Consider the following 117,911-nt stretch of genomic DNA (forward strand, 5'->3'; position numbering starts at 1 on the left):
ATCATTGTTACACACTACCTCTCCCAGATAAACGTTGTCTCAGTGGATATCGAATACAATGAGCTAGCCGAAGCACAACAGTTGACGAACAAATATGCAATTTCCTAGATAAAACCATGACTGAGTTGAAAATAGTTCGCCACACTGTGACTGGCGCCTATCTGCAAGTTTTGTGCGACGAGTCACAAAACCGCATGAGATCCCTCTCCCACTCAACATGTGGAAGGCTGTTTTCAACTGACTACACGGACTGTCACACCCAGGAGTATATCCTACAACTGAACTAATAATTGAATAAAAGTCTCTCGGTGTACATGTAAAAGTCTCTCGGTGTACATGCCGCGTCAATTCAGTATGAAACTCCAAGCTTTCGACCACTGCCTCCATGGTCGTCGTCAGGGCTAAAACTGACTGTCGTGAATTGTTTTTTTTTTTTTTTCTTCATTGTGATTTCATTCCCCTGCCCCATACGGGCAGGGGAAGGCTGTCAGCAGCACAATCCGCCGCTCTTCAGCCGAGTGATATGACAATTAAAACAAGAATAAAATAATACATACATAAGGAGGTAAAAAGGGGGAACATAAAACAGAGTAAGGGGAGAAAATGGAGGTAAAAATACACTGATATGTAGACGTTCATTGGGGACAGTTAAAAAAAAGTCACCAGAAAGTTAAAAAACACAGTTGGCGATTCTTAAAACACATAGAAGTCACTGGATGCGCAGGCACAGGTTAAAAGTCGGCCACAGTATTAAAAACACTCCGAAACAACACACTGAAAACCCACTCGGAGCACACACGATGAAGAATAAAACTACCAGGTGGGACCTGCCGAGGGAAAGGGCAGAGAGGATGGAAAAGGAGGGGAGAGCATGGGGCAGCTGGGGAAGCGGCGGGAGGAAGGGAGGAGGGGTAACCGTGGGGTCACGAAGAGGCAGGAGACACATGGGGCGGGAGAGGAAAAGGGAAGACAGGGCAGGAGGGAGCGCAGAGACACTGAAAGAAGGCACAAGAGATGGAGGGGGAGGGGAAATCCGCTCAGAAGGAGGGAGGGGGAGGAGAGGGAGCCCTGAGGAGGAGGCAGGAAGAGGGGGTTAGAGTTGGTAGGAAGGGTAGTCGTGAATTGGCGAGGGTCCCACTTTTATACGCAAAGGACGGCTTCTGATTGGCTGGAATACGTGATAGCAACAGCGATATGGCGCGTAGTGAAGTGGTGCCCTCTACTTCCGTAGATATAGTTTCTATCCCGCGTTGCTTGCAGCGCTATCCCTTGAATCAGGAGGTAAATTGCGGGAAGTTTTCCTCTGCGATTTTTCTTTATCCAGTGCACTCTTCCAGGTGTTGCTTTGTGCATAACCGTTGTCTCTGTTAAAGTTATTATCGCTAAGTCTAATTTCGATTGCTTCCCGGATCACAGAGTCCCAGTAATTCGATGCGTGGGCTATTTCTCTCGTTTCTTCAAATAAAATATTATGCTTGTTAAGCAGGCTATGCTCAGCCACCGCTGATTTTTCCAAATACCTGTATTTCATGTGCTCGATGCAACGGTTCTTACCGACTGGCCCACGTAACTCTTGCCGCACTCGTAAGGAATACTATAAATTCCCGGCACCCTTAAGCTGAGACTATCTTTGACTGGTCTCAACATTTCCTTAATTTTCCTAGGTGGGCGGAAAACTGGTTTTATTCGTTGCCTCTTTAGGAATCTGCCTATCTTGCTCGTTGTAGCACCGCAAAAAGGAAGCCACGCTATGTGTTGGTCCTCTTCTTGTTTATGGACGGCATCGTGTCTTACTTCCTTGGACAATACTGATTTAATTTCACCGGCAGAATAACCATTCCTCTTGAAACCAGTCGTCAAATGGTTAATCTCAGGGTCGAGGTGGTCCTTGTCGGAAATAGTCCTGGCTCTGTGTACTAAAGTATTCAGCATAGCTCTCTTCTGAGATGGATGATGGAAGCTGTGGCTATGCAGATATAATTCTGTATGCGTTGGCTTCCTGTACGCAGAATGTCCCAGTCGTCCATCCGGTTTTCGCTCCACCAACACATCTAAAATAGGTAACTTCCCTTCCTTCTCTACTTACATTTTAAATTTTATTTTTGGATGTACACCATTCAAATGTTCGACGAACTGCTGCAGCGTGTCACTGCCATGTGGCCAGATTAAAAAGGTGTCGTCGACGTATCTATAGAAGCATGATGGGCGGAGGTTAGCACTGCTCAACGCTCGTTCTTCAAAATCCTCCATGAAAAAATTCGCTATTGCTGGTGATAGTGGCGAACCCATGGCTGTTCCATCCGTCATTTCATAATAATTTCCACTGTATAAAACGTAAGTGGTCGTCAAGGTATGCCGGAACAACTTCAAAATTTCTGAGGAAAAATGAGCAGCCGACAGTTGTAATGTGCCATCCACAGGTACTTTGGTGAATCGAGAAACCACGTCGAGGCTGACCATGATATCATTTGGGCCTATCTTCATCTGTTTTATGATATCAACAAACATCTTTGAATTCTTAATATGATGTGGACAGTGACCAACTATAGGCTTCAACAATTTATTTAAATGTTTTGCAAGCCTGTACGTAGGAGAGCCAATAGCGCTAACAATCGGTCTCAACGGGACGTTCTCCTTATGAACCTTTGGCAAACCGTACAATCTTGGTGGCCTGGGTGTTCTCGGCCGTAAGTTCTTCACCAGTTCGTCGGAGAGGCCAGAGTTTTTTAGTAGCTCCCTTGTCTTCCTGCTGAGTGCCAATGTGGGATCCCGTCTGAGAATCCGATATGTGCTATCCTCCAGTAACAATCCAACTTTCTTGTGGTAAATCTGTAGCATTGAGGATTACTGTGGCGTTCCCCTTGCCAGCAGGTAAAACGGCTAGATCTTCATACTTCCGCAACAATTTCAGTCCTTGTCTCTCCTCTCTGTTGATGTTTGACTTAGGCGGCTTGGATGTCGCTAAAATCCGTCTAGTAGCAAGCCTTCTTGAGGAATATCACGAACTCCTTGTTCCACTCCACTAATAATAAACTAATAATTGACCGTTTCGTATAGCCAAAAGTCAAACGAGACTGAAAAAAATGGACCCAAACTTGTACAGCTTGCCACTGCTATAAGATAAGGTGGTTAGTTTGCGAAATCTAAGGGCTACTTTGAACATGTTCACCATGACCTAGTAGTACCCCTCCCAGGATCTGGAACCTTCTGATACATCCTCTATGCAGCTGACACAGTCACCCACTGGGTCAAAGTCGTACCTCCGTCTGACATCACGGCAGAAACTAAGGCAAGAGCATTTGTACAGTTACGAGTCTCACGTTTCGGGTGCGCTGCCTCCATCACGACCGACCAAGGTCGTCAATTCGAGTCAGCATTATTTACCGGCCTCTGTAATCTTTGCGGTGTCCAGCGCTTCTGCATCACAGCGTATCACTTTCAAAGCAGTGGGTTAATGGAGCGCTGGCACAACACAGTAAAAACAGCACTCATGTGCCACGGTGGCGAGTGGAAGAATCCTTGCTGTGCGTACTTTTAGGCGTTCGTTCTGTGTATAAGAAAGGCCACCAGGCTTCAGTATTGGGAATCCTCTACGGTGAGCCACTCACCTGGCCAACTGTCTTACGACACAACAGCTGACAGATGAGAAACTACTTACTCTAGTCCACAGAGTTAAACAGCACATCTCAGAATACCTCCTCTGTAGGCACACGGCTCACCTAAATTGTATGTACATCCATCTCTAAAAGACTGTGACACCGCCATGTTGTTTGATTGATGCGATCTGCCCTGCTTTGCAGGCACCATATTCAGGTCCCCACAGAGACATAAAACGCAGAAATAACACCTTCAACATTTTCTTCCATGGGAAACTGACCACTATTATTGTGAACCATCTTAAACTTTCGTGGGTACTCAGGGATACCAGCAGCACAACCAAAGAAGGTACAGCACACACACATGGCAGTTCTCATAGGTCTCGATACCAAGCTTGCACATCTGACACATCGAACGAAAGCTACACTTTCGTACTGAAACTCGATGTACAGCAGTTTCAACCAGAAGACGTGACAATGAAACTGGTCGACAACTTCGTCATCGTCGAAGGATGGCACAGGGAATGGCAGGTCGATGACAGCTTCCTCTCCAGACAATTCACTCGCAATTGCAACTACCCCATAACGTCGAACTCACAATGATCACCTCATGATTGCCAGATGATGGAATCCTTACACTCACTGCTACTAAGAAGCAGCATCCGCTCGCGTGCACAGTTGTGGAGGTTGGAAGAACTGTGACTATGGATCCTCCACCCCTTTTGCCTAACCCCACCCTCGCCCTATCTCCCTTACTCCAAGGAAGACCAAAAGTCATGCAATGGCCGAGCCCAGTGATTTCCTTCCCACCTTGCACAATAGCACGTGTACTGAAAGAGGGATGAGGATAACTATGTTACACTCTCTTTCATCCTCTCGCCAAGAAACGGTCTCTCAATAGAGACTCTGACGACCCCCCTCCCCCCTCCCCTCATGTCCAAAGTACTCCACACTCTGCGGCTACTCCACCATGAATAACCACAGCAAGGGAGAAGGAGACTCCCCGGTCAGCGGTGAGAGCGCCTGTGAGAAAAATATTGTTTGTTGAGTCAGTTCGCTCTGAACAATAGTTGTACGGGCAGAGGCTTTTGTTGGTATCGCGAGGCAGGCAGGGGCTTTTGTTGGTATTGCGAAGCCAGTAATGAAGTGTGTATATCTACATTAGCTGCCTTAGTTATTTCGCTACGAGTGTTCCTACCCAGATCCACCACACCAGTCCATTGATCTGGAGTTTGCTGCTTTTCTTTTTAACAATTGCTTTTTAGCAATTTTATGAGTTTCACAATTTTTAGGGGCTTTATTTTTGAAATGAAATGCTCACTTGGGTGTATCTCGTATGTATTGTAGAAGTGGTGTTTCGTTTGTGCAATCTGTAGCTGGAGTCTGCTCAAATAAATAATACTTATCATTGGGATGAGAAGTTCAGCCTTATGCAAGACACCTTTTTTCTTTTGTTTCACCCATGCATACCACACCCAAAAATCAATAGCCCAAGGAAAGAAAGTACTCAATGAATACACATCACTGTGCAACAAAACCCTCTTCGCCACAATCTCTTTCTTTCTTTCTTTCTCTCTCTCTGCCCCAGTACTTATCACACACACGCAAACCCACACAAACCACACACCACTAACACAAAATACAATTCAAACTCGCGCACCTCACCCAGCAGAACACGCTACCAAACAAATGAACGCCACACAGCCACAACAACACGTAATGGCAGCGAAAACTCCGCCTTTGTTTTGAGTAATCGGAAAAACTGCATTGCCACGCGAACACAGGCAAAGAAGTAAGCCTATTTACTTCGCCAACAACGCAGGAAAACGTACCACAAAACTGTAAGTTACAGAAAGAAAACGTGATACAGTCTTATTTCCGTTCGTAAATGCATAACAAACAGAAAGTAAATTACGTTTTGCTGTTTGCAGATGACAAGTTGTATATTGTGTAGCAGAACAGCTACCAAAACAAGTGGACAATAACATCATGTAAGGTATGTTACTTATGATTACACCCACTTTTCGTCAATTAAGTTATAAATGCAACTTTTACACAATGTTGTAAACGATGCAAATGTTAACATGTTAACAACAAATTTACAGTTAAAAATAAAAATAGAACCCACTGAAGATAGCACAAAAGTGCTGAAACATGTATGGGTGAAACAAAAGAAAAAAGGTGTCTTGCATAAGGCGGAACTTCTCATCCCACTCTTTTAGCAAGCACGGAGACAAAAAGAAGAACTGCACCACAAAATGATTAATACTTATCATGTCTTTCTTGTGAAACTCAGTGTTAATGAAAAGCATTGGTTTGTTTCCCATTAAAACAAAACTATTTTTTAAGCGGAATTTTGCATGTCCAGCTCCAAGTATTAGTCTAGTGTGATATTCGTTTAACCGATATGTGTTTACAGGGACAGTAAAACACGAATAATAACCAGTACATCAGCAACGATAGCACCATCGTGGCCCGTGCTGACCGCTACCGCCGTGCAGCAGCGCTGGAGTACAGGATATTTTTCGTGTTTTGGTATCTCTTTTATTATACATCGATGAAAAAATTTCGCATTAAACTAATGTGGCAACGCTCTATCTAATAGGCAAGTAAAATTCGATTTTCAAAATAACTGTGTTTTGTAATGGAAAAAGAATCTACGCTTTCCGTCGACACTAAGCATTGTATGAATGACGTGATTAGCAGTATTTCTTTGAGCTGATTCCAGCTACACTCTGATAAAGCGAAATTGCAAATATCCGCCGAAACATCAAAGAAAATGCGCCGAACGACTCTTGGCAGGAGACCTTGTTTGTGGCACTTTCTTAGTATATACCTAAGAGGCGTGTGTTGTTGGTAATAGTCTTGGCATGTGCTAAGAAAATAGTATATACAGGGTTATTACAAATGATTGAAGCGATTTCACAGCTCTACAATAATTATTCGAGATATTTTCACAATGCTTTGCACACACATACAAAAACTCAAAAAGTTTTTTTACGCATTCACAAATGTTCGATATGTGCCCCTTTAGTGATTCGACAGACATCAAGCCGAAAATCAAGTGTTCCAGCATGTCCAGATACACGTGTCCTGTAACGTTTTTTTCGCAGAAGAAAAAGGCGCCGTAAACTTTAAACCGTGAGATTGCACAAAACACGTTAACTTTTGGTGAATTGCGAATTTGCTGCACGAATGCGTGAGGATTCTCTACCGCCCAGATTCGCACATTGTGTCTGTTCACTTCACCATTAAGAAAAAATGTTGCTTCATCACTGAAAACAAGTATCGCACTGAACGCATCCTCTTCCATGAGCTGTTGCAACAGCGCCGAAAATTCAAAGCGTTTGACTTTGTCATCGGGTGTCAGGGCTTGTAGCAATTGTAAACGGTGAGGCGTCTGCTTTAGCCTTTTCCGTAAGATTTTCCAAACCGTCGGCTGTGGTACGTTTAGCTCCCTGCTTGCTTTATTCGTCGACTTCCGCGGGCTACGCGTGAAACTTGCCCGCACGCGTTCAACCGTTTCTTCGCTCACTGCAGGCCGACCCGTTGATTTCCCCTTACAGAGGCATCCAGAAGCTTTAAACTGCGCATACCATCGCCGAATGGAGTTAGCAGTTGGTGGATCTCTGTTGAACTTCGTCCTGAAGTGTCGTTGCACTGTTATGACTGACTGATGTGAGTGCATTTCAAGCACGACATACGCTTTCTCGGCTCCTGTCGCCATTTTGTCTCACTGCGCTCTCGAGCGCTCTGGCGGCAGAAACCTGAAGTGCAGCTTCAGCCGAACAAAACTTTATGAGTTTTTCTACGTATCTGTAGTGTTTCGTGACCATATGTCAATGAATGGAGCTACAGTGAATTTATGAAATCACTTCATTCATTTGTAATAGCCCTGTATAAGATGCCGCTGATGATATGCACGTGTGTCCGATACCAGTAAATAATTAAATATTCTTTGCTGGGAATATATGATGGACCCAGTATCAAACACACTTCGTTAGTTGACCGTGTATGAGAAACACGTGTTGAATGAGCTCCTAGCATGCACAAGTACGCCCATTTCTGCTTACAGATGAGGATCGGTGTACTTGTGAAGGCACGATTTTTCTTTTTTTTTTGTGGGGGGGGGGGTCATCAGTCTTCTGACTGGTTTGATGCGGCCCACCACGGGTTTCTCTCCTGTGCTAACCTCTTCATCTCAGAGTAGCACTTGCAACCTACATCTTCAATTATTTGCTGGTTGTATTCCAATCTCTGTCTTTCTCTACAGTTTTTGCTGTCTACAGCTCCTACTAGTACCATCGAAGTCATTCCCTGAGTCTTAACAGATGTTCTATCATTCTGTCCCTTCTCCTTATCAGTGTTTTCCACATATTCCTTTCCTCTCTGATTCTGCGCAGAATTTCCTCATTCCTTATATTACCAGACCACCTAGTTTTCAACATACGTCTGCAGCACCACGTCTCAAATGCTTCGATTCTCTTCTGCTCCATGTTTCACTACCATACAATGCTGTACTCCAGATGTACATTCTCAGAAATTATTCCTCAAATTAAGGCCTATGTTTGATAATAGTAGACTTCTCTTGGCCAGGAATGCCCTTTTTGCCATTGCTAGTCTGCTTTTGATGTTCTCCTTGCTCCATCTGTCACTAGTTATTTTACTGCCTAGGTAGCAGAACTCCTTAGCTTCATCTACTTCGTTACCATCAATCCTGATGTTGAGTTCCTCTCTGTTCTCATTTCTGCTACTTCTCATTACTTTTGTCTATCTTCGATTTACTCTCAGTCCACATTCTGTACTCATTAGATTGTTCATTCCATTCAGCAGATAATGTAATTCTTTTCCACTTTCACTTACGATAGAAACTACATCAGCGAATCGTATCATTGATATCCTTTCACCTTGAATTTTAATTCCATTCCGAAACCTTTCTTTTATTTCCATCATTGCTTCTTCGATGTGCACATTGAACGGTAGGTGCAAAAGACTATGTCCCTGTCTTACACTCTTTTTGATCCGAGCGCATCGTTCTTTGTTGTCCACTCTTATTATTCCCTATTGCCTCTTGTACATATTGTATAATACCCATCTCTCCCTATAGCTTACCCCTATATTTCTCAGAATTTCGAACATCTTGCACCATTTCACATTGTTGTAGGCTTTTTCCATATCGATAAATCCTATGAACGTGTGTTGATTTTTCTTTAGTCTTGCTTCAGTTATCAACTGCAACGTCAGAATTGCCTATCTCGTGCCTTTACCTTTTCTAAAGCCATACTGATCGTCATCCAGCGCATCCTCAACTCTCTTTCCCATTCTTCTGTATATTATTCTTGTAAGCAACTTGGATGTATGAGCTGTTAAGCTGACTGTGCCATAATTCTCTCACTTATCAGCTCTTGCCGTCTTCGGAATTGTGTGGATGATATTTTTCTGAAAGTCAGATGGTGCGTCGCCAGACTCATACATTCTACACACCAACGTGAATAGCCGTTTTGGTGTCACTTCCAGCAATTAATTTACAAATGCTGATGGAATGTTATCTATCTCTTCTGCCTTATTTGATCTTAAAATCCTCCAAAACTCTTTTAAATTCAAATTCTAATACAGGATCCCGTATCTCTTCTAAATCGACTCCTGTTTCTTCTTCTTTTACATCAGACAAATCATCCGCTTCATAGAGCCTTTCAATGTATTCTTTCCATCTATCCGCTCTCTCCTCTGCATTTGATAGTGGAATTCTCGTTGCACTCTTGCTTTTAATGTCACCGAATGTTTCTTTGACTTGCCTATCTGCTGAGTCTGTCCTTCCGACAATCATTCATTTTTCGATTCTTTACGTTTTTCTTGCAGCCATTTCATCTTAGCCGCCCTGCACTTCCTATTTATCTAATTCCTCAGCGACTTCTGTTTTTGTCTAGAAGTATTTCTCTGTTACCCACGGTTTCTTTGCAGTTGCATTCTTTGTACCTGTGGTTTTCTTTCCAACTTCTGTGATTGCCCTTATAAGAGATGTCCATTCCTCTTCAACTGTGCTGTCTGCTAAGCTATTCTTTATTGCTATATCTATAGTCTTAGAGAACTTCAAGCGTATCTCATCATTTCTTATACTTCTGTATCCCAGTTCTTTACTTATTAATTCTTCATGACTAATGTCTTAAACTTCAGCCTACTCTTCATCTCTACTACATTGTGATCTGAGTCTATATCTGCTCCTGGGTACACCTTACAATCCAGTATCTGATTTCGGAATCTTTGTCGACCATTACGTAATCTAACTGAAATCTTTCCGCATCACCCGGCCTTTTCCAAGTATACCTCCTCCTGTTATGATTCTTGAACAGGGTATTCACTATGACTAACTGAAATTTATTACAGAACTCAATTAGTCCTTCCCCTCTCTCATTCCTTGTCCCAAGCCCATATCCTCCTGTAGCCTTTGCTTCCACTCCTTCCCCATGACTATTAGATTTTCATCTTTCTTTACATACTGTGTTACTCTTTCAATATCCTCATATACTTTCTCTATATCTTCATCTTCAGCTTGCGACGTCGGCTTGTATACCTGAACTATTGTTGTCAGTGTTGGATTGCTGTCGATTCTGATAAGAACAGCTCTATCACTGAGCTGTTCACAGTAACACAAAAAAATGGTTCAAATGGCTCTGAGCACTATGGGACTTAACATCTGAGGTCATCACTCCCCTAGAACTTAGAACTACTTAAACCTAACTAACCTAAGGACATCACACACATCCATGCCCGAGGCAGGATTCGAACCTGCGACCAGAGCGGTCGCGCGGTTCCAGACTGAAGCGCCTAGATCCGCTCGGCCACACCGGCCGACACAGTAACACACTTTCTGACCTACCTCCCTATTCATAACGAATCGTACTCCTGTTATAACCATTCTCTGCAGCTGTTGATGTCACCCTATACTTCTCTGACCAAAAATCCTTGTCTTTTTTCCATTTCACTTCACTGCCCCCTACTATATCTAGATTGAGCCTTCAGATTTCCCTTTTCAGATTTTCTAGTTTTCCTATCACCGACAGGCTTCTGTCATTCCAGACTCCGACTCTGTTATCCTTCCATTGATTATTCAGTCCTTTTATCATGGTCACCTCCCCCCTGGCAGTTCCCTCCCAGAGATCAGAATGGGGCACTATTCCGGAATCTTTTGCCAATGGAGAGATCATCATGACACTTTTCAATTACAGGCCACATGTCCTGTGGATATATGTTATGTGTCTTTAATGCAACGGTTTCCATTGCCTTCTGCATCCTCATGCTGTTGGTCATTGCTGATTCTTCCGCCTTTAGGGGCAGTTTCCCATCCCTAGGACAAGAGAATGCCCTGAACTTCTGTCCACTCCTCCACCCTCTTGACAAGGCCATTGGCAGAATGAGAGTGGATTCTTATGCTGGAAGTCTTCGGCCGCCAATGCTGATTATTAATCAAAATTTAAGCAGTGGCAGGATTCGAATTACTAATCAAAGACACTAGCCCTACACCATGGATGTGACAACTGTCATAAATCTCACTTATGGGTAGATGCAAACCCATGTGCAACAGTTGTACGAGGTTGCCAGAGACAATTTTCAGTGAACAAATGGGACAGTATTTAGGCTGACTACTGCCTAGGCCCGTACATGTTACATCCTCAAATCAAGGGGCCAATATACAGATTGTATGTGCAAGAGGACCTGTAGATGTTACTGGAATTGTATCCCCATGTATTACAGAGGATGTGGTTCCAGCAGCCCGACCAATTTTACAGAGCCAATGCGTGCGTCATTAACCATAGTTACGGCAGATGGGGTGTCGGCTGGAGAGGACCTGTAGCTTGGCCTGAAAGGTTCCCGGACCTCGCCGTTTTATACATCTTTCTCTGGAGGTAGGCCTGCACGCAAACCAAAGTATTTTCTACTCCTGTGGACTCGGAGAAGGAATTATTTGCAAGATTCTTGTCGCAGACACACATGTGTAACACACGCACCTCATGTTTCATGGAACAGAGGACGCCCTGCTAAGTCAGTACTGGCCTTGGGGTGAAATTAAATGTTCACATTTTGAACATTCGCTGTAGCATTGATAAGAACATTAAAGGACTGAAACACGTTTAACATTGTTTTATTCTCAATCACAGCCACTGATTCACCAGGAACCTCCACAGTGATTCAGTACTTGACATCTCGTTGTGTAACAAAGTATGTTTGTTTTTTCTCCATCATCATATCCGTCAGTCTGGACATTGAATTTTTATATACCCTACATGCATATATGACCCTTTTTTTAGCAACAGCAAAGATTCTGGTTTCGGGAGGGTAGGCTGAGTTCACGTAACTTTTTTTTCGTCATTCTGTCTCAGGTTCTCTGCCGTAAACGAAGGTGTTTTCCTTAATCTGTTACAAAACCAACTACAATCGCGAGAAAATTTTCGAGACTGTTAAGACTGAAAGCAACGTCCCAAGAAATCTTTTTTGTTTTTTTTAAAAAGAAGAAAGAAAACAAGTAACAAGCGTAGTTCTGCTAGGGAGGGGTTGGCACTGCAGCCCCATAGCACACATCACCCGTGGATTTTCTTCTGACCTACGGTGAAACAAAGTGTTAACTGAATCCTGACTGTCACTTTTTACTCTCTCATTACCAGAGAACTGCGATATCCGTGCTTGTTGTGATTTTTTGTTCCTATTTGTGTCGTGCCATTTTTTTATGTTCCACGTGAATTCTTATTTTATTGCAGTTGACCTGCCAATTTTTTGTGCATTATATCTCCGATCAGGCGAGCACACAGTTACGACAGAAATCATACACAGTTCTCGTAAGAAAATCTGGAAGTTACCGCCAGACTGGTAGTCCTGTTTAATAGCAGTTTGCTTACGAACTTACGAAGTATGAATGCAAACTATGGAACAAAAAGACCTTGACGTGAAAATGTGTCGATATTTTGCAACTCTAGTGACAGTGCGATCTCTTACCTATGATCAAAAAATAGAGATGAGATGAAACGCAGACGTCGGCCAGAAAAACGAATAATTATTAAGTCCACTGAAGATGTCGGAATGTAAAATACGAAACGTGTCTCGAGCAAATTAAAGACATTGTAGCGAGAGAAACGGTGGTTGCATTTGTAAAACCAATATTTTTGTACTTACTGTGGATGAAGGCGATGCAGCCGAACCTGCTTTGAGAAGTTCATCAACATCCAAAGAAAACTAATAGGGCAATACATGATTGAACTCAAAAATAACATAATGCAATACTACTTTCGCCCTTTCTGGGTGTTTGATGCTGTTAACATTTATCTCTGACGACACTTTAGTTCGGTTGGTAGACCTGTTGTCGATAGAGGTCACGCGAATGAGTGGAAGTGGATCTGAAATGTGCAATGGTCGGACATTTTGTTTTATTACGAAGGTTGTAATTTATTTGTGATACTTTGTTTTAAAGTACAAAAACAATGGGTACACCAAAACAGGATAGTGCTACCGTTTCGAATTCAGTGAAAAAACCGTACGGTAAAATAGTTTTAACTCTGAAGAACTGTTTATTACCCGACGAGAAACTCGTGCCAACCCCCTCTCAGTTGGATGGACTTGATGCTGAAACAGAAACTGATTTGAGGATATTAGGCTGTGAATTAATCCAGACAGCGGGGATTTTGCTCAAACTACCTCAAGTGAGTATTGTTTTTACTATATTACAACATTATTTCTTCTTAATGTATCATAGTTTTGGTTCATCCTTGCGACGACCTTGTTTTGCGAATGGCTTGGACCTAAATCTTCATACGGATGTGTTGTACATTTCTTCTTATAGCGTTGTAAATCTTGTAAACTATGTGAAAAGGGTAGATGTTGCCTGACCAGCACAATTTGAAAATATCGCTCTTGTGATGAGACGACGGCTCTGTGCATTTAAAATAATAGAAAACCTGTTCGTTTCGATAATAAACGTTGGAATTTTACTGTTTTTTGTTGTATGCCAAATGTTAAATGTTGCCCAAAATGTGAATTCCTTTAAGGTAAAAAAATCTGAATGACGTCTGTAATAGAACTTGTCAGCGCCAATTTTACGTAGTCCATTTTATCGATAGCGTTATTGTAACGTCTTATGAAGTATTAAATTTTTCATAGCAGTGTGATAAGTAGGCTAGGCCTTAAAGAAGTTCTGTCTCGCAAGTTTGACGGTTTGAATGTTTCTTTTTTAATCGGAGAATTCAAGAAATTGTCGACTTAATGTTACGTAACCGTTGTACAGATTTATTGCTCCACGCAGTACTGGCCTAAGATTTTAATGGTGACGCAAATGTATTTACGAAATGCTCCATGTGAGTTAATAAAAATTCATGAAACTTTCAGACTATCACAATGAACAGTAGCCTAACATGTGACTCGGGCTACACTGCTGCAAATTAGTCGATCACCACAACCAAATATTGAAAAACCTGGTTTTGTGACACTTTCACAACCAAACTATCGTCTTCCAGCCTAACCTATGCTTGGGAAGCACTCCGAATCAATTTGTAACCACATGCATCTTTTAAATTGTTATTTCATGAAATTAAATGCTATTGGTCAAAGAAAAACGGTAGTGTTGCAAGTTTTAATGTGCTTTGAGTGAGAGTATGTATCTGTAAAAAAGGGAGATAACACAGTGGTAAGGAACACTTTGAATCATTTTTTATGATCAGTATTGGCAGTAGATACTAGTTATTATGAAACAACTACAATGGTGGACACAGCATTCACTTCACTGACTTTTTTGCAATGCTAAAAAAACATAGGCTGTGTTCCGTTTCTGTTGGATAGCCAACTGGAGTGAAAGTGGTCCACCCCCTAATTATTCACTGTGGTGACAAGACTGATCTGAAGGTAGGCCTAGCCGAAGTCTATGTTAGCTTAGAAGGAGATAATTCGGTAAAAGTTACGTAGTGGGCACCCATAGCGTTTGGCACAGTTTGTGTGTCATAGTCATCAAAATACTTGTCAGGTACTTGCGCACTGTGTAATACAATGTTTCTGAGTGTGCTTTGTAGTTTTAGCTTTTATAATTGAAGCTGTATTAAATCTGGTGCGACTGAAAACATCTGGCTACACACAGTTCAAGCCTTATTTTGCATCCACATTTGTTGTCTTTGCCAACTCTTAACAAAATTGTTGGCAGTAACTTGATACATTGCTCTAGCTGCCCAATGTCTTCATATGTGTAGTGACTGAAAAACTTGCATCTTATAAAATTCATCACTGCAGTCTATTTTTGGCACATATTACATAATAAATAAAGTGCAGCCATAGAAAAATTAAGTGGGATGCTACTACTTACTACTAGGATTTTTTTTTCCTGTTTGCTTTATTTTTTGCTCTTGCTGTGGTGGTTGTGATGTCATAGAAGAGTGAAAGGCTTGTCAATTTGTGTTTGAGGATAAAGTTATCTCCAGTTTGTAAGAATTTAATAACTAGGGCTTACTTAATGCAATATCAGATCAGTGAGCAAAAACAACATAGCCTAAACTTGTGGAGATTGTGTAGTGCTTGTGTGTTTGTCCACAGAATATTTAGTACAGTAGTATTGGTTATGCGAGAAATATGCATAAATAATTTGTATGTATAAAACATTAACATAATAGGATATCATAACAGGAGGATAAGGCAGGGAATCAGCCATGGCCTAATCAAATTGAGCCATCCCAGCATTCACCGAAGTGTGGCTTGAAAATCTGTTTCTGTTCCTTTAAAGAAATGTCTGACCTTTACAATCCTTTTAAAAGCAGTTTGTGAGAAATTACTTCCTTATTTTATCAGATTTCCCTTTGTCAGTTACTTCTGAGCAAATTTTCATTCGGTGTTGCTGTACAATCACCTTTTAAAAAATGCAGAAATTTAGAAGTTGTTGCAAAGCAAATAGCTTTCTGTTTTCTGTGAAGTATTACATTTAATTGTGAACAAGTTGGTAAATACTCTTATTTTATTGGTTTATTTCCATTAACATTAAGCCCTGCGTCTTGTTAGTGGTCAACAGTGTCTTAATACTGGTGCATAACTAATTAAAAAGAATTATCGAAGATTATTTTTGGACAACTGTTATGGATATACATTGTAATCACTGTAAATTTAAATAATGTTTTTATGAGTGTAATTGTAAATTCCACTGAACTGCGCTAGTGTGTTTGTATTCTTGATTTGTCAAGAGTGTTTCTTTAAAAATGCTTGGGAAGGCTCCATAATTATGAATTATTGATAACTTTAATACTGTAAAAAAATTTTAAACTATTTTCCACAGAAGTTATTTGTTAATGTTTTTGCATGCATGACAGTAATCGTAAAGTTTTCCACCAAGCAAGCAGATGAAGCAGATTTTTTTCCCATTACTAAGTCTGTTGTTCTTTTACACCTCTTATTCGGGTGGCTACTCTACTTACTCAGTATTTGAAAGAGAGTTGATAATATTATTTTTGTCAGCCTCAGTCTTTAATACTTTTCTTCTGTTTTATTGGTTTCTCTTCCCTGTGTTATGCAGCAAACAGTTGGTGTTTAAAGCTTTTTTTCTGTAACCAGAGCAAAGGTTTCAATTGTGCTGTTCAACTGTTCACAGAAAATGATCACTTTGTACTTGCTTTCTAGGTAGCAATGGCTACAGGACAAGTTCTGTTTCAACGATTTTATTATTCAACTTCTTTTGTACGCCATGCAATGGAAACTACTGCTATGGGCTGCATTTGCCTAGCATCCAAAATAGAGGAAGCTCCAAGGAGAATACGTGATGTGATTAATGTATTCCATCACATCAAACAAGTAAAGGGGCAGAAGTAAGTATTTTTCACTCTTTTGGTAATATATTAAAGCATATTTTCAACATTGTGCAATGTGTGCTTTTAGTTTCTGCCCTTGATTGGGGCAAATATTTTTAAAAGGGTTGGTGTGACTAGATGTAAAATGGTGCTTTATATTCCCAGGACCCCAAGCACCTGTGGAATTTTAACGAGATTGCATTGAAACAAAAGGCCAAACACTTTAGAGTGAGTAATTACTTCTACACTTGCATCATTAATTATTTTGTTACATGTGCACTTTAATGCACATGTTAGTGATGCAGTTAGTTGAAAATAACTATTATGACAGATCATTATTAATAAAAACAAAGTGGAGCCGCTGAGAACAAATGAGATTGATTTTTATCTCATTAATTGGCACAGATTGTATATTATAACATTCAATTTTCTTATTTTCTTCAGAAGAGGATGTACAGATCATAATAAAGTAATTCTTTAATCGGGTAAGTACTGTTTCCTTTTCGTACATAAGTGAGTGAAGTGTAAACTTCTGAAAGTGTTGTCCGTTTAGTGTAACGTGTGTAGTTACAAAGTTCAAATATTAGCAATTGGCAGTTTCAGATTAGTAGAGTGTTACCCTTGAAAAAACTATAGCAAAAAATGTTTAGGCCAAGTGATTCTGGCAAATGTTTTTCTTTTCTTTTGGATGATTTTTATGGTTACCCATTTTCCTGACGCCAAAAATGGTCAGAATGTTTATTTTTCATTAATCTGACTTTTGAGTTGTCATATCCTTGTTGACAACAAGGGTAATTTGAGTTGGGTTCATTTAACACACAAATGAAATGATTTTATCATGGAAAAAATAAATTGTGCTGGTAGTCATAATTTCGTATGTTTAATCTTTGCAGCCCGCCTTTTAATAACTTGAAAAATTCGGGTTTTAAGATGATGTAATGAAAACTCTCACAGTTCAAAATGGGATAGTGCTTTTTTCTGTTAGAGGATGTCATCTATTCACAATGATAGCTGGCTTCGTTCTGTTGCAGAATATCTTCTAATCTTGTGTGTTTCCAAATCATTTCAGACGAGTGTCAATAATTACTAACAATAGCCCTTGAACCATGTTTCACCCATAATTAGAAATCATTTATCTTAAGTGAATCAGGCTGTTCTGTCAGTGTCACAATACTTTTCGGGAAGTGGTCCTTTGGTTTAGAATGGTCTTGGAAACATGAAGATAAGTAGATGTTTTGTAGCTGAATGAAACCAGTTATTATGGTAATACTGTGACATTAAACTGTAGTCAAGTACAGTGTCTCACAAAAGACACGTGGGAGGGGTCTACAGGTCACACAGATTGGTCGCCGCCCACCACTGCACCCAGCTTTTGGACACTAATCTGCGGGTGGTCGGCAGCACACGTGGTTTCTCTGAGTTGAGTGTAAACCTTGTTGCCATTTTACCAACTTAAGCTTACCTTTATTTACAGTATGTGCCCAAAATGATATCTCTCTGTGGTAAGAGCAGCCTGACATCTCCTGAACACATTAGCAAATACTTGACAAATTACGGCTGCTGAAATCTTGGGCGTGACTAGCCAAACACTGCCTTCCAACTCTTCAAGTGTGGGAGGGTTGGTTGCATACATCTCGTCTTTCAACATTCCCCAAGCATAAAAATCACATAGATTTAGATTTGGAGAATGAGGAGGCCAGTCAACTATCCTATCATCCAAAACATTTTGTATTGCTGTCACAGGCGATGTGTGGTCTTGTGTATTGTTCACACACCTGTCAGACTGTATTGTTTTGTGGAAAAAGATTTGTCCAATAATTCAGATTGCACTAATTGCACACCACACTCCTGTTTTCATGTTATGCAGAAGTTGTTGATGTAATTCGTGGGTATTTTCGGAGCTCCAATGTTAATTATTCTGAGAATTTACATACCCTGACAAATGGAGCCATGATTCATCAGGAAAAAAGGCATCTTAGGGTCAAGTTCCCCATTGTGCACAGACTGTAACAGCCAGTTGCAGTAATGACATCGAGCAGCAGTATCTCAGTTCCTCAGTTGATGCACTGCTGTATTTTGTATGGTTTCAATTTCAGTTTGTGCACAGCTCTGTGAGCAGATGCTCGTGGCTAGAAATTGGCTTATATACATTTGCATATTTGACTCCTTTTCACCGGTTATTGCATATTTTACTAAAAACAAGTGACAATGCATATTTTCGCTCTATGTTTACAATATTTAAAAAAGTTAGATGAGCAGTCTCTAGCTCGATGTAGTTTTGATGTCTCACAGATTGACCGCTACCTAGAACTGCGTGCAGTGGGTTGACAGAAGCGTCCGATCCCACGCGTCGGCTTTTACCCGTGACGTAAGGGTGTTGTGTGTGACGTCATGACGGCGCGGAGTTTGGTTTGAGTGTGGCTGTCTCCAGTTCTGTTTTATCTTGTTTTATTTACTTTTCTGATCTGTTCATTCTATCTCGTGAGATTTTTTTTTAAAAATTTAAAAACACTTACTACTTATTTTAATTATCTGTTTCCTCCAATTTCTGTTTTAGTTTATTATATTTATCTTTCTGATCTGTACGTTCTATCCCGTGAGATTTTTTTTAAAAAAGAACAAAAAACACTAATCAGCTACTGAAGCATCTTTATCTTCTATGGGTTGCAGGGGTTACGACCCCTGGGGAGGTGGGTGGGTATTCATGCATGGCTGTCTTCACTTCTTCACTTACACGTTGTAGCTACGCAAGGCGTCTAAATTTTTTTATATTTAGTTTGCCCCCCACCCAAAACACCCCATTTCCCGCGCTTGTCCCGTTAGTGTCATTAGGTTTCTTGTGGAAAGTGTGTGTGTTTGTTTTTGTTTCCGCCATATTTGTGACGTCATGGGTCAAAGCAGACGGGCGGGATCGGACGCTTCCATATTTCCCGTGCAGTCACTAACCGGGAGGCAACTGCCTAGTGAAATCATTAAAGAAGAGGAACAGGCAGACAGAGTCATTGCCCCTGTGTGCAGCGCACCTCCCCTTCGCTGTCACACTGTACGCGTCAGCAACAATTAAATCAAACTATGCAAGCTTCTAGTTACTTGTCCATTGTTTCATTTAGCTTTTTATTTACTTGTACACAGTTGAATGTGTTTACGATGTGTCGTGTGTAACGTGTTGGGCGCCATGCCACCCGAAAAAGGAAACATTTCGTGGATAGCTGATCACCCTGGAACATTAACATGACGGAATTGTTTCATATTGTCAAGTTTGCGAGAGAAAGGATCGTACAAAAAAAAAAAGTGTTGAATATGTCAACACATCAAGACAAGTATTCATATCGTAGGAATGCAGAAGAAAGGACCATGACAACTTCTGAAAACAGCAACTTGCAGTAGCAGGGATTTGTCCAAAGTTAACAAAAAAAAGTCTGTTTAACATGGATCTGTGTGAAGACTTCATCGCAAGCAAAATTCCTTCTCACGAACTTACAAACCCTATACTCAGAGGCTTGCTGCGCAAATATTGCTTAAATCAAAATATACCACATAAATCAACATTGCATAAAAATCATGTACCGACAATTTACATAAATGTTCTGGAGGAAATACGCTATGAACTCAAGGACAGCATTATCTGGATTTCAGTTGACGGAACTACAGACACTTGTGGTTGTTACATTGCAAATTTAATTGTTGGTGCGTTAAAAGAAGAGCCTCCTTCTTCCTATTTACCGGCCTGCGGAGAACTTGGAAAAAGTAAATCGTTCTATGATCGCCAGATTTGTGGATGGGGGTATCAGAAAAAGATTTCCAGAATCTTCTGAAGAGGAAAGGGTGTTTGTGTTCATTTTAGAAGCTGCTCCCTGTATGATCAAAGCAGGAAAAGCCCTCCGAGTATTTTATACCAGTTTGATTCATGTGACATGCTTTGTTCATGGAGTACATTGTATTACTGAAGTAATACATTCCACTTTTGTGAATGTAAATAAACTGATTTAATCCACAAAGAAAGTGTTTCTAAAGGCTCCTGCTCGCACCAAGACCTACAAAGACAAACTACCAAATGTGCCTTTACCTCCCGACCAGTGGTAACTCATTGGGGTACATGGGTACAATGAACATTTCGAGGCCATTAGAGGGGTAGTAAATGACTTCGATAGTGCAGAGGCTTTGGTATTTTGCCAGTGCAAGGAAGCTTTTAATGATTCCAGTATTAAAAAAGACATTTTTGTGATTGGCACTCATTTTTCCCACATATCTGCAAGTATTAGGAAGCTTTAAACTAAAGGTTTGGCGTTAAGGGAATCTATTCAGTTAATGAATAAAATTATTCTAGTGAACCCCTCATTACCGGAGATATTCTTAAGAAAACTTAAAAAAAAAAAAAGTTTGAAAACATTTTAAGCAATAAACCACATTTTGAACCCTTGTGCCATATTGATAGTTTTATTAATGGGATGGGTGAACTTTTACCAGAAACAATAAGTGCCAACATAGCACCCAAATTCAAATACTGCCCAGTTACCTCATTTGATGTAGAATGGTCCTTTTGTGCTTATAGAAATGTTTTGAGTGATCGAAGACACAGTCTTACTACTGAACATTTGGGAAAGTACTGGTTCGTTTATGTTTACAGTAGTAGGAAAACATAAAATAAATCATAAATGATGCTTTGGTCCAATAGTATTAATTAAAAGATAATACTGTTAAAAAAATTCATGATTATATGTTGTTTCTGAGCGTGCCGCTCTGGTGCGAAATATCTTGAAATTGGTCTTGTGCGAATTGATTCTTTCACTGCGACTCAATCGCATCACATCTGATTGTTACCTACAACAATAGCAAAGAAGGAACAGTTCTTGAAACACAGTATGTGTCTCCATTTTGCAAATTTTTAGAAAATAATCCCAGAAAGGCCCCTTCGTAACCTCTGCCAGAAAGTATTCAGAAAATGTTTTCTAATTGTACTGATTTTATTCTTGGCCGGCGCCCTTCCTCATAATTGATATGCACAGGTTGGACTTTGAGATATAATGTACTTAGTAACTACCATGTTTTTCTTATCTGCCAGTCTCTCGTCTCCTACCTTCCAAACTTTACAGAAGCTCTCCTGCGAACCTTGCAGAACTAGCACTCCTGAAAGAAAGGATACTGCGGAGACATGGCTTAGCCACAGCCTGGGGGATGTTTCCAGAATGAGATTTTCACTCTGCAGCGGAGTTTTTATGATTCATATAATCCGGTCTCTACTCATAACACCAGACTGCAGTGCCAAATGGCACAGAGATTTTCTCAAACTTCTTTCCAATGCCTCCCCAATCTCATATAATTTATTTTCAGATGAAACACTAGGTTCTCGAGGCCTTTGGTTGTGTAACACAGATCCAGTCTCTTGAAATTTCTCCACTAATCTGCTTACCACCAAATCATTGGGAAAATGCACACTGGGAAATATTCGTATGAATTCAAGTTGACATTCCACATGATTCTGTTTTTGCTATATATGACGGTAGTATCTGTTCTCGAAAGAACACATACCGTGGATGACCATGCAGCTTTGCTAGAAATGAATAGATAGAGCGTCTGCCATGTAAGCAGGAGATCCCGGGTTCGAGTCCCGGTCGGGGCACACATTTTCAACATGTCCCCAGTGAAGTATATCAACGCCTGTTTGCAGCTAAGGTGTCTATTTAATTATCATTTCATTCTGTTTTTGCATAGTTCAGCACACGAAACACTTGTTGATCCTTGGTGTGTACCATACCAAATTCAAACTTGACAGGAAACTCAAAACATCCGAACATTTGTCACACAGTAAAGAAGACATGCACGCCGTGTTTCTGTCTTGAGGACGAGGCCCAGCGACAGATGGGCAGGGACAGCCCCAGACTCGGTGCAATTGCAATAATGATGCCTAGCAACAATATTTGAAGCAAATTTAACTTGGCAAAAGGCAACTCAAAAGAAAAACCGGTACACTCAGTGTATGGGGGTGTGCGTTGAGTATTGGCATCTGAGAAAACCGGCAGAAACAGCAGCAGCAGCAGCCGGCAAATGCAGTGCGTGCCCCGTGGATCCCTCCCAGGCATGTTTCAATGAGACACCATGTATAGTGTATTAAGATCTTTCATGTAGTGTGAACAGGGGCAACAAGTATATGAGAACATGGGACAACAGTAATGTTAAAAGGATAGGCTACTGCTCAGCATATAGAGAAACCATTAAGTTGAAGACGAGCACAAAGAAAAGGACTGCTAAATGTCTAAAATTTTGAGCCAATAGTACTCCCGAATTAAAACACGCGCACAAAATTCACACAGCTCACACACATGGCCACCATATCTGGGCACTTGGGTGGGGGTGTTTTGTCCATTTTGCTGACGATTTATTAACCCTAAGTTGGCCTACCCTTAACTTTACTATCCATTATTCTTCCTCAGCAGACTAGATACTATTACCAGTTTGATAGTTGTGGAAATAGTTTTTCCCTTTTTTGTTTTTGAATAGTTGGGAAGTTTGTGAGCAATTTTTATGCTAGAGTGCAACTTAAGAAACCCTGGGAAGTATTAGTTCAGCTCTTTTTGCATCTATTTTTTGTCCTTTTTTAGATTTGGAAAATACAATTTCCCCTTCCAGTAAAACTTTCTTTTGGGATTATTGTTTTGCACCTATAAGGTAAAACCATTTTGACATCATAGTATCATGTTTAGAAACTGTTAGTTTAGCAAAACAGATTTCCTGGCACTATTTAAAATTATTTATATTGGCGTGTTTAAAAAATATTTTTTAATCATGATGTAGACGATTGTGTAAAAGCTAACAGGGGACTGTTCATGAATATTTTGTAGAAGTATCTTGGTGGTGTATGATGTGAGTTGATCATTGGCTCTTCAGATTGTGGGGAAAGTTAACAAGAAGCATTGATATTAGGGGCACTGCTTTCATGTGTTTCACAAAATTAGGTGTGATGGGAATGCATGTGTGGTGTGTGTCAACAGGTGGTTGCCAGTATGCAGTGTGAGAAAACCAGATGGGTGACATTTTAGAGCAGTGAGTTGAAGCATTTGTGCCATTTATTTATAGACTACTGAATGAATGCACAGTGTATTTGGTATAACAGCAGTTGTAATCCAATAAGTTCATGATGTGTTGGCTATAACAATAAAAGTAAGTTCATGGTACAGTACATGATTTACTGCTGAAACTTCTCAGTAACTGTAGCCAAGCATTTTCTCATGTTCTCCTGTTCACTTTCTTCAACAATGGGCAGTTAAACTATATCCTTCCATTCTAATGCAGATCTCTAGCTACATTGCAGAACAGTGTGCCACAACAACATGCACTCCAAAAAGAGAGAACAATTGGAAAGCTGTGGAAAATTAAGGCAGTCATTTAGGACTAAACATAACCACAAATAACCCGTGATGAATATCATTCTGTTGCTGCTTTTTTTATCTGTTACTAGTTTTCTAAACTTATCCTCCCAGCTGGCTGTGTGAAACAGCTGAATTCTCAGCCTGCACACAGAGGAGAAAGTGGCCCTCGCTGGGCGTTGTCCTGTTCTACTCTACATCCACTATACAAGTACTGTGAGCAATGTGGGTGATGGGAGTAGCTGAGTTGATAGACACTGAAATTCGTTGTTTGTTATTGGATGCTCTCGGATTACTGTTAACTTAATAGAAAACTCAGTATTTAATGCCTCTAACATGTCAACAACTATGGGTTATTCAAATCTGTACATACAAAATTTCATCTAATGTTGGTAACAAACAGAAAGCAGTTGTTATTGTTTGGTTTCATAAATCCCATCAATCACGCTGCTGAGAGTCTCCTTAGAGTGTGTGTGTAGTAACTTTTGCAAAAGTATAGTTTCTAACATGACAGCCTCAAAACTGTAAGCCTGAGACCAAGTAAATTGGCGGGGAAAATTTTGTTTGGTGGGACAAATTTGTACAACAGGGCCTATAGTAATTTTCAGCTATCATAATTCTAGAAATTTGTATTTTCATTTTGATCACACAACTTTTCTTACTTGCGGCAAGTAAAACTGTCAACCTGACTGTGATCTTGGGCTTTGTTACATATGTCTGTCACCATAACTTGAATTTTGTGCTCAGATTTATTGCCTTAGCTAGCCCACATCTGAAGTATTATTTCACAACCTAGAAATACAAAGCATCACATTTAAATGATGACTGACTTTAGTTGCAGAAATCTTGCATTATAATTAGATTATCTATTGGTTTCAAAGTATTAATATAGCATTGGCTTCATGTTCCAGTAGTTGAATTGGTAATTATAATTTTGTTGCCAAACTGGCCAGTATCAGTAATGTTTGAACAAAGTCAATATTTGCCATGAGGCATTGGTAAAAGATACTTGTCGATCGTTCCCTTTCTCAGTTTTCCTTCCACTGGCTTGTGACAATTTCCATCTAATAAGGAAACTTCAAGGAATTGGTTGTAACAAATAATTAGTTTTAAACTTTCTAGAAAAAGTAAAAGAGGCTCAGTACTTTACTAAATTAGCTGTTAAGACTTTTTTCTGAGGGGCACCTATCTGGCTGAAGAAAGCACTCTGTGCATTTTAAATTTGGTTCTTGGGGTGTTAATTTCTGGAATTACCACTTCCCTATGCAAAGTAAACTAATAACAGTTATGAACTGTGAACTCCTAGAAGGATGCAGCATCTTTCACACGAATCACGTAAAGAGAAAAGCCAGTTGAGCCAGATTATCGTTATACAAGTATTTATTGTGCATGCTACTTCATATATTTAAGGTATTTAAAATACAGCTTTTATCATTTAATACAGAGATGAGTCTCATTCAAGTTGTGGGCGAACTGAACAGTTTTGATGTTCGTGTATTGTACCATTAATAAGAAATAATTGGGTCATATCTTTTGAAAATAAAGATGTATAAGTACGGGTATGTAGAGTCCTGTTGAAATGTAAAATATTTTAAGGAGTAAAGATAATGATTTACTAAGTAGTTGGAGCATTGAGTTATTGAAAGCACATAATGAAGAATGAGGAAATTTTCCAGCAATTCCCTTCACGGACGGACACACACACACACACACAAAATTAATTTTGTTTATGTGCCTTTTGATGGCTCAACACCTATACTATTTGATGAGTTATTGCCTATACTTATTCAATTACACGTATAATAAATGTGACATCTCAGGTTTTCTTGGTGTACCGCCTTGCTTTCTGCTGAGTTCCTGGAAACATCAACTCCGCAGAACACCTGGACACACACCCTCATTGAATAAAAGTTCATTCATTGTTGTGTGTCTTCCTTCAGCTTGTCAGTTTTACATACTACTTTTAGTTTTTTGGTGTTGTTATTAGAAGAAGTGAATTGGTCTTTTGTTTTGTGTGTATGTGTGTTGGGGCTGGGGGGGGGGGGGTGGTGCATGTCATTTGTAAAGTGTCTTGGATCCCTTTGCTACTTTTAAAATTGTTTACTGCCTAGTTATGTCATGCACACATTGCACAATGTTAGGCATAATCACTAATATTTATCTTATTTTTCAGTGATTTATTTTTGTATTTTAACTGTAACTGGTTAAAAGAATGATACAGTATAAATAATTATCTTCTGTTGCCTGTGAGCATGTCACTACTGTTTTTAGCTTTGATATGGACTGTCGTGGGTGAAATACAAATAATGGAAGGAACAGAGGAGCCACACACTGTATAATTGAGGCATTGAGTGGTTGATAGACATACAAGCAAGACTAAAAATGTTGCTGAGCTTTCAAACAATGTCAGTAGTGCCATTACAGTTTAGTCATCTGTAACAGTGCAGAATGTTGTTGTGTATGTCTACTCTCTTTAGTTAATATTGAAGGACATTCGCTGAAAGCTCAGCAAAGTTTTTGTCTTGTTTCTGTGCCTGTCGGCTACTCAGCACAACTATATGGTGAGTGGTAATATTTACTCTTTCCCTTTAGGCATTTAATAAATGCTCCAACAGTTTAACCTCCTGTTGATTGACATTTTGATGTTGATGCGTCATTTGTTTACTTACTTTTTGTGTTCAAGTGTATGGTATTTGATGTCAGTATACCTGCAAACTGGAGACCATAAGAGTGCAGCACTTTATTTCTATTTACTTCACAATGGAAAAAATAAATAAGGAAATTGAAGTACATTAAATAACCATTCAAAATGTATATGGTTTTTTGGCATGTTACATACAGTGCAATGTGTTTTAATGTGAAAAAGAAGTATCTGTTTCACAGATTTGAGAATGTCATGTTCATTTGTCAGTATATTCACAAATATATACTCAATGGGATGAGAAGTTCCGCCTTATGCAAGACACCTTTTTTCTTTTGTTTCACCCATACATGTTTCAGCACTTTTGTGCTATCATCAGTGGGTTCTATTTTTATTTTTTATTTTTAACTGTAAATTTGTTGTTAACATATTGTGTAGCATAACAGCTACCATAACAAGAGGACAATAATATAATGTAAGGTATGTTCCTTTTCACCAATTAAGTTATAAATGCAACTTTTACATAATGTTGTAAACGACGAAAATGTTAATGTGTTAACAACAAATTTACAGTTAAAAATAAAAAATAAAAATAGAACCCACTGATGATAGCACAAAAGTGCTGAAACATGTATGGGTGAAACAAAAGAAAAAAGGTGTCTTGCATAAGGTGGAACTTCTCATCCCATTTTCTTAGCAAGCACGGAGACAACAAGAAGAACTGCACCACAAGATGATTAATATATACTCACATTCAAAGTACACAGGGCCATTTATCAGTGAGTTTTGTATTAAACAGTCCCAATTGCAGTGTATAATTAATACTTTAGGACTATGTTGGTAGTTGTTTGACTTAAAACCAAGCTGACTGCAAGACAGATTGTGGATACCAAATTTTTACATTTGGGAGCTAGAGTACAGAAGAAATATTTAAAAGGCTATGGAAATAAAATGAAGAGTCAGTAACAAGCAAAGTCAAGATGGACGGAAGACATGAGAAAATCAGCGTTCTGCTTCATTCCTCTTATTCTCGTAGCTGTGAATCAATTTTGCCTAGCTGTGTGAATTTGAAGTTTGGTGTCCGCAGCTCGTGGTCGTGCGGTAGCGTTCTCGTTTCCCGCGCCCGGGTTCAGGGATTTTCTCTGCCTCGTGATGACTGGGTGTTGTGTGATGTCCTTAGGTTAGTTAGGTTTAAGTAGTTCTAAGTTCTAAGGGACTCATGACCATAGATGTTAAGTCCCATAGTGCTCAGAGCCATTTGAACCATTTTTTGAAGTTTGGTATCTACTTTCTGTTATTGGCAGCTGTATTACATTTGCTGTATCCATTATGGTCTCCATGTTTAAATCAGAATAGTTTGTTAGGTCATGGATATTATTCTTATTTCAAACATTCTTTTACCTGTGGGTAAGAAGAGTAACTTTGTTAGATCAATGAATCCAACTGTAACCACATTACTAGTTAAGAACACAAAAGAATCTAAGCTGTGTATTTTTAGCTGTTGTTTCAGTGTGGTAGCTGATGTTTCATAATGTGGTTGATCAGTATGAATCCAAAGAATGCTGATAGTTGTTGTTTTCAGGGCATAATTATTCCATAGTTCACACAGTTTTTTACAGAACTTCTAAACTAGTTCAGATAAATAATTTTAACAGGACATTGAATAATAGCTTTAGATCCATTTGACATTGCTGAACGCAAAGAAATAAACATAACCTTTACCTTCTGGTTTGTTATGAGATAACAAAATTAATGACAGCGCCACCAGTGGACCAACTGACATTTGCTGTAATAAACATTTTGTATTTGACTTAGATAATTTAATGTAATATGTATCTGTATTAGATGAACACACGTCGACATTGTAAAAACTCCTTGCTACGAAATGCTGAAATATTGCAGAGATATGAAGTTAATTTTTTCTTCTGTGATGTAGTATATCTGATAATGCAGAATTATTTCTTCATTTTTCCATCTGCCTCCTATTTCTCATATTACTAATTTACTGTTGGTGAAATTATCCATGCATGACTTATCCCAAGAAAGGGAAAACAAATTAGTATAAACTGTTGTCTTCTTTATAAAGATGTATAGTCCAGTGACTGTACTTACACAGTGAATTTTCAAGTTGTTGTATTCAGAAAGAATATACACAAACATTGTTGAAATCTCTCATTATGATGTCAGTCTTTGGATGTTGAAGTGAAACAGTCATGTCTATACAAAGATACCACTTCTTCTTTTGACTTCTTCCCAGACCCTGGTTATTGATGGATTTAGCATTGTCAGTGTTGGGGAGAGTGCCTGAATGCCCTTCTGTCACCACTCCTTTATCTGCGTGACTGAATATCTATCCCAACTGTCTGCATGTTATATTGTGTGAGAACATTAAATGTTTGCGAATTGTGTAAGTGAAGCAGATTGTGGATACCAGTTAAGTATTCACCTATTCGGCTGTGAGAAAAGAAGTTTAAAACCACATCCAGACTGACCGGCACTCTGGTCCTCATCATTAGTCCATCTGGCAGATTTGAACCCAGTTCCAGCGCACCTGCTCAAACCTCGGAAGCGGCGTGATAATGCATGGCTATCTACACAGGTGTCTGTACAAACATCAGTTTCCTGAAGTTTGTTGGGATTTCATCTGGAATTTGTGCCTATTTTTATGTAATAAATAGTTGAAAAGTTTAACTCTCATTTAAAGTGTACAGTGTCTTTGATTGGTTTATGGTCATTTGAATATTGACGACGACGACCTCTGTGAGGAGTTACGGGAGCTGATAAATTACGGCAAATACTGTTAGAAGATGATAGAGGGATTTTAATTCAGAGTGACAGAATGGTAAAAGTAATGAATGATTATTCAGTGAAACACTTCAGTTCTCGTATCAGAAATTTCATTTGTTATTGGAATTTGCTGGGGAAATGCAGTGGTTGTGTTTAACATATTCTTCCAGAAATAAAAATGAATTTGGAGGGACTAAATGAAACTAAAAATTTTATAGTCTATATTTTAACAGATAATAAAGAAATTGTACTGGATGAGATGGTCTTAAATCACATACGAACTTTTAAACAGTTAAAATGCAGAGTAAAACAATTACCAAGCTAGAAAGAAATTCCTTGTAAAATTTTTACACCCCCCCTCACTGCCCCTTGCTCCCTCCCTCCCCTTTATTACATTGGCAGTCTCTTGATGCCTCAGGATGTGCTCTTATCAGCTGATCCCTTCTTTTACTCAAGTTGTGCTATACATTTTTCTTCCAGATAAATTCAGTGCCTTCTCAGCTGTCTGATCTAACCATCCAGTTTTTTGACATTCATAGTATAATATTACATTTCGAAAGCTTCTGTTCTCTACTTGTCCAAATAGCGCGTAAGTGTTTCACATCCGTACAAGGCTATGCTCCAAAAAGACTAACACCTAAATGTCATGTCGTCAAAATTCACCTTGTTACAGAAACAGTTTTTTTCCTTTTACAGCTTTTCTTCTTTACTGAGTATTATCACTTCTTTTGCTGCTCAAGTAGCAAAATCCATTCTAATTGAATTTCCTCAGAATCACCTATTTTAATTTTACTGTTTTCTATTACCTTGGTTTTACTGTTGATGAAGATCATCTTGTATCATCCTTTCAAGCTATTATTCATTCCATCCAACTGCTCTTCCAAGTCCTTTGCTGTTTCACACACAATTGCAATAGGGGTACTCACACACTCACTCCTAACTGATTGATTTGGGGTGACCCATGCAGACCTGTGCACAAGTACGTCTGTGTGAATGCAGTTTCATTAAAGAGGCAAGTGTGCAGTTAAGCTGCTGGTCAGATGAACACTATACCTCCTACATGCTCACCAGCATGTTTAGACCTATGTGCCTGGCGCGTGGTGTTCTCTCACAGATTGTGTGCTCCGTCAAGGATTCTTCAGTCAGTTGCCTACAGTACAGTACAAGATAGGATTGTTGTGCATTCTTTCACAGATTTTTGCCAGAAACTAAGCACATGACACGATCATGGTGAATTCCCATTTTTGGATCAAGAACTTTTTGGCAGGCTTTATAAAATGCACAAAGAGCAACAGTGCTTGTGGAAAGTGAGATCCAAATATTGTATAAATAAAAATTTAAAGACTGAAGATTGCGTTGTGCAAACCAGTTTTCCTCAAACAAATCAGAACTTTGTCGAGGGGGGTGGTTGAGGGAGGGGGGAGAGTACAAAGCTTACAGGGCTTATTCAGAAAGGAATTGAAGGAAGTTTGTGACAGCAAGCTTAGCGGCAGACTTCTCGATTCCATTTATGTACGAACTTCGTGGTACTACGACTTTCTTTTATTTGCTGTAGATCAAAAGCTGCCAAGGTTTGCTAAAAGCTTCAACTACAGAGACTAATTTGTGTGACAAAAATTTGTGTTAAAGTCAGGCTACTATCAGCCCTTTCCCGTGCTTCAATACTCTTTTTCTCCTTTGTCTCCTTCATTTGCAAGGTTTCTCACTTGTGTTCCAGATCAAGACAATACTTCCCTTAACACATTTTACATCCAATATGGTAATTATGTGACAGTAGGATAGTAACAGTGGCAGTTCCTTTATCTCATTCTTGATCAGTGATGCCGCTAAAAAAATGTACGTGGCTGTCTGTGTGACTTTTCTCCAAGTTATTTTCAGGAGTTTCATAAATAAAAGATTTTCCTCTGCAGAAATGCTCTTCCTCATCACAGTATGTTCTAGCCGAGTTTGTCCTCGACGACGTATCAAGTTTTCCACTGTCATTCTTTAACCGTTTTGGTCGTCAACTCGCATCACTGTAATCAAAGAAGTATGATTGTGATGGTATTTTATTCTTAACAATTTAGAGACGAAGCCCGAGTATAGGTCGGACTGCGATTTTCTCGACGTGAATTATTTCGAAAGAAACATTAGCGAACATAACAGCTGGAGTGGTGAATGAGTGGGTCAGTATGATTGCTTTGATGTAATTTCATGACTGTACTTAATAGGTTTCACAGTTTTCTGTAATTCTACTACAAATAAGTCACTTTTGTTGTGAGAGCAAGAAATTTTGGAAGTTCAAGAGAGAAGTTGCTCAATTATTTTTCTTTGGGAGGATAATTGTACTTTGTTGTTATTTTAAAATTTGTAATCTGTCAAAAGACTGAATTTATCAAAGTAATGAAAAATAAATCTTCGAAGCTTAGTCCTTTTTTAGTATGTATTACTCGTGAAGACATGAATTACATATCAGCCAGTAACGCGACAAGTAGTGGCATAAAAAATTGTTTCCTAGGCCCATCATTCTTGTAAGTGGCTGGACTGCAAAGCGTTCAATCAAAACCATGTTTTCTTTGATTCGTGTTCATGTTGATAGCTGCTGCACCTAGTGATGTATTAGTGATGATGATGTCTGTTTGATCTGCTTTCTCACGTAACACGGCTGCAAGTAATGTACTTGCCGCACACAAGCCATGTGAGATATTAAAACTGAAGAAACTCCATACCTCACATTTGCACACATATCTGCGAGTAGATTTTACAATTTACATGCAGATGCGTGTGTGTGGCACTTCTGAACACAGACTTGCACATGGGTAAGAACATATATCTAAATGTCACTACATGGACCTGGGCACCATGGTTCTGTGCGGATGAAGACGTGCCCCACTCAGTTGCATGTTTAAAACTGTACGTATGAGGTCTGCTAACGTCATCAGAATACCTTGAGAGTTTTAATTTGTTCCCTCTGAACTTTATTTCCCTATCTAACTTTTCCCTTGGTTTCCTTTGTAGCTTGCTCGATGTAAAGATTGAATAACAATGGGAATAAGCTACAACTGTCTCATTCCCTTCTCAACTACTGTTTCTCTTTTGTTTCCTTTGACTCTTAACTGCAGTCTGTGATTTCTGTGTTTTATTCCTCCTACCTCCGGAATTTCAAAGAGTGCATCCTGTTAACATTGCTTTTCTTCAGCCCATTATCATGTTGTTGTGGTCTTCAGTCCTGAGATTGGTTTGATGCAGCTCTCCATTGTACTCTATCCTGTACAAGCTTCTTCATCTCCCAGTACCTACTGCAGCCTACATCCTTCTGAATCTGCTTAGTGTACTCATCTCTTGGTCTCCCTCTACGATTTTTTCATTCTACGCTGCCCTCCAGTACTAAATTGGTGATCCCGTGATGCCTCAGAACATGTCCTACCAACCGATCCCTTCTTCTAGTCAAGTTGTGCCACAAACTCCTCCCCAATTCTATTCAATACCTCCTCATTAGTTATGTGATCTACCCATCTAATCTTCAGCATTCTTCTGTAGCATCACATTTTGAAAGCTTCTATTCTCTTCCTGTCCAAACTATTTATTGTCCATGTTTCACTTCCATACATGGCTACACTCCATACAAATACTTTCAGAAACGACTTCTTGGCACTTAAATCAATTCTCTTCTTCAGAAACGCTTTCCTTGCCATTGCCAGTCTACATTTGATATCCTCTCTACTTCGACCATCGTCAGTTATTTTGCTCCCAAAATAGCAAAACTCCTTTACTACTTTAAGTGTCTCATTTCCTAATCTAATTCCCTCAGCATCACCCGACTTAATTCAACTACATTCCATTATCCTCATTTTGCTTTTGTTGATGTTCATCTTATACCCTCCTTTCAAGACACTGTCCATTCTGTTCAACTGCTCTTCCAAGTCATTTGCTGTCTCTGACAGAATTACAATGTCATCGGCGAACCTCAAAGTTTTTATTTCTTCTCCATGGATTTTAATACGTACTCCGAACTATTCTTTCATTTCCTTTACTGCTTGCTCAATATACAGATAGAATAGCATCGGGGAGAGGCTGCAACCATGTCTCACTCCCTTCCCAACCACTGCTTCCCTTTCATGTCCCTCGACTCTTATAACTGCCATCTGGTTTGTGTACAAATTGTAAATAGCCTTTCGCTCCCTGTATTTTACCCCTGCCACCTTCAGAATTTGAAAGAGAGTATTCCAGTTAACATTGTCAAAAGCTTTCTCTAAGTCTACAAATGCTAGAAACGTAGGTTTGCCTTTTCTTAATCTTTCTTCTAAGATAAGTCGTAACGTTAGTATTGTCTCATGTGTTCCAACATTTCTACGGAATCCAAACTGATCTTCCCCGAGGTCGGCTTCTACCAGTTTTTCCATTCGTCTGTAAAGAATTCACGTCAGTATTTTGCAGCTGTGACTTATCAAACTGATAGTTCGGTAATTTTCACATCTGTCAACACCTGCTTTCTTTGGGATTGGAATTATTATATTCTTCTTGAAGTCTGAGGGTATTTTGCCTGTCTCATACATCTTGCTCACCAGATGGTAGAGTTTTGTTAGGCCTGGCCTTCCCAAGGCTGTCAGTAGTTCTAATGGAATTTTGTCTACTCCCGGGGCCTTGTTGACTTAGGTCTTTCAGTGCTCTGTCAAACTCTTCACGCAGTATCATATCTCCCATTTCATCTTCATCTACCTCCTCTTCCATTTCCATAATATTGTCCTCAAGAACATCGCCCTTGTATAGACCCTCTATATACTCCTTCCACCTTTCTGCTTTCCCTTCTTTGCTTAGAACTGGGTTTCCATCTGAGCTCTTGATATTCATACAAGCGGTTCTCTTTTCTCCAAAGGTCTCTTTAATTTACCTGCAGGCAGTATCTATCTTACCCCTAGTGAGATAAGCCTCTACATCCTTACATTTGTCCTCTAGCCATCCCTGCTTAGCCATTTTGCACTTCCTGCCGATCTCATTTTTGAGACGTTTGTATTCCTTTTTGTCTGCTTCATTTACTGCATAACTGAAGACATATCATATCCTCCCAATGATATTCCAGACCTAAGAGGTGTCTGGAGACACCCAGGACAGCGATGGAATACCAACCAATCATACGGCCCAACAACCCGGAGTGACGGTCTGGGGTGCCATTTCATTTCATCTGTGGTGCTGTTGACAGCATAGTCACAATAATCTATTCTTCATTTTGTTGTTTCTGTACAAACAATCCTGATCTTACATGCTGTGAGAAATCCCTGCCTGCACATCGCAAGAGTTTCAACTGCTTGTCTTCATGCTTGCCAAACCCTACGTTGGTCAGCAAGGTAGCTGGATCTCTCCCAGTTAAGAATGTTTAGAACATTATGTGCAGGGCCCTGCAGTCAGCTTGGGATTTTGACAATCTAAAGCATCAGTTGAACAGACTCTGGCATGATATTCCTGTGGAGGACATTCAACAACTCCATATTAGTCATTGCCAAACTGAATAACTGCTTGCATAAGGGGCATAGGTGGTCCATCACATTATTGACCTGCTCAATTTGTGGAGCACTTTCTCTTGAATAAATCATTCAATTTTACTGAAACTGTGATCATTTGTATCTCTTTTGCAAACAACAAAATATGTTGCATACATGAAGAAACCAGAGGGAGGAAATTCTGTAAGAGTGCAAGGCAGTAGTTAAAGAGAAGGGGAGAGTTTCAAGCAACCATTGATAGGAACATGATAGTGTATGCTGAATTGAAGAAAACTGTTTGATGATAGAAGAATTTGACCAGAGAAACAGTTAGAAACAATGTAAGTATGACTTAAAAACTTGTGGATATAATGGAGACCACTCCCCGAAAAGCAGGACTGTTGAGCTGTAAATAGGCACACACAAAAGAAAGAAAACCTGCTAGCTTTCGGAGTTATCCTTTGCTAAGCTAAACACACACACACACACACACACACACACACACACACACACACACCTAAGCCACTATGTGATTCAGCTGGACTTTTGCTCTAGCTTGTCAAAAGATAACTTCGGAAGTTATAGCCCAGTCCTTTACTGAACATGGTGATCCAACTTTCCTTTCCTTTAATCTTTGCTACAGATTTAAACATCCAGTTATAGTGGACCCTGTATGGGCTATGAACAAAGGTGCAGTTTGGTGTTTATACATACATATCACTTGACATAGGGAGGTGTGTTGAACATTGATCTTAGCTTTCAGTATAAAAGTTACTTGTGTAGATCACAAATTTATACACTGGTATGGCCAGTTTTTATTGTCCTGCTCATATCATTGTATAAATTTCTGATGTAGACAAATAAAACTTTTTGTATTTTGTAACTGCAATACTATGAAATGGATAGACTGATACTCAACATATAGAAACATATAGTCTCAGATGCACAACAAAAAGACAGTTATGCATTTGCGCTTTCAGCCAAAAGACCTTTGTCTAGAGTAGAAAAAATACACATTCATGCAAGCACAAGTCAGATATACATTACCACTATCTCTTTCCACTGAGGTCAGACTGCAAGCAACTGCGCCTGATGGGATAAGCAATCAGTGCGTGGTGGAGAAAGGAGGAAACTGGGTTGGGGAGGGTTTAGTGTTGCCTGTGGGAGCATGGAGGTACTTGGTGGGGACAGGGTGGGGCTGCTAGTTGGAATTGGGAGGTTTGAGATTGGGGGTGGGGGGGGGGTTGCGGAAAAGGAGAGTAGTAGAGGAGGGGGAAAAGGCTAGTGGTTCCATTCGTGTGGGAACAGGGAAGGGGATATTGTGGATGAAGGACAGGTAATAATAAAGGTTGAGGCCACTGGTTCACGGGAACACAAGATACACCGCAAGGAGTGTTCCCACCTGTGCAATTCAGAAAATCTGGTATTTGTATGAAAGATCCAGATGGCTCAGGCTGTGATATAGTCTCTGAAGTGAAACACATTGTGTCGGGCAGCATGTTCAGCAACTGGATGGTCCAGCTGTCTCTTAACGACTGTTTGTCAGTGGCCAAAAGCAACACAGTGGTTGCGCTTAGTTTGTAAGTAAAGTGACTGTAGCTCTGCCTTTGGTAGGTAGGTGATCCTTGTGACCGAACTTGGGCAGGTAATCTACATCTACATCTACATCTACATTCATACTCCGCAAGCCACCCAACGGTGTGTGGCGGAGGGCACTTTACGTGCCACTGTCATTACCTCCCTTTCCTGTTCCAGTCGCGTATGGTTCGCGGGAAGAACGACTGTCTGAAAGCCTCCGTGCGCGCTCTAATCTCTCTAATTTTACATTCGTGATCTCCTCGGGAGGTATAAGTAGGGGGAAGCAATATACTCGATACCTCATCCAGAAACGCACCCTCTCGAAACCTGGCGAGCAAGCTACACCGCGATGCAGAGCGCCTCTCTTGCAGAGTCTGCCACTTGAGTTTGCTAAACATCTCCGTAACGCTATCACGGTTACCAAATAACCCTGTGACGAAACGAGCCGCTCTTCTTTGGATCTTCTCTATCTCCTCCGTCAACCCGATCTGGTACGGATCCCACACTGATGAGCAATACTCAAGTATAGGTCGAACGAGTGTTTTGTAAGCCACCTCCTTTGTTGCTGGACTACATTTTCTAAGCACTCTCCCAATGAATCTCAACCTGGTACCCACCTTACCAACAATTAATTTTATATGATCATTCCACTTCAAATCGTTCCGCACGCATACTCCCAGATATTTTACAGAAGTAACTGCTACCAATTTTTGTTCCGCTATCATATAATCATACAATAAAGGATCCTTCTTTCTATGTATTCGCAATATATTACATTTGTCTATGTTAAGGGACAGTTGCCACTCCCTGCACCAAGTGCCTATCCGCTGCAGATCTTCCTGCATGTCGCTACAATTTTCTAATGCTGCAACTTCTCTGTATACTACAGCATCATCCGCGAAAAGCCGCATGGAACTTCCGACACTATCTACTAGGTCATTTATATATATTGTGAAAAGCAATGGTCCAATAACACTCCCCTGTGGCACGCCAGAGGTTACCTTAACGTCTGTAGATGTCTCTCCATTGATAACAACATGTTGTGTTCTGTTTGCTAAAAACTCTTCAATCCAGCCACACAGCTGGTCTGATATTCCGTAGGCTCTTACTTTGTTTATCAGGCGACAGTGCGGAACTGTATCGAACGCCTTCCGGAAGTCAAGAAAAATAGCATCTATCTGGGAGCCTGTATCTAATATTTTCTGGGTCTCATGAACAAATAACGCGAGTTGGGTCTCACACGATCGCTGTTTCCGGAATCCATGTTGATTCCTACATAGTAGATTCTGGGTTTCCAAAAACGACATGATACTCGAGCAAAAAACATGTTCTAAAATTCTACAACAGATCGACGTCAGAGATATAGGTCTATAGTTTTGCGCATCTGCTCGACGACCCTACAACAGATCGACGTCAGAGATATAGGTCTATAGTTTTGCGCATCTGCTCGACGACCCTTCTTGAAGACTGGGACTACCTGTGCTCTTTTCCAATCATTTGGAACCCTCCGTTCCTCTAGAGACTTGCGGTACACGGCTGTTAGAAGGGGGGCAAGTTCTTTCGCGTACTCTGTGTAGAATCGAATTGGTATCCCGTCAGGTCCAGTGGACTTTCCTCTGTTGAGCGATTTCAGTTGCTTTTCTATTCCTTGGACACTTATTTCGATGTCAGCCATTTTTTCGTTTGTGCGAGGATTTAGAGAAGGAACTGCAGTGCGGTCTTCCTCTGTGAAACAGCTTTGGAAAAAGGTGTTTAGTATTTCAGCTTTACGCGTGTCGTCCTCTGTTTCAATGCCATCATCATCCCGGAGTGTCTGGATATGCTGTTTCGAGCCACTTACTGATTTAACGTAAGACCAGAACTTCCTAGGATTTTCTGTGAAGTCTGTACATAGAATTTTACTTTCGAATTCACTGAACGCTTCACGCATAGCACTCCTCACGCTTACTTTGACATCGTTTAGCTTCTGTTTGTCTGAGAGGTTTTGGCTGCGTTTAAACTTGGAGTGAAGCTCTCTTTGCTTTCGCAGTAGTTTCCTAACTTTGTTGTTGTACAACGGTGGGTTTTTCCCGTCCCTCACAGTTTTACTCGGCACGTACCTGTCCAAAACGCATTTTACGATTGCCTTGAACTTTTTCCATAAACACTCAACATTGTCAGTGTCGGAACAGAAATTTTCGTTTTGATCTGTTAGGTAGTCTGAAATCTGCCTTCTATTTCTCTTGCTAAACAGATAAACCTTCCTCCCTTTTTTTATATTCCTATTAACTTCCATATTCAGGGATGCTACAACGGCCTTATGATCACTGATTCCCTGTTCTGGACTTACGGAGTCGAAAAGTTCGGGTCTATTTGTTATCAGTAGGTCCAAGATGTTATCTCCACGAGTCGGTTCTCTGTTTAATTGCTCGAGGTAATTTTCGGATAGTGCACTCAGTATAATGTCACTCGATGCTCTGTCCCTACCACCCGTCCTAAACATCTGAGTGTCCCAGTCTATATCTGGTAAATTGAAATCTCCACCTAAGACTATAACATGGTGGAAGGATGTTCAGGACTGGCCTTGAACCATGGTGTATAGCAGGGATGTGAGGTACGAGGCAAGGGGTTAGGAGCAGGGATGGAGTAGTGATGGACAAGGATATTGTATATGTTCAGTGGGTGGCAGAATACCACTGTGGAAAGGGTAGTGAGTAGGATGTCCCTCATTGAACAGGGCATTTGCTCCAGTCCTGAGTGGTACTGAGTAATGATGGGAGTGCTCCTTTGTGGCTGGATGGTGGGAATGTGGGAGTTGGTAGGTGACTTTAGAGACAAGGCATGAGAGATATGTTTCTGTACAAGGTTGGTAGGGTAACTTCAGTCTGTGAAGGCCTCAGTGAGACACTGTATATTTAGAGATGGACAGACATGGTGGGCATGTGAGTGGCTAGGCAATATGAAGGGGACTTCTTAGTTTGGAAGAGGTGACAGCTATTACAGTGGAGGAATTGCTGGTGGTTGGTAGGTTTGTTATAGCTGGAGGTACTGATGCAGCAGATGTCTTTAAAGTGGAGATCAGCATCAAGGAAGGTGGCGTGTTGGGTTGAGAAGGGCCAGGTGAAGCAAATAGAGTGGTTGGGTTGATGGACTTTGGAATCATGTAGAAGGTAGGAGTGCAGGGAGTATTGGGGGAGGGAGTGAGAGGGGAGAGGTTCTGGGATGGGGCTGAGTATTTGAGGAGAGATGGGAAATCGTTTGATTTCTGGAATGGAGTCACTGTGGCATGGTTTGGAGGTAAGTGAATCTGACAGCTGGCGAAATCCTTCCATCAGGTAATGCTGTTCTAAATCAAAGTGGTGGAGCCTTTGTTGGCAGGTAGTACTATAAGGTCAGGATCAGTTTTCAGGTGATGGGTTGCAGTTCTTCCTGTGAATTTAAGGTTTTCTTCAGTGTAGAGGGATTTTGTGAATGATGTTGAGGCAAGGTTTGAGGTTAATAAATTCTGTAACATTAACAGAAGATGATTTGGAAACAGTGGGGTTGCATCACGGTTGGATGGAGGAGTGAATAGTCAAGTATTGTTCAACATTGCTTTGGGTTGAGTCAGTGGCAAAAGTGTCTTCACTGTAGGGGCAGGAGAAGGATTCCTTAAAGGAATCCAACATGATTGAATTTGAGAGAGGGGCAAAAGGTACAAGGCTTTTGGAAAGGACTGATAATTTCTGTGGGACTTAAGACCTCCATACTAGGAAGTCTCTTCCATACCACCTAGCCACCTGCACCCATCGCATCTGTAGCGGTGAGCTATGTGTGTCCAGATATACCAAGGGTTTCATTTAGGCCTTCACAGACCAAACTTCGCTCTCAATCTTGTACAGAAACAGATCTCCTGTGCCTTATTACTCCAGCCACCTACCATCTCCCACATTCCAACCGTGTGGCCACAAAGGAGCACTCACTTCGTGACTTAGTGCCACACAGGATTGGAGCAACGGAATCACCGCCATGGTTTTGATGACCTCTCATCATGCCCTGAAATGTAGAATGCCCTACCACTATCATCCCCACAGTGGTATTCTGCCGCCCACCAAACCTATGCCACCCCTGCTCCCAAGCCCTCGCTTCATGCTCTGTATCCCTGCAATAGACTTGAATGAAAGACCTGTCCCATACATCCACCTTATAAAAATGACATATGTGTTTGGAGAGAGAGAGAGGGGGGGGCGGTAGGTAGATTGATTTTTGATTGAGATTTTTACTTTGTCGTAACTGGTACCTGAATTTTGGTTGCTGCCTCCTTGAATGATCAGCTTCTGCACCAGTTATTGACGTATTGCAATTTGGAGGCAGTTATTGTTCTTTAAGGTTTAAAATACGACTGTTAGTTACTTGGCCGTATTGTGGATAGCTTTGAGCCCAAGTTTTCGTAGCTTTTCATACCTAAGGGACCACTGTTGTAAGTAAGAAAGATCAAACAGCAATCTGCTTTTTGTGAAAAAAGGAGATTGCTTGGCACACACATTCCTTCAAACTACACGTCCTGCTACAGCAAAATTGGTCAGTGGAGTTCAGCACCATACTATTGTACAAGAACATAATCCAGTTACTGTAATTAAGAAATTACAAGAGGTTGTTACTTATTGAATGAAAACTACAGAGAATGCATTTCTTTTCCTGTATTTTAGTGAACTTTGTACCCTTGCAATTCTGTCGATTGCTAGACGGCGACAATGAAGTTCACCTGCTTTTCCAGAAACAAGATATTTCTATTCTTCACTACCAGAAAATTTGTATACATAAATGTTTGGCAACTCTTACACATACCTCACTCGGTTTTATCACTAAAATATCAATTTTCATTAAATGTAACAATACATTCTGAGCAACGGCCTAGCGACATGTCCTTTTTCCACAGGATACAGATTAACAGTCTTTTTTTAATAAAATCAATTGTCTTTTCAGAGTCCATACTCAAAGATTCTCTAATACTATCATTGCGGGGATTGCGCGGTAAAGAGTTTCTTGCTGTCCAGCTGCGCTTCACTTCACTTCAAGTACTTTTTGAATCACATTTACATTTACGGTATTTACATACATTACTGAGCTTCTCAGAATAAAATCAGGCACAAATTAGTTAAAGAAAAAAAAGCAGTGAGGCACACACAACGTTACAACCTGCCACCATCTATTCCAGTCTGGTCAGTCATCACCTATCCCATCAAAGGCAGACACACCTGTGAAAGCAGTTGTGTGATAAACTAAGCTGTAACCACTGTGCTGCTCTCTGTGTCAGTATAACAAGCAACAAGCTGTCTGTGCGCATGAACGGCCACCAACAAATTGTGGTTAAGAGACAGATGGCCCATCCAGTTGCTGAACATGATGCCCAACACAATGTGCTTCGCTTCAGTGACTATTACAGCCCGAGTCATGTGGATTCTTCATACAAATGCCAGCTTTTCTGAATTGGACAGGTGGGAACTCTCCCTGCAATATATCCTGCAGTCCCTAACACCCCCCCCCCCCCCCTCCCCCCTCCCCCTGGCCTCAACCTTTGCTTGTCCCTGTTCTTCACCTGCCAGTCCCCTTCCTTGCTCCCCGTCGTGCAATACACAGCCTTTTATTCCCGTCCCCGACATGTCCCTTCATGCTCCCAGAAGCAGCACTACAACCTCCCCTACCCCTACCCCGCTATCCCTGCCCCTTCCCCACCACAACCTCCTCTTTGTCCCCTTGTCCCCACCACCCACAGATTGCTTCTCACATCAGGTGCATTGGCAAGAGATAGTGGTTGTGTGTGTGTGTGTGTGTGTGTGTGTGTGTGTGTGTGTGTGTGTGTGTGTGTGTGTGTGTGTGTTTTGTACTTTAGAAGGAGGCATTTTCGCTGAAAGCTCAAATGTATGGCAGTCTTTTTGTTATGCCAGTCTGCAATTTAATATGCCGTCCTTATTGTGAGAAGGAGGAATCTGTCCTTTTCGTAATGTTGCCATCATTCAATTGTGGTTCTCCATTTTCTGATTTTGTACTTTGTTACCATTAACATATCATTGCCTGAGGTGTAAAAAGAGGTAACCAACAGAAAAAAAAACCCTTATGAACAACTGAGAACTGAAGCCTAAACTTTTGGATTAGTCACCTGACATTTAGCCGCTGACCCACTCTTACGTTAGTGCACATTAATTACATACTCCTTGAAGTGTGCACTAAAATAAACAATAAAAGTTGGATGTGGCTACACACTCCTCAAAGTGCACATCAGTGGAGCCTGTTGCATACACTTAGAGCAAGGTATAGAGGTGTCGAGCACTTAAAGGAAATCAGTTATTTTTGCTTTCTCTGGGGCTGCTGTGTTACATGCCATAGCAGTGAAAACATTTTAAGAAGAAAACAGTTGTTATGGCTGAAAATATAGAACAGGCAGGGAAGAGGGGAAACATGACATTTCTTTGAAAATAATTTCTCTTAGGGGACGAATACTCAGTTTGAAATTGTCAGTGAGCAAGGGTAGTTACCAATTACTATTGGGCCTTGTACAACAGAAATTAACATAAGACCCTGTGATGAGAAAAGCAGTTGCTTTTTCTTAGAAGTTATTGGCTAGTCAAAGATTCCATGGAACTGGTGAATGGAAGTTCACCAAAACGTCAGTGCCAGTAACACTGCTCTTCGAGGTGTCAGTGATTTCTCTTTTTTGACAATACTGTGAATTCACGTTTTTTTTTTTTTTTAATTTCATCCATTGTTGTTTCCTACATTATTGTAATTTGAAGTATACTTTTTTTAAATGTTGTATCACACATTTTCTTGTTATAATCTTTACTTCTGCTGTCAAGACAGGGTTTCAGTTCATATTATTCAGTTAAGACATGGTCATGTTCTTTGCACCAAGTGGCTTAAAATGTGATACAAGCTACACAGGAGGCCTGTGAGCATTATGTGAACTCTGAGCACATCTCATAACACTGCTTTATTAGGTTGCTAAAATTGACTGATAATTTGTTGTGAAAATTTTATTTGCTTTTGCATTTCAAACTGCAGTTGTCAGGAAATATAATTTTTAACAGGAAGTTGAGTGTTGATTTAGCAACTTAATAGTGTAGTGATGTAAAATATGCTCAGATTTTGCAATAAGTCATATTCCGCCTTCTCAAAATCACTTTGTCAATGTGCTGCAGGAGCTGTGAATTGAGCAGCTGCAGCTACCATCACCACATGAAAGCAGCTTCTGTTGGCAACATTTGTATGTCATTGCTGGCACTTTGTCACAGATGTAGACTTTGCTTTGGTTGGGTGCGTTGTGAGGTAGCTAATTTTTACAGTAGACACAACTCTGCAGACTCTTGTATGTGCGAAAAGGAATGTGTAAATGGACGCTTGGACACCACATTTCATCAAATGCGATAGCAGGGTAAATAACTGAGAGAAAATTTTAAAAATATTCTGAGATATTTGTAAGTGGTTTTATAGTTCAAGGTAAACCTGAAGCACATATAGTTAATAAGGGAAATAAGGGAATAATACCAGATGAGATGTACAGAACATTTTGAGAGATTAAAACAAGGAAGGCAATGAAAGATGATAATGCAATAGAAATGATTAATGCTGACATCCAAGTAAAACAAAAGGAACTTTCAAAATTGTTCACAGAATGACTGTGGAAGAAAATAGTACCCCATAACTTCTACACTTCTGTGTGATAAGAGCAAAATGAGATTATAACTATCGACATATCAGCGTTCTCTGTGTTACAGGTTATTTACTAAAATGGGCCCAAATGGCTAGAGAAACATATGTTAATAAGGTAAAGGGAGAAACTGGCATTAGAATGGCTATAGTGAAATGAACCACATGCTTATTGTGAATGAAATTATAAAGTTGAGGAGAAGTATGGATTACCACTTTGTATGAGATTCGTAGAGGATGAGAGAGCGTTTTACTCAGTTTTAAGAATAGTTGCACTTGCAGTTCTTGAAAAAGAAGGCATCAATTCAACTTATGATAATAATCAGAATAGTGATAAACTGAGGGCAGGGTCAAGCAAGGATTCCACATCACAAAATTTGCAACTTTTCTGGAGTAAGTCTTTAGATTCCTAAACTGAGCAAAATGAGAAGTAAATGCAAGTGGGATATACGTGTATCATGTACATTAACTGCTGGCATTGAAAGTGGACCTGATAATTAGTTGTAATAAAACAAAAGTAACATTTAATTGACAGCTCAGGAACAAAATTGTAAAAATTTACAATTTAGTTAGAGAACCAGTTGAAGATTCTTTTTTTATTTAGCAGTGGCTAGATGTACAGCAAAATAAATAGTTGAAACAAGAAGATGACTTGGAGTGCTATTGTCAAGCAAATTAGTTTTTTCTCCAGACAAGAAAAGACAGAGACAATGACACAACTGAGAGGTCTTTTGAAAATGTGAAGGAGCAACATGTATGTGTATAGATAGCTAAGGACTGTAATACATGGGACGGGTTTGGAGAAGATCTTTATGCAGGAATTCATATCCAATGTCAGATGTTGGGATATATTGAAGGTTATGTGAAGAAGACATGATGCAGAGGGTGTATGCAAAGATATAAAACAGTTGATGTGTTACAAGGAATGAAAATTTTTGCTAACTGAAATACAGATTCAGGTCAGACTGATGAAACATGGAGACTTTAATGTGATTTATGAAGAAGACAGGTTGAGATTGACCGCATAGAAATGTGTCAACTTCGGTAACATTATAGCAGAATGTGGAAATCTTCATATAAAAATATTCTTATTGATTACATAAACTTATATTCAGTTATGGCCAGTTTGAATATAAGGGGATAAATAGCAACATCTATGTTGCTATGTTGTTTCTCACTTATTGTTCATTTTCTGCAGGCACATTTAGCTTTATATTACATCTTTTTCCTAATTTTTGGCAGTGCCCTCATGAGGAAATGTCTTTATAGTTCTCAGCAGTCTCACTGTTACTGTTTGAAATATTTTTACGTTAAAATATGAAGTTATTGCTCTTTTGTGTTCTAATAGTTGGCTCAAATGCTTAATGTGCTTTGGAAGTTGTCTCATCTTGCCAGCCCAGTACATTTTAACTGTGCAGAAACATAATTAAAATTGCCTTTAATGATTTGCTCTTGAGATATAAAGTATTCGGATTATAAGATATTGTAATATAAACTGCACTAAATTTGTCTCTTTCGTAGTAATGTACAAATGTGGTGCAATTTTCTGTTGCCAAGTGCTACAAGTTGTAAAACAGTGAAATTTGCATAGTTTGTGTCCACTTTCCTCCCTTTCGTTAATTTACACTGTTTAGTTAAGAGATGATCTGAGGGGTTTGAAACTCCCTCATGCACATTGCAAGCACCTAGTTGTAAACCTTGGGGGTGTAATTGTCATTGTAGTGTCAGTTGTCTCTTCAGTACACCATCCATGAAAGAATGTAGCTGCACATGACACCAGTGTTCAGTGGATTTCCACACACAGCACAGTTACATGTGAACAGATGTGAAATCAGTGGATATGTGATCCTCTGCATCACTTTCGAAATTACAGTATTTCTGTAAAATTTAATTCCAGAGTAATTCCGTAACTGCCTTGTTTCATAAGAAATATCTCTGCATATTTCGCCATTTGGTTGCATTGTAAACATACTTCACTGCATCATAACATCTTATTTTGTTGTTACAGAATTGTGTTTGCACACTCATAATGCCATTATTTTGTTAATATTAGTGTAGACTTAGTCAACACTTAATGAATTATTATAATAGTTGTATTTAATCAATATTTGTTTAAATCTCTAATTCGTTTCGTGATCATTCATATAGCAGATAACCCCAAATAATATGGCAATAACATTTTGCAGTCTTTTTTTACTGTGTATTAATGTATCATATGTTTTCTGTACATAAAGAAATACTTTAAATTCTAGCAGTTAGGTGTCTTAAAAGTATAAGAGACTTCATATTTCATGTTTGGATATTGGTATTTTCATTAAAAATGTAAAACAAAGGCAATGAGAGGAGAGAAAAATGTTGTGGGGTGATTTGATTTGAAGCTTTCATCCATGATATTATTGTCGGACAAATTTCATTCCTTTGTTATGGCACTGTTGGTACATAAAATGATTTCAAGAGTAATGGTGTTCCAAGTGAGGTACAATGAAATGATTGTAAGGTTATTGTTAATTTTTTTAGGATTGGAAAATACCAATATCTTAAAAGTAATGTAATTTCTATGTGAAGTATGAATTGCCTTGGGTTCTTTCTTCACAATCAGTTATTTCCCCTTTCATCATACCAGAAACAGTGGTGCCAATCACATACTGTCGGTTTAATATTTGTGATGCATTGAGTATTGCTTGTAATTAATAGCAGAATTTTCACTGAATCTACATAGTGAAAGATATTGTCCCACATTATTTCCTTCCTGCTACTAGATCAAATTACTGATTTTACTATCATCAATTTTATTTGAACAAATTTTCTCTCAGTTTTTTTATTTGGAAGGAAGAAATCTTATACCAGTAGACCTCTTGTATTTGAGTGGTTGGCACAACTGGTTATGTAGATGGGAAGGGAGGGGGGACCACTAAAAGCCGCAAGAACCATACCTTTGCTCAGAGTGTTTTTGTACTTCGTTTCCACAGATGTTGGTCTGCTGGTGAGTTGGCGCGCCCACCCCAGGTAGCGGGGGTGTTTGGCTAGGGCCACGCCTGCTGGCTCTTCAGTTCTGCACCCCCAGTGGTCCACAACGAGAGAATCAAGCGCTCTGCTAATCTTAATCTCTCGATCTTTCTCTCTCAATCTACATCTAATATTGTTTTGTTGATTTACAAAAAATAAACACTACAAATTCTAAATCTCCAGGCAACTTGATAGACGGAGTTGGGCAATCAGGTTTGTAATGGTGTGTGTATTTATTGTTAATGTTTCCAGTGGCTATCTCATCTGCTAAGATAATTTTATGTGTGTACGTTTTGGAGATGGGTGAGAGGATTAACGTAAAATGTTGTGGGCGGTAGTAAAATGTTTGACTGTACTCACTGAATTAATTTATTCCTCTCACTACACATTTCAGAACATGTCTTAAGTCTTCACGTATCTGTTCACAAGACTAAGACAACATAACTATATGGTTCTCAATAAAGAATCATTTAGGATATAAAAGAGCCACTTCCATGTAAGAGAAATTTTTAGGTTACAAGCTTGAATGTACTGCCAAGGTATGTTGCTAATGGCAGTATTTTTAAACTTGCCATAAATAGATCATTTAAGTCAATAACAATAACAAAACTTCTTTCAAACAAAATAGAAATTGCAATCATAATCTTAGAAATATGAATCTTCAACATTCCATATGGACTGCTGTAGATTTGTGTGTCTAAGGTTTTGATTTCTATTTTATTAACTTCTGTATGGTTAATTTTTAATTTAAATTGCTGTTTCTTAAAAAGTTTTGTGATTATCATTGTCTTGAATTATGTATCTGTATTGCAGGCTCAAAGTACGCACTTCAGCATTGCATTCTTGGAAACATAAGTGACCTTTTTAAATCCCAATTGATTCTTGATTGGCAAATAGTTATGTGGTATTCATTTTTGTGAATAGACACCTGAAGTTGTATTACAAAACATGTAGTGGAAGGACTAAATCAATTCAGTGCAAAGATTGAACGTTGGTGCTCCTTACCCAGGTTACTGTAGCTACTACCATTCCATCTACGGAGATGGACAAGTGTGTGATTAAAATGTGTTGACTACTCATACCAAACAAGAATAATTACAAGTGCAAATAATAGCATTTTAATTGAAGTTTGCTATAGAGACATGTAAATAGCACCTATTGCTTTGTGTGACTAGCAGTAACTGGAGGAGGACTGTATAAATGATTTCTTCAGTTGAATACAGGTGTATAGTGAAAATCATCCATAAACTGAGGATTGAGAAGTTAAGAAAATCAAATGATGAAAGCTTGGCTTGTGAAAGTCATTAATATGATAGTGACTACCTACAACAGATACTGTGCAAATATCAATACATAACTATGACTACTAATCCATGTAATGAGTGATGTTGTAACACTCAGTGTTTTAAGTGTATAGGTGTAGTTGTGTCATCTTCAGAAATTCCAAAGAAAACTGTTCTTCGAAGTTAAGATATGGATAACACAAAATTTACTTGCTTGCAGTGTCACTGGACTTCATCTTCGTAAATGTACTCTATTTACTTCAAACAATGGAAGTTCCAGGTGTGCATATCAAGAATTTAGGAAATGGCAGGTTGCTACTTACTGTAAAGAAGACATGTCAAGTTGCAGATAGGCACAATTAAGACACGAACATATAGCTTTCGGTCACAGTCATAAGTAAAACGCACGCGCACGCACACACACACACACACACACACACACACACACACACACACACACACACACACACAAACACCTCTTTCACACATGCAAGCAAGCAAACATTATGCACACACGACTGCCAATTCCAGCATCTCAGGCTGGAATGCAACGTCATGTGGGATGCAAGCAGCAATCTGGAGGGAGCAGGGAAGGGAAGGGATGGTGTACGGGTGGGGAGAGAGACGAATGCTGTCTGGTGGAGAGTACAGGGACTAGAATGTCAACAGGCGAAGAGTTGGGAGGCAGGGAGGTAACGAGAAAAGAAGGGGAGCAGGGAAATACGGGCAGATGCATTGGCGTAGGGCTGCAAATAAACACGGTGGGAGATGAGATTGGGGGTAGAGGGGTTGGGAACTGTTGGGTGGTGAGTGTGGGCACAGCATGTTACCATAGATTGAGACCGGGATAATTGCAGGAGTGGAGAATGTGTTGTAAGGATAACTCCCATCTGCACAGTTCAGAAAAGCTGTTAGTGGAGGGAAGAATCCAGATGGTTCAGGTAGTGAAGCAGCCATTGAAATCAAATGTTTTGTGTTCAACTGCATGTTGTACTACTTTGCTCTTAGCCACAGTTTGGTGGTGGCCATTCATTCTAGTGGACAGTTGATTGGTAGTCTACCAATATAAAAAGATGGCTGCTTTCACAGGTGGCCCATCCCCTGATGGGGTAGGATAAACCTGTGACAGGACTTGAATAGGAAGTGCTGATTGGGTGGATTGGGCAGGTTTTGCACCTGGCTCTTCCTAAAGGATTTGATCTTTATGGCAAGGGGTTAGCATTGGGAATGGCATAGGGATGGGCTAGGATGTTATGGATGTCCCCACCCCTCCTAAAGTGGTGTTCCACTGCCCACCCAAAGACATCATAGTCCATCCCTATGCCACTCCCAATCCTTGACACAAGGATCATGTTCTTGTGTAAGACCCAGGTGCAAAACCTTCCCAATCCAGCCACCCAGCACTTCCTGTTCCAGTGCTGTCACAGGTTTATCCTACTCTATCTGGAGCCAGGTCATTTGTGAAAGCAGCCATGTCATTTATCAGCACTGCTGCAATCATTGCATAGCTTTTTATATTGGTATGGCTACCAACCAGCTATCCACCAGGATGAACAGCTACTGCCAAACTGTGGCCAAGAGCAAAGTAGACCACCTTGTGGCACAGCATGCAGCTGAAAACAACATAATTGATTTCAATAGCTGCTTCACTACCTAAGCCATCTGAATCCTTCCCTCCACCAACAGATTTTCTGAACTGCGCAGATGGGAGTTAACTTTACAGCACATTCTCCACTCCTGTAATTATCCTGGCCTCAAACTACGGTAACATACTGTCCCCACATCCTCCATCCAACAGCCTCCAATCCCTCTATCCCCATTCTCGTCACCCACCCAGTTTATTTGCAGCTGTCTGCCAATGCATCCACCTGTATTTCCTCGCTCCTCTCCTTTTGTGCTCCTTTTTACTCCACATCCCTGCCTCACAACCCCGTGACTGTCTCTGTTGACATCCTAATCCCTGCACACTCCACCAGACAGCATTCGTCTCTCTCCCCACCATCCCCTCTCCATGCCCTCCAGATTGCTGCTTCCATCCCTCGTGATATTGCATTCTGACCTGAGATGCTGGAGTTGGTGATTGTGTGCACATGTGGTGTGAATGGTGTGTGTCTCTTTTTTATTGATGAAGGCTGTTACTGAAAGCTATATGTAAGTGTGTCTTAATTGTGCCTGTCTGCAACTTAACATGTCTTCTTAATGGTAAGTAGTATTCTAGTTACTTGTTGAATAAGTGAAAGGTTGAAAATTTTCTTTCTGATTTCTGATAACCAAAATATTTGTCTCCTTTAGTGCAAAAATAATAATAACTGTGGAGTGCTTCCAGAAGATAGAATGATGAAAAAATTGCTAGGAGTAACAATTTTTATCATTTGATTTGAGAACTAATTCAGTCAAACAGTTGCACATTTCTGTTATGTAATAAGAGAGATTTGCAGTTTCAGAAATTGCAACTACTTTTTTTTTTTTAAAAAAAGGTCTGAAAGAATGTCTGTTACAGCACATTTTCCTCTCCAGATGAGTCATCTTGCTTCCAAAGTCCAATTGTTCTCTAGTGAAATAATTCAGTGGTTATGTTATCCAGATTGGAGTTTTCACTGTTCTCCTTAAGTCACTGTAGAATGTCATGACACAGACAATTTTCTTCTGTATCCTTGTCCAGCGGATGAACTTACACTTCATCCCTTGACAACCCGTTATTCTTCGGAAACCCTAATCATCTTGCTTCCATGTCCTGCTCTATAGCAATGATGAGCTGTTTTATCACTTTATATTCTTTACTTGTTGCTCACTTTGAGAAGTGATATTAAATGTTCTTAGTAGTGACACTTTTGGACTGACCCAGGCTTTTCCATCTCACTGCTCGGTGATGTCTGTGTGTGACTTGCCGTATCTTTTTATTCTTTCAGTAAAGTACTTGCTCAATTTTTCGTATCACAGAGCAAAAAGAAGTAACTGAAAGAAGAATCACATAACATGGTTGGCAAAATATTAAATATAGAAGCTAGGTTTACGTGACAATGGGCCTAAGCAATATATGAAATTCATGAGTAATAATAATGAGAGTTCTAGAAGAGTATAAATAGTTTAAGAGCAAAGGAGGCCACTCACCGAATGGCAGTAGCATTTGGTTTTCGAGAGAAGATCTAATGGAGAATTTATCTTCAGTAACTACATATATCTTTGAACAAGGGAAGGAATACTTGTTCTTATTGAATTAATTATCATCTTCCCATTCCACCCGCTCATCACAGTGGTTTTAAGCAAACATTTGGCCCTCTCTTATCTTAATGTTCTCACTGCTTCTTCCAGTCAGTATTGTCACTTTATGACTCGACATTTTATTCTGGTAATTGTGAGATGTAATAAAGGAAAATATTGTCATATTGTCTTCTCAGCAGATGTAAATATCATTCAGACACACACACACACACACACACACACACACACACACACACACACACACACACACACAATTTGCAGAAGTGTCAGTGTTGTATGATAGCAGGGAAGCTAAGAATGACTTGGACAGAATTTGACGTTAATGTTATGTCAAAAGTGCACATTATCATCAGTTCATGAAGTTATATTGATTATTACTATGCTCTGTAGTATTCAGGTTGCTATGAAATGACATTTGATGTTTTGCCCACTACACCTGTGGTTTTGTATTTGGTTTGGGTTATAGTTAGAAACTGCCATAACATTTGGAATATTTCTGTTAAAAGTGCATATCTTGAGTGAGGTTATGGTAAAATCTTGTACATTACTTTGATGGCCCCCCTCCTCTTTCCTAGTACATGGAGGAAAATCAAATACTAGAATTAAATAGGAAGTTAGGAGCTGTAGTGTGTTTTATTCATTTTGCTTTCTGGCAATTTCTTGAGAGCAACATGGCTTTATCTAGGAACTTTTTGATCTTTAATGTGAGTGGGTGATCATTAGATATTCAACAAGAATGTTTTGTTCTCTTATTTTGATAACCCATTATAGAAAATGGGCATTTCAATTTTAACATTAGTTTGTGTGCACATGATGTTAAATCATCAGTAGCATAACAAAAATAATAATGATATAGACGTTAACGCTTACTACTCTGTCAGTGAGAAGTTGCCTGGTGATTAGGTTTGTAGTGATGCTTCATTATGCTTGATCCAATGTAAGAAAAGGATCTCAATTTAATAATCTGAATCATTCAAGAATGGCTAGTTCATCTCTGCTGCTTTTATGTAATATTTAGTCTGTAATATTGTAAGGAAAAAAGGTGGCAGAGAATTTCAGCATGAAGCTTAATCATTAAATTTATGATGTTGAAATAAGTTTATGTAGTTGTGCCAACAGGTTGAGTGTAAGTAAGTCTGCTGCAAGATAATGATCTTTATAAAGTTAATGCATGACAATGTTTATTGAATGCACATAATGCACTGTACATACCAAGTACAGCTCACAGTGTGATCAATAATTAAATTTTGTGATCTCATGTTAATGATTTTGAGAATTTAATATGAACTTCATTTATGATGCATGTATAATTTAATGTTAATTGTTCGTTTTCTGTATAGTCACTAGTGTGTGTCTATAATGGAGTGAGAACGAAATAGTTGCATACACACTTCGATGCTTTTAAATCACACTAGATTCTTTAAAAGCTAATATTTGACAGTTGTGATATGAAAACAGATTTTCTGATGTTGTTTAATGAATACTTATAACAATGAAAACAATCAATTATTGACCAATTTAACTGGATAGATAAAAAAATCTACTCACCAAGTGGTGGCAGAAGACACACGAAAGATGGTTGTAATTGGCAGAAGGGGAAGGAAGAGGGGTGAAGGAAAAGGACTGAAGACGTGTAGGAAAAGGATAGATTTTAGGAAACTCTCCCAGAACGGCGGGTTGGGGAGACTTACCGTATGGGACGAGAAGGAAAGACTGATTGTTTGGGACCGCTTCGGACGATATTTTAGAACCTGAGAACTCCCTTGACCTGCTGTTCTGGACGACTTTTCCGAAACGTACCCCTTTTCCTAGACCTCTCCAGTCCTTTTGCTTCACCTCTCTTCCTTCCCCTTCAACCCTTCTTCCTGAAGAAGCTTGCCAATTACAGCCATCTTTTATATGTGTGTTCTGCTGCTGCATGGTGGGTAGATTTTTTATCTATCAATTTAATTAATGAATACTTATGAGGACTGTTGTAATCCCACTATATCTTGTCTTCTTCATTTTTTTCCCCTCCATCTTTGTTACAAATATTTTAGTTTCATTAGAGATCCATTTGAAATAAACATTTTTCATAGCAGTGAGTTTCACTATATTTTTAACTTTTCAGTCATTTAATTATGATTTGGTTACTGTAGCTCTTTTGGAACATTTTTCTTTCCTGCTTTCTTCTTCTATGCTTTCTGATTCAACATTCTTGTATTTCTTATTCATTCTATTGCAGATCAGTGTTTGATCTTCCCAAATTACTCTTCATACTCTGCACATTGTATTAATGCTCATCTAATACCTCCTAATAATTTTCTTTGTGCATTATCCAGTTTACTGTATAATATAACTCTGTCTGTGTGGATTATTAACAATGCCTCAGATGTTTTCATTACACTTTCATTCTGTGGCATAATATTTGAGTTGCTGCTTCAGGCAAAAGCACATCATTATCTTCAGATATTATTTAGTGTATTCACAAAATACACAGAATTTTTAGAAAAGTTTGATCTTCGATTTCAGATGAAGTTGTTTGGCAGTTTACAAAATGGGAATCCTACAGTTCCAAAAGTTGGCCAAAAATTTTAAGAACAGTATTAAGTCTTGTTTTTTAGTACTTCTCTACACCAACCTTCCACCTTACAACAACAAAGCTTCTAATTTAGTGAATTTATTACAACCAGCTAATTTTTTAGTGTAAAATGAACCACTGTGGCAGATGAGTAGAGCGCTCCTACAATTCCACCAACCACTTTCCCAGGTTATTCAGTGTATTGTCTGTTCACGATTATTTTCCATAGTACATTCAGATTTTCATTGTTGGAGGGATAATAGGATCTGGTCCTGTCAAAAAGAGGGGGGGGGGGCATAGATGGAGCTGCAGAAGACTGAGAGTATGTATTCCATGATATTAATAGAAAGTTTAGAAAAGTAGACTTCAAACTGCTCAGACATCTTATTTTTATATTGTTACTAGAACAGGAATATGACGATACTAGGAAACATTGCTATTAGGAATGAAGTATCTGGTCAGCTTCTATAGTGTTTGACATGCAGTTATTAAACATCATAGCCAGTTGAATTAATTTTAAAAGCTTTTTAAATATGAGAGGAAACATGAAATCACTGAACATGTTTTTAATTTAATCTTAATTATGGCACATGTGTGGTGTAGGCTCATTGTTCATATGAGTAAAGCTTCATACACCTCTCACAAGGTTGTGAGTTCTGAGAGCTCACATTTCTTTTGTATTTGAACAAATTTCAAATATAGTTAATTGGGTACCATGAAATAACTTCCCTGAAATCAAAAAATCAGTGAATTAGTTTTAATGTGTGTATAGAAGAGAACACACTGTAATAGAGTATATGAAATAGACAAATTTGCAATGGGGAGGCAGATTGTGTGGTGTAGGGGGAAAAAAAAATGTTATTGCATCTTGTTTATAACCCCTTGAAAATACTCTTCACAAAGCTGATGCCAGTTTAGTTTTTAAATTGGAGCTTCAAAATGTTGCACATTTCTGCATTTTTTGTTGCCAATTGTGGTTAGTATTTAGTGTGGTGTCATGTAACTGCTTGATTGTGTTCAATAGCTTGCTTAAATTTTGTGTGAAAGTGCCAAGAACATAAGTGTCTCAGGTGATTGGAGCATCTACTGTTCATACTGCTTACCATGTAGGAAAATCTAATTATTCACTAAAGTAGTCCAGCTTCACATTCTCTAATTTTGACCTTCTGAAATCAATGCATTGTCTTTCCCATTGAAACTGCCAACCTTTTATTTGATTTATTTTCCTCTTAACCTATGCAACAAATACTTTTCAGTTGACGTACTACTCTTGCAGGCCTAACTACTTCTATTGTAGACTGAGCCATCGATCGACCCATACCAGTTTTGCGTGGGTATCATGAGGTATCTATGGCCAGATGACATGTCTGGCATAGATTATTTACACAAACCTTCCTTGTAAATCAGTCAGTGTTCTAACCAAAACTGTAACAAAATTCTTGTAGCGGGTCCCAAGATAAGCCTTAAGATAGAGATAGTAAACTGTGTTTTGCGTGCGCGCATGTGGGCGGCACGCACTGCATGCGTGCATTACATTGTAAATGTAATGCTGGAATGGTTGATATGTATATACTACATTTTATAAAATTTAGTCAGTTGTGTGATTTTTCTAAATCAGACATGTCAGAAGATACGAGAGCAAGTCGGTAAGTAAAGGCAATTTTTCCTACCTCATAAGTGGACATGACTGATTCAACAATAGCATGCCTTATCTTAATCACACTGTTGTTTTTTTTTTTTTTTTTTTTGTAATAGCTGTGTTGCTTCAGTGAGTTGCTCTATTCATGGTGATTTCAGAACATTTTTTTTAATAGTGCCCCATGACGGAAGTGATTAAATTTATTTATGGGGAAGGAACTACAGCTTAGAAACGTATTCACAGATGCGACTGCAGTATGGTGGTAGCTGTTTTAGTGAATGAAAAATTTATGGGTAGCTGAAATGCTTTAAATACGGACATATGTGTGTATTGCAATGAAAAGTGTTCAGGCCAGTTAGCGTTTTGAAAACATAGGACCAGTGAAGCAACTGAGTGAAAGCTACAACTGTCTATGAATTTCTAAACAGTCACCGAGTTGTGCTTGTTGGGAACCATGTCAACTGACACTCACACAGGAACATACAGAAATATTGAAATTACATTTAAGATGTTTCAAAGACGGAAGAGGAGACTTCCTCAGTCACATAGTAACCGTTGGTGAGATGTGGCTCCATCACTATAAACCACAGAGCAAGATTTCTTCACCACCTACAGAAAAAAATTACGAAAAGCCAAGTTTCTGTAAGATTGTTGATAATGACAGCATTGTGTTATGTAAATGGCCCATTGCTGAGTACTTACTCTGCTAGGGGCAAACAGTGAAGATTGACAGCTACAGTGAGATATGAAACCCACAGTTGGAACAAAGGCTTTCAAAAGTTGTAATTTTGATTTTGCTTCAGCTTTAGAAACAATAAAGTGCATATAAAATTATGGTTTTAAGCTGCTGAAACAAGACCTTACACTACTGACCTAGCTGTAATCGATTTCCACCTTTTTGGTCCGGCGTGGGATCACCTGTGTGAATCCATATGTTTGTCAGATGACGTGGTTGTGGAGGCAGTACATAAGTGGTTGTGCACAGTGCCACAAAGCTGCTTCTAGGCTATAATTAGAGAGTCTTTCAAGGGATGAGCAAAATACATAGTGGTTGGGGGAGATAATGCTGAGAAGTTCTGTTGGTTGCAATTTCTTTTTCCAATAAAAAATTTCTTTTCAAAAAATTGTCTTTACTTTTTGACTTACTCTTTACTTTAATAAATTTCATGCATTTGCACGCGCTCTCCTTTTATGAAACTTCTGATGATTGATACCAGTTGATGACTGTGGAAGAACAGAGAGGAAAAAATGCTTCAAGAAGGAGAAGGAATTTTGAAGTCAGTCGCAAATGTGCTTTGTATTGCAGATGTAGATTTCAGCTATTGAGAGCAATCTTCAGTGCGTGAAGACCAACTCGTAGAGACTCATCAAGCTTGTGACAACACGTTACTATAAGACTCCAAAAGGTTTGTAGACAGATTGAATTACAGTCTGTCACTGTACCTGTTAGTAGTAACGAGTTATCACAAACTTGACAAGTGTACGTGACTCGATTTTAACATACTGAAGGTAGCTAGGTAGCTACTCAGTTGCTGAAATGAAGGTCTGCAATAAAATACAGATCAGATTTGCAGCTGATTGCTGATATTCCTTTTCCTTTTTTTGAAATATACCACAGTTGCTGTGCACAACTGTTCTGATGTAATCAAACTTGGTGAAAAAGTACTTCATTGTAACTCGTATAACAAAAGTGGTTTTTCATAATGCAGCTGACAGGTAGTTAAATATGAACTGATTTTATAAATATTATATCGTTGTTAAAATATACTTTTTAGATTGTCCTGTTGAGTCTCCTTTTCCGCAATCATTGTTTTATGATCTCCTACTATTCATCACGGATGTATTGTAGCTAAAAATGGTTTGATATGTGGTAAAGTTTATAGGTACTTAACGACTTACTTCAACCAACAGTAGTGAATCCTGTATGTTGTAAGAAGTATTGCCATCCAGAACAGTATTAACCAAAAAGTCGTATTCCAGCCTTATCACTTCCTCCACATTTTCACCTGTTTGTACCAGTGATTGTAACTATCTGTTGTTACAGTAACATTTGTATTTATTTAAACTATGAGTAGTTCTCATTTAACCAATCACATTTGATTCATCTGTACTCTTATGGGGTGTAAATTTCCAAATTTAGGTTTTCAGAGTAAGTTTGATTCGATATTTGCTTTATACCCTTTTGTAAATGATATTTAAAACTATACACATTGAAGACTGATCTTTAAGGGAAGTTTCTGACTCTTTAATTGTCCCATCTCAGTAACATTTTGATTTCTACATTATTTCTGTTGTGTTGATGTAGCCTCCATTAGCTGGCCGGAGTGGCCGTGCGGTTCTAGGCACTACAGTCAAGAACCAAGCGACCGCTATGGTTGGAGGTTCGAATCCTGCCTTTGGCATGGATGTGTGTGATGTCCTTAGGTTAGTTAGGTTTAATTAGTTCTAAGTTCTAGGCGACTGATGACCTCAGAAGTTAAGTCGCATAGTGCTCAGAGCCATTTTTTAGCTTCCATTACTCATTAGTAAGATAATTGCATGCATACTCACGAGACTAAACCATGGAATATTTGTATCTGTTGGGTTGAACTTCACATTTCCTCAACTTACTGAAGAAGGCAGCTATTTTACAGAAGAATTTACTGGAAATTATTGTCTGTAACATGTCTTTCTGGTTGCTGTACTGCCTCTCTGCAATGGGATGCTTCAAAGCAAATTAAATCATGTTATTCTGAAGTAGATGTGAAAAATTCCTTGCCCTCAAGCTAGGTGATCGGTACTTCCAGACTTTTTGTGCTTACTACATTGCTAGAAATTTTTTCGTCTGATAGCCAGGTGAACCCGATTTCAATGTGATACTACTGTGATGACTGGTATGACAAATTTCTCACATTACAGAATTTTTGTTGAAATATGATATGTGAACTTCTGAAAAAGGCTGTTTTGAAAGTCGTGAAATCAACATGATAATTATAATCCATTTGCTTTCCATTTAATGTGCCTTACAATTTAGGAACTTCTGTGTTGCAGTTTGTCACATTCAGGTTTCCTGCTTCAGTGTAATAGATCAGATAAAGAATAATGTATAGGATATAAGGGGAACCTGTTACTGTCTTTCTGTTATGTATCTGATAAATAGTAATGTGAAGTGGAAAAAGGGAACCTGTCATGTTTGCGGCTTCACACTAGTCATATGCACATGTGTATGATTTCCAGGTATTTTGTGTGTAATATAAAGTGGACCCTAAAAAGTTAAATAAAAAGTAAAGGAATTTGAAACTAATTTGCTTATGGAGTTTGTAACATTGCAAAAAGGGATTCAGCTTATTAGCAGAGGCTGTCGAGACATTTCCTTTAGTTACTTAATGCCATTTGTTATGGTATTCAAATCAGTTTGCATATCCATTTCATTACCGTTGCTATAAAGTACCTTGAGACCTAACAGCTGTAGCTACCAGAGAGTGACCACTTATCTGTGTCACCCTGGTAGTTGTGAAAAGTGTGAATTTCGTGATGAATCACCTTCCTGCATTAAGATGCACGATTATGTTGCATGAATACGCCACAGTGTTACTCAATATACTGCTTCATCCTGCCATTGTTTATATTTGATAACTAACCTTTTTGAACATCTCTTAAAAGTGCTGCATTATACAGTGTCACAAAATTTGACTTTAATTTTTTTATCCCATATTGCAGAGAATGCTATTCTATTTTTGGCTAAAATTGTGTACTGAAAAATGCGTTTGAATATTGGAGTATAGCATCTCCTTGCCTTTTCCTATTCCACTGCCCATGTTACTTACACTCAGAATCTTACCGTGAATGTTGTCTACAGTCTATTGCAGCAGCTATAATGAATTGTCAGATATTCCTGTAAAAGCATGGCCATTTGCACAATAGTATGTTCCAAACACCTCAGATGAACTTGAATCCATGGAATGTAGCACCCTCAAGAAACATCAGCATATCAGCTATTTTTTATAAGTTACATACTTTTGTTCTTCTGCCGTGTTCCACATCCACTAGAATCACTATATAGGTGTCTATGGTACCAACTGTGTATCTAATTGTATCTGGGTCCCCTTCAACTCTCATAATTTCCATGAGTACTTTACACATATAATCATAGATGTATATAACTTTTTAAGGTGATTGAGATACATTGTTACTTAAGAAATATTTCTATAAACCCATTATTTTGTCAAAGTGTTGGCATGAGGTTTCACTAAGTTGTTATAGAAATGTTAATGAAAATCCCAATACTAATGCAAGAACTAATTGATCAGTACACATTCTTTTATTAAACAGTGGACATTTGCTTTCAGTGCATCACGCAAAGAGCAGCACATAAACTGTTGTGACATGCTACTTACATGTTTCAGTGACTATTACCAGTGTTCAGAACAGAAGAAATGGGGTAGTAGATATTGGTGTATATACAGGGTGTGCATAAAGTCCGGGACCAATTTCAATTATTTAAATTATTTATTGCACGAGAACTAAACATTGTACAGATGTCATACATATTGCATTTTGAAGAGAAACTCGGAAAGTTTTTTTTTTATTTATTATTTTTTTTTTTATGTCAGTACGGTAATCAAATTCTTGCCATACCCGTCCTAGATGACATTGTCGACTGTAGCAGTCGCTTTCCGTATTCTCTCCCAGAGCTCCGCTACATCACGTGGTAGAGGCGGTACATACATCAGATCTTTAATGTGTCCCTACAGAAAAAAGTCACACGGAGTGGGATCTGGTGACCGGGGAGGCCATTTCATGAAACAGCTTGCTCTGCACCTGAACTCGCCATGTTTGCGACTAGCGCTGACTATCGGCAAATTTCCAAACTACACTGTGGCGGTATACATGAAAAAAAACTTTTTAAGATTTCTCGTCAAAATGATATATATATATATATATATATATATATATATATATATAGAACAAAGAAGATGTGACTTACCGAACGAAAGCGCTGGCAGGACGATAGACACACAAACACACACACAAAATTCAAGCTTTCGCAACAAACTGTTGCCTCATCAGGAAAGAGGGGAAGGAGAGGGAAAGACGAAAGGATGTGGTATATATATATATATATATATATATATATATATATATATATATATATATATATAAAACAAAGATGATGTGACTTACCGAACGAAAGCACTGGCAGGTCGATAGACACACACACACACACACACACACACACACACAAAATTCAAGCTTTCGCAACAAACTGTTGCCTCATCAGGAAAGAGGGAAGGAGAGGGAAAGACGAAAGGATGTGGGTTTTAAGGGAGAGGGTAAGGAGTCATTCCAATCCCGGGAGCGGAAAGACTTACCTTAGGGGAAAAAAGGACAGGTATACACTCGCGCGCACACACACACATCCATCCACACATATACAGCCACAAGCAGACATCAGCTTGCTGATGTCTGCTTGTGGCTGTGTGTGTGTGTGTATATATATATATATATATATATATATATATATATATATATAATAGAGGGAAACATTCCACGTGGGAAAAATTATATATAAAAACAAAGATGAGGTGACTTACCGAACGAAGGCGCTGGCAGGTCGATAGACACACAAACATACACACAAAATTCTAGCTTTCGCAACCAACGGTTGCCTCATCAGGAAAGAGGGAAGGAGAGGGAAAGATGAAAGGATGTGGGTTTTAAGGGAGAGGGTAAGGAGTCATTCCAATCCCGGGAGCGGAAAGACTTACCTTAAGGGGAAAAAAGGACAGGTATACACTCGCACACACACACACATCCATCCACACATACAGACACAAGCAGACATATCTGCTTGTGTCTGTATGTGTGGATGGATATGTGTGTGTGTGCGAGTGTATACCTGTCCTTTTTTCCCCTTAAGGTAAGTCTTTCCGCTCCCGGGATTGGAATGACTCCTTACCCTCTCCCTTAAAACCCACATCCTTTCATCTTTCCCTCTCCTTCCCTCTTTCCTGATGAGGCAACCGTTGGTTGCGAAAGCTAGAATTTTGTGTGTATGTTTGTGTTTGTTTGTGTGTCTATCGACCTGCCAGCGCCTTCGTTCGGTAAGTCACCTCATCTTTATATATATTCTCCAGCCATCAGGAGCTGGGTTTCCCATGACTTTGACAAATCGCCTTAAGCCAGTTGTTATCAGGATTTCTTTGTAAAGTACACAGGTGATTCACTTAATAAATATGAGCTTGTGCTCCCTCTCTAATGAGCTCCATTTCTTTTTGATCATGGCAGCCAACATGTTTAACAAAAACACTATTGAATTACCAGTAACAAAATTTGTCAAATGTTCGTGAATATAGAAATATATGAAATAATTGTATGATAAGCATTCTAAGGGGAAAAAACCATAACTTTGGTTCAATTAGAAGAGGGATAAGTATTATGAGAAACAATGTTAAAAGATTCACTAAAATCTTAATCTTCTCCCACTTAGAGTTATGTAATAGTTTTGCTGTTACTGCAGCAATTCAATGATCTTATCTCATTGGGAGTTTTAAAAAGCAAAAAAAAGGTACCATTGTGTACCCAGAAAAGAATGTAGGTGAATCAGTCTAATGTTACAGGAAGATGTTCAAACAGTAAGGATGTAGTCTGTTTTGCTTTTAGTATCATTACAAAGTACATATTTTCATTGTAATCATATAATGCGTGTTGTGCACTAACTTTTGTTTCATTTCAACATAGTGTCATAAGTGGACTACTAGAGAGATTGCAAGTGGGCCAGATCAAATTCATCATCGTCTTAGTTGTTATACGGTTAAAATAAAGTGGTATTACGATACTCTTAACTGTGTACTCATTGACTGTTCAAACACTTTGCTGCCATTATTGTTCAAAAATGTCACAGAAACTGATTACAGTGAGTGATGTAATGAAAAGAATGAATTTTTTAGTCGATTCCTTCATCATTTTATGGAAATTGTGGCTCTTTGAAACAAAATAACTGATCTGTTGGTAAGTATACATTATAGGTCAAACCATGCTTGTGGAAGACATAATGTGCAAATGTAAGCCACAGAAATTAAATGTGTCCCCCCCCCACTTTCCACTCAAACTTGCTCTTTCTCCTTTTGCCGTCATTTTCTCTACATTTTTTTATCACATTTGAAAACATATTTAACTATAAGAAGTGTTATAAGTTGTTAACTTTTTGTGTGTTTACATATTTCTATTAGCTTTATATCTCACATTGTCTTGCAGTGGATTTCTCTTTAAACCTGTTGGCTTGGTTATTGTTTCCCCAGAACAATAATGGGTTTGAATGTCACATTCTGCAAATTAGTTGCTATGTGCAATGAAAAGGGCACTAAAAGTCTCTAAAAGAAGGCCACAGTGTACACCAGAATGTATGTAATTGTTACTTAACACCAGTGTAAGGAAAGATCTACATGAAAATGTATTGCCCTGTTTAACAATTTCTCTGTTGTTAAGATTCCTTCTGAGAATTTTGCTAATTATTTAAAAAAAATACTTTGAGTCTACATGTAAGTTTGTGTTAATCACTTCAAATTGCAAAATGTAGTTTTAGCAGTAATTCCATACACGCGGAAATTATTTTGGTAAGTATTGAGGGCTAACCTTTTATCCACAGCTAGTTTCCAATAGATTCCACAGAGTGCTGTGAATATTCTGAATGAACATGAAAGTTCCTTTTTGGAAAATGGAAATCAGTTTGTGTATAGTGCAAAACCAGGTAACAAAGGTGCGTGTGATGGTTTTTGTGAAAGGTATGTAGAACTAGGTATGTTGTGAAACTTAAACATAAGCTGTTGACATTTAAGAGAAACATTGACTTGTGAAGTTTTGACTGTTTCCCAGTCAGAAACTGATTCATCGCTGTGAAGTTTTGACTTTCTCAATCAGAAGCCGATTTATGGGAGTGAATTTTCAACTTTTCCCACATCAGCCGCTGATTTATTGATGGATGTGATGCAGTACTTCACTGGCGTACTTTTGGAGTTGCTTCAAGAAAAGTTGTCTGAGTGTTCAACAATGAAGAAAGAAGAAATTCAGTGGAAGTGTGCAGCAGTAATAACGAAACTTAAGACTTGGTAAGGTGTTGGCTCAGAGGAATACTATTGTCAGTAAAGTACTGTTTGTGTACAGAAGGAAACATGCTAGGGGACTTGCTCTGGATTTTCAAAGAGAATTGTGCAAAGCACCTTGTGGATGGAAACTGTTCTGTTTATTAATTTTTAGTTCTGACACTGTTGTGTAAGTTAATTACTGTCCTTGGTGTCGCTGTCACAAAAAAGTTAATGGTATAAAGCCTATTGTTTCAAGCAAAAGAGAAGATTTTGTTAGGTTATAGGTCATGTGTAAGTATTTAAGATTTGGCATTTACACATCATTAAAGTCCTATGCCAGTTAATAATGATTAATCACTGTTCTGTTTACAGCACATTTGAAGCATTTTATCCAACTACACAATGTGTGTGTTACAACCTACTACAGACCAGAAGAAGTGTTCATGTTATTTTGGAGAAAAGAATTTTTTGTTCAACTGTTGCTGTCATGCTATAGTTCGGAATATTTATTGCTTAGAGTTTGGTTGCTTTTGTATGTTACAGGACTATCCAGCCAATGATACTGGACCAGAATTATATAGCTCTCAAAACTCAGGTCATTAAGGCAGAAAGGAGAGTGTTAAAAGAGCTTGGTTTCTGTGTTCATGTAAAACATCCTCACAAGGTTAGAAAGTGCTAGTAAAAGTTTAAGATTTTCAATATTATTATTGGTATATTTCATCATTAATTGTATAAATAATGAAATATTTTTCTTCTTTCAGTTAATAGTAATGTACCTGCAAGTTCTGTGCTTCGAAAAACACCAAACTCTCATGCAGTTGGCATGGTAAGAATACCTTGTCACACATTTTCATAGAGTTATATTAATCTATTATTAAATTTGTTACTGTTACAGAATACTAAAAAGGATCACACCATTGTTTCTTTGCAGGAATTACATGAATGATTCTTTGCGGACTGATGTCTTTGTACGGTATCAGCCAGAGACAGTTGCTTGTGCTTGCATTTACCTAACATCCCGTCGACTAGGTATTCCACTTCCAAAATCCCCAGCCTGGTACAGCCTGTTCCGTGTTGAAGAAAAAGACATTCAAGATGTGTGTATGCGCATTTTACGCCTCTATGCCCGCAAGAAGGTATAAACAAAACGAAAATAGATGACCAGTAGTACTACCTATAGTATAAATTGATATAGATTTACCTCTGCTTTTTATTAAACTTTGCTTCAGTTACGTTTAAGCAGTTTTATGTGGTGATATATGGTGTTATACCCAGATCAGAATTACAAAGTGAATGGTAGCGGGTATCATACAGGACAGCTACCAATTAACAAGCAATTAGAGAACAATTGTGGTCACACCTCCTGTTATGCTCATTGTTTCAATATTGCTCTGCTAATCAGGTACCAGTTGCCATAGTTTGTTGCAGACAGTGCTTATGAGCGGTAATATAACAGTGGTGTTGCTTTTTCTGGTTTGTGTGGTTTATGTATGATGAGTATTCTACTCAACAGACTGCCCTAAACTAGTTGTGCAAGTGCACAGAGGAGTGTTAGGACTTTTTCCACCTTCTAAGTAAACCCAATACTATATGTTGATGGAAATTGTGTTTCCAGTGTGGAAATGCCCGTCTGTTGCTGGCACAGTTATATTGTGTACACAGACAAATATTAACCAACATCGCCCCCTCCCATGCTCTACTATCAATCACTTTGTTATTTTGATTGAAGTATAGTTCTTGCAACTTCCTAAAAATTTTATTTATTCTTTGTATTTGATTTTTGTCACTAAGATGGTCATTTTGTATCTACATGTTTGATTCTGTGCCACCTATCTGACAGTCAGACTTCCTCTATTTAATTGTACAATGTTTAGGTGTCTTGGGAGGTCTTTTATCATGTGAATTAGTTTTTGCCTGTTAATTACGTTGAGTTTCCATATCTCACTGGGGCATAGTTTGAGAACAGCTTTTTTCCCCAAGAACACAGTCACAAACATGCAAGGTGTGTGAGGAAATGAGATAAATTTTTTTACCAAACAACAATATTTTGCTTTCAAAGTAGTTTCCTTCAGCAGCTATACACTGGCAGAGTAGTTGTTGCCAGTCTCGGTAGCAGCACTGAAAGGCTCCAACTGAGAGGGCCTTTAAAGTGTCGGTCACATCATTTCAAATGTTCTCCAGAATCCCAAGACGTCTGTTTGAGACATTTTTCAGTTTTGGGAAAAGAAAAAAGTCACAAGGACTGAGATCAGGTAAATGGGGGGAAGGGGGTTGTGGAGCAACAGGAATGCCTTTAGAGGTCAAAAATTGATGGAAGTGGCCATGTGACATGGGGAATTTTCATGATGCAGCATCCACGTGTCTACAGTGTTCGGTCTCACTCGATTCATCCTTTTCCTGAGCCTTTCAAGGATATCTTTGTAAAATACTTGGTTGACAGTTTGTCCAGGGGGAACAACTTCTTTATGCTTGGTACACCTACTACCAAAAAAATCAAATCTGTGTTGTTTTGACTAGCTGATTCTGGCTTTTTATTTGCCGAGGAGATGTTTCAGTGTACCACTCCTCACTTTATTGCTTTGTCCCAGGATCATAACCAAAAATCGCCTGTGATTACATGACCTTGCCACTCGAGGTCATTGTAAATCCTTTCAAGATAAGTGCACTTGCTACTTAGAGTGTACTGCTCAGTTGTGAGGTTTTATGGCACAAATTTTTTGCAAAACTTTGGTCAAAGTTTAATGTATGCTGAAAATCTTCCTAACGTCAGTCGGATCTCAAAAGAGAAAACATAATGCGTTCAACATCTTTGTATGTTTCTGAAGTTGAAGGTCCCCCGCAGTGTGGCCCATCTTTAGACATGTTATCAGCCTTCCAGAAATGATATGTGCCAGTGAAAAACTTGTCTCTTGATAAGGAATATTTCCCGTAGACTTGTTTGTTTTCCAAAAGGACACACTCAAGTACGTTCCAAGTTCAACACAAATCTTGATTGCATAACATTGCTCTAAATTCTGCTGTTCCATTTTTGTAACACAAAAAAAGCACAACTTCACTGATTGCACACTCAGAAATCACATGATGGCTGTATAGAGCTGAAAAGCAGACTGAATATCTGGAAGGGATGAACACACCAATCTACAAAAGTAGAACAACACAGTGTTGCCAGATCGCTCAGTGTTGTTTGTCTCATTACTTTTTTTTGCACACCTCATACATTAATTAAAAATCATTGGATAAAGTGACAGCATTGTAGTGTGCAAGTCCCTTTGAAGTGTCATAGTGTGGGGCTTTCAATGGTCTGCTGCTCCTATTTCTTATTAGCTCGCAGTGAACAGATAATTCAGTTTCTACAGCATGCAGTTACAGTATTCAACCAAGACAAGTGTTGCTCCAGCAGTTGTGGGAACAAAACTTGATCGTATGTCAAGGTGCAGCCATATGCAGATCAGGTACAAGTTTATGCATGCTGTAATTAAGTAGTTAATCATTGAAACAAAAAAAAGAAAATATCTTCACTGAAAGTGGTGATGACTTGATGTTAACAGTGAGATTATTAACAAGCATACGAAAACAATGTGACTACTGTCTATAAAATACAAAACAGTGGATATGACTCACAAGTACTGTCAGTGATAGCTGGAACGCTGTATAAATGGGCTTCTGCAAACTTTGTGTTCTAAGGTTGTCAGTTTTTCTGAGTACCAGTGCATTCAAATGTGGAATCTGGCCATATCGCTGTACATTGTAGACTATATGCTGTAATCAGTACAATTGGGAGTGCCCCTTTTGTCTATAAGGCGATACAATGAGGACACTGAGATGTTGAATTCCCTATATGGAAAGAAGGGCAGCATGCATGATTGCAGGTTTATTTGACTTGGGGGTAGAGCATCACAGTGATACTGAAAAACTGAACTGGCAAATGCTTAAAGGTAGACAAAAACTTTCTAAAGACAACTTTAAGTTATGAATTTAGGGATATACTACAGACACTATGTATTGCCCCTGTAGGGATCGCAAAGTCAAGTTTAGACCTATCACAGTGCACATAGGAGCAGTTAAGCAATTATTATTCCCACATTCCATACTTAAAAAGGAAAAAGAAGGTGTTCTAATTACGGGTACAATAGAAAATACCCTCTGTCGTGCACTGCACAGTGTGGTTAGCAGTGCATGGCTGTAGATGCAGGTATTACTTATGACAAATGCTGGGGTTATTTTTTAAATAAGACATGGCTACTTTCGTGCCTCATCCTTCTTCATTTGATATAGTTAATCTCAGGAAAGAATCATCATACTGAGATTGCTTATCTACAGAGGCACCTCATATTATAAGTGACTGTATCTTACATATTCGTGATGCAACTCCGTCGTCTTGTTGTTCCACACAGTAGAGAGTGCACAAGAACAATGTTGACATAGTCCTGTTGTCACAAAATGCGGCAGCCAGAAGTTTAGCTTGAGACTTTCATGATACCATATGGAAGTTAATGTTAAAAACTTGAAGATGAAGTTAACAGTTTACTGTACCCTCAGTTTCTGTAGGTGCTTGTGTTCACTGCTGTAGTAAACAAGAGCCTTCATGGCAACAGTTATCGTTGATGGTTGGTGTTGTTCTAGAGGACATACCACTTGCATTGTAAAAAGAAACACAACTTTAGATAAATATTGTCTTGTGTGATTGTTTATTCAGACTAATGCCCATGCAGCCTGTTCATTTAATGCAGTGGGTAGTGACTGCTAACGAAATGCAGTAACATGAATTATTAGTTTTAGACCAAAATACTGTTTTGAAATTTCTACATGTGATCAGCTAAGTGTTCTCAGCAGAAGAGGAGAATCAAAAAATGTCAACAGATCTACAGGTTAAAAATAGTAACTTGGTAATTCACAGTGGAGGCTAAGGGATAAGAACAGGCAATTGTAACATAAATGGATGACGTTGGTCACAGAAATTAAGTTATGAAATTCGTTTGTGTGCTTATATTGCGTATAATGTTTTACTGTGTTAATATTTGAGAAATATTTTATCCATGTATTTTCAAGAGTCATCTGATAAATTACAAAATTGTTGATTATAATTGAAGATACTTAATTGCAGCCAAATTCTGAAGAGTTGGAGAGGCGTGTGGAGGAGCTTAGGAAACAGTACCAAGAAGCGCGATTAAAAGCTCGAGGTACAAATAGTACAGGTACTGGAGGTGGTGCAGGGAGCAATAGCCCTGGCTCACCTTCACGAGCTCGACATACTTCTCCACGATGGGGTGGCTTTATCAGGTATATTTTGATTGAAATACTTTATTTCTATATATCTGTCAGCTGAATCACTGACAACAATTTCAAACACATGTAAAATATAATGTTATTTTTGTGACCCAAGTACAGCTGTACATTTTTGTGGCTCTTTCCATTTTATTTCATTTATTTACAGCCGAAATAATCACAACTCTGAAAAACACAGGAGTCGAAGTAGAACAAGATCTCCAAGCCATAGCCCACCACCTTCAAAGCACAGCAAAAAGTCCAAAAAAACAAGGTGAGTCAAAATTGAACATCATCTACATTTAGATGATGTTTACCTCTTATGAACAGTATCCATCTATTATAAGTTCTCTGACAAAGGCATTAATATAGGGTTACTGGTTCTACCTTTATTTGCAGAAAATAGGCTCTGTTTGTTATAATATGTTGCTCAGCATGTGTTTTCAATTAATTTCTCTGAGAAGCCTTCTTTTACAATGAGCATGATCTTGAGTGAGTCAAATCTTAAGGGTTTTTTTAAATCAAATCGAATGTTGCACGCTTCAGGTGTGTGTTCGGTTTTGAGGATACATTACAAACCTGGAGTCAGGCTTTTTAGAGAGAAACAGGACGACATGGTTACTGCATTTGCTATAGTGTTGTTGTATTGCAAAAAAAAAAAAAAAAAAAAAAGAAAAGCTGATGAGGTCAAGGGAAACTAATTGGTTTGAAATAAGGAAGTGTTTCAGTACTGCAAATTTATTATTCTGCCTGGATGTACAAATTCTGTTTGGATGATGCCTCTACTGTTAGCTGACAATGAGGCAATGTGTGTTTCTTGTAGTTTTGAGACCATGAGAGCTGAAGTATGCGTCCTGGTGTTGTCGTGAAGGAAGGTGGTCTCTTGAATCACACTTTTGTGATGATCAGTTTCCAGCTCCATTAAATTAATCTGGCCTGTTAGGCCAATGCAATTTCTGATACTCTCACCTGTCGATCATGTTAAAGAATGTCTCTAACTGCACAAATGTTTTCATTTGTAGTGCTGGTCTAAGGATTGTGATCATGTTCCTGATTTTCCATTTGTTGTTGTCCTTCCTTGAAGTATTTGTTTCAGAGGCGCGCGCGCGCGCACACACACACACACACACACACACACACACACAAGACTCTTTGACAGTGTTTGGTCCCCAAACTGTGCAGTTAATCTCTGAAAAATTTCCATCTCTTGAACTCTTGCAAGAGTAATAAATTTCATAATTATGTGTTGCACAGTGGAGGGGTGCAACGTTTGCTCAGACACAATGAGTGCTAGTGACGAATTGTTTGGGAATGTAGAAGTCCTGTTCTCCCCACTCCTGAGGACTTAACCCTAGCACAATAGAAGCGTAGGCTCAGCCCTAACAACTTCGGGAACTAAGTTCCTGTTTATATTTGATTTACCCTCGTACTTGCAGCTTTGACGTTAATAGTCTGAGTTGTTGGCTGACCATTAAGTTTGCCGTAGTTCTCTCTCTTTTGGCCCTAAAAATAAGTATTATGTCTGATAACTTGCGAATGTTCTCTCTCTCTCTCTCTCTCTCTCTCTCTCTCTCTGTGTGTGTGTGTGTGTGTGTGTGTGTGTGTGTGTGTGTGAGAGAGAGAGAGAGAGAGAGAGAGAGAGAGAGAGAGAGAACTAAATAAATGTTATATTGCTTGAACTGCAGGGTTTTGTGTTTATTCCAGCCGCAGTAATCACAGTTCAGACAAACACAGGAGCAGAAGCCGTACGAGATCTCCCAGTCATTCACCACCACCAGTGAAACATAAAAAGTCAAAAGCCAGCAGGTAGGGGACACATTAAGTACATAATTAGAATTTAAGTGTTTTAATGTTAAGTACCTTACATTGGAATGTAACATAATTGGGTGTACAAAAAATTTACTTGCGTAGTGGCGGCAGAACAGACATCAAGGTTTAGAAATTTGCAAGGTTTCAGAGCCAGTGAGCCACTGGCAGAAGGGTTGAGTTGCTCTTCTGCCAGAGGAAGGAGCCACTGGTTCCGAAAGCTTGCATATTTCTTTGCCTTTGTATGTGTGTTCTCCTGCTGCTGCTTGGTGAGATAGGTTTTTATTCATCCATTTACATTACACAGGGTGTTTAAAAAAGAACGACCTGATTTCAAAACTCTATATTTATTGATAAAAACATACTAATAACATGGGATAAATTGCAAAATACTAAAAAAAAACTATAATAGTTTTAGGTATGCTATTACAAATGCTCTGTGTGTTCACCACCACCAGCATGAACATCATCTAGCAGATAGCTAAATTTGTCATAAACTCTTCACAATCTGATTTTAGAGAAGTTATGGTGGCTGTTATTCTGTTCTCCACTTCTTCTATGTCATGAGGTAAAAGGGGGGTGAATGTGCTTTCCTTCACGTATTCCCCCAAGAAAAAAATCACATAGGGTCGTGGCCTGGCGATCTTGGGAGGCCAAGAATGCAAGGCAGTGTCTCAGCGTCCCGTGCGCCCTATCCCAGCATTGAGGTGGAGTGTCATTGAAAAAATAATGTATGTTGTGCCTGTGTGGTGGAGCTCCATCCTGTTGTAAATTTAAGTCATCGGAGCCCTCCTGAAGTTGTGCAAAAAGCCAGTTCTGTAACATTTGAAGGTAGCTCATTCCAATTACTGTGTTTTCCTCAAAAAAGCAAGGATGTACGCTTGTTCGTGAGAATGGCACAAGAAACCTTCACTTCAGGTGCCTCTCCTTCATATTCAGTAATTTTGTGAGGATTACGGAATCCCCATATGCACACGCTATGTCAGTTCACTTACTGCTAACATGAAATGTTGCTTCATCACTGAAAATTAGACATGGTAAAAATTTATTGTCTTCCATGTCCTCTGGCAGAGCATTGATGAAGTCAACCCATTTTTTTTTTTTTTTAATCACGAACCCGAAGTGCTTGCAGTAATTGTAGTCTGTATGGTTGATAGACCAAATGATGCCTTAACACTCACCACAATCATATGAGGCCCTGCCAGTCCTCTGCTTGCGGGGGAGTAGACTTCTGTGGAGTCTGCTCAAATGTTTGCTGAATTCTTTCCACTGTGTCATCAGAAGTGTGAGCTCAAACTGGACTCTTACCTTTGCACAGGCATCCAGTCTCTTCAGATTGGCGATACCAACAATGAATGATTTTTTTTTGGGGGGGGGGGGGGCAGCACGCGGATCAATGCCAACTAGTAGCTCACTGGACTGAAATCACTGACTGACTCTTTCCAAATTATAGTGCACAAAATACCTTCTGTTGAGTGGACACTATCTTACTTGTGATTGCAAACTTGGAAGATGCATTGACTGAGATCTAGGGACAATTTTCTAAACTCCAGGCCACACCCACTCAAAGAACACTTATTTACTTGCAGGTAGTCCCATGTTTGGTAATAATTACTGTCCAAAATTGGATCATTCTTTTTTGAAACACCTTTGGATTTTCAAAGATTGATTCTATATCAAGAGGCAGAGGATTCTGTTTTCTCTATAGTGCATTTTAAAAGATTAATAATTAATCAACTGTTGTCTCAAAGAAAACTGAAAGGAAACAAGTGCCACTCAGTGACATCATGCGGTCTGTCAGTCAGCGAGAAACTCTTTCAGTAGGAACTTTAGAGCAAATTGGGAGAAACTTTAGTAGGACTTAGGACACATTGATACAGCCTATTTGTGTGTAACCTTGTATGTACTTTGCATTGAAGATTATACCTGGAAAATGTTGATGTGCATAAATACTGTATATTCCCATTTATTCAGGGTAATGTGGGGAACAAGATGCATGAGTAATTGAGATATTTTCAACTGCATGTTCTGAACAGTGGCTAGTGGATGGGTAATAGCAGGAGCAGCAGCAGCATCAGTGGCAAATGTCTGTGTGCACCCAGACACCATTCAGCGGAGTCATCTTCCGCTGCTGATGGTCCCCGTATGTGCGGCATTTGTGCCCCCCCCCCTTTTTTTAAGGGTGAATGATCCGCCCACAAATAATAGGGAATACAGTGTATAATTAAATTTGTTTGCCATTTATTAAAATAATGGCGCTTTTAAGAGGAATGTAAACTTCAATCGGTGTTGAGTCCTCCATTTATAATTTGCTTCATACAAAATTAAAATTCAAGCATTTGAGGATCATTACCAGATCAAAAATGAACTTTTGTCTTATGATGACAGGTTTCCAGAAGGTTGAGTTTTTACTTTTGTTTAATATTACTTATATTTTGTGAGATCAGGAACTCATTGGTTGCAGTCATGGAGTGTAGTATATACTTACCTTGATGAGATCGGGTTTAGAACTCACGTGCCAGGAAAGTAAGTACTGTTGGTCAATTGAGATGACACAAAATGTAAACTTTCTTGTATGTATATTGAAGTTTGTTCTGACATCATTACCATTTGTTTGTTAAAATAACAGAGTGCACCCATTTCTCATCTTGCATATCCATTGAAAGAAATAAAATATTCAGGTACAAAAACATGAGAATCAGACGAGGTGGGGTATGACTTTATGGGTATGAGAAGTGTTTACCACCAGTTTCAAATGAGCTGTTGTACTGCAGTGACTATGTCAGCCGATCATTGTCAAACATGAAAATGCTACCCTCTGTGCTCCACAACACTTCTTTGAATTGTACTTGGTACATATTCTCAGCCCTAAAACACCACGCACAGTAGTAGATTGAGTCATCAGAATTGGGCTGTCATTCATGTTGCTTTGTGCTGGTGTGTGCATCTACTTCAGGGAATGCTGTGTCTGTTTCAAGGGGAGTCAGTTTCATGTCGCAGTGACTGAAAAATGTTTGAAAAGTGCACAGGCAGAAGTCTCATTGTGAACTGTTGATCCTTGTGCAGTTCATCTTCCAGAGGATGGACTAACTTACTTTTGTGTTTCTCACAATGGACTTTGTTCTGTCCGCCATTGGATTTCCTTATTGATGAAGCATTTATGATCTGTTCGCTAAACTCCTATTCTCATGTATTTTTGAGCAGTTATTGAAAAAGCAGTAAAAATTAGATGCCACTTTACTTCCAGAATTACCAGTTTCTCTCTACCTTTATTTAGAAACCACATTTTAGTTATTAATTTCCATTTGCATATTACTGAAGTTATCAGTTTTTTTTGTTACTATTATCCTTACGGAGTCAAAATGTGTTAAAATTTTAATAAGAAACAGTTAGCAATAAACTGTTTTCCTTTTTTCACTTCTTTGAATTACAGGATATAAGCTATCAGAATTGTGGGGAAATTGTTGACTCAGAAAATTACGCTGTTTCGCTGATTTACAAAAAATACTTTTCCTTCCGTTGCAGGACACGATCTCTGTCTCGATCAAGATCTCGGTCTCGGTCGCGTTCCCATGAGAGGAAGAATCGTAAGTGGACAAAAAGTCGGCGCAGCTACTCTCGTTCTCCAAGTCTTTCACCACACAAGTCACGAAAAGCAACCAGGTAATAGATTTATAATACTCCCATTTCTATATTAATGTACAAACCATGCATAATCGTTCAGCATTACCATTTATTCTGGCCTCAAGTGCAAAACAGTTAACCAAGCAGAATGTGGTACCATTTCTGTATAATCGAAGAACTTGCTGTTCATTCACGTGTACTGTATTGTGTTGATTTTCATGGAAAAAGTACACAAGGACCAATTAACTTTGTAATTTGGAGCAATAACACCTAAAGACTTTTGTTTTAAGACTGGTCTGTGCTAACCTACCACATAAAAAAGTATTCCCTCCGAGTTCGTAACTTTTTGTGCAACAGTCTTCTACAGGGTGAGACAGCTAAGTCATAACACCCCTTGTATCTCCCTCCCCAACCGTAATAGGAACCCTATGTTAAATTTTAGCATAACATGATGGGCTTAAAAAGACTTTTCCAAATATGTGTATATCATAATATTTAGGCGAAGGTTTTTGAAACACAGATCAGATATGTTCTTGTATTGTGTTCGTCTTTCGAAGCGGTGTTGTCCAATGCAACCTTTCCTGTTGAACACTGAGGAACTTAACAAGGAAGGCGTTGTTTTCCTGCCTCTTGATAACACCGCAAGGTGATGCACTAGGTATCTGGAGAGAAGGGTATACATGTGCTGCTGGGGTAATGAGACATTGCATTTCCATCGCAGTTTCTTGGAACAGACGTGCACCAACGATGAAAAGTTAGATATGCTTCTAGTGTATGGTGAAAGCAGAAGAAATGCTGTTAGAGCAATAAAGCGATATGGAGAGCTGTATCCTGATTGGGAGCGTCCTAGACGTCAGCTTCGTGCACATATTTGCAAGAAACTACGTAAATCGGGATATGGAACGCCATGCAGAGGACAAGGCAGAAAACTGCAACTGGTGAGGTACATGAAGAGGGCGTTCTAGTATTTGCGCATAACGACCCTACTGTTTCGTCGCGACATATCGCCTCGGAATGTGATATAAGTATGAGAAGTGATCCACGCATATTGCACCCGCATAGATTTCACCCGTTTCACCTCTCAATACATCAAGCACACTCAGGTGTGGATTTCGAACGGTGCCAGTAATTTTGCCGGTTTGCTCTGCAGTGCCTACAAGATGATCCAACGTTTTTTCAACAGGTGCTTTTTACTGATGAAGCGACTTTCACCAACCACGATAATGTGAATTTGCATAATATGCCTCGCAGCCGTTCACAAATCATTCAAACGCCGACTACAAATGTGCATTGCAGCAGAGGGGAAGCATTTTGAGCACATGCTCCAGTAAAGTATTATGTCATGTATAGTATGTATTTAGCATCTTTGTGCGTATTTGCTTCGTATTGTGATCAATAGTAAATATTTTCAGATTGTTGTTGTTGCGGTCTTCAGTCCTGAGACTGGTTTGATGCAGCTCTCCATGCTACTCTATCCTGTGCAAGCTTCTTCATCTCCCAGTACCTACTGCAACCTACATCCTTCTGAATCTGCTTAGTGTATTGATCTCTTGGTCTCCCTCTACGATTTTTACCCTCCACGCTGCCCTCCAATGCTAAATTTGTGATCCCTTGATACCTCAAAACATGTCCTACCAACCGATCCCTTCTTCTAGTCAAGTTGTGCCACAAACTTCTCTTCTCCCCAATCCTATTCAATACCTCCTCATTAGTTACGTGATCTACCCACCTTATCTTCAGCATTCTTCTGTAGCACCACATTTAAAAAAAATAAAAAATAAAAAAAAATATACGTACAAAATAATTGTGACCAATAAGGGCCTCCTCATTTACATTTGTATTTCTATTTCTGTTACTTAAAACGTATTAACATCTTGTAGTATTTTAATACTGTATGTTGTCTACTATTTTGGTATCACAGGTGTCAAATAACTGAATAATATTTGCGCGACATCCTCAGTTAATTTTTGCACAAAATATCGCAGTATGTATTGCTATTGTCAGGTAAATGGGCGTGTTTGTGTAAGGATCGACTCGCGACGTTTACCGTGTACTCTACACAACAGGAAAGGTCGCATTGGACAACACCACTTCGAAGGACAAACACAATACGAGAACTTATCTGTGTCTCAAAAACTATTCACCTATTCGTCTTTTTAAGCCCATCATGTTATGCAAAAATTTAACATAGGGTTCCATTTAAAAAAAGAAACCAAAGATGGCCTCATATCTCTGTAATAAAAAATAGCACAAACATGAATTGTGATGTATTCGAGTAGCCCCTGTCCCTGCAATTCACTGTCCAAACGGCACCTTTGTATCTATTATGGTTGGGGAGATACAAAGGGTGTTATGACTTCAGCTGCCTCACTCTGTATATGTAAACAGTTGTTACAGAGTGAGGTGGTGCAGTAATAAGGTACTGGATATGTATTCGGGAGGACAGTAGTTCAAATTCTCTATTAGCCATGCAGATGTAATTTCTCCATGATTTCCCTAAATTGCTTGAGGCAAATGGTTTCTTTGAAAGGCAATAGCCCATTTCTTTCACCAACCTGGGTTTGTACTCAATCTCCAGTGACTGTGCCTTCAACAGGACATTAAATCCTACGTGAAAATTTATTTCGAATTTGGAAGGGCTGTTATGGATAGACAATACTTGCATTCGAACAGGCCCAAGATTGTCTGATATTCTGAAGTGCTTGATGCAGAATCAGTGTCGCTCAAACAACAACATGAGATTTGACTAGCGCAACATTAGTGCAAGGGATACGCGAGAAACTGCAGTACAACAAATCTGTTGCTCTGTTTAAAATTGGACAGTTTTGTGAAATGCAGGAGGAAATAGTATTAAAACCTGTCATCTTGCAACCTTTAGTTGCATTTGAACATGTTTGCTATAAAAGTTCTCATACATGTATAGATACCACATGCAAACATTAATGTTGTTTTTTAAGTAAAGGTAACATTCAGTTGTGAAAATACTGTCCATGAAAAAACATTACTTGATTCCGAACCTAGATTGATATTTTATTTGATTAGAAGAGACCGTAATCATTTACTAAGTGGGTCACAGATGAGAAATTCAGTCCCTGTTCACTTATTAGAATATCAGGTAAAAACATTCCCAGGTTTTTATCAGCCTTAGCACATGATGGTGATACAGATTCAGAATGAACTGTCTAACAACTAAAACAAATATTAAACTAATTGTTATCATGAGAATAAATTAAGATGGCGAGACCCGCTGTGGAGACAGTACCAACAGATACTTACTATTATTATAATTCTAATTTAGTACCAACAGAGGTCGGTACATTACGAGGCAAGCAGAAGCTCAAGAATTGGACTGAACTTTTTTGCGATATTTTATTCATATATTAGTTGCTATTGTCACATATGAAACAATGACACCCCTTGACTGAGAACTAGAATGAGTGCAGGAGGAGGGGAAGGGGGGAGTAGAGACGGGGCAGCAAATGAAGTGGTATTGCCAACTGTGGGAATCAGTACCATGTACCTTGGCACTCTAGGAACATCTATCATGTTTTTAACCACAGTTCGAGTGGATCCATTTGTAGTAGGAATTGAACCAACTTTTAAGTTAGACAAATACTCAAAAATAATATTCGTGTCTGCAAGAGATAGTAAGAGGCTAGATAGGAGCCGAAGGCATCTCACACATTCTGTACTGCAGTGTCGTCATTGCCATCCGTGCCATATGATGGAAACAAGAGGGGGGTGTGGCCAATGCTGATTCTATATAGCCAGTGAGAGAGTGGCAGGCAGATGAGTTTGAAAGCAAGAGAGACAGTAACATTTTCAAGCCAGTATAGAAGCAAAATCCAATGTTTCTCTGAAGAAATTTCTCTGTGTGTTATCGAAGTGTAGAAATCAGTAAATTGCGTTAATTTAGAATGGGTATAACATTTGCTATTTAGGCAGATACTTTGTCAGTAAAACTGTTTTTAATTTTGATTAATCAGACTATTTTAAAAATAAATTTTTGTCATCAAGGCTCTTAGAGAAAGGGGGCAGGGGTTCTTATATTCAGGGGTTAATATGGCCACGTGGCGGATAACCTGTGAGTGAGCTAAGGGGACCATACCTTCGTTGCATCCATGGAACAGCTTGTATTTGCACAATTTTTTTTGTCATCCTATTGAAGTCGTCATAGTCTCTCACTCATTGTTTTTACATGTGGAATGTTACCAGCACTTGCTGTATATGGGAGGCACAAGTGCGTATGTCCCAAAGAGACTGGAAAGAAAACAGATAATGAGAGAGAGATGAAATTAAGTGTTTTGTGTTGCTCACAATTTTTGAGCCATAATATGAGAGTTGGACATATGAGAGACATACAGAAAGTGTATCCTCTCAGGTGGTTGAATTAGACAAACCTACTTATTTATGCCCCCCCCCCCCCCCCATGAACCATAGACCTTGCCATTTGTGGGTAGGCTTGCATGCTTCAGTGATACGAAGGATATTTGTTGAGAGGCCAGACAAACATGTGGTTCCTGAAGAGGGGCAGCAGCCTTCTCAGTAGTTGCATAGGTAACAGTCTGAATGATTGACTGATCTGGCGTTGTAACCCTAACCAAAAGGGTCTTGCTGTGCTGGTATTGCGAATGGCTGAAAGCAAGGGGAAACTACAGCCGTAATTTTTCCCGAGGGCATGCGGCTTTACTGTATGGTTAAATGATGGCGTCCTCTTGGGTAAAATATTCCGGAGGTAAAATAGTCCCCCATTCGGATCTCCGGGCGGGGACTACTCAGGAGGACGTCGAAAACTGGCGTTCTATGGATAGGAGCGTGGAATGTCAGATCCCTTAATCGAGCAGTTAGGTTAGAAAATTTAAAAAGGGAAATGGATAGGTTAGATATGGTGGGAATTAGTGGAGTTGAGCGGTAGGAGAAACAAGACTTCTGGTCAGGTGAATACAGGGTTATAAATACAAAATCAAATAGAGGTAATGTAGGAGTATGTTTAATAATGAATAAAAAAATAGGATTGTGGGTAAGCTACTACAAACAGCATAGTAAACGCAATATTGTGGCCAAGATAGACATGAAGCCCACGCCCACCACAGTAGTACAAGTTTACATGCCAATTAGTTCTGCAGATGATGAAGAGATTGAGTAATTTCTTTTATCTCATCATACATTTCATCAGATAGTGAAGGGAGATGAAAATTTAATAGTCATGGGTAAGTGGAATTCAATAGTAGGAAAAGGAAAAGAAGGAAACGTAGTAGGTGAATATGGAATGGGGGTAAGGAATGAAAGAGGAAGCTGCCTGGTAGAATTTTGCACAGAGCATAACTTAATCATAGCTAACACTTGGTTCAAGAATCAAGAAAGAAGGTTGTATACATGGAAGAGGCCTTGAAGATACTGGAAGGTTTCAGATTGTATAATGGTAAGAGAGAGATTTAGGAAACAGGTTTTAAATTGTAAGACATTTCCAGTGGCAGATAATGACTCTGACCACAATCTATTGGTTGTGAACCGTAGATTAAAACTGAAGAAACTGCAAAGAGGTGGGAATTTAAGGAGATGGGACCTGGATAAACTGTCAGAACCAGAGGTTGTAGAGAGTTTCAGGGAGAGCATTAGGGAATGATTGACAAGAATGGGGGAAAGAAATACAGAAGATGAAGAATGGGTAGCTTTTAGAGATGAAATAGTGATGGCAGCAGTGGATCAAGTAGGTAAAAAGACAAGGGCTATTAGTAATCCTTGGGTAACAGAAGAAATATTGAATTTAATTGATAAAAGAAGGAAATATAAAAATTCAGTAAATGAAGCAGACAAAAAGGAATACAAATGTCTCAAAAATGAGATCGACAGGAAGTGGAAAATGGCTAAGCAGGCATAGCTAGAGGACAAATGTAAGGATGTAGAGGCATATATCACTAGGGATAAGATAGATACTGCCTACAGGAAAAATAGAGAGACCTTTGGAGAAAAGAGAACCACTTGTATGAGTATTAAGAGCTCAGATGGATACCCAGTTCTAAGCAAAGAAGGGAAAGCAGAAATATTGAAGGAGTATATAGAGGATCTATACAAGGGCGATGCATTTGAGGAAAGTATTATGGAAATGGAAGAGCATGTAGATAAAGATGAAATGGGAGATACGATACTGCATGAAGAGTTTGGCAGAACACCGAAAGCTCTAGGTCGAAACAAGGCCCCGGGGGTAGACAACATTCAATTAGAACTACTTATAGCCTTGGGAGAGCCAGCCCTGACAGAACTTTACCTTCTGGTGAGCAAGATGTATGAGCCAGGCGAAATACCCTCGGACTTCAAGAAGAATAATAATTCCAATCCCAAAGAAAGCAGGTGTTGACAGATGTGAAAATTATGAACTATCAGTTGAATAAGTCACGGCTACAAAATACTGACACAAAATCTTAACAGACTAATGGAAAAACTGGTAGAAGCCGACCTCGGGGAAGATCAGTTTGGATTCCGTAGAAATGTTGGAACATGGGGATTAAGGAAAGGCAAACCTATGTTTCTAGCATTTGTAGACTTGGAGGAAGCTTTTGACAATGTTGACTGGAATATTCTCTTTTAAATTCTGAAGGTGGCAGGGGTAAAATACAGGGAGCAAAAGGTTATTTACAATTTGTACAGAAACCAGATGGCAGTTATAAGAGTAGAGGGACATGGAAGGGAAGCAGTGGTTGGGAAGGGAGTGAGACCGGGTTGTAGCCTATCCTCGATGTTATTCAATCTGTATATTGAGCAAGCAGTAAAGGAAACAAAAGAAAAATTCAGAGTAGGAATTAAAATCCATTGAGAAGAAATAAAAACTTTGAGGTCCACTGATGACATTGTAATTCTGCCAGAGACAGCAAAGGACCTGCAGTTGAACGATATGGCTGTGTCTTGAAAGGAGGGTATAAGATGAACATCAACAAAAGCAAAACGAGGATAATGGAATATAGTGGAATTAAATTGGGTGATGCTGAGGGAATTACATTAGGGTGTGAGACACTTGAAGTAGTAAAGGAGTTTTGCTGTTTGGGGAGCAAAATAACTGATGATGGTCGAAATAGAGAGGATATAAAATGTAGACTGGCAATGGCGAGGAAAGTGTTTCTGAAGAAGAGAAATTTGTTAACATCGAGTATAGATTTAAATGTCAGGAAGACCTTTCTGAAAGTATTTGTGTGGAGTATAGCCATGTATGGAAGTGAAACGTGGATGATAAATAGTTTAGACAGGAATAGTATTAACCTTTCAAAATGTGGTGCTACAGAAGAATGCTGAAGATTAGATGGATAGATCAGATAACTAATGAGGAGGTATTGAATAGAATTGGGGAGAAGAGAAATTTGTGGCACAACTTGACTAGAAGAAGGGATCAGTTTCTAGGACATGTCCTGAGGCATCAAGGGATCACCAATTTAGTATTGGAAAGCAGCACGGAGGGTGAAAATTTTAGAGGGAGACCAAGACACTAAACAGATCAGATGGATGTAGGTTGCAGTAGGTACTGAGTGATGAAGCAGCTAGCACAGGATAGAGTAGCGTGGAGTGCTGCATCAAACCAGTCTCTGGACTGAATACCACAAACAACAACAACAACGACACAGTAGTGTGTATCTCTCCATTTTGCCCAGGAGATAGCAGCAGAGAGGTCTGACACTGACTTGATAGAAAGACAAAAGAGGATGGGTTCAGTTCAGTATTTACAAATTTGTTTTGATTTAGATTATGATAAAGCTAATGTAACAGATACACTAACTATCACCTATTATCTATTCATAAGGAACTTAATGATAGTATTTGTTGCAGGGAGAAGACGAGGCATCGTTCACGTTCTCGAAGCCATGAAAGTCGTCGTGGTGAAAATTATGACAGGTATTATTCTAGTGGAAAATCACGCAGTAGACATTCATCGCGTGGTGTTGAAGATCGGCCAAAGGAGCGTCGATAGCAAAGACAATGTGCACAGTTGTCCGATACTTGACTGCCTATTTATGGACACTATGAAGTGCGACGTGATACTTTTTTTAATATTTTGTGTGAAAATTGTAAATTTCTTGTACATTAAAATTTATATTTATAGTAATTTTTCGTTTGTGTCTACACTTCCCTATTGCTAACACTTGGTTTAAGAATAATGAAAGAAAGCTGTATATGTGGAAGAGATACTACAAGATTTCAACTTGATGTATAGGGTCTTTCATATATTACACAATTAAAAAAAATGCAATAATTAATTCAAAAGTACATCAAAATATTTTTTTTTTACTTTCATCTACATACATTCCCATTTAAGTGAGGAAAATTATATCAGGCATATGTCCACCTCCACTGTCTTGGCAGGCAGTTACTTGGTCTATGAAGTTTGTGATGACCCTCCCACGGACGTGTGTCTTGTGGTCATTAATGACATGTTAAGTTAAAGAACGGTTTGTGGTGTGTTCTGGTAGACCTTGGAATTCACACAACTCCATAAAAAGAAATCACATGGAGTAAGGTCACAAGATCTGGGAGGCCATTCCAGGTCGCCATGAAGTGAGATCACAGACTGAGGGAATTTTTCATGGACTAGAGTTATTGTCTAGCAGGATGTGCGACATGTAGCCCAGTCCTACTGAAACCACATACTGCCTGTATCACCTTCATCCAGAGCAGGCCAGAAATTGTTTCTGACCATTTCACTGTTAACATTTGCTGCATTACCTAATGTCGAAATTTTCAAGAAAGAAGAGGCCATTCACACCACCTGCCTATAAGCCACACCAAACTGTTGTTCGCAGTGGATACATGTGGCTGTCGTCGTTTCTTGGATCATCCTAGGGTTTTCTTGGCCCCATATACAGCAATTTTGTCGGTTAATGAGCCCACACAGATGAAAATATGTCACTGAAGATTATTCTTCTTCAAAAATTGTTGTCCTCTTCTTGTTTTGTGACAATCTACTTGTTGAAATTTTTGTTTCGAATAATTTATGGGTTTAAGATACCCAGTCAGCCAAATCTTGTACGGGTGTATATGAAGATCCTTTTTCAAAGTTCTTTGAGGCTCACAGCACACTACCCTGCACCAGTGCAATGTTTTGTTCCATATGAAGTGTATGGTTTTATCCAGGCGATTTTATGGTTGCAATGGACCCAGTTTCCTTGATTACGTTATCAGTCTCAGCTCTCTCGATGCTGTAGGAGCATTATTACGTGCAGAGATCCCTCAAAGTCTACAAACATTCTCTGCATAGCATTTGCCAGTTCTGTGATGGGTTTTCACGATAACATGTTCCTCCTTTGTGAACCGCTCCATGGCAACAGATCATGGAATACGCAAACAACAATTGATCAAGTAGTTAGAATAACAGTTGATATTAAAAGTAATTAATACAGTGCTGTAAACTTGAAAACAAAATTTTACCACTCTCTTTAAAAATTGTGTACTATATGAAAGACCCTTTATAAGGGCAAGACACATATTTCGGAACCAGATTTTAGACTGTAACACATTCACATGGGCAGCTGTGGACTCCGATCATAATTTTTTGATTATGAACTGTAGATTAAAGCTGAAGAATTTGCAAAAAGGTTAGGAAATTAAGGAGATGGGATGTGGGTAAGTTGAAAATTTGGAAGGAAGCCTTAGGCAACAATTGACTGAAACAGGGGAAAGGAATACAGTAGAAGACTATAGTTCGCCTTGATAGAATGAAATAGTGAAGGCAACAGATGATTAGAAAGATAAAGGGATGGTCCTTGGAGATCACAAGAAATACTGAATTTAATTGAGGAAAGAGGAAAACATAAAAATGAAGCAGGCGAAAAGGAATACAGATATCTAAAAAATGGATTGACAGAATGTGCAAAGCTGGTAAGCAGGAAAAGATAAGAGGATGAATACAAGTCTATAGAATTGTGTGTGACTAGGAGAAAGAAAGATGCTATCTGTAGGAAAATTAGAGAGACATTAGGAGAAGACAGAAGCAGGTGTATGATTTTGAATAACAGCTCTGATGGAAAATAATAGTAGCAAGCAAAGAAGGGAAAAGTGGAAGGAATGTATAGAGTGGCTATACATGGGAAATGCGTTTGAAGGCAATATTGTAGAAAGGGGAGAGAAGTAGATGGAGATGGGAGATATGATACTGTGAGAGGAATTTATTTAATTAGATAGATAAAAAGTCTACTCACCAAGCGGCGGCAGAACACACCCATAAAAGACTGTTGTAATTGGCAAGCTTTTGGAGCCAATGGCTCCTTCAGGCAGAAGGTTTGAAGGGGAAGAGAGAGGACTGGAAAAGTGTATGGAAAGGGATAAATTTCGGGAAAGTCAACCAGAACCGCAAGTCAGGTGAGACCTATTGCACAGAATGAGAAGGAAAGGCTTTCCAGTCCTTTTCTTTCACCCTTCTTCCTCCTCCTTCGGCCTGAAGGAGGAGCTACTGGCTCTGAAGGTTGCCAATTAAAACCATATTTTGTTTGTGTTTTCTGCCAGCACTTTTGAGTAGATTTTTTTATCTGTAATTAAATAATTTTGTTAATAATTGATCATTTTTGTTGTTGTATCTGAGTGGAATTTTGCAGAGCACAGAAAGATTTAAGCTGAAACAAGAACTGCTGATATCCTTGAGAGAGAGAGACAGACATGACAAAAATACTACATCTGATATGCAAGATATGAGGTCACTCAGACTTTAAGAAGAATGTAATAATTCCAAAGAAAACAAGTGTGAATGGTAGCGAATTATTAGTTGAACAAGTCATGGTGGCAAAATATTAACACGTTACTTACAGAAGAGTAAAAACTGGTAGAAGCTGACCTTGGGGAGGACCAGTTTGGCTTCTGGGGAAACTTTGGAATGTGTGAGGCAATAATGATCCAGTGACTTAGAAAAAGCTTATGAGAATGTTGACTGGAATACAAACTTCGAAATTCTGAAGATAGCAAGGGTAAAATACAGGGAGTGAAAGGTTATATACACTGCCAGTAGAAAAATAAATGCAAGATCCACAAGGACCATCCAGTGGTATCAGAGTATAACGTGCATAATGAAGGGTTGTAGTGTTAGTGATCCATTTGTCACATTTGGGAGGATAACAGTTCAAACACAAGTCCAGTTATGCAGATCTGTTTTCTGTGATTTCGCTAAATCATTCCAGGCAAATGCCAAGATGGTTCCTTTAAATGGGCACAGCCATTTTCCTTCCCTATCCTTGACACAATGCAAGCTTGTGCTCCTTATGTAACAACCTTGATGTCAACGGGATGTTAAACCCATTCATCATCCTCTCCTCTTTTCATTTGTCGTGGTCACTGTCAGTCACATGGTGCTCAGGAGGCCTGTCTGTCTGTCTGTCTGCATATCAATTCTGAAGGCAGTAACTGTTCTGAGTTTAGAGGCGAACAGTGTTTGTATTATTCATTCTATGATACAACCAGGCCCCCACAGATGAGTACATGCTTCTGTTGAACAGCTTCAACCATATGAATGGGAGCATACTGGTCTTGCGGGAAGTTGAACAGATGGAAGAGTTGACTGCAGAGTGGAATGGTGGCCCGTTGTCTTCAGTGATGAAAATAAGTAAGTGCTTTCTGTATACAAATGATGGAATACTCGTATATGGCATAGACCTGGTGAATTTTGGAGTGCATTTGTTCTTGACACTCGGGTCCCACCCCAGGCTTGCATGGCGTGGAGGGCAATCAGTTTACAACTCGCAGTCACATTTGGTGTTTCTGTAGGACAAAGTAACCAGTGCCCGCTACACTGCACAGGCTGTTATCCCATTGCAATTGTTGGTTCTTCAACAGGAAGGTGACGTGCTTTTTTAGCAGGATGATGCACATCCACATATGACTCCTCCAGCACATTGTGCTCTTCAGGGTGTACAACTGCCCTGCCCTGCCCAGCAAGACCACCAGATCTATCAGCTGAGCATATATGGGACATGGTGAAGTGGAAACTGACTCATTCTCCACGATCTGTAAGGACCATTGCCAAACTGCAAAAAAAGACGCAAGATGCTTGGGACAGTCTACTGCTGGATTCCATTCGGCACCTTTATCATCATTTACATACAAGAATACATGCCTGCATTGCCACCAGAGAGGCATACATTGTGAACTGATTGGGTACCCTTTACTGTGATGTGTGTTTCATTTGGTCTGAATTTATCATTTACTATTACAGTTATGAACTGCATGGCAACTCTTGTCCATAAAATGATCTTATCCTTGAGGGTGTCGCATTTCTTTTCCTGGCAGTGTAGAACATGTACAGAAACCAGACTCCAGTTACAAGAGTTGAGGGGCATGAAAGGGAAGAAGTGCTTCAGAAGGGAGTGAGACAAGATTTTAGCCCATGCCTCTTGTATGTCACTACTGATTAGGTGTGACAGTTCAGATCTGTCCTTTTTTTCATATTTTTCTTGCAACAATAATGTCATTGTAATGAAACCCACTCTGGCCCATATAATCTAGAAGAGTATCAACACATCAATGCATGTAAATCTTGCTTCCAGTATGTGCAACTGAAGCAAGCAGTTCAAGAAGTGACAAAATGCATGAGAGACAGTATCAGTGATAATGTCTGGGAGCAGCACAACCACGACCCATCTGCCGATGCAGTTGATAATAGAAGTATGTATTTGCAACCATCTAAGGTGAAAGTGGACCATTGAAGTCGAGATAAACATGTTGGAACTGTCCTTTGGGGATGTTGAATTGACCCAGTGGAGGTTGTGCATGGCATCAAACTTTACAACATTGACATGGTAAGCATGTGCACATCCAGGAGCAACAGCCTGACTTAACCCCTATCCAAATGAAGCATTAGTGACAAGGTGAGTAGCAGCCTTTAGGCCTGAATGAGGGAGGTCTGAACTGCCGAGAAGACTTTGTGCAACAGGGGGTGGAGGGTAGCTGTGGAGGTGTTACATAGCGTAGGGCACAAAGGAGACGGCATGGCTCGGTAGTCAGTGTGGTAGCATCATCTTGTTGCAAATGGCAGATATCCAGATTACCTTGTTACAGGCACACCAGTTTGTTCAAGTCCAAAAGTGAAGAAACGGTGTGTATAAGCGACATGTAATCACTGATGACATTATTTGTTCCTTTCATACAACAGACATCAGTGTTATACTGGCAAATGAGGTACATGCTATGAAAGTAGCTGGCTGTCAACTCAGCAGGATTACGGATGGCATCTGCAAGTATTTTGTGATAATTACAGATCGACCTTCTATGTCCTCATGAAAGTGACGGACCACCTTGTATATTGCAAACAGTGCCCTGTCAAAGATTAACCAATTACACTCACTTTCAGAAAAAAAAAACAGAACACCTTGAATAACTAGAGATAGGACATTCATATTAACAGGAAATGTACATTAGTATGTGCTGCAGAAATGATTAACATTCCTATCACCTCAGTTCAGCATGCACCCTGTTGCCTAGTAGGCACAGGGTCCACGTGTGATGGCATCAACGCGTATAAGGCACAGATAGCGTCCTGTATTATAGCTACCCATTCTGCATCACTTGGTTCCAAAATTAATTTGTGGTGGCCGGCATTGGGCCACAGTGCTGCACCTGTCGTTTCACCGTATCCCAAACATTTTTGATCGGCGACAAGTCTGGTGATCTGATGGACCAGGGCAAAAGACTGACATCCTGTGACACCAAGAAGGCATGTGTTCATGCAGCAACATGTGATCGTGCATTGGCTTGCTGAAAGATGATGTCTGGGGTGTTGTAGAGAAAGGGTATGGCTACGGATTGCAGGATGTCATTCATGTAGGTCACACTGCTCACCGTGTCCTGGACATGCACCAACTGTGATTTGTGGTTGTACCCAATAGCACCCCACACCATAAAGCCTCTAGTTGGCACTGTGTGTCTTTTGCAAATGCAGTCACTCTGATGCTGTTTCTCCTGTCTGTGGCTAACCAAAATGTGGCCATTATTTTCAAACAAACAGAACCTGGATTCATCCGAAAACACTATCTGATGCTATTCCTGTCCACAGTGACATCGTTCCATACACCATTGTCGTCTAGCATGTTTCTCCATATTCGTCAAAAGTAGGTGTAGAAGTGGCCGATGTGCATGTAACCAGTGCCACAATAAATGGCCACGGACTATCACCCCTGATAGTGTACGATGTGTTATACTGTTCCACTGTTGTGTCAGGACTGAGAGGAGAATGCAGATCTATCCTGCAATGCCATTAGGAGGAGGTATCGATCTGACCCATCTTGTCATGTTCTACAGCATTATGTGAAAAATCTATACACACTTGTTGCACTGCCAAAACACTTGGTCCTGCACGAGCAGCAATTTCCCAGATGGATGCATCACATTCTCTCATGCCATAAATGTGCCCTCTTTCAAAGTCACTAATTTGATGGAATGGTTTGCGCATACATCTGCGAGGCGCCCTGCAAGTCTGCTCAAGACGCACTGGTCCATTACCTTCAGTTTATAGTGACAACAAGAGCTGCATGCACATTTTACTGGTCAATGGTGTTGCAAGTCAGGGTATTGCGGCACATTGTAAAAGTGCACATGTCCTGTGTGCAGTTCGTGCGAACGTGGTTGCAACCTGGAGAGGTTAGAGTTCACATTCACATCTGATGCGAGCTGGTAGGCACACATGAGTGCGGAATTTGTATACGCTGAAAGGTAGGAGTGTCACTAACAAAAACGCTGTCTGCGCACCCTCAGCGGAATCCAAGTCATAATACTGGTGCCTGTCCATTGTGCAGGATTTGGCGTGAAAATGCAAATGTGTCACACACAAACACAGTTCAACGGAATACATCTGTGGTCACTAATGTGGCTATTCCTGTTCCCATGGCGAACTGATGGAGAATGATCACCAAGAGAAGAGCCAATGTACAGAGAAAGCACTTTTATTGAAGTTAGCACATTACAATAAGTGGCATAACATACACATAAAGTGCTGGTTGAAACCAGACTGAGTCAAAGATAATCACGAAGTCCGTCACAGTAGTTCTTGTTACAATCAATCTTTACATGTTCGATGACGGTGGGCACCACAAACCCCTTGAGCTTGTATCGTACATGCCGCTAATAATTCCGGCACATTGTGTCAGTCACTGAAAAGACAAAGGATGGTGTACATAAATTTCAGGCAGTCTCTTGTAACGGAACTACTGGAAACTCTCGGGAAAAGTTTGCAATGTAGGATTTTGTTTTGAAGATTACATCAAATTACACCACACTGAAAGTTAAGTGATGTTTTAAATGTAATCACTCGGAACTTTATGACCGCCTACCTAACAGCTGGTGGTGTCCACCTGCCATGGTGCATTATCTTGTTGAAAAATGCAGCTGCTACCAGGAAACGTGATCGTCATACGTGAATATTCCCCAGAGCATAATGGAGCCCGTGCCAACTTGTCTCCGTCCCATCATACATGTGTCAAGGAGCTGTCCCCCTGGAGGACAATGGAGTCGCACCCTCCATCAGCATGATGAAGAAAGTATTGGTATTCATCCCATGCAATGCTCTGCCACCGTGCCAACACCCAGTGCTGATGGTCAAGCGCCCATTTTTGTCACAGTTGCTGATGTCATGGCGTTAACATTGGCACGTGCATCTTTTATCGGCTGTGGAGGCCTATCGTTAGGACTGTTCGGTGCACTGTGTGTTCAGAAGCACTTGTAAACTGTGCAGCAATAAGGTCTGATGTTAGTTCCACACAGTTCGCTGCCTGTCCTGTTCCACCAGTCAGCCCAGCCTACAACTTCCAGTATCAGTAATGAGGGTTGGCTGCCCAACCTCATGATGTCTGGATATGGTTTCACCTGACAAGTCATGCAGTTTCTGAAATGCTTGTACCAAGCTTTGGGGCCATCACACACTGCTCCCAGTCAGACAGGTTGATTGTGCGCCATCCCTATTCTATACATGGAAAGCAAGCTCACTGACACTACATGCACCAGGTGTGTGTCTGACTAGCAGATGCCGTTATCACCTGGATGGGTTTATATTGATAGTAGGTCAGTGGTCATAACCTCTAGCTGATCAGTGTACTTTTAGTATTTCTTGAAAATTTAATTTTCTTTTGACAAATAGTCCCTACACTGGAGGAGTTTAAATAAAGCTCTACCTTTCTGTGCCAGCTCTCCACAAAAACTACTGCTCAAAAACTAGACATAAGAATGGAAACTACCACATTGGAACGTTTAGAATTTAAAAAAGTATGACTTTAGTGAATATTTTGTTGTTCTGTGCATGTACTGCATTTGATTGCTTTTGAGCAAAAAATCTGTTCTCTGTAAATTACAAGCTTATGTTATACACTACCCTATTTGCTAAATAATCTTCATGACATCTCACGTCTTGTAAAAAGATACCACTCACTGAATAGCAGAGGCTTTGAGTCATTGACTGAATTATAAAAAAAAGAAAGACTTTTCCATCTGTCTCATTTTCATTTGATTGCCCCCTTATGTATTAAGAAACTTGGTGGACCTAAAATAGGACCATGTGACACACCCCTGTCCCACTACTCTACAGAACCCCAATCAGATTCAAACCTCTTTCCGAGCTGAAGATAGAGGGTATCCTCCCGTTTGCCAGCTATTCCACAATGCTCCGATTTGTGTAAAAGTGCAGCATGCTGTGCACAGTCAAATGAGTCCATTGTTCGCAACTCATTGTTTAGCCCTTGAAAGTGCCTCTTAAACAGAACAACATTAATTTTAAACCCAGAATTTAAGTAAGATGTATAAATGGTAAAATCTTTTGCCTTTTGCATTTATCGTTGATGATTTTTTCCTTTTCATTCATCATGTGGTGTTCAACACACTCACTGCCACATGATCAGTGAGGGATGCTTCACCACCAGACCATGGCAGTCAACATGTCAAAGTCATTTATAGTGTGTCCTCCCTCACTGAAGAAGTAGTTTATAAAACAATATCTGAATCATACAAGTGTTATTGTCTTGGATGCTGGGAATGCTTTGACAACCATGTACATTATTTTCTTGTTGTTTCTTTTGTTGACAGTCACTGATAGCAAACTTGCTGATTTAAATCTTATCTGTTTCACATATCTGTAATTTTCGAGCAACCTAGGCCTACTGTTTGGTGTATGGCAGTATGAACCATTTCACACTATGGATGACAAGTCAGCTTTACTGTATTATTATGGTGTCATGCAGCTGTTGGGATTATATCATTAATAAAAATGTAGGTAGCTGAATGCAACCTTGAACTTATGGATGTATCTGCAAAACTAGACCAGACTATCTTCTAGCTTAAGTTTTTGTATTTAATCTGATTTACTGAGGGACATGGAGTTTTTCTCCCAAGTGATTTCGATTATTTTCTTCATTGTGTAGAATCTTACTTGGTTGTCTACTCTAAAATATACGTTGTAGCTTGCTGGCATACTCATGTTACCTATATTTGCTGCCAGAATACTCTACCCAGCCTTTAGTACGTCCAATTGCTGATTTGAAGATATTAATGAGATTTTTCGCTATGAGGGTTGAACATTTTACCTTACAACCTGTTAAGGTTATGCCACCTTCGTTACGTGGTTTTGTCAGTTGATCTCTGGTTACCTGAAACAACACAACTTTCCGAATAAACCAGCCAATGGACTTTCTGATTTGTGTGATATATTTTCTATTGACAGGTATAATGTGTGCAACATAACACAATTTGGATAGGACCAGTATGTTTACACATTCACTCCTTTGCATCAGGGAACCTTATACTTTTTCTACTATTCCTTTGGAACTGACATCAATTAACTCATTTTTTGTTTTTTTTCAATTTCGCTCTAACACTTCCGTTTCAACACTTCAGAGAAGGGATGTGGCATGGGATGAGTACTTCCATTTAGCTACAAGAGCTTTGTTGTTTATCGTTGCCCCTGCAGCTTATTTACAATAGGCCATTATTTCTGATACTTTTGCAGTTTCTTAGGATTCTGTAATTATAATGGTAACGTTATCAGCATGGGCGTTCACGATGAATTGCTGTGCAACGATATTTAACCTGGTAAACAAGTGACAAACAGTATCGTTGATATGGGGCAGCCCTGTTGGGCAGAACTTTGGACTGTTTTAGATTTTAGATTAGATTTACTTTCATTCCAATTGATCCGTAGTGAGGATGTCCTCCAGGATCTCTCTCTCTCTCTCTCTCTCTCTCACACACACACACACACACACACACACACACACACACACACACACACACACACACAAATTTTCAATGAACACATTATTGCACTGAAATTGTGCAGAAGTTATGTTGTACTTATATACAAATCAGTTGGTTTTACTAAGAAATTCATCAATGGAGTAGAAGGAGTTGGCCACCAATAAATCCTTTAGGCTTCTCTAAAACTGAATTTCATTGGTTGTTAAGCTTTTTATGGCTGCTGGCAAGTTATTGAAAATGTGTGTTCCTGAATAATGCACACCTTTTTGTACAAGACTTAGTGACTATAAATCCTTGTGAAGATTATTCTTATTTCTAGTATTGATTCCATGAATTGAGCTGTTGGTTTGAAAAAGTGATATATTTTTAATGACAAATTTAATTAAGGAATAAATATATTTGGAAGCAGTAGTTAGTATCCCTAGTTCCCTAAACAGGCTTCTGCAGGATGTTCTTGAGTTCACACTACATATAACTCTCACTGCACGTTTTTGTGCCCGGAAAACTTTAGCTTGGCTTGATGAATTACCCCAAAAAATAATCCCATATGAAATTATGGAATGAAAGTAAGCATAGTATGCCAGCTTTTTCATTTTTATTTCCCCTGTGTCTGACAAAATTCGCATTGCAAACAGAGATTTGTTAAGACGCTTCAGCAGTTCTGTGGTGTGCTCCTCCCAGTTGAATTTATTATCAAGCTGTAATCCCAAGAATTTAACACTGTCCACTTCTTCTATCTTCTTGTCATCGTATGTTAGACATATACTCTTGGGACACCCCTTACAAGTTCTGAACTGCATGTAGTGGGTTTTTTCAAAGTTTAGTGACAAAGAATTGGCTAGGAACCAGTGATTAATGTCCACAAATATTTTATTGGCTGAGCTTTCTAAGACTACACTTGATTTGCTATTTATTGCAATGTTTGTATCATCGGCAAACAAAACAAACTTGGCATCTGGTAATGTTACTGATGAAAGGTCATTGATATACACAAGAAAAAGTAATGGAACCTTGTGGGACCCCACATGTAATTAGTTCCCAGTTGGATGATGCCTGATAGCTTGATACATGTCTCTTTCCTAATAACACCCTTTGTTTCCTGCCAGAGATATAAGATTTGAACCATTTTGCAGCATTTCCTGTTATAATATTCTAGTGTACTTAAAAGGATATTGTGATTTACAGTCAAATGCCTTTGACAGATCACAAAATATACCAGTTGCCTGCAATTTTTTGTCTAATGAATTAAGCACCTTTTCACTGTAAGTGTAGATAGCCTTCTCAATATCAGTACTGTGTGAACGTATACAACTTTTGGCAACAGTATGTTTGATGTTAGGATCTCCGGAAGTCTTTTACCATTGATGCACCATTAACTGACTTTTAGGTATAACAATGTCTTGGTTCATCAGTGTTTGAACCTATAGAACAGTTCCTCATAAGAGAGAACTTTGCGATAAATCTTCAATGCACTGTTTTCTGGGAATGGCATACTGTCATAAACATGGAGGTATAATACCTGATATACGGCGAAATTCAATATGGCGTGCACAAAGTTCTGCACCTGTCGACTGCTATCAAGTTTCATAGTCAGATCAAGCGACATGTCATTTTTACATCACTTCACACCAAGCTCTGAATGTGTCTCTAGCTTCTCCCAGCAAAATGCTTACTCTAACCTGGCTCGCCGCCATTTTCAGCAACTTAGGTTGGCGGCATCCTTTTCGGTAGTTTTCTGAACTAATTTGCCAGTAACACATTAAAGAAACAAAATCTTTGAGAGTTTGTCTTGCACATTTGATATCATTTGTTATGTTGCGTTTAGCCATTTACTTATACCAGTTTTCAAAAATATTTCATGAACCTTATAATTATTGTAACCTGTATTTTCCTTACAACATCATGTCCAGTGTGCACACAATGCCACCAGGTGTCATTCATTCTCATGGTGAACAGTTCACGATGGATGAGATCTTTCATGGACTACAGTCACTATAAAGAATCTTAAAAAAAATCGCGTACTGCACAATAGCTGTAAAACAGAGCATATAGAGAAACTAAACGAAACATGTATGACTGTCTAAAGTGAAATGCTTTCAATGATTAGCAAATTATTATCAAAAGACCCCATGAAACCCTTCGAAGTTCTAATAATATTGTCAGAAGCATGGATGATACACAAACCAAAACAAGGGGAGAAATGCTAATCTCCGTTTTCAAATGTTCCTTTACAGAGTTTCAGAGGTTGTGCTCTAGATTAATTCTTGTATCACTACAGAGTTGAACGGTATAGGTATTAGTGGCTTTAGTGCACAGTGGTATTGAGAAATAGCTGAAATCGCTAGGATTAAACAAGACTCCAGGGCCCAATGGAATCCTCAGACACTACATAATTTGCAGTTGAGTTAACTCCCATTAGAACCATAGTACATCGTAGATCCCCCGAATGAAAAACTGTACTCAGAGGCTGGAAGAAAGCACAGGTCACACATATGCACAAGAAGAGTAGTAGAAGCGACCAACAATATAGAACTGACATCCCTCTGCTGCAGATTCTTAGAACAGATTCTATGTTCAAACGTAAAGAGGTAGCGGTATCTTAGCAAACGCAGGTACTACATGCAAGAGATAAAGCGATTTGTAATTAATTAATTTGTTGTTATATTTCAAAGATAAAACTGTACATTATACCTGTTTCACTCACAAACATACATTACATATATGTCTGTGATCACTCAATATTTTCGATCTTCGACTTAAAGAATAACCAACCGCGCGGTCAGAAGCGCCTTATCACGGTCCTCGCGGCTCCCCCGTCGGAGGTTCGAGTCCTGCCTCGGGCATGGGTGTGTGTGTGTGTGTTGTCTTTAGCGTAAGTTACTTTAAATTACATCAAATAGTGTGTAGGCTTAGAGACCGATGACCTCAGCAGTTTGATCTCATAAGATCTTACCACAAATTTCCAATTAAAGAATAACCAAGGCCTATATAGCCTCCTGTCCGCGATAATGCAAGGGCACTCTTTCTTGTTACACGTAATTACGACAGTAATTATGATCATATATTAATGAATTTATATTTTATTTCATAACCATCGAATACAGTTCCTGTAACTAATGCTACGTCCAGAAATTTTTCTCTCTTTCAGTTTCTAATAACGCTGTGAAGCGATTGGTTTGGTGATGTGTCGATATGCACGCCATCCGCTCCGCGCACCATTATACGCAGATTCCGTAAGTCGAAATTTGCAGTGTAAATTTTTTGTCACAAGGTCCGACCAATGTTTTTTGATAATGCAAAACTTTTTTCATATTATATTCAGAGGCGGAGTAACATATGGGCCCACTAGTAAGGGATTAGGGGCTGCAGCTTTAGAGGGCGGCATTTTTTGCACTCTATTTATTCTACGTTTTAAGATAACTGCATTTACAAATGATAAAAATCATTAATATTGTGAAATGTCTTGGTAGTTTAAACAAGCCCTAAGAACGACAATTGGCAATACAAGCTATGAAGTGTTATTGGTCTACTTGGTCACTGAATGGAAATTGAAAACTCAGTTTCCGGATGGAGTCGTGTTTGTGAAATTGCTGAATAATGTTTCAAAGTTAGCTATCAGGATGACAATGAGCTTTGAGAATGCTGTCGGCTTCTAATATCTGTTCATCGAGAACAGAGAAAGAGGTGACAATGAAATTAAATTATTCTGCATTGTTGGTCTTCTCTACGATTTCATTTCGTAGCTCAGTTCGGACAAGTAATCTAAGTTAGTCAGTTGATCACTGTCGTGTTTAAAGTAAAAAGCTTTGTACTCTTGTGACGTGTGGTATGATTTTGTACTCGATGCTTTTTATTTACAAACTTATTTTCTTTTGTGTTGGTTGCCAGGTTCGTTAAGTATCTTTAACGTGTATAATAGTGACAAAAACAAAATTGGAAAATTAAGTGGGATGGTCCATCGGAAATTAGCGGAGGAAAAACGAGAACGAGAAGCTAATGTTCTAAAGACACTTGGTAGAGTAGACATATTCTTCAAAAAAACAGTGTTGCTGGTTCGATTTCGATTTCAAGTAAGTGCTGCTACGGTTATAAAAGAAGTAAAGAAGTAAATTTAAAAATGAAGAGAAACAAATTGTTCCTGAGTTGGGGTCTCACAAAAACCGAAATATCGAATCAGATATTACGAAAAAAAAGGTTAGTGATGATCTTGCGGAATGGTGTGTTAATGAATAAACAATCGACTTTCTTTTACGCCGTGGCATCAATCAAAATTGTAACGGTGAGTTTTCCAATTCACGAAGATCAATAGGTGTTAAAACCAGATGCGTAAACAAAAACTTATTTTATCGTTAACTAAATAGTGAATCAACTTTGTGTAATTACTTAGTATACTCCTGTAGCACTGGTGCTATTTTTTGTGCATCATGTAAGTTGTTCAGATAGAAGACCGCAATTGCTACTATTGGTATTTCACATTGGAGAAATATTTCTCGTATTTTATCTCATTATGAAAAATCACTTGAACACAAAAATTTTGCGTTTCCACTTTTAATAAGGAAAAAATCACTTGGAAAGATAGAAAACCATTTTCGAATTGTTCGTTGAGACAGAAAAAATGTACTGACGCAGTGTGTTGAAAAGGATGTTTGCAGTAGTGAAGAAGCTAACAAGTGGCGGACTATCCCTCGTTGGACACGGTGAAAAATTCCATTCATTACATAACGGGCAATTTATGATGTCTCTTGAACTTATAGTCGAGTTCGATCCTTTTGTCCCAGAGCACACTGAACGATTTGAAAATCCAGGACAGGAACACCCAACTATTTATCTTGCATAATAACTGATGAAGTGCGTACCAAGATATGTGAACGAGATTGGTGAGCCTGTTGAACGTCTCTTTTTGTTTTTACCAAGCAAGGAACAGGAGCCTGAAAACCTTGCTGAGGCCGTTTTGAAAGTCCTGTCTACAAATTCCGTTGATGTTACTACATTCTTTGAGTTTAGTTGGTACTAATAGTGCAAGTTGATGCTAGGAAGTATGTTCATTTTTCGATTTAGTGCAAAGCGTTTTTAATTTTTTCTCTGGTCCTACACAACGCTGGGATCAACTTCTTTCTTTCTTGAAACCAGGAAGCAAAACAGTTAAACGTTTATCAAAAACGCGTTGGTCAGCAAGAGAGAATGCATGTGTAAGTCTAAAAGACAACTGGGAGAACGTTATCAGTGGCCTCACACATGTTACCAATAACACCCGTGAAAAACCACTTGCCCGAAATGAGGCTTCAGTTTTAGTACATCAACTCCGTAGACTAGAAACAGTTATCATGACGACAGTTTGGAAGGAAACGCTCCAGAGATTTAACGGTGTAAATGTGAAACTGAAAAGTGTAAATACTGAAACTGAAATAGTGCATTAATTATATGAATCACTTGTTAGATTTTATTAGCTCTATTTGTGGCATATTCGACTATTGTGAAAATTAATCCACGGGGATTATGGCTGATATGGGCTACGAATGCACTTAAAAAAGATCGAGGAAATGCAAATTTCTTGGTGATGAAGAAGCAGACACTGAAGAAGTTCTTCTGAGTGGTTGGGAGAAACTCAGAGTCGAAACATTTTTCCCAGTACTCGACAACTTGTACGCTGAATTAGTGAGGAGGAAGGAAAGTTATAAAATACTTTCAGACTCCTTTATAGGTTTTAGTAAACTTAAGAATAGTTCACCAGACGTTATTTCTGAAGCATCATATGAAACTGATTTAGAACCTTCCTTCCCAAGAGAATGTGTGCATTTGGCGGCGCTTTTGAAATCTTGTGAGATTAGTGATGTACAAGTCGAAATGAGTAAATTTCAACACAAGGAGAGGTTACAGCCCATGTCTCCAAATGTCGATATTACTCTTAGAATGTTTCTACTTATGCCACTTACAAAATGTTCAGCAGAACGCTAGTTTTCGGCGCTTAGAAGGCTGAAATCATACCTGCATTCTACCTCGTCTGAGAAAAGACTGAACGGCTTGACCATTCGTCACGTCATAGCTGACCTCTTAACTGACCACCATCTCAACTATAAAGGCATGATTAACAAGTTTGCAGCCATAAAAGTCAGACGCAGAGTTTTCTGACTGGTGAATTTTGTTTATTTCATCATCATCATCATTTAACAGTTCCAGTTTCCCGGGTACTGGTAATGTGCCTCTTCCACTTCGTCCTGTGCTGTTCACGGAGGACACCATCCACTGTCCATCCTCTGGTCAGTAGATCAGCCTTAATGAAGTCCATACATCGGGTTCGAGGTCTTCCTTGAGGTCTTTTCCCATCCACCTGTCTTTCCAAATTTCTTTTGGCTGTTCTAGTTCGCTCCATTCTCATCACATACCCGTGCCATCGAAGTCTAAAATGGTTCTGAGCACTATGGGACTCAACTGCTGCGGTCATTAGTCCCCTAGAACTTAGAACTAGTTAAACCTATCTAACCTAAGGACATCACAAACATCCATGCCCGAGGCAGGATTCGAACCTGCGACCGTAGCGGTCTTGCGGTTCCAGACTGCAGCGCCTTTAACCGCACGGCCACTTCGGCCGGCTCCATCGAAGTCTAGATGCGGCAATTCGATGTAATAGGGAAATGTTTATTCCGGCTTCTTTCCTCAACTCGTCATCCCTTACGTCCATCTTGGTCTTCTGGATGGTGGATCTAAGAAATTTCGTCTCTGATGCTTGCAGCGTTGACCATTCTCTTTTTGTGAGGGTACATGTTTCAATACCATAGGTCAATATTGGTATGAAGTAGCTATTAAACATCATCAGTTTGGCCAGTTTTGGAATCAAGTCATCCCATAAAAGAGATCTTATTGTTGGTAGAATTCAGATCCTTTTTGCACGCTGTTGGTGATTTCATTTCCGCCCAAATTATCATTGGTGATTATACTTCCAAGGTAAGGAAACTGTCCACACACTCTACTTATTGGTCTCCTAGTTTCAGACTTGCTGATTGTTCATCTCTGTTGACTGCCATCACCACAGTCTTGGTCTTGCTGATGTTGAGGTTATATTTCTGGAACTGAGATTTCCATTCATCGAGTCTGTTCTGTACTTCCTCTTCAGTTTCACCCCATATCATGATGTTATCAGCAAAGGCAAATGCATTCAGTGCACCTGACTTCTCCTTGGCGTTCTTCATTATAGTATCCATATCAGTGATGAATAGTAGTGGGGACAGTGCACTTCCTTGCTAAACTCCACTCCTGTTATCAAACCATTAGATTAGATTAGATTAGATTAGTACTTGTTCCACAGATCATGAATACGACACTTCGTAATGATGTTGAACGTGTCAGGTTAATAAAAGGTGTCTATACAAGGTATTACATTACACAAAATATTACATGACACTCAATATTTTTTAATTTTTTTCTTTTTTTTTCTTTTTTTTTGGTGGGGCTCGGGAAATTACCCACTTACTACATCCAAAAATTCATCTAATGAGTAGAAGGAGTTGCCATTAAGAAATTCTTTTAATTTCCTTTTAAATGCTATATGGCTATCTGTCAGACTTTTGATGCTATTAGGTAAGTGGCCAAAGAATTTTGTGGCAGCATATTTACCCCCTTCTGAGCCAAAGTTAGATTTAACCTTGAGTAGTGAAGATCATCCTTTCTCCTAGTGTTGTAGCCATGTACACTGCTATTACTTTCGAATTCGTTCAGATTGTTAATAACAAATTTCGTAAGTGAATATATATATTGTGAGGCTACAGTGAAGATCTCTAGCTCTTTAAATGTCTGCAGGATGATCTTGGATGAGCTCCAGCAATTATTCTGATTACACGCTTATGTGCAATGAACACTCTTTTACTCAATGATGAGTTACCGCAGAATATGATGCCATACGAAAGCAGAGAATGAAAATAGGCTTGGTAAGTTAATTTACTCAGATGTATATCGCCAAAATTTGCAATGACCCTAATAGCATAAGTAGCTGAACTCAAACGTTTCAGCAGATCCTCAGTGTGTTTTTTCCAGGTCAACCCCTCATCAATGCATACACCTAGAAATTCTTAATATTCTACCTTAGCTACCGATTTCTGATCGAAGTCTATATTTATTAATGGTGTCATTATATTTACTGTGTGGAACTGTATATACGTGTTTTGTCAAAGTTTAATGAGAGCCCATTTGCAGAGAACCACTTAATGATTTTCTGAAAAACATCGTTTACAATTTCACCAGTTAATTCTTGTCTGTTGGGTGTGATAGCTATACTTGTATCATCGGCAAAAAGTACCAGCTTTGCATCTTCACATGATGATCGTCCTTCCCCAATTTGTACACAGCTAGTACATTCTTTGTGCAACATCTGAATTTTTCTTATTAGTCCTTCAGGCACATTCTTTTTCCTCAGGCATTCCCAGGTCTTATCTCTTATAACACTATCATAAGCTTTTTCTATATCCAGGAATACAATGACCAGGTTCTTGCCTTTCTCTCAATACTTTTCCATCAATATGCGGGTGCATATTAGTTTTAAGAATTTCAGGTTATTATGTAATTCTTATTAGCAACTTAGACCACACTCATTATGATTTAAAAACGATATAATTTTAATTTAAAATATATTTTTGGAGGGGCGCTTTTATTATGATGTGCCTAAGAGAGAGTTTTAAATCCCACACTGATTATGCTTCCTTCGTATTATCATAGTCTACCGTCACCAAGCTCATCTGCTCTCCAACAACGACTCTTTTATCTGACTCCTACGAAATCAGGTAACGGAGGAGTTTTATTTTGGCCCAACACTAAGATAGCTTAATCAAAATTGAACTCATTATGCGGCCTCTTTCCTTGTTCTGCTCGTGCTGTGGTCGCTGTGATGCATCCCGATTCCGAACAATTAGTTTTCAGAGCAATTAAGTACATTCATTACTTTTCAGTCACATTTCTTATTTTATTTTGAAGGCGATACATTACATTCACCACACGGTGATAGGACCTTATACACTTTCTTGACAAGTAAAATCTGTGTACTGTCACATTCTTATAATCTTCTCGTATTTATTTCATGGAAGTTATATGTGGCAAACACAAAGAGAAGAAATCGAGTGGAAAGAGTAAAAAGGAAAAATTGTACAATAAGGAAAATTGGATAATTATACAATTATTGAAAGTTGTGTGTACTACGCTATTAAAGAACTGGTAAGAATTTCATTGGCAGTTTTTTTTTTTTTTTCTTTTCTGGACATAGAGTGGTCTTTGCTCATTCAAGTTAGGTTCTGATTTGTAGATTAAATTTTACAAAAGTAGATAATTTTCTTCATTTATTAAAAAAGTTGTCATTTGCCACGTTTGTTGTTTTTATTTGTTCACAACTAGTTTCAGCCTTCTAAGGCATTTTCAAGTGATATTGTGGTGTTGCAGTAGAAGACTGGGCCTTAGACATTGAAATGTCAGCGTCTTTAAATTTGTGTTTTTAATTCGTTTTGGTTCACAAAAGTGCTGTCGTCATGCGGCAGAGGGTGACGCGGCGGCCGGTCGGGTGGAGGGTACTGTGGGCCTCATGGCGGAGTTACCTCTTACCTCAGCCTTCATCTACTTCTGCATGAACATACATGTCTGCAAGCCACTGTATTGTGTAAGGTGGAGGGTAGTGCAACAAAAGGTTGTTCTGAAATGATACTGAAAGAATTTAGAGGGTTACTTGCGTATAACTAATTTATGAACAAGCTGTATACTGTGAAGTAGTAACTCCTAAAATAGATGTCTACTCGACTATATAAGGTGAGCATTACGTATTAGTATTACAGCACGTTTTTGAGCAATTAAAACTTTCTTTCTTAAAGATGAGTTACCACAGACCATTATTTCGTTGAATGAAAATATGGAAAATACAGGGTGATTCAAAAAGAATACCACAACTTTAAAAATGTGTATTTAATGAAAGAAACATAATATAACCTTCTGTTATACATCATTACAAAGAGTATTTAAAAAGGTTTTTTTTCACTAAAAAACAAGTTCAGAGATGTTCAATATGGCCCCCTCCAGACACTCGAGCAATATCAACCCGATACTCCAACTTGTTCCACACTCTCTGTAGCATATCAGGCTTAACAGTTTGGATAGCTGCTGTTATTTCTCGTTTCAAATCATCAATGGTGGCTGGGAGAGGTGGCCAAAACACCATATCCTTAACATACCCTCATAAGAAAAAATCGCAGGGGGTAAGATCAGGGCTTCTTGGAGGCCAGTGATGAAGTGCTCTGTCACGGGCTGCCTGGCGGCCGATCCATCGCCTCGGGTAGTTGACGTTCAGGTTTATACCAACGTTTAATACACCACCTATCAGGAGGTTTAACACCATACTTCGTTCGAAATGCACGCTGAACAACTGTCGTCGATTCACTTCTACCGTACTCAATAACACAAAAAGCTTTCTGTTGAGCGGTCGCCATCTTAGCATCAACTGACGCTGACGCCTAGTCAGCAGCGCCTCAAGCGAACAAATGTACAACTAAATGAAACTTTATAGCTCCCTTAATTCGCCGACAGATAGTGCTTAGCTCTGCCTTTTGTCGTTGCAGAGTTTTAAATTCCTAAAGTTGTGGTACTCTTTTTGAATCACCCTGTATAACTTACTGATTTCTCTCTCTCCAAGATTTGGGATGATTCAAAGTGCAAACGTGGCTGAACTGGATTGTTTTAGAAGTTAAAAAATGTGTTTTTTTCCATTTCAGTTTCTCATCAGCATAGAAATTTAAAAATTTCGTCACCATGCGTTACATTTGTCACTGGTGCAGGATCCCTAGATGTGCAGAACTGAATATGTTGTATCTTTTTGGAAGTGACAGCGGGGCTGTTTGCAGGAAACCACTCAACAGTACTTAGAGAACACCATTCACCATTTTTTCTATTGTTGTACGTTTGTTTGGACTGATGTCTTCTGCAGCAAGAACTAATTCTACTTCTTGTATTCTAGAGGGAAGATTGTTTATACAGGGTGCAACAAAAAGGTGTGGTCAAATATTCAGGAAACATTCCCCACACCTAAAGGAAGACATGGATCTGGAAACATTTTATTTCCATGTTAGAGTTCATTTTATACTTCCCTTCATGATCACATTAATCACGGTAAGCATACAGGAAAAAAAAAAAGTATCAGTACAATACGAAACACCTTCCTAAATGAAATGTTCAAAATGCCCTCGGTTAGCAAGGATACATATACGAAACCACCATCGCATTGAATCCCCTATGCGCTGATGTATCGATGGAGAATTGCGTATTCACAGCCGCCCACAATATGGGCATCAAGACTCTGTACCTCTTTCACCGGGTATTCTGTATACAAGAGCTTTCAAATGCCTCCACCATTAAAATTCTAGTGGGTTTAGCTCGGGAAAGCGTGGAAGCCAAGGAATTTGTCCACCTGTTTCTCTCTAAGAGCCGCGCGGGATTAGCCGAGCGGTCTGGGGCATTGCAGTCATTGACTGTGAGGCTGGTCCCGGCGGAGGTTTGAGCCCTCCCTAGGGCATGGGTGTGTGTGTTTGTCCTTAGGATAATTTAGGTTAAGTAGTGTGTAAGCTTAGGGACTGATGACCTTAGCAGTTAAGTCCCGTAAGATTTCACACACACACACACACACACACACACACTCTCTCTCTCTCTCTCGTTGTTCTGGACGTCTCTCCCGATGCAAACGTTGAACGCCACTGCCATTACCATTTGCTGATTCGTACAGGGAATGGGCATTTCCGCATTTGAGTACACTTCCCTTGCACTGCACTAGAAACTAAGTCTGTGATGCTACGTGCTTGATGCTAGTAGAGGAATGAAGTTAGTCGCATGTCAACACAAGCAACTAAGTGAGTCACATGTCAACATTACCCTCGTTCTATTAGAACGACAAACATTGACAGTGAACCAGGAGTAACAACTTACTACACATTCTAACCAAACGTAACCAAGAGAGTATTTTGAACATTTCGTGTAAAAGAACGCTTCATGTAATCTGGTACATTCTGTTTATGTGTGTTACCATGATTACTGTGATTATGAAGAGAAACAGAAAATGAACTCTAACATGCGTTTCAGGACCCATGTCCATATAGCACATTTTATTCATCTTCGTGAGAAATACATCCTGAAAGTTTGGCCATACCACTTTGATACACCTTGTGAATCAATAGTGGACGTAGGATTAAGCCTTGTGAAACGCCATAAGTAATTTCTCCCCAGCCAGAAGACTACTCTCCTGGTTACATTGATTGGAATTAAGTTATTAAGTGCAACTTACTGCATTCTTTTTGTTGGATATGACATTATCCATTGACTGGCTATATCATCAGTTCCATAAAGCCTATATTTATTTAGGAGGAACCTGTACATATCACACCCCAACAAGAAGTGACGTAAGTCGGAAAATGGCAGTTATTAGTTTATGTCGCTGAAAAGTATGTCTGAAGCACCCCAACGCACACAAAAAACGTCACATCTCTTATCTCGCAATTTGTCTGCTCGAGGGCAGTTGTGTCAGTTTGGTTGCAGCCTAATTCATGATGCTCTACGGCAAGAGCAGTCACGTCAGCGTTGCTACTGGCGCGTACACATGGGTCATTCAAGAAAGGTGGTTCGATGGCTAAAATGACGATGAAAAGAAAAAAAAAAGTTTGTCCCTACTTGTGCGGCAAAGTGCGAGCATAAGTGTCATGGACAACATGACATAAAATTGCTCAAAGTGCGGAAGAGTGACCCAGGAATTTCTTTTTTGAAAACCACATACAAGCAAAGAGAACATGAGCAAATTATTGCCAACAATACCAGAAGAAAATAACTGATATCTTTGCAATGCAATGCTTTGCAACGTACAAGAAAAACGGAAATTTGTGCTGTAAAGAAAGCTCTTAATAAAATCTCTTTTCTCGACGAAATATGTAACAACTTTATATAAGTCCATTTATGATTCTATGTTTTTGTGTATTGTGTTCGTTAAATTGTTCCTCATTGATATTCTTTTTATTAAATTGTATTAATTTTCGTAAATTATAATTTTGCATTTTCTGTTTACCTAATAAAACAATTTCAACTTGTTTCTCATTTTTTATTCCAGCTTAAGTACTAATTATGGAAAAAAGAACACATTGACACCGGTGTGTCAGACCCACCATACTTGCTCCGGACACTGCGAGAGGGCTGTACAAGCAATGATCACACGCACGGCACAGCGGACACACCAGGAACCGCGGTGTTGGCCGTCGAATGGCGCTAGCTGCGCAGCATTTGTGCACCGCCGCCGTCAGTGTCAGCCAGTTTGCCGTGGCATACGGAGCTCCATCGCAGTCTTTAACACTGGTAGCATGTCGCGACAGCGTGGACGTGAACCGTATGTGCAGTTGACGGACTTTGAGCGAGGGCGTATAGTGGGCATGCGGGAGGCCGGGTGGACGTACCGCCGAATTGCTCAACACGTGGGGCGTGAGGTCTCCACAGTACATCGATGTTGTCGCCAGTGGTCGGCGGAAGGTGCACGTGCCCGTCGACCTGGGACCGGACCGCAGTGACGCACGGATGCACGCCAAGACCGTAGGATCCTACGCAGTGCCGTAGGGGACCGCACCGCCACTTCCCAGCAAATTAGGGACACTGTTGCTCCTGGGGTATCGGCGAGGACCATTCGCAACCGTCTCCATGAAGCTGGGCTACGGTCCCGCACACCGTTAGGCCGTCTTCCGCTCACGCCCCAACATCGTGCAGCCCGCCTCCAGTGGTGTCGCGACAGGCGTGAATGGAGGGACGAATGGAGACGTGTCGTCTTCAGCGATGAGAGTCGCTTCTGCCTTGGTGCCAATGATGGTCGTATGCGTGTTTGGCGCCGTGCAGGTGAGCGCCACAATCAGGACTGCATACGACCGAGGCACACAGGGCCAACACCCGGCATCATGGTGTGGGGAGCGATCTCCTACACTGGCCGTACACCACTGGTGATCGTCGAGGGGACACTGAATAGTGCACGGTACATCCAAACCGTCATCGAACCCATCGTTCTACCATTCCTAGACCGGCAAGGGAACTTGCTGTTCCAACAGGACAATGCACGTCCGCATGTATCCCGTGCCACCCAACGTGCTCTAGAAGGTGTAAGTCAACTACCCTGGCCAGCAAGATCTCCGGATCTGTCCCCCACTGAGCATGTTTGGGACTGGATGAAGCGTCGTCTCACGCGGTCTGCACGTCCAGCACGAACGTTGGTCCAACTGAGGCGCCAGGTGGAAATGGCATGGCAAGCCGTTCCACAGGACTACATCCAGCATCTTTACGATCGTCTCCATGGGAGAATAGCAGCCTGCATTGCTGCGAAAGGTGGATATACACTGTACTAGTGCCGACATTGTGCATGCTCTGTTGCCTGTGTCTATGTGCCTGTGGTTCTGTCAGTGTGATCATGTGATGTATCTGACCCCAGGAATGTGTCAATAAAGTTTCCCCTTCCTGGGACAATGAATTCACGGTGTTCTTATTTCAATTTCCAGGAGTGTATATATATATATATATATATATATATATATATATATATATATATATATATATATATATATATGGGAGCCTTTATATTTTATGAAGTAACAGCTTTTTCATGAGATGAGAAAACATTTAATTTTCCAAGCACAGATCAAAAACTAACAAGAATAAACAACTCGTAACCAAGCCAACTACGGCAAAGATAAATATCTGTCAGCTGCAGCTTTCACCCGCTGTTTTTGGCACAGTGGATAAATGACGTCGCCACATCAGCCCTCCTCCTTTTGAAACCGGGTGCACCAGGTATGTGGGGAAACTTGCACTTGATTTTTCTACCAGCACTTGTGAAAACATCTGGTGCAGGCAATGGCTGCTCCTGTTCTGCACTTGCTGCCTCGTTGTCCTCTTCTCGGCGAGACTCTCTGCTGTTTCTTTGGCCTCCACGTTTGCGGGTGATTTTGCAGACCGAGGAAGGAGTGTACCCTCTTCGGTGTGAGCAGGTTTAAGCCGCTCAATTGAGACTGTCTCTTCTTTACCATCCTTATCGATTTTGAAGCTGTGGCTTCCTCTTGTGTTTATCCTGTATGGTCCAGAGTAAGGCGAAACAAGCGGCGGGCGCACCGTATCATCCCTAAGCCACACGTGGGACGTTGCTTGCAGGTCTTTATGTACAAACACTCTCCGGTCTCCATGTCTGACAGGGTTAGTGGGTTTGATGTTTCTCATTCTAACGCTGAGTTGTCTCGCGAATTGCGTGCATAGCTCAGGGGCGAACGGCTGTGTAGATGCTGGAACGATAAATTCTCCAGGAACCCTCAATTGCTCGCCATAAACCAATTCTGCGGAAGAGCATTGTAAGTCCTCCTTCACGGCCGTTCTCAATCCGAGTAGGACCAGCGGTAGTGCTTCAGGCCATGAAGTGGAACTACACATTAATGCAGCTTTGAGCGTGCGGTGTAGTCGTCCCACCATTCCATTACTAGATGGATGATAGCTTGTGGTGCGTAGGTGGTTGCACCCGCACAGTAGTAAAAGTTCATTGAAAAGTTGGCTTTCAAACTGCCTTCCGCGATCTGTTTTTATGTTTTGCGGAACGCCAAACCTGGAGAACCATGAATGCAACAGTGCTTTTGCAACCGACTCCGCAGAAATGTCTTGTATTACAACTACTTCTGGCCACCTGGTAAAACGATCAAAGATTGTGAGCAAATAGCGTTGTTCTGAAGAGCATGATAGCGGGCCCACAATGTGCACATGTATATGTGAAAATCTTGCAGATGGCGTCGGGAAGTCAGCAATAGGTGCAAAGACATGTCTGCTGATTTTATTACGCTGGCATGTTAGGCATGCACGCGCCCATGCACGACAATCTTTTTGTATTCCAGGCCACACTACTTTGGAGGAAACTAACTTGGCTGTAGCTCGTACTCCTGGATGTGATAGGTTATGTAGTGCACTATAAATCTCGCGACGAAATTGTTCTGGTATGTAAGGTCGCTCCTTTCCTTTTGCTACATCACACCAAATTCCGCCTGGAACATTTGGGACAGACACACGCCTGAGCTACAGCGCAGTTCTCTGTTCCTCTATTAGACGGCGCAAGAAAGGATCTTCTCGTTGTTTAGACGCTAACTCGGTCCAACGAATTGAATTTAAACTGGCACAATTCCTAGACAGGCAATCTGCGACCAGGTTGTCTTTTCCTGAAATGTGGCGCACGTCAGTTGTGAACTGTGCAATGTACTCGACTTGCCTGCACTGACGTGGTGAATTGAGCTCTGTGTCTCGTTGAAATATAGCTACTAACGGCTTGTGATCGGTAAAAATTGCAAAGTGCCTCCCTTCGACAGACGTGCGAAAATGCTTTATGGCTAAGTAAATAGCAACCAACTCACGGTCAATAGCACTCCATTTTTGCTGCTGTCGAGTCAGGTTTTTAGAGAAAAATGCGAGCGGCTGCCATCTGCCATCAACTTCTTGCTGTAGCGCTGCACCCACTGCTGTTTGGCTCGCATCAACCATGAGCGCTAAAGGAGCGCTCAATCTTGGATGTCCCAGTAGTGTTGCCCGAGAAAGACATTTCTTTAAGTCATGGAAAGCCGCTTCAGCATCTGGACTCCATGGAATTTTACGATTTCCTGTTGTATTTTTACCTGCAAGTAACGTTGTGAGTTGCTCTAGGGCGGCAGCTAATTTAGGTAAGTGACGCCTGTAATAGTTGAGCATGCCTAAAAATCTGCGAAGTCCTTTGTAAGTTGTGGGAAGGGGCATCTGTTGCACTGCTTCAACCCGCTCAGGCAAAGGTGACAGGCCTGCTGCTGAAACCAAATATCCCAGGAACTTAACCTCGCGTTTTCCAAACGTACACTTTCTTTCGTTAATAATTATGCCATACTCTGTCAGACGGCGGAAAAGCTGCCGCAGATGTTCGACATGCTGATATACAGAACCAGAGAATACTAAAATGTCGTCCATATAACAAAATACGAATGGTAATTCTCGAAGCACCTCATGCATGAATCTTTGCCATGTTTGGGCAGCGTTTCTGAGGCCAAATGGCATAAAATTGTACTCAAACAAACCGAATGGTGTGATAACTGCTGTTTTTGTAATGTCAGATGGAGCCATGGGAATCTGGGAAAATGCTTAGGCGTAATCAATCACACTAAATATTTTGGCATTGCTAATCGTACTGTTAAAATCAGTCACATTGGGTGCTGGGTAGCGGTCGGGAATTGTGCGGCCATTGAGCGCCCTGTAGACTCCACATACTCTCCATGAATTGTCTTTTTTACGGACCATGTGAATTGGAGATGCCCATGAACTATCAGACCTACTTACAATACCTGTTTTTAGAAGTCTGTCGAACTCAGCTCGCGCCGCGAGCAGCTTCTCTGGAGGCAGACGCCGCGGGCGGAAGGCAACGGGTTGACCTTGTGTCGTGCTGATGTGGTGTTGAGTATTGTGTCTGCATTTCCTGGTTGCGTTGACGGGTTCGGTAAGTGCTGGAAAGTTTGAAGCAGTTTACGAAAAAGTGATTCCTCCGACAGTGCTCTGATATTGCCTACAGTATACGAATCGTTACGACTGTCGGGTGTCTTCTTGCGTGACGCACACGTGTGCGCCCCGCTTAGTTGCGTGTACGAAATCGTATCACAATATCCCGACGCGGATGACGCGGTAGAGGAGCCGGAAATCTTCGTGCGGAAAGACACGGGCACATCGCACTGCACTTGAACCGACGCGGAAGACGCAGTAGGCAATATCCCTTCTGTGGGAACTGTCACAAAACGACGGTTAACCAGGTCGGGCATAAGTCGGTAGTTCCGTAAAAAGTCCGCTCCAATTATAGGACTCGGCACATCAGCAACCACAAAAGTCCATTTGGGATGGAAGTCGGAATTCAGATGTAATGCCAACTGTTTCTCACCATAGGTAGATATTCTGGAATTGTTTGCCGCAGTCAGCACATGTTGCGTTGTTGTCGTGAATATATCACCTCTCTTTCTTGGATAAACACTGACTTCTGAACCTGTGTCAATCAGAAACTTCTCACCTGAAGAGAGGTCCAACACGAACAATCGGTGTGATTGGTTGACTGCAGATACCGTGGCGTTTTCACGTCTTTGAATCACGCTATGACTCGGGCGCCTATGTTGTTGTTGACGAACGTTAGCGCCCTTTAAGGCCCGCCTTTTAAGTTTGGGTAGCTGCAGGATTGAATACATTGACGGGCAGTGTTACCGAAGCGTCTGTGGTACCAGCACCATTGATCTGTCAAATCCTGTTGGATAGCATTTCTTCGTCTTTTCCAACTGCGACTTCGTAGCTGCTGGTGGTGTGAAGTTACTTGCACGTTGAGTTTTGCCACTTGTGCTGCCAGTTGCTGTATGGTGGGTTCGGTCGATGAGCACTGCTGTTGGGAAGTATTATTGCATGTTCCTGGCTCACTGACGTCAGATTCCATCACACTACACGTTCTTGGGCCTCTATCCTGGCTGTAGTTGAATTCGGAACGCGCAGAAACTTCGGTTAAGGTGTTTGCGATGGTGTCTGCCTTTTTTGCTAAGACTTGCAATGGTAAGTCTGTTTCTGCTGCAATGACGGCACGGATGTTGGCAGGAAGTTTACGAAGCCATATTAGACGTAAAGACTCTTCAGGTAGGAGTTCCGGGCCGGCTAATGTACGTAAGGCTTTGAGTACTTGTGACGGAGTCTTGTCGCCCAAATCTTCGTATGCGAAAATTTTTTGTAGTCGCAAATCTGGTGACAACGTATAATGCTGTATGAGAGCTTCCTTTAGCACAAAGTAATTTTGTTGCGACAAGGTTTCTTCTACTTGCTCTATCACTTCTAAATTTAGATGTGAAACCACTATATTAAATTTGTCAATGTTGTTAGACACCCCACGCTGCCGAAATATGCATTCAGCCTGCGTAAACCAAAGCTGGGGCCGCGTCGGCCAGAACGCGGAAAGCTTAACATTTCCGTGTCGCGCGTAGGTACTCCCATCTTATGCGTTAACATCTGTCGTTCCGTTTTGTGGCGAATCAAAGGGCGTGGACCGCGATAATTATATATATATATATATATATATATATATATATATATATATATATATATATATATATATATCCGGCCGGGGTGGCCGAGCGGTTCTAGGCGCTACGGTCGCAGGATCGAATCCTGCCTTGGGCATGGATGTGTGTGATGTCCTTAGGTTAGTTAGGTTTAAGTAGTTCTAAGTTCTAGGGGACTGATGACCTCATAAGTTAAGTCCCATAGTGCTCAGAGCCATTTGAACCATTTTATATTACACGCACACACACACACACACACACACACACACACACACACACACACACACACACACACACATATATATATATATATATATATATATATATATATATATATATCCAGCTTAAGTACTAATATATCCTGGAATAAGGCTGAAATAAAGAATGAAAAAAAAGTTGTAACTGTTTTATTTGGTAAACAGTAAATGCAAAATTATAATTTATGAAAATTAATACAATTTAATAAAGAACATCGATTCGGAACAATTTAACGAACACAATATACAAAAACATAGAATCATAAATGGGCTTATATAATGTTGTAACATATTTCGCGAAGAAAAGAGATTTAATAAAGAGTTTTCTTTACAGCACAAATTTCAGTTTTTCTTGTACGCTGCAAAGAATTGCCTTGCAAAGATATCAATTATATATATAATTTGGAAAGGGAAAGAGGCAAAAGTATTGAATGAGGAGCCATAACAAAACAAAAAAAAAGTTTTAGAAAAGGAAGAAAAGTGACACAGTTGTAATAAGTAATTAAAAATTACGCGGTAACACGTCACGTTCGACGGGAACAGAACTACATGTCGTCCATATTACTGTTGTATAGAATATAATGGAATTTACTGTCAAAAATACTGATTAGGGAGCACCGGAACAAAAACGTATGAATCCGCATATGCTGTTAATACAGAAAGTAACAAACAGTTATCTCTAAATGGCTCCACAAGCTATCAAAAGAAGAAACGCACCATAAAACACTTGCGTTGTGCTGAAAATTATTTTGTGGCAGCATGTATTACTCCCATATCTCCCCCCTACAGCTCAAACACGCCAATACAGCAAAAGTGGATATATCGGCGTTCCTCAATTCGAAACTTAAAGGTAGCTTATAGTTTTTCAGTATAAATTTTATAGAATTCTTTAAGTCGAAATTCTTTGGCTCAAATGGCTCTGAGCACTATGGGACTCAACTGCTGAGGTCATAAGTCACCTAGAACTTAGAACTACTTAAACCTAACTAACCTAAGGACAACACACACATCCATGCCCGAGGCAGGATTCGAACCTGCGACCGTAGCGGTCGCGCGGTTCCAGACTGTAGCGCCAGAACCGCTCGGCCACCAGCGGCCGGCTCGAAATTCTTTCAATGCATATGTGGCATACAGAAAACCAGTGCTTGACGGTATTGGTTAAAAACAGTCTTGGTTGCAATTTTATTTTTTTATTTTTCAACGACGCGTTTCGCCTTATTTAGGCATCTTCAGGTTATCTACATAGAAAACAGAGAACAAATACATCTATTTAAGAATCTGCACAACGCGATCGCGATTCTTAAATAGATGTATTTGTTCTCTGTTTTCTATGTAGATAACCTGAAGATGCCTAAATAAGGCGAAACGCGTTGTTGAAAAATAAAAAACTAAAATTGCAACCGAGACTGTTTTTAACCAAAGTCTTTAAGTCGAGTTTTCTCAAGTATTGCATTTTTGAGTTGTGTCAGTGTTCTTTCTGGGGTGTGATATTAGTGAAAGCTGAAGTTGAAGACGCGGGGCACTCTTGGTGAACAGCCGGTGGGCGATGCGGCTTTTGTTAGGGCACTCGGCGCTCGGACTGTGGTCTGAGTGGTGTCGTACGACGCGACGCGAAGTAGCGGCTGCGTGGGCGTCGGTAGGCGGCGGCTGCAGCGCAGGGCGTGGCGCGTGGCGTGTCCTTGGCGGCGCGTGCGTTCTGTGTAGCTGGCGCCACGGACGGCCGGCTGGTCAGGCGCCAAGCGCTGCGCTGTCTCCCGTGGGACAGCCGTCCATTCAGTGGCGCTGACCCACAACTGCAGTCATACAGAAACAACTTCTTGTATCGCCTACAGTCCGTTAAGAGGGTGTATCTACACTACTGGCCATTAAAATGGCTACACCAAGAAGAAATTAATTGGACAAATATATTATACTAGAACTGACTTGTGATTACATTTTCACGCAATTTGGGTGCACAGATCCTGAGAAATCAGTAACCAGAACAACCACCTCTGGCCGTAATAACGGCCTTGATACGCCTGGACATTGAGTCAAACAGAGCTTGGATGGCGTGTACAGGTACAGCTGCCCACGCAGCTTCAACACGATACGCCGGCCGAAGTGGCCGTGCGGTTCTAAGCACTGCAGTTTGGAACCGCGAGACCGCTACGGTCGCAGGTTCGAATCCTGCCTTGGGCATGGATGTGTGTGATGTCCTTAGGTTAGTTAGGTTTAACTAGTTCTAAGTTCTAGGGGACTAATGACTTCAGAAGTTGAGTCCCATAGTGCTCAGAGCCATTTGAACCATTTTTTCAACACGATACCACAGTTCATCAAGAGTAGTGACTGGCGTATTTTGACAAGCCAGTTGTTCGGCCGCCATTGACCACACGTTTTCAATTGGTGAGTGATCTGGAGAATGTGCTGGCCAGGGCAGCATTCGAACATTTTCTGTATCCAGAAAGGCCCGTACAGGACCTGCGACATGCGCTCGTGCATTATCCGGCTGAAATGTAGGGTTTCGCAGGGATAGAATGAAGGGTAGGGCCACGGGCGTGACACATCTGAAATGTAACGTCCACTGTTCAAAGTGCGTCAATGCGAACAAGAGGTGACCGAGATATGTACCCAATGGCACCCCATACCATCACTCCGGGTGATACGCCAGTATGGCGATGACGAATACACGTTTCCAATGTGCGTTCACCGCGATGTCGTCAAACACGGATGCGACCATCACGATGCTGTAAACAGAACCTGGATTCATCCGAAAAAATGACGTTTTGCCATTCGTGCACCTAGGTTCGTCGTCCAGTATACCATCGCAGGCGCTCCTGTCTGTGATCCAGCGTCAAGGGTAACTGCAGCCGTGGTCTTCGAGCTGATAGTCCATGCTGCTGCAAACGTCGTCGAACTGTTCGTGCAGATGGCTGTTGTCTTGCAAACGTTCCCATCTGGTGACTCAGGGATCGAGACGTGGGTGCACGATCCGTTACAGCCATGCGCATAAGATGCGTGTCACCTCGACTGCTAGTGATACGAGGCCGTTGGGATCCAGCACGGCGTTCCGTATTACCCTCCTGAAGCCACAGATTCCATATACTGCTAACAGTCATTGGATCTCGACCAACGCCAACAGCAATGTCGCGATACGATAAACCGCAATCGCGACAGGCTACAATCCGACCAAGTCTGAAACGTGATGGTACGCATTTCTCCTGTTTACAAGAGACATCACAACAACGTTTCACCAGGCAACGCCGGTCAACTGCTATTTCTGTATGAGAAATCGGTTGGAAACTTTCCTCATGTCAGCTCGTTGTAGATGTCGCCACCGGCGCCAAACTTGTGTGAATGCTCTGAAAAGCTAATCATTTGCATATCACAGCATCTTCTACCTGTTGGTTAAATTTCGCGTCTGTATCACGTCACCTTCGTGGTGCAGCAATTTTAATGGCCAGTAGTGTATTTTAATTTAATGATTACTATGCATTGCAGTATGAAAGAATCATTTTAACAAGCCAGTAAGTGTATTTAGGTCCTCCAGTTGTTAATATTGCTGTTAGCAAGACTTATTGCTGCTCTGTCTTAGACATGTAGAGCATCAGCACATACCTCTTTCTTTTCTAGACAGTAACATCCACAGGCAAGCCTCTTATGCACTGTTTGATTTATTTATATGAGAGGTATTTTTTTAAAATAAGGTATATTTTCCGATAAGAACAAAAATACTGAGAATATCTTTTTTGTCAGTATTCCACATACTTTTAGCTACTTTTCTACATAATTTCCATTGTTTTTCAAACTTTTGTCATGCATTTTTAAAAGAAGTCATAGTCGCCCCCTGAATATATAATTATTTATTTTCGCTAATGCAATTTTGGCCTTAAAGACCATTACCAATTGTGGTTTGGCTAATATCAAACTTCAAGAATCGTCTGACATTGTCGACGCGTCATCATCATATCTCAACCTTCTTACAACGTTATCATCTATAACACAATTCTCAACAAGTCACTATTCTTTCACACTGTTTATACGAAAATTTGTCATATCAGTTAACTAGTTCTTGAATTCAGACGTCAAAGAAATCTCCCGCCTGTGAAGAAACCCAATCGATGGCTGCAGTTTTCACTTCTATGCCGTCGTTGAGCTGATCACCGCCAAGTAACTCATTTAAGTATCGAAACAAGTATCATTGGGAGACAGGCCTGGACTGTAAGGTGGATGATCCGGTTGTTCCATCCAAAAGACATCATCGGATTTTGTGCAAAAACATGTGCCTTTGGATTATCATTGAGGAACAACACATTGGAAGGCACAGGCTACTTCTTAAACGTTATAAACTTCTACAGACCTGCACACAGACGATACGGTTGCAAATGGCGTCCAAACGCGCTCAAAGCAGGCTGGGAGTAGACGCACATAAGCGAAGTGGCCATCGCGCGTCATTCTCACTCTCATTCACAAACGAATCTCATTTCTGGTGTGATATTCCACAGTTACCACTTGATTTCCTACAGTGCCTTATTTAATACATAATTTAACAAGTACGTGTGGAAGAGAAATGTATATATATCTATTAAAGGAGTTACTACTGAGAAAGTCAATACATAATAGGACTACATTTGCACGAAACCCCAGACCTGGCGTTTGGAGCGCTTTCGATACAGCTCCACAGTTTAGCTTAATGAATGAAATATGAGGTAATGAAATATCGAACCTGCTTTCTGACTGGATTTAGGACTTCCTAGTACACAGAATTGAACGTGTCGTTCTTAAATTGACGAAATCATCAGATGTGAAATTATCCTCAGGAGTACCCCAATGGATCGTCACTGATCGCGATATATTACATAACTGATCTGGTGGATAATGTCGGGAGCTTCCTGAAGCTGTTTGCGGATGCTGCTGTCGTATTTAGGAAAATTACAAAGCTAGAAAACCGAAGAGAACTGCAAAAGCGCTTGCAGATATTCGACGGTTGGTGCCGGGTCTGTCACTTGACCATCAACGTAAATATAGAGCGAGCACATTGAAGACTTCAGCAGTAGTTCTTGTCTACAGCGTGACGGAATATTGTTCGTCGCCAGCCTGAATCAAAAGTACACAAGTGACTGAAGTGGACGTTCAACTGAAGGAAACAATGCGAATAATCTCTGGAACACTCAGAGGCACCCGATGTGTCTGGCCCACCGTCCTGGCAAACATAGAGTGCTGTGAAATTAGGCAACTACAGTTAGCCAAAAGAGCATACAAAAAATCCTAGACAACCTAGAACTCCCTATACAACAAAACCTAGTACCTACAAACAGACTTAAATCCGAATAAAATGTTCTCGGGTTTCCAACCGCGTCAATTGCTTAACACTTCACGAGCTTTCGGCCAAGCACTCCTTGGCCATTGTCAAGTGGTATGACTGCCAGTGGGCTGTTGGTGCGCCCTTATATACGCTAGCTGCCGGCTGTGACGTCACTGGTGCCCGTGACATTGCCATATATGGGCATGTTTTGAGTCGGCGTTCGATATGCCCTCTTCAACCGAGCGATCGCTGGATCCCACGCAGCGCTGAGCTGCAAGCCACCGTCTCTATTCAGGGTGTTTGCGGTAATTTTTATTTCAACAGCTTCCTTTATTAAACTGTCCCAGAAGCCGTTAGTGCGAGCCACGACAGAGGTATCGCCAAATTTTATGTGGTGGCCGTTTTCTAACGCATGCTCAGCCAACGCAGATTTCTCTGGATTGCGTAGGCGATAATACCTCCCACGTTCTTTCCTGCGTTGTTCCACAGTGCGCAGTGTTTGTCCGATGTAGGCCTACTTCTGGCCACACTCACAAGGTATTTCGTAGAGTCCAGGTGTTATGAGACCTATTGCGTCTTTAACTGGTCTCAGTGATTGACGGATTTTCGTTGGAGGGCTGAAGATTGATTTGATCCTGTGTCTTTTCAACAGGCGGCTTGTCTTGCCCGACACAGAGCCACAGAATGGCAGCAAAGCAAGTTTCTTTTCCTGCTCTTCGTCGG

The 117,911-nt window shown here is 39.9% G+C and overlaps 1 protein-coding gene across 4 annotated transcripts; it reads left to right on the plus strand.

The window, feature by feature from the left end:
* Positions 1-12,967: 12,967 nt before the first annotated feature.
* LOC126253639 (cyclin-L1) lies at positions 12,968-82,447 on the plus strand. 4 transcript variants are annotated; one of them, XM_049955129.1, is made up of 10 exons: positions 12,968-13,285; positions 16,230-16,414; positions 64,204-64,324; positions 64,422-64,486; positions 64,592-64,796; positions 68,765-68,940; positions 69,095-69,199; positions 70,630-70,731; positions 74,257-74,394; positions 82,171-82,447. In XM_049955129.1, the coding sequence occupies exons 1-10, from the start codon at positions 13,067-13,069 to the stop codon at positions 82,310-82,312; spliced, it is 1,458 nt and encodes a 485-aa protein (XP_049811086.1). In that variant the 5' UTR covers positions 12,968-13,066; the 3' UTR covers positions 82,313-82,447. The 4 variants fall into 4 exon arrangements, with proteins under 4 accessions (XP_049811086.1, XP_049811087.1, XP_049811088.1 ...); XM_049955130.1 differs by having other exon boundaries at positions 70,636-70,731; XM_049955131.1 differs by lacking the exon at positions 74,257-74,394.
* The last annotated feature ends 35,464 nt before the right edge of the window (positions 82,448-117,911 follow it).

The sequence above is a fragment of the Schistocerca nitens genome, chromosome 4 (genome assembly GCF_023898315.1).
Source record: "Schistocerca nitens isolate TAMUIC-IGC-003100 chromosome 4, iqSchNite1.1, whole genome shotgun sequence".
Lineage (NCBI taxonomy): Eukaryota > Metazoa > Arthropoda > Insecta > Orthoptera > Acrididae > Schistocerca > Schistocerca nitens.

Coding starts and splice junctions, on each gene's coding strand:
- LOC126253639 (XM_049955129.1), top strand. CDS start 13,067: ATGGGTACACCAAAACAGGATAGTGCTACCGTTTCGAATTCAGTGAAA. Junction 13,286..16,229: donor TTTTGCTCAAACTACCTCAA/GTGAGTATTGTT, acceptor CTTGCTTTCTAG/GTAGCAATGGCTACAGGACA. Junction 64,797..68,764: donor GCCTCTATGCCCGCAAGAAG/GTATAAACAAAA, acceptor ACTTAATTGCAG/CCAAATTCTGAAGAGTTGGA.